This window comes from Rhinolophus sinicus, chromosome 14 (assembly GCF_057876585.1).
Source record: "Rhinolophus sinicus isolate RSI-liver-muscle chromosome 14, RSI-T2T, whole genome shotgun sequence".
Classification (NCBI taxonomy): Eukaryota; Metazoa; Chordata; class Mammalia; order Chiroptera; family Rhinolophidae; genus Rhinolophus; species Rhinolophus sinicus.
Genome location: NC_142514.1, coordinates 22,210,437 through 22,312,747, shown reverse-complemented (window position 1 = coordinate 22,312,747; position 102,311 = coordinate 22,210,437). Strand labels below are relative to the sequence as shown.

Sequence of the window (102,311 nt, the reverse complement as noted above, 5' to 3'; positions counted from 1 at the left end):
GTGTGTGCTTCTGTTTCTATGTCTGCATGGGCCTCTGAGCTGAGGCTGTTGTGAAAGCTCAGTGAGTGAACCCAGCTGGGTCAAATCACTCATTCACTGGACATGCATTTAGTGAGCATTCACTTTGTTCCAGTCACTGGGCCCTGCAATACCCTGGAGCCCTCAACAGGTGCAGTTCCTGCTCCCAGGGACATCGCTATGCAGTGGGGGTAGATAAGCAGCACTACACAAGCCCGGGGGACTGCAGGAACACAGGGGAAGGGGACCTACTGGAAGAAGTAATATTCAAGCTGCACCCTGAGTAATAGGCTTTAGGGCGGGGGGGAAAGGTGTGCCAGGTAGAGGGAACAGCATGTGCTGAGGCTGTGTGGACCTGGGGAGAGAGAGCCCAGGAAACGTTTCCTGGATGAGGTGGCTGGATGTGGTTTTGGAGGAGGTAGGTAGGCAAGAAGACGGAGCATAGCCTCATTTGCAGGGATGGGGGTGGGGAGTGTAGTGGAATAGTTTGCTGGTCCGAACCTGTCCCTGGGGATGGAAAGATAGTGTCCAGAGGGGCCTGAGGTGCTGAAGGTGAAAGGGAAACTCCAGAGAGAATGCTGCTGGATGGTGGGTTTAGGGGGTAAGCTCCTGGACTGGCTTCTGGGCTGTGCTAGGAGAGAGGGAGAAATCCAGGGAAGCCCAGGGAGCCCAGGAAAATGGCCCCAGTAGATCCTCTGCTGTAAAGGCAATTTAATAATAGCTCCCTCACATGGTAGAGGTGAGAATTACATTACATGTTCTTTCCCAAGTTGCTCTCCAATGAGCCCTCCAAGAGCTCATTTATTCCTCTCAAGAACTATATTATTATATTTCCCATTTGTAAGCTGAAGAAGTAGGCTTAGAGAGGCCCGAGGTTACGGAGCGGAGCGTGAGAGTGAGCGGTCTGGATTGGAAACCGGTCTGAGACTAAGCATGGCTCCTTCCCTTAAGTCCCACAGTCTCCTAGCACGCGAATGCGCCTTTTAAATTGGTTACCGGCGGATCTGGTGCTGCTACTATTATTATTGTTTATTATTAATTATCACTGTGATCCTAAAACATCCTTGATTCAGCTCCAGCTCGGACCTCCCTGCCTCCGCGCATAAAACTCCGGGCCCAGGCGACCCCGCGCGGCCGCGGTGGGAACAACAAACCCGGAGTGCGAGGTCGGTGTGGTGGCGCCCCCTGGAGGTAATACTCGGCACTGCCACGAGAGCCCCCGACCGCTGAGCGTGGCGACCTCTACACCCACGGTCAGCACCTGCGCAGGCCCATGATCCCCGGACAGCGGTTCCAGTGGGCGGGGAGAAGGGAAGAAATAAAAAGAATAACGATTATCAAGCAACTCTTGTATATTGGGCAAGGTGCTGGACATTTCCTCCACACATTTTTCTCATTTAACATCCACCCATCTCATTTTCTAGAAGTGGAAACAGGTTCAGGGAGGGAAGCAACTTGCCCAGAGATGCAGAACTGGATTTGAACCCAACTCTGCCCAAGTCTGCAGCCATGACCAGGGCCCCTCCCTGGTAAGTCCAAGGGGATAAAGGCCTCGGTACCCAAAATGACAACGATGAGGATAAGAAAATAATTCAGTCACTAGTGAATTTGAGTGTCACCATCACCTGCTTGTGTGACTTTGGTCAACTAAGTTACTTAACCTCTTTGAGCCTCAGTTTTTCCATCAGTAAATGAGCTTCATTATAGGTCTTATGTTATGGGGCTGTTCTGAAGATTCATTGCAATAATGCAGATAAAATGCTTAACTTAGCTCCTGGCATGTAGTAAGTGCTTAAGAAAATAGCTAATATCAGAACAGAGATTGTTCTTGCTTTAATGATTTCCTAGTCTCTCTGTTCCTAGGATCTAGCAAATTGTCTGGCTTAATAAATGTTGAAATAAATGAATGATTAAAGGATTGGATGGGTGCATAGATGGATGGATGGATGGATGGACAGATGGACATATTGCAGTAAATCAGTCCATGGTTGCAGTTTCAGGGAGAGTAAGAGAGGAAAAAGGGAGTTCTAAAAATAGTTAATATTTCTTGGGCACTCACATTATATCAGGTATCCAACTAAATGCCTTTTGTGTTCTCAGTTCATCCTCTCAGCAAACGTGTGAGGTAAAAAGTGTTACTTGATTTTACAGAGAAGAAAACAATCTTTGTGAGGTTGAATGGCTTTCCTAAGGTCACAGTAAGTGCAGAAGCAGGTTTTAGGCTTGTGCCTGCTGCCTCCAAAGCTTGAATTTGAACCCTTGTTCCCTTGAAGCAGTGAGCTGGAGGGCCTGGTGGGGCATCTCTCACCATCCTCCTCCCGCCTCTGGGTGGTTGGCTGGAGCTCCTGGTACATAGAAACTCAGCAGAATGGCTCCTCCTGCACCAGTAATAATGGGGAATGTGCTATACTCAGCTTTAAGAGCAAGTTCACTTCCATTGGCTCATGTATCGAGCCTCACATTTGACTGCTATTCACAACAGTCCTGTGAAGAGAGTATTAATTGCCCATTTACCAGACTGGGGACTGAGATTCAAGGAGGTTGGCTTCTTAAGGGCAGGTAGGGCACGTTCTGGGGTAGGGTGGATACTGCTGCCTGAGCTCAGCCCCCTCTTCTGCCCTCTGGGGCCTCTCTACTTCCAAGCTCACCCTCTGCCAGTCATCTCCCCATTCCTTCCCATTCTCATAGCCCCTCCCTGCCCTGTTCTCCTGGTCAGGGAAACTATAGGCCTAAACCTGAGTAAAATGAGCCAAGAGGGACCTCTTGAGTTGGAACCCTGCCTGGAGTGGTGGCCAGGAGGTCACTGCTCACCCAGAATGGGATTTTGATCTGTTCACAACTTTTCTGATTCTAGTTTTTGGTGGTGATTTAGAAAGAGTGTCTCCCCGCCTTCTCTGCCAAGGGCTCATCTTCCCTGGGTGTAGTTCTTACCTTAGGGGGGTCTCAGCAAGGAATAGGGAAACACTCAAAGTGTTTGCCAGAAGAGGGTTTAATGAAGGGTCTGTTCAGAGGTGTGGGCAGGAACGGCGAAGCACCCTTGGGCTCACAATAGCGGGATGGAGTCACTAACCCCAGGTCTGAAGAGGCAAAGGGAGGGAACCTTGTTAATGAACTTGGAGAAAGCTGTAGCCATGGGTGTAGGGCAACCAACAGGAACTGCAGCTTTCGGTGGAGGTGCCACAATCATATTATAAATAGCCTGATCTCACTCTCCTCCTTCCCTCTGCTCTCCTGCCAGTGTCTCCTATGGGCAAATTCACCTGAAACCGTAAGGCAAGGAAGCCCAGGTGAAACTGTTAGCAGGAGTCAGTCCCAGGACACAAGGCAAGGCAGAGAAGCTTGGCGAATGGAAGTTAGGCCAAGAGTAGCCAGCCCAGGGCTTCTCTGCTCTTCCTGGACTCTGCTTTGTGGAGGGGCTGAGAGACGGTGGCTGTGCTTGTCTTTCAAAGCAGTGCCTGATGCCAGAACACCCTTTTTCACCCTTCCAGGCCTGGTTATTTTGTCTGAGAGGCTGTCCCCAGTCCTGGAGTCTCTCCCATCCCTGGCCTCCCTGGTTCTCAGAGACTATCACATCAATCATTCAGTGATTTGGCATTATTGTCTGCATGGGTTCATCTCCCCAGGAGACAGCTCTAGCTAGCATCCTCTACCCTGTGAGGCGGCAGGTAGGGGATTGGGCCAAATAAAGCCATTTGCTCTGACACAGCGCCTGGCCCAGACCAAAGGCCAATGTTCTCCAAGTGAACTGAGTCCTACAACCTCATTACCTCACTGCCTTGGTATACACAATGTATGTCTATTTCCCTGAGCACACTGGGGTTCCATGATGGTGAGTGACCCAGGCCTGGCACACAAAAAGCACCAAATATTGCCTGAGGCCTAGGTAGGACTATCCTTCTTTCCTTCATTCATTCAACAATTTTTTTGAGATCCCATTATGTGCTAAGCTCTGTGCTGGGCCCTGGGGACATAGCAGTAAATAAGACACACAAAGTCCCTTCCCTCATGGGGCTTCCATTCTAGTGGGGGAAGCAGAGATGGAAGGAATTGAAAAGGAACAGTATGATTGCAGATTGCAATAAGTGCTGTACAGAAAATAAACAAGGTGATGGGATAAACAGTAAATGGGTAGACATTAACGCAGGGGGAGGGGACACATCAGGGAAGGCCTTTCTGAGGATGTGACATGTAAGCTGAGACCTAAAGAAGAGTAGAAACTAGGATGTCAAGAGCTGGAAAGGGTGTTCTAGGCAGAGGGAACAGCAAGAACAAAGGCCTGGAGGTGGAGTTGCTTCTGGGACTCTGGGGGATTCAGTGTTTTAGCCTAAGAAGGGCTTTCAGGGGGAGGCTAGGAAAGGTTAAGGAATTCAGTCTTGGGGACTGCCCAGGGCCAGCTCCTGGGGTAGGGGTTTGGAGGAAAAGAGATGACCCTTTTTAATGCCACCCTTGCTGCCTGTTGCCTAGCACCAACAGCAAACAGTGCTGCTGGCACTCCTTACCCTCGCTCCCTCAGCTCCCCTCTGACTGGCAGCAGCTGTCAAATGACCAGCAGCTGAGGCTTTGCCAACCTCCTCCCTGGAATATTTCAGGGGTAAGTCAGAAAATGACCAGCAGCCTCCAAAACCCGACTTTTTCCGATGCATACCTTACAAGGGTGTATTTGGCCGCCTTGGGTGTTAATCTCCCAACCCCTTGCATTAGACAGAGAGATAAAAATATACAGCCACAGGCAGCACACAGAGATACTTAGATTAATGACCACGGATGCAGGCCCCACTCACACACAGAGGACACTCCACATCTGCTTGTGAGCACCCACTCACACTCACAGGCATCAGCCCCTAGTCACTCAGACACACAAGCACACACAGGACCATACACACACCCTACAAACACAGTCACTACGGTCGGCTACACCCACAGATACTCCACAACCAGCATGATCATTACATACATAACCACTCCCCTCAGGATTATACAATCACACATCCACATGCCCGCACACAGACATGTACCCCACAATCATCACAGAGTCACACACAATCTCACAATCTTCCCTTCCACACACCACACACACAGCCAGGTGGTGTTCATACAGCCAGCGGTGAGCACATTGCTACAACACACAGCCCACACACATTCAGCGCAGCGTCATTACCCCACCCCCAACCCACCACAGGCCTTTCTGATTAAACACACATCCAGCCCCTCAGCTACTTTGAGTGCACAGCATTCTTCGGCGATTGAGTCAAAGACCTCCGCAGACAGAGGGGCTAAGTGGAAAAAAGGCATCAGAAGCTAGAATGCCTGAGGCCCAGGTCTAGGAAGGGGCCAGGCAGCTTCTCGCTTGGGGAGAAAGACTTCAGTGTGGAAGGCTGGGACTGACACTGGTGGCCTAAGGACTTAGGGGAGGAGACATGCCTTGGGATGAACAGAAGCAGGTCTAGGTGGAGGTGACAGGTGGAGTAAGTGGAGAGACCCCAGGGAACTTCGCCGCGTAGGGACTGGAAGCGGGGTCGAATACGGACTCAACCTTATAGGCTTAAACCCCTCCCACGCAGTCCTTCCCTAACCCTGGCCACAGGCTCTCAGGCTCCTTAATGTCCCCAAACACCCGGGGTGTGACCGTTAACCCTCCTCCCTCAGCCCTTCACAACAGCTGCGGGGCCGCGCTCCCCCCCCCCCCGCGGGTGGGGACCTCAAGGTGTCCAACAGCGGCCGACATTCCTAAATGGGGGTGGCTGGGTTCCTTTTAATCCTCTACCTCAAACCCTGCCCCCTCTCCCCGGCCAGCCAGGCAGGAAAAGTGCTTCTGTGGGGCTGCAGAGCCACCCTCTTCTCTTGCCCCCAGTAACTGGGACCCTTGGAAGGGAAGGGTGGAGAGAAAGAAGGTTCGGGAAGACCTCGGGGCTGGCTAGTTTCGGAGACGCAGATAACCACCCCCCACCCCCCACCCCAGGCTGGTCCCGGGAGGGGCGGTCTCTCTCCGCCCCCGGACGGCGTGGCCGGCTCCCTCCTCCCGCCGGCAGGAGCCCGGGCCAAGTGGGCGCGCCAGCCGGGGCCGGGATCTGGTGTCGGCTGCAGCTGGCAGTGCGGCGGGCGCGGAGCTGGCGGCCGGCGGGGCCTCCTATTAATAACGCGGCCACCCAGCACGGGGTCGGACAGCCATGGCCAGCCCGGAGCCCCGGCAAGGCGGGAACGGCACCGCCCAGGCCGCGAGGTAGGACAGTCCAGGGCTTGCGTGGCCGCCCCTATGGGGAGGGGGTGCTGGACGGATTCCCTTCCCCCACGCACCAGAACCTTTGGTGGCTGAAGTGGTCTAGCAGGGGTGCGGCAAGGGGCGGAGCCACCCGGTGAAGGGAGATGGGGGAGTCCTGGCTCAGGGACCTGGCACCTCCGTTTGTCTGTGGCTTTTTATAATACCTCCTCCCCTCTCGCGGCCGTGTGAGAATTAACCCTTTCAGACTGGTGGCCATCAACCATCAACTGCCATTTGGCCTATAGTGGCCAAAGACGCTACTCGTTTCTTTCAATCCTCACCCCAGATGCAACTGGAGATGGAGGCCTCTAGTTGCTGAATTCGCTGTGTGGAAGATACTTGGTGCAAGGCTGGGCATCTGCCAGCTTGGAGTTAAGAGTCTGTTCAGACAGCTTGTTCTCTGCTGCCTGGGGCCTGGGTGGGGTGGTGGTGGCAGGGTCTACTAGCCCAGACCAGCAGGAGGGCCTTGGTTGGTCAGTGGCCCTGGAGGGGAAGCCCTCCACATCCATTCACACTCAGCTTACCACTAATTAAGGGGAAAGGACCTGTGCTGAGGAATCTGGCAAGTAGGGAGTATTTCTGCTGGAGGTCAGACTAGTCCTGGATGTTCCCAGTGTACCAAGAGGTGGAAGTGCCAATACACACACCTGACACCCCTTCACTGTTACACAGGACACAAAGCTGAGCATAGTCTTATCCATACACTCACCTGTACTGCCACGCACACATAGAGGTACACAGAATGAGACACACACCAAGCCATGCCTGCACAGTGCCACAGACTCTCCCAGCTACAGCCCTGATGGATAGAGTTGGGAGCTGCTGGAGTCTTCTAGGGACAGTGACAGAGTGGCAGAGGCAGGCTGCTTTGTACCCAAGGAAACCTGAGGTCAAGGGCCCCAGCTGAGTTGGCTTCCTTGTCCCTGGGCCTGCCTCCATTTCCCCCAGCTCCTTAGAGAGAGGGAGCTGTGTGAGGGCAAGCATCTAGCAGAGGCTGGGCACTGTGGGACTGAGGCAACAGGGTAACAGCACCACTGACAAGTCGGGGCGCCTGGGTTCTACTTCCAGTTTGCCACTCAACCTTGGGCAAGTTTCCTCCTTGGTTCTCAGTGGGTTTCTGCCTGTCTTCCTTCTATAGAGCCCCCACCCTGGGGTACAGAGAGAATGAGAACTATACTTGTCTTAGGAAATTGACGTCAGGGCAGACAGACGCATGGCACTTCTATAGTACAAAGCACTAAGTGCAAAGATGAGCTGCATACAAAGTGCCTTGAGAACGCAAGAATGGGGGTTATCTGGGAAATACTTCACAGAGGAGATGGCCTTTAGCAGGGCTTGAAGGATGAGTACAAATTTGTTAGGTAAGTGGATATATGAGTAAATACATTCTGAATGCTATGGGCCAAGTTCTAGTATACCTGCCCTCGTTGCTTTACCTCTTTTAGACCTCCTGTCTATTCTAAGAGGAAAGGGGTCAAAAGGAGCTCTGGGTCTGGAGTGGAACCTCAAGTGAGTTCTTTATTCCGTGCTTTGGTTTCCTTATCTATAAAACAGGGATAAGAGAAGAGCATCATATAAATGAATATTCGTGTAAAATACTTAGAATACTGCCTTGAACAGTTATGTCATTCCAGGGTGGAGGACCCAGCAGGAGCATGATGGGAGGGATGTCTGCTGGGAAAGCAGGGACTCTGTTGAGGTCCAGGGTGGGTCTGGCTGGCTGAGCAGGCACATCCTTCCTGGCACTAGGAGCTCTACCTGTCCAGGACTGTTCTCTAGTCAGGTGGTGTACGGTGAGCTGTATTTTCTCAGCTGGATCCTTTAGGCATTGTGAGCTAGGAGTTGATTGGGAACCTGGAGTTAAGATACAGTCTGTTCTGGATTGTCAAGCACTGGGTGGGCTGCAGGGGAGTAATGTGAGATGAGGCTGAAAGGGTATGTTAGGGCCTTGAATGTCTGCTAAGCAGTGGCTATCTGTGGGTGAAGTGAGCGACATGGTTTGCTTTATGTTATAGCAAGCTGTGGCATTGTCGAACATAGACTGGGACGGGGAGAAGGAAGAAGGTCCATTGAAGGCTGGTACAAAAGTGCAGGTGAGAGCTGATGGTTTGGACAAGGGCCTTGGCAGTGGATGAAGAAGGGGTGGGGACTGGAGACTTTCAGAGATAGGAGGGTCAGTTCTCATTGACTTGGCTTTGTAGGGGAGGGAAAGAGCTGTTTAAAGATTTCTTGCCTCATCAACCTGGTGTAGGATGTGTTTCTCTGAGCTGGAGAATACAGGTGCAGCAAGCCATGGAGAAGAATAATTAGGGGACAGTTGAGTTTGAGTATGAAGTAACATCTGGTGAAGATATCTAAGGAACTCTTCCTCTCTGATAAAGTGATGTGAATGGACTAGGTGACTGTTGAGATTGTCTTCAAACTTCACGTTTTAGTGCGGTTGCTGGGTTGAATAAGGCCGGTGATGTCTGGAGTTTGGTAAAGCCATACTTTTGTAGTTTCCAGAGGGCCAACATGAGAAAACAGAAAGAGAAGCCAGGGATTCCCAAGGGTGTTAGAAAAGAAGACAGAGTACACGATGATTTTGTGTAAAATTAATCTTTATTGAGAACTTGGAGTTAAGATATAGAGTTTAAAACATAGACGCAAGTAAGCCTTTTCAAGACAGATCAAATTCTTTGATACGTGGGGCTTTTCATTTATACTTTTTTTTTTTTTTTTTAGAGATTTTATTGGGGAAGGGGAATAGGATTTTATTGGGGAACAGTGTGTACTTCCAGGGCTTTTTCCAAGTCAAGTTGTTGTCCTTTCAGTCTTAGTTGTGGAGGGCGCAGTTCAGCTCCAGGTCCAGTTGCCATTGTTAGTTGCAGAGGGTGCAGCCCACCATCCCTTGGAGGAGTCAAACTGGCAACCTTGTGGTTGAGAGGACAAGCTCCAACCAACTGAGCCATCCGGCAGCTCAGCTGCAGCTCAGCTCAAGGTGCCTTGTTCAATCTTAGTTGCAGGGGGCGCTGCCCACCACCCCTTGCAGGAGTCGAGGAATCAAACTGGCAACCTTGTGGTTGAGAGTCCACTGGCCCATATGGGAATCGAACGGGCAGCCTTTGGAGGTAGGAGCACGGAGCTCCAACTGCCTGAGCCACCGGGCCGGCCCCATTTATACTTTTATCTTAAAAAAGTTTCTTGAAATCTACTCAAATTTAGTCTGTTTTATAGCTGGTGCACATTGAATATGAGTTTCCTTGAGTGAATTATTTAATCTCTGTTTTTTGATCTGTAAAATGGGGATAATAAATGTAACTACCTCATAGAATTGTTAAGAGTTTATATACGTAAAGCATTTAGAACAGGGCCTGGCACATATAAGACCTTTGTAAATATAATAATAATTATTATTTCCATGGTATATTTTCAAAGAATTACTTAGAGATCCAAGGTAGGTAAGATGTGGTTGAAACCGGAAAGACCAAAGCCACTTGTGGGCCAAAGAAACACTGGGGTATTCCTTAACAGGAACTGATTAGGCTAGCAGGCAATGGGCAGCTGGGCAAAGGGGCTCCTTAGTTAGAATCACAGAATCTTAATTCAAGAGCCTGTACAGGTTAGAAGGATGGACCAATTCTAACAAGCTGAATGAAGTTTTACAGGAACAAGAGATGTGGTTTAAAAGCACTTGGGGTGAAAAAATCTTAAGGCTTTTCATCAAACTCAGCATTTGTCAAGAATATGATGGGGCTGCCCTATATGCTAAGGGAATCTTAGCTGCATCAATAGGAGTATAATGTCCAGAGTGACTGCTCAGAGCACACCTGGGTATCGCTTCCAGTACCCATCCCCAAGGGACTGTGTCTGCCCTCTCACTTTAAGTCATTTCTCTTTCAGGAAAACAAGAGCAGAGGCCAGTTCTCCTCTTCAAGAGGAGGAGCACTCTGAATCCCTGGATGAGGCGAGGACCTTGAATCCAGAAGGTCCTCTGTCTTTGGAGGGAAACTGGAATTTAGAGGACATTCTCTTCCTGGGGGACACAGGTGGTTTTGATGACACAGTTTATATGGAAGAGACTGAGAAGCCTGAGGAGATGCTATACATTGAGGAGACGGGGCAGCCAGATAAGGTCCTGTATGTGGAGGAGACTGTGAAGCCAGAGGAGACGCTGTATGTAGAGGAGACTATGAAACCAGAGGAGACACTGTATGCGGAGGAGACTGTGAAGCCAGAGGAGACCACAAGCCCAGAACAGATGGTTTATGGGGAAGAGATGGTCACGAGCGAGGAGAAACCTAACCCTGAGGAGAGCCTCAGAGCGGCTCCTAGTCCCAGCACAGAAGAGAGCCTGAGCATAGAGGACCTGGAATTGCTTGAGGGGCGTTTCCAGCAATGTGTCCAAGCTGTGGCCCAGCTAGAAGAGGAGAGGGATCAGCTCGTCCATGAGCTTGTGTTGCTCCGGGAGCCAGCCCTACAGGAGGTGCAACAAGTCCATCAGGACATCCTGGCTGCCTACAAACTGCATGCCCAAGCAGAGCTGGAGAGGGATGGATTAAGGGAGGAGATCCGGCTGGTCAAGCAGAAGCTGTTCAAGGTGACGAAGGAATGTGTGGCCTACCAATATCAGCTGGAGTGCCGCCAGCAGGATGTGGCCCAATTTGCCGATTTCAGGGAAGTGCTGACTGCACGGGCAGCCCAGCTCTCCGAGGAAGTGGCTCAGCTCCGGGATGCCTATCAGAAGCAGAAGGAGCAGTTACGGCAACAACTAGAAGCACCTCCAAGCCCAAGGGATGGACACTTTCTGCAGGAGAGCCGGCGGCTGTCTGCCCAGTTTGAGAACCTCATGGCAGAGAGCCGCCAGGGCCTGGAGGAGGAGTATGAGCCCCAGCTGCTGCGGCTCCTAGAGAGGAAAGAAACCGCCGCTAAAGCTCTACAGAAAACCCAGGCCGAGATCCAGGAGATGAAGGAGGCTCTGAGACCCCTGCAAGCAGAGGCCCGGCAGCTCCACCTGCAAAACAGGAACCTGGAGGACCAGATCACACTTGTAAAGCAAAAGCGAGATGAGGAAGTGCAGCAGTACAGGGTAGGCTCATGGGCATGAAAGGAAGTGCGGTCTTGTAGCCTGGGGAAGGCAAAGGTGACCGGAGTCAAATGTCTTTTGGGCTGAAGGATAGATACTTTCGTGCTTAGGAAGAGCAACTTATTTTGGGAAGCCATTCACTCACTTCTTTACTCTCTTCTTCATTTCATTCATTCAGGTCTGTGTTAGGGCCTGAAAATTATCTGCACTCTTAGTTTACACTTTCACACCAATTATCTCATTTGATCCTCTCAATCTTCCAAGTCAAGTAGTAGTTTTTTTTTTTTTACAGAGGAGGAAACTGAAGTTCAGTGAGCCAGAGTAATTTGAACCCTGGTCTGACCAATCCTCAATGGCAGTGCTCTTTTCATGGCACAATTTTTGAATTTTAAGTGACTCACACGTGGGCTTATAGAGAGCAGCAGGGAATGAGACTCCGTAGAATTCATTCAGTCTCTCCCCTCCCCCCACACTCATCCTCAAGTCCCACCTATCTGATCTCTGCCTTAAAGTTTTCCAGACTTAAAACTGGGAGGCAATCTATACATTTCTATTCCTCATTTTCCTTTTTTGTGCATTTGTCACCATTTCACTTGTATTCAGGTCATTTCTGATTGTGAGCCAGTTTTAATCCCTTTATAGAACAGTGGGATATAAATATTAAGTGAATAAACAATGTGTGTCTCTCCCACAGGTTGTGAGCTTTGAGAAGGTAGGGAGTGTTTTATTTCTCTCTGCCACTCAGGCTGAGTACACATCAGTTAAATGCTGACTCAATTGCTGCTGGGCACTATGAGACTACAGTGTGGTCCTTACAGAGCAGTATTTTTGTCTTTTGAATCACATGTTCCTTTGAATTACTTAAAAATCTCATGCTTTCAGAGATTCCAATACATCCTGAAGGCAACATGTCCTCTGTTGAAAATGGCTTCATTCAAGATTTTGTCAAGCTTTCTGTAGTTAGTATTATGAAAACAGTAGGGTTTTTGGTCATAATATTGAATGTTTTCAAACTACATACGTGTACTGTCCTCACCCCCACTTACCCAAACATTACATAAAGCCCTTTACAGTCTGGTCCCCATGTATCTCTCCAGCCTCATTGCTGTACTTCTCACATTCCTTATGATCCTGCCACAAGGTAAGTTGAACTGTAAAGCTAGGTTGAGGTAGATCACATTGGACTTTGAAATCCAAATGAGGGAGTTTGGACTTTACTCAGTTTGGACTTTAGTCAGTTGCATCATTAAAGGCATTTAAACATAGTAGTAATATGATTCTCCCAGTACTTTTTAGAAAAAGTACTGGTTGCAATGTGTAAATTGTAGGTAAGAGGCAAAAATTGTAGTGGGAATAAAAGGGAACAAATGCAGGATACATTTGACCATCGAATGAATGGGGCAGAGAGGTGAGAAGTCAAAGAGGATCCTGAGATTTCAGGCAAGGTTAATTAGGATGGTGGTGCCATCAACAGGGAATTCTCTGGATTGGTTTTCTGACTACTACTAGAGTTGTAGAATTTTCTCCCCAGTGATTTTCATCACTGTACTGGATTTGTTTCAGACTTGATTTTACAGCTTTCCACCTTCTATGAGAAACCCTCTTGATGAGTGTCTCCTATTGCTATACCATAATTAAAGTAGGAATCAAGGTCTGAAGGAGCTAATACTTCTTTCTGAAAATGGCTTCCTAAACTGTTTGCCAAAGGTCATTTATGGCACCTAATTACTTTCCAAGGGTACACTTCACTCTTATAATGTAAACTTTGCCTTTCATCAGCATCATCTATTCATTCAACAAATATTTCTAAGTGCCTCTTTACGATGTGCCAGGCAGTGAGCTATGTGCTGGCAAGAGATGAGAAATAGGGAGGGGGAGGAGTTCCTGCCCTCAAACACTTTACAGTCTAGGAAGGATACCAGATAAAATGAATATATTTCATGAAGTCTAAGACACTTGATTTTAAGATGCATCCTGATCTGAGATGTTAAAATGTGAAAGCCTTAAAATCAAAAGCCTGGGAAACAAGGGGAAAATTTCGTTAAGAGGATTAACAATAGCTAGCATGCACTTACAAGTTCTTTACATGTAATAATTCATATAATCCTTACCTCTCTGAGATAGGTATGAACTATTGCCATCATTTGAAAAATGAGAACAGGTGAGAGTTGTCATTTGTCCGGGATTATACAGCTAGGAAGTGATGGAAGGATATAACCCTACACAATCTAGCTCAAGTCCACACTCAACTAGTACAAGGTGTCTAAGCTGAGCCTTGAATGAATTTGTTGGATAGACAGGGAAAGGCGTTCCAAGCAGTGGAAACAGCTTATACGAAATCATGAAAACACGAAAAAGACATGTTATGGGAAGCGTGGGTGGCGGGATCATAAGGAATGTGAGAAGTACAGAGATGAGGCTGGAGAGATAGACGGGGACCAGACTGTAAAGGGCTTTATGTAATGTTTGGGTAAGTGGTTTTCTAAAACAGGTTTTTCTCCAAAGCCATAGACCCCTTTTCCCAACAGAATTTTATGTGGAATGCCAATTATATAACAGGTAAAACTGGAGTTCCTTTCTAATTAAGAGTGGCAGTGGCACTCCCTTTTGGCTGCCTCCTGGAACTTCATGGGAAACAGTTTGGAGACCACTAAAGAGCCTATATATATACAAGCAAAAAAGCAGTTAATATGAGCTTTAAGCCAGCGGCAACTCCTGGCTCTACCACTTCCTAACTGGGACTGAACAAATTGCTTAACCCCTGTGGCTCTGCTCCCTCATATGTAATATACATCATAGGCCATTGCAAGGAATGAACTCACTGTTTCCCTGAAAATAAGACCTAGCCGGACAATCAGTTATAATGCGTCTTTTGGAGCAAAAATTAATCTAAGACCTGGTCTTATTTTACTGTAAGACTGGGTATAATAATACCAGGTCTTATATTAATTTTTGCTCCAAAAGACGCATTAGAGCTGATGGTCCAGCTAGGCCTTATTTTTGGGGAAACGGTATTAATAGTTAATATTTGTAAAGCATTTGCAACAGTGCCTGGTACACAGGTATTACTCTTGAAAGTGGCAGTGTGGAGGGTGTATTGAAAAAGCCTGCAAGATCACTTAGACCTTAGGAGGTAAAATGGGTAAGATGTAGTGACTGGTTGCAGTCGGTGGGGTGAGGAATTTACTGAGAATGATGATTTTAACTGGGAATTGGTAGATTACTAATGCTGAAATATGGAATATGCCTACTATCTGCATGTTTCATATCAGCAAGCATTATGTGTAAGGTGCTAGATGCCAGGAACCTACAATCTGGTTGGGAGTTAGATACGAATTAAAAAGATAAATAGTAATATAACAGCAGATGCTGTGTAGGTGACAGAAGTAGAAGCAAAGGCACAGACATCTGACTTGGTCATCTGGCTAGAGTAGCACTGACCAACAGAAGTATCATGCAAGCCACAGATGTCATTTAAAATTTCTAGTAGCCACAATAGAAAAAAAACAGGTGAAATATTTAACCCAGCATATGAAAATATTATTTCAACATGTAATCAATACCAAATTTGAAGTATTTTATTGTTTGCGCCCAGTCTTAGAAATCTGCTGTGTATTTTAGTTGTCACATCTCAATTTGGACTAACCGTATTTCAAGTACTCAATAGCCACTGTGGCTTCTGACTTCATACCAGACTGTGCAGAGTAGAAGAAAATGTTCACGTGGAGGTTCTAGTTAGAAGTAGGGGTCAAACTAGAGGGGGTCTGAATGTCAGACCTCTGAAAGACTGAGATGACAAAGCAGCTTTTAGAAAGTTAATCTAGTGGTGCTGCATAGGATTAAGATTGGAGATTGTCCTGAATGCCACACTGTAGCAGTACCTCCTTCATTCTGACAGTTCCCGTCACAGAAGCGATGGTGCACACTGCCTTCCCAAGCGTGTACTTTTGAGCCTCAGTAAAATAACAGGGTTTGGGAAATTGCGGCAGAGGTATGCAGATGCTTCCCTTCAGATGACACGCTCTTAGATGGCAGGGCCGCATCTGTGTGGTGCCAAAGCATAGCTAGGCACTAAAAAAAGGCCTTTTGACCATGTTTATGTAAGTTGAGATTCAGCCAGAGTATCAAACATTGCAGACTGATGTGCTACATGTATATCAAGGATGATGACTCAGAGAACAAATTGTTTAGATCTGTTTAATAATAGCATATACCCAAACTGGATTCCTATCTTAACCATTCTTCAAAATTTGAGGTGAAGTCATTGCCCCTTTAAAATATGCCTCCCAACTCCCTTCTGCTTCCCAAGGATCATGCCAGCTAGCAACTAAACCAGACTGCTTTGCTGACATCTTCCTTACCTCATACCTCAGGCATTAATTGTAGGCAGACAATTTACAGAATGCATCCTGCCTGGTTTTGGCACAACGGGGAAATGGACAGTTAGCTGAAAGCTCCTGAGGGCCTCAAAGGCACAGCATCTTCTTTCAACTTAACATTTTGAACACTTTGTTTTCTTCTTTCTACATGCACTGTAAGCACTTTGTGAACAAACTCAGTCTTACTGGTAACAAACTTGCACACAGAGCAAAAGGTCTATAAAACACGTCTTAAAATTGTGAAACCAAAAAACTCCCTCTGACTACCTGTCCCCTCCTTGCAATATTCTATTAAGAAGTAAGCTGTGGTTAACAGACCAGACTCCTTTCAGGTCACTGTCTTCAAAAGAAATGTCACTTTGTCAAAAACACAACCTGTTGAATGTTTCTCAACCTCTATACTGCTATGAAGATTAAACAATATACAAGAAAGTGCTTTGTAAACTCTAATGGACAATGTCATATTTTTACTTGACTCATTAGAAATGCTCTTGGCCCTCATGCAGGAACAGCTGGAGGAAATGGAAGAACGACAGAGGCAGTTAAGAAGTGGGGTGCAACTCCAGCAGCTGAAGAACAAAGAGATGGAGCAGCTAAGGATCAGCCTTGCTGAAGAGCTCTCAACTTATAAGTCAGTTTTTGCTGCTACCCAAATCTCAACTAATAGTGGCTGAGGGGATGGTGGGGAGGGCAAATGTTGCTCGGGGGAATTTCACTTAGAACAGTGAAAAAAAAATGATTTGGGAAACAATTTTCAAATTGTGCTCATTCATGAACAGATGGAAAATGGCTCTCTTTTTTTAAAGGGCTATGCAACCCAAAAACCCGGAACAAGCTAATGCTCCCACTTCTCAGGCAGGTGGAATCGAGACACAGTCCCAAGGTGATCCTTGTGGGTGCAAGAGTGGTGTTTGCATTGCTGCTGCTTTCTTAACAATACTAATTCCTTAAAAGAATTTAAGTGTGTGTCTAGTGACAAGTCGTTTAGGGATAACACATACCTCCAAATTGCCTGGTTCAAATATTCAGGGTTCATTTGGAATGTTTCAGTTTCTGGTAGAAATCAAAACATGCCCTAATCACACCCAGGAATTCTGTAACAGAATAAAGCATCTAGGCTCTGTGCATTCTTACACTCCTCCCCCTACTTTACCCCATCTGCTAGTCAGTGTCCTTAGAATAGCAGAGATGGCAGTTATGCTACCTAATTGAGACTATGACCTAAAGAGGCAAAGAAGGCTAAATTAATCTGTAACAGTAATAATAATTTTAAAAAGCTGGAGGGTGTTATTTATAGGCTGAGGGACAGGATTACTGCTTAATATGTGAAACAAGCAACACACCTATCCATTAATTTCTTTATATACCAGTATGTTCTTGTATTCTTCAAGTTCTAGATTCTTTTGGATAAACTAAAACTAGAGTTCTCTGTCAAGTTGTATACTAGCCAGATACCCATAAATTTTATTCTGAATTTCCTAACCTTACTTGTTGGACACAAATTCACAAATAACCAATATAACTGACGCTTTTTCTAACTCACTAGAACTGTACTGTGTTTTATCCAGGCATAACTGATTACGCTGATTGGGAGATTACTAGAACCTTGTAATTGAGGAAAATGATCTGCTAAACACCTCTGCATGGATCAGATTAAAAGTACAATAGGTAAAGGCAATGATTAAAAGAAACCAAACGACAGAATTTCAGGCACTGTAATACCTGTGTAAACTTAACCTGGATGGAGAAAATTTTAGCTAGCCCCTCCCATCACCATCACACCGCTTACAACTGATTTGCAAATAGGAGGCACCCAAATACTTGCTAGGGGAATGTCATCCCTGATCATGTGGAATTCAGTCTAGCAATCCCTCCCTGACACAGCCTGCAATGTACTTCGGAAGTTCACTGTTATAAACATTATGCTGTATTATTTCAAGTTGAAGAAAGTATAAACTTATTCTTTTTTCTCTCAACCTTACAGGGGCTGTTTAGAAACATATGGCCGAATCTGTAACCCAGAAACCACCAAAAAAACTTCTTAGCCAAGGATCATCAAGTACCCTTTGGACATACTTTTTTCCCAGAGAAGGGAGTGCCAGGGACTTGGCAAGCAATTCACCCTGGGAAAGTTACAAATACTGGCTGACCTGTTTAAAAAGATTCTAGGCCTGGCTGGAGGCAGAATACCATCAGTCAGCTCTTAGTGGGGTTGTATTTCATAGGCTGCTGGTCCTGATTTCAATGCACGAAGGAACAGAAAATGAGACTCCTGTCCTCCAGAGGCAACCCTCACAGGCAGAGTAAAGGATGAATGTATGGACACACCTTGAAGTGATGTGAAGAATGTATCTTGCCTTGTGTTGACCTAAACCAAAAACATTTTTTTTGGAGTACAGGTGGGGTCAAAAAGGCAGCCAATTTTTCATTTATATGGGTGTACAATTTGAATTATTTTGTGCAATGAGTATTGGACTTTAAGTGAATCCTCTTACAAAGTTTACTTTTCTTTAAATCTGCTTTTATTAGGTTGGTGCAAAAGTAATTGTGGTTTTTGCAATTTTAACCTTTTAAACTGCAATTACTTTTGCACCAAATTATCAAGATAATTTTCACTGTACTCTAAAAGGAACCCATCCATATTTCAACCTAAAGGTTAAGGATATTGCTTTCCCTAAAGATCATACTGTATGAAAATGAGTTTGGGTCAACGTGATCCACTCAGTTAAACTGAGTGATTGGCAAAGAACCAGGCATTTTATCTGGTTATGGCACTTGGTGATGATACAGGCTTTCAAGAGCCTATTATTTCTAACCTCTAAGTATAGGCCCCAGCGAAAAACATTCTGGAGAGATTCAACCTCTTTGAGAAAAGGTTCAAATACCTTTTCCAAATTTAAATTTTGCCTTAAAATCTCTCTGCCACACTGCCTTTGACATTCTTGCAAGTCCATGTAGTTCTCTAGGGACAGACTTAAAAAAGATGTTATTTTATCAAAGACTAATCTGCGCACCTCTGATTCCGTGTGTTACGTCTTTTATTTTCCCTGGGAAGGAGTAAAGCTCTTTTCTATAGCTCTGGGTGTATTATATTTCATTCTGCTCTTGATAGTCAGAGACTACAGAAAATAACTGTCATCCGAAGAATTCTTCTAGAAGCCAGACTGGTTGTTGATCGATATTATATACTAAATAAAACCCATCAGCATGGGGTTATGTAGAAAAGCAATTTATTCCATTATAAGCACTTACACAGTTAGTCATGGAGAGTAACAGGCCTGGTGAAACAGGTCACCCAAAATAGAGATGGTATCAAACTAGTGGTCAAGGACTAACTCCTAAAAAAAAAGGCAACTCTTATCCAGGATTAATTTAATTTTAAAAACAAATACAAGCTATCGATTCACTCTGCTCAACTTAACTGGACAGTCTACCTGTGGTATAACTGTCAGGTAAAAACATACATCTTTACAACTTGGTGGTCCCCAAGTTCTTTTAAAAAACCATTTCACAGAAAGGAAAGAAATAATATGAAAACAGCTCAAGAAATACACTAACAAGCAAAAATATACGGGAAAGAGGAACACTTAGTTTTGACTTAAGAAACTGAGAGGAGACTGGTCTACATAGGAAAATGTGCATCCTGTAAAGTCAGGTGTGAAGATTTTACAATAGGAATTTATGACTTGAATCTCCCCTATTTCCTGAATGACATTTTGCAGTACTTATACTTCATGGCTCAGACACCTACCTCACTTGGCTCTATTCCTTCCTTACTTCTAGTCTTTAAAGTTTGAAAAACTTAGGGATATAGCGTAAGAAGAAAAATAAAATAACCACACACAATATTCCCCCTTCGGTGGCTACTTTAGATCTCTGTTACTAGAAAATTCCTGAAGAAAATTTCAATATAAGTTGGTGGCTTTACTGAATCAAGTCCCCCAGTTAATAATTAGAAAACACCCTCGGTTTGGGCTAATAGCATTGTTGATGGTATCTATTACAGAGGGATAGCTGAACAAAGTTTGTGTCTCAAAACCAGTGTTAAATCAATCTCAAGGCTGAGAGGGAAAAAAAAGGGGAGTCTAAAATCACAAGAAGTGCAGACATATCTAAGACCCCTGTCCTTCTGGATCCACGCTTCCTTCAGGGTCTTCATCATTATAAATGTTCTCTGCCTGCCCAAAAACGAGAAAAAGAGAAAAGGTATTTAGTAATGAAGGCAAGTTCTGGTAGTAAGGTTTCAAAAACAGATTAGGCTAGGGAGACAGATTATGAGCCCTACAGTCTCTGTTGCAACTATTTAACTCTGCAATTGTTGGATGAAAGCAGCCACAGACAATCTGCAAACGAATGGAAATGGCTCTTCTAATAAACACAGAGAGCTGGCCCATAGGCCAACACCCCTAGGTTAGGACATTCCCACAGGACTGAAGTATGGTTACTGTTTGTCTTGATAATCAACTTTCTTGAGTCCTTTAGCCAGATATTATTCATAAGAGTCAAAAAGTAAAACAACACAAATGTCCATCGACTGGTAAGTAGATAAAATGTATATCCATACAATGAAATATTTGGAAAGAAAAATGAAGCCACTCACCTATCGTTATGATTTTATTTATATTAAATGTCCAGAATAGGCAAATTCACAGAGAAAGTAGATTGGTGGTTGCCTAGTATTGGGTAGACTGGAGGAAAATGGGGAGTGATGGCTAATGTGTATGGGATGCGGTTTCTTTTTGGCATTAATTTACTGTTGAATGTACTAAAAATCACTGAATTTTGCATAAAAAAAGATAAACCCCACCCTCTACCAAAACCGTATGTTCCAAATCTCAATTTAGAAATATTTTAAAAAGAAAATTGCTCTTGCATAAAACAAACTCTAATTGTATTTCTTGATGTTAACTACCAAAATCACTTCCATTTGGGTAAAATTTACTGTTCTTAGCATCTACTATGCACAAATCACGAGGCTAAGCACTACAGAGGATGGGAGTCTTGTCTTCAAAGAACTTGTGATCTGACTGCAAGGAAATGTACACAATTGTGTGATATTTTCTGACAATGAAATGTGTACTGTCTTTTTCCCTGACACCAATTCTCTGACACCAAATGGGTGTCCAACAACTCAATTCAATCCTGACACTACCTAGAGGTAGCATTAGATTCCACAGGTCTAAGGAATGTGACTAACGGATCGGTCTCACCACACCGTCCTTACTTCAGAGGCCAGTGATGAGCCCTGAGAGCCCGCTACTGGGACTTCTGTCCAACTTGTTGGTTATAAATTTGGGGGTTCCCACAATCCCTCTACCTATTCAGGTTTGATAATCTGCTGAAATGACGCACCGAATCCAGGCAAATGCTTTATTTACTATAACTGGTTTAATATAAAGGCTGCAACTCAGGAACAGCCAAATGGAAGAGATGCATAGGGCAAGATGGGGAGGTAGCACAGAGCTTCCATATCCTCTCTGGGTGGCATCAATGTATTTACCAACCCAGAAGCTCATCAAATCAAGAGATTTTTATAGAGCTTTCCCAAGAGTCTTTTATAGAGCTCAATCCTTGCTATCTGCGGGTAAGTGGAACCAAAAGTTCCAACTGTCTAATCAAATGTTTGTTCTTTCTGGAGACCAGCTCCATTCCGAGCCTGTATCCAGGGGTCCCTTAAGTCACATCGTTAGCCTAAACTCAGATGCGGCCAAAAGGGAATCCTTATAAATAGCAAGAGACTTCTTGTAATAACTATTATGATGTCAGATGTGTACTAGATTTATCAGGATGATCATTTTGTAAGTTATATAAATGTCTAATCACTATGTTATACACCTGAAACTAATATTGTATCTTATGTCAACTGTAATTGAAAAAAATAGCAAGACTCCTACCACTCAGGAAATTGTAAGGATTTTAGGAACTCTGTGACAGGAACCTGAACAAAGACCAAATATTTAATACTTCTTATATCACAATTCTAAAAAACAAAACAAAATAAAACAAAACAAAAAACTGACTAAAGTAAAACCTGGCCTGGAGGTGATGGACTTAAAGATGATGTATGTAGTTCAATCTTGTACAACACTCCCACGGCAACTACTAAAATACCTTTAATTGAGAGGTTATTCAAGGCAGCCCATTTTATCTTCCTGTTAGAACTCTTACTTTTTATATTAATTTTCTGGGGTGTATAATAAGGAAAAAGGTTAGCTGGATTTTCTGTTTATATATACAACATATCTGTGAAGGGTACAAAGAAGAAATCAATAGCTCCCTATATGAACCAACCATATTTTGGCAAACAGACTTCTAAATACATACTTACATATAATCAAGCATAAAAGACTAGATACACACAATTTTAATACGAAGTATTCCACCATCCTGTTCTGCAATCTGCTTTTTCCCTATTTATCAATAAGTAATAACTACCATATAAAACTAAGCATACTTCTTTTTGATACATACTATTCCAAAGTATGGATATCGTATATAATTTGTTAATCTCATAGGCCACAAATATGTTTTTCCTCATGGTGAGCCAAAAAGTTTCCCTTGGATTTTATTCCTGGCTCTAGATCTACCCTGAGACACCAAAAGTTTCTTCTGAATTCTTTTCATTTATCAGGCTACCATTATTCAAAAGTTATGCAGTAACTTTTTTTTAAAACTGTGGTAAAATACACAGAACATAAAATGTACCATTTTAACCCATTTAAAATATAGTTCAGTGGCAGTAAGTATATTCACCTGTGTGCAATCACCACCACCACCCATGTCCAGAACACAACTATTTCTTATATATATTAGACATTATCTTGACTCAAATGCTAGCAAACAGGGAGAAACAGGAGGCAAGCCAGTAATTAGGAGGCTACTGCAATAGTCCAGCAAGTGGTAATGAGAATCTGACCAAAACACTGGTGTGGAATAGAAACAGGAAAGTTGGGTATGTATGTTTGTAAGGTAAGTGTAGACAGAAGAAACATTGCAGAGGTGGACCATATAAAATCTGATAAGTGAACTAGAGCTAGAGATGAACAGCAATGGAAAACTCTTGAATTTTCAAGTCTGGTGAGCTAGGGAAATGCCACAAAGTCAGAAGCAAAGAGGAATAGGGAGAAGGAGGAAAGAAAAGTTCAGTTTTGTTTAGTTGAGTTTGAGATACCAGTGGAATAACCAGATAAAGGTAAAGAGCAGGCAGGTGAAAACGATAATGTACAGACAATTATTAAAGTCACATCAGGAGTAAACTGAGCAGAGATAACAGCTGTATTCATGAAGTATAAAAATATGAAGTGATATTGCACGATTACAATATTTAACCTCCTCCAAATGACTAAATTACTTACCATTTGCCACACTTGCATGATATTGTCTTCTGATACAGAACAGATCACCCAAGGTTCATTGGGATTCCAAGAGAAATCAGATATCTTGGCAGTGTGACCACCATGAATAAACTGAAGGATGGAGGAAAATAAAGACATAAAAAACCAGAGGATTTTAAATTATAGAGGATTTCAACTGCTCAATGTTTGTAACATACCAACAACTCTGGTGGCCCATCTTCTGCATCTTCTGGGGATTGTTCTTCTCCAATTTTACTACCACAAAAAGATTTTTAAAAGTTAAAATAAATTTTTCCTGAGTAATTTTGGAAAGTATAAACAAACAAACATAACTCCACAAAAACGAATACAAGACTTACCTTAAATCCCAGACATTCAGCCTGCGATCAGTACCGCTGGAAGCCAAAATAGTCTCATTGTGAGGTGACCACTGAACCTACACAGAAGAATGAGGGAAATAGAAATTTGAGAGTAAAATTATGTTTAAGAATTTAAAATTTTGTAAATAAAAGGGAAGAAATCAAAGTATTCTAGACACTAAAGTTAAAACTGACAGGTAAGATTTTTTTTTGTATGAAAACAACCCATTATTAGACCTAGGATATCAGCTTTTGTTCTATTTCACCTTATAGTTCTTGAAGTTCTCATCTATTTATTATCTAGTTCTGGCCTCTAGCCAAATGTCATCAAATTCTGACCTAAGAACTACAGTACAGCACACACACACACACACACACACACACACACACACACACACAAAACTAGAAAGTCCTAGCTTCACGGTACAGATAAGAAAGCATTAGTATTTAGGAAAGAATTTGGAATTTGGATACCTTCCAGGCAACACCACCCTTACAAGCAAGGACAAAAAGATAGGGTGGAGACAAAATGTTCCTTGGAGCAGAATGAAGAATATAAAATAAGGTTGAGAGACTAAGTGCACAAGAGTATGGCTCACCTAGAGCCCAGTTCAGATGCCATTCATGCACCAAAATGTTAACCACCCCTAGGTTCTTAACACTTCACAATACAATCTATTATAGTGACACTACTAAATGGGCCTTTCCTCACTATAAAATTTTAAGCTCTCTGAGAGTAGATCATACGGTATTTTCCAGTGCCCCCGCAATAAGCTTTGAACACACAATTTCTTGAACTGAGCCAGAGGGCTTTGCATATTAAAAAAGGAGCTAAAGCTGATGAGGCAGAAAATATGGAGCCAGTACCATAGGATTGAACTGCGAAATCAATAGACACAGCAAGTTATAAAGAATGAAGGAATGGGAATACGGGAAGAGACAAGTGTCAGGAAAAAGGCTGATAAAATAATCAGACGCTAGTTTTCTTAATACCTCAGCAATGTAGGTGACCAATGGCCAGTTTGAGAAAGTATAGCAACAACAGAGGAAAAACAATCCCAATACCTATAGAGGTTGGCATAGGCAGACAGAACATTTCTACCATGGCAATGGGATAAAGCACAAGCATGCCCACTCACACATCAAGGCCTACCTTCTTTAAAAAAAAATTATCAGCATCAGTTTCTCTCACCTGGAATATTTCATCCTTATGTGATTCAAAGGAATGCAACTTAAGTTTCAGATTTCTCAGATCCCACAAGGCAACAGTCTATGTACAGAAAGGAAAGAGAGCAACAAATATTTTTATGACAAGAAAAAGAAAACCCACAACTAAAAGATCTCTGTGCATTCAAAAGAAGCCAGAGAAATTCACCCTATATTTTCTTTTAAAATAAATCAAACTGACCTTATCAGCTGATCCTGTAGCAAGAATGAACTCACTATAAGGATTGAAAGAAAGGCAGTTCACTTCAGCAGTGTGAGCATCAACTGAGTGGCTTGGTTTGCAAGTATTATTTGAACGAGTATCCCAGCTTTAGTGAAAAAGGAGAAAAAGGAAAAAAAAACTCAAAATGGGTAACTAAATATAAAACTTAGATAATTTATGAAGAAAAATTTTAAAAATGGATTCTACTCACATCATGAGTTTCTGATCATCAGCAACTGACCCAAACAGAGACTCATGGAGCAGATGCCAGGACACATCTTCCACTACTGCCGTATGCCCTGTAAAGATGGTCTTCGCATCCACAACTTTCCCTTCCTTTGGAACAGCACTGATGTCCCATAGGCAGATGGTCTTAAATGTAAAATTAACTATTATGGAAAAGGAAGAGCCTCACTTCCCCACACACCCCAGAAAAGAAACCAACTGATAACTAGCCCAGATTTCCTTCAAAATGGGAAGGATACACACGTGGTCATCTGAAGCACTAAGTAAGTGCCCACTGAGATTTGGGTTCCAAGAGAGCCCATAGCCTTCTTTCTGATGTCCACGGAGACGCAAGTCTGGATTGCACTCTCCAGAAGGATCTGCAAAGGAAGAGACACATCAAGACTATCCAGTCTACTGCCTCTTTGGGTCTACTAAGCATAATGGAATTTTGATCAAGCGGTCTAAAGCTCTTAATACTTATAATCAATACAGACACATTATGACCAAATATATAATGCTTAAGTTGCACCATCATTCTGTTCTATGTAACGAAGCATTTTTTCACCTACAGAATGAAGAATATCCCTACATATCAATATAAATCAGAAGATGTTAAATTATACAAAGAATAACAACCAACTAAATTCAGGTTGAGTAGAGCAATGTATTCCCATAGCAACTCATTATTCGAATCAAAGAGGGAACGTACCTGGTTTAGAAGGATGTTTTGTATAGTCAAAAACAAGAACATCACTGGATGGAGTCTTTGTTGCAATGATACAAGGGTTCTGGGGCATGTAACGTGCCCTGTTTACTTCTCCTTCATGGTTGATCTTGATTTCTATTTCAATTTTTCCACTAACAGAGCCAAAACCTCCAAATTCTGTAAATAAGAAATTGATTGCAAATGAAGACAGAGCAAGAGCTACTCTATATATGTCATTCAAAGTATTACACAGGCCAAGCCTTTTTATCAGCAAACTGGCATAATACTAGACGTAATCTAGACATTTGTTAGCACCATAAAATGCTTTCACATCTCTGATTTTATTTGATTACCATAACCCTACATAGCAGGGAAGATAGTTATCTCCAAAAATTTCACACGGGAAAACAGGAGCTCAGAACCTACACTGTATCCCTATTTTTCTGATTCTTAGCCTAGTACTCTTTCAGCTATTCCTCCAATGACTGCAGGTAGTTACATACCAAATAAGAAGTATCATATTACTATCTAAAAGTAAGGAACACTACTGACTCCACTTCAAAAATAGGTTCTCAATAAGCAGTTTTCAAACCTCGTTTAAAGTACCAAGAAAGTATGCTAAATAAGACCTAAGTCACTATGTTAATTAATGTTAGGTATTCAGTGTGCTAGGTACTGAAGAGTCCCTCATACTATTTATTTGACACTCTAGTTTGGGATAACCTTTCTGAAGTACTATCACACCACTTCCTCTCCCTACACTGTTTCTCTTAGTCCAGTGAGGAAAAACAGAGCCACAACAGCTAGTTCCACTTTCCTAACCCCCACTTATACTTGCTAACCATAGTCCCTGGTTGAAATAAACCAGGTAGGCAAGGACTAGACAAAAACATTTTTTATTTATATTTGACTGCTGTATACCCTTACAGAGTTCTCCCAAGTACCATTATAAAATGTATAATACAGTATAATTTGTGATTATGTAAGTCTTGGCAAACAGTATGTAAACAAAGGTAGTTAATGATTAGTCAAAGAATTATACAAGACAGCATGATAAGGTACCTAAGAGTCAGACCTTGGCCTAAATCATTCTGCCACTTACTAACTTGGCGATTTGGGGAAGGTCTTTAATTTCTGAGCCCCAAATACCTCATCCATAAAGTAAAGTTGTGAAAGTAAATGAAAATGCTATTAATAGCATTGTTACACAAGTGTTCTATTTTGAAGGACAAAAATCTTTTAAAAGCAAGGACATAGATGGGTAATATAGCTGGTAGATTAGATAACTTTCAACTTCAAAATAACTTTAAAGAGGCTAAAAATCTGAAAATAAAAGTTCAAAATAGACTCTAAGAGACAAAAACCCCCATTAAACAAAATTTTTTCCCCCAAGAACTTTATATACCATGGAGCATCATCTACAATGTGAAAAAAGAAGACATGATATGTTACATGAGCTCAAGGAACTTTTAGTCCAGACACGGAGATGAGCACACAGCTATAGATGACTAACAAAAAAGCATAACTACCACCAGAAAAGGGATACCAATAACAAGGGAAGAGCAATCGCTGGCATGGAGCCCACAGAACAAGAAGAAATCATTACATAATGTGGGCTATTTCAATTTTGGCTACATACTAAACAGAGGGCCTCCCTAACTATAACGTACAGAAATGAGAAATCAGCGTAGAAGATTCACAACTGAAGTTTTATGAAGACAAGGATTTATCTATTAAAAAATGAGAAGCCCCCCTAAGCTGATATGTCAAATGACAAAACTGAAGTATGAAAGACTGAGGTATCAACGTAGTCATGCGTTGCTTAATGACTAGGATACATTTTGAGAAACATATCTTTAGGCGCTTTCATTGTTGTACAAACATTGTAAGAGCGCACCCACGCGAACCCAGGTGGTACAGCCTACTGTTCTCCTAGGCTACATGGTACGGCCTATTGCACTGAGGCTACAAACCTGTACAGCACGTTACTGGACTGAATACTGTAGGCAACCCGAACACAAGGGTATTTGTGTATCCAAACATGGAAAAGGTACAGTAAAAATATGGCATAAAAGATTAAAAACGGCACACCTGCATAGGGCTCTTACCATGACTGCGCTTGCAGGACTGGAAGTTACTCTGGTGAGGCAGTGAGTGAGTGGGGAGTGAATGTGAAGGCCTAGGACGGTACTGTCCACTGCTGTAGACTTATAAACACTGTCCCACAAGCCCTCCCTCTCCCTGCTTCCTTCCAACAACAGGGTCAGAAATGGGACATCAAAGCTGTCAGTGCTCTTCCATGGACAGGAATGTGGGCTGGATTGATTGGAAATAACGAGGAGAACTCACTGGGTAAAGCACAGCTCACCATTAACAGTGACTGTCAGGAGTGAGTAAAAGGTGGCCTGAGGATTAGTAGGAATAAGAAATCAAGATGAAGCGATAAAGGAAAAGGAGGTTGTCACGGCAATGAGGTTTTGGCTATTGCATGCTGGAACAGTGGTCAGATTAAGGAACTTTGGTTTTCATTAATAAAGTTTTAATGGGGTGGCTGGTTAGCTCAGCTGGTTAGTGTGTGGTGCTAGTAACACCAAGGTTGTCAGTTCGATCCCCCCATGGGCCACTGTGAGCTGCATCCTCCTAAAAAAAGTTCAACATGGAGAGCGTGTAGAACTGAGGATTCAATATTTTGCCTTTGGAAATTTGCTTTTGTTTCAATGACCCTATCTGGCACAAAGGGCTCTCTCTGGCATTGAGTTGTTGGGAAAAAAAAACACTTGCCTATGCTTTACATCATTACAACCTGAAAATATTTCCAAAGTACAGGGACAAGCTGGCTCCACACTTCCACAGGAAGCTTTCACTGATGTGGCAGTGGCACTGCATACTTGTTAAGGTAGACCCTGTGGACCTGTCTCCTTGTATATGATAAGAATGTACAGCAATATACTCTGAAGACCATCCAGCTAGATCTGCAAGGGCTGGAGAGCCCTCTGACTATGTCGCGCTGGGGGGACAGGCTCCTCTGTGGCGAAACAGGTCAGTGGCTGACTGACTGGGATGGAATCTGTGTACTCAAAATTGAGGTGCTGTGAGAGGGAATCTATTGCCAAGCCCCACAGATATTGCTCTCATCAGAGAGAAAAAGAATTCCTCCAGAACCACATTTACTTCCATTTCTTACAGGAAATTCAGTTCCATTATAATCTTATGGGACCATCATCATATATGCGATCTGTCATTACGTGGTGCATGACTGTACAATAAACTGAATGACTATCAAGTTTTAACTATGTTTTAGTTTTGTTTCCTTCTCTCTCTCTAAAACACTATTTAAAAATCGAGGTATAACATAATATAGTAAGAGTCTAGCTTGATGAATTTTTACATATGTATATACTAGGGGAACCACCACTCATGAGAGAACATTCCAGCTCTTCTCACAGATAGTGCCAGAAGGCACTATCGTGTCCCTCCCAACCAATACTCCCCCCACAAACTAGGTAACTGGTATTCTGATTTCTACCACACCAAGCCACTTTTTGAACCCATAAATATTTTGAAACTAAGAAGTTCTAACATCCTGAGTCAAATATTTAATTATTTCATCATGATTTAATAATAGTTTCTTATATATAATTAAGACCAAAGACTAAAGATATCTTCTTAAAAAACACAAAGCCAATTCCCCAAATACGTTGCTAAAATTAAACTTGTTGATATTTGAAGATCTTGGTAACAGTCAGAGGTAAAATTTTACACCTAATCTATTTTCAGGGCTTAAAATGTGACTATAGCCAGGCTGAATGTAATATAAACAAACAAATTCTTTCTCATGTCAAAACAGGCCTACATCAGTTTTTAGCCCTTTCAGTTTGAAAGTTCAAGGATCTTTTGAAGCTACCTTGCCATCAATTAAATCAAACAGGGTCAAGTAGATGATAATCAATTACAACAGTTCAATTTGAGAGTCCAGGACATTTCATCTGAGAGGAAGGAGAGACTATAAATCTATTTACCTAACAACCACCCAAGAAACTTCAAGAGACATTAGACTATATCTACTTCCACCATGGAGACCACATGGAGAGAGTACCCCCAACTTTTAAGCACCAAGCCTATCTAGTGATCTGAAGAAGATATGGGGTGGGGGAAAGTAAAACAGAAGAGGAAGCAATGGGAGCTGCTGTGTAACCTTAGGGCAAGTTACAAAACATCTACAAGTATCAGTTTCCTTGTGAGGATTAAATACGGTGATTTATAGTTATACAAATACATCATACATATTACTGGTAGTTTTACTTGTTCTTTTAATATTAAACGTTAGTAAGAGGGACAAAGGTATCATTGGAACACAAAAGTGAATTGGTTTGATGCCACTCAAAATACTCAGTTACCAGAAAAAGATTTGAATATATATACATTAAAAGATGCCATTGCAAAAATCAGTGGAGAAAATGGATTGGTCAGTAAACGGTATTAAAAAAAAAAAAATTGCTATCATTTAGGAAAAAAGCTTGGATTCCTATTCCATACCTAACACCCAAACAAATACCAGAAAGATTAGTTTAATAGCCAAAACATAAAATAGCAAAAAAACAACAGCTAACTATTTTGGAAAAATCTTGGAATGATGAAGACCTTTCAAAATCTGAAGGCCATCAGACGAAAAGTTGGACAATTAAAAACATACAGCTTATAAATAACACTTAAGATTATAAAATAAACTTGGAAAAACTATCTGCAACCTGTTTACTGGGGATAACCTACCTTATACATAGATAACCCAAAATAAAAAATGAGCAAAATATATAAATAATCAGCTCAAGAGCGATAGACAAAGACAAATATTTTAAAATAAGTTCAATATCATTAATAACTTAAAAACAATGTAAAAGACTGTACTAGAACATTAAGTTCAATGTTGGTGAGGGCATGGAGAAACATGTAAATACATCTGTTCTTGGTGGGATTGTGAATCTTTTTTGGAGAAATTTAGCAGTATCAATTATACTTGAAAATGTTCTTGCCCTATGATCAGCATTCAACTTAGAAAATTATTCTACAACAAAACTATGCAAGTTGTGTGTACAAGAACTGTTCGAAACCAGAAGATTGGAAACCACTTCAATTCCCATAAATAAAGGATGGTTAGGTGTGGAATAGTATACAGCCATCAAAATGAAATGTTTCTATACACTCACACAGAAGTTTGTCCACGATACACCAAGCCGGAAAAGTATATTCTATGCTGTATCCCCCGTACCAAGAAAGATGCCTGGTATACAATAAGTATTCAACACATTTTTTGAATGAGTAATCCAAACGTGGGATAAATCATTCAGAAAACTATGTATCAAACTAACAGTGATCTACAAGAGATAAGTTTACGAGGGGGGGAGGTTCCACATTTGCTTTGATATTTAAAAGTAATTTATTACATCACCAGAGTGTTTGCTTTGTGCCTAAGTAACCAAAAATCCTATTTAAAGACAATTTATCTTCATCTAATAGAAAAGAAACAGGTTCAGAGACACTCAATGAGTTACCTAAAACCACACAGCTAGTGAATGGCACACCCAGGTCTTAAGCCCAAGTCTAAGTTCAGTGTTCCCCCACCTCCATCACTGATGCCTACCCAGAAAACAACTTTCCAGCAACCATAACCTATAGCTACACACTTGGGTCAGTAAGACAAAATGTTTGCTGAACTTTATCCTAAGAACTTATATTGCATTCTGCATCACCCTAAGCTAAATATGGAATAATCAAAAGATCAACTGCACATTACAATCCTGGGAAATAACTGAAACCCAAAAAAACTTAGATAAAAAAATAGATACCGCTCATCAGAAGAAATCTAAGGTGAACGAACACTAAATATCCATTTTTTAGAGCACAAATCTTAATTATGAGAGCCAATCTTCAACCCCTCGGTAATAATTTGAGTCCAAGGACAACAACAACGGAAACTCACTCATTTCTACCTCTTCTGAAAGGGAAAGAGTATTTCATGCATAAAGTCTTAGATTATCTCCTAAAAATAGAATTAAACGGCTCGTTTAATTTTTATATACATAGCAAGTACTATGGTTAAGTCACTTCTACCACTTCAAACCTGGAAAAAGTAATTTAAGCCAGTTTCTCAATCTTTTTTTCATTATCCCCCATCTAAGGAACATTTTGTAAGACATTCTGTAAGACATTTTCCTGATACCCATGATGAAATTTTAATATCACAGATAATCCTGTATATCTATTTACATATGCTATGCGTATCTGTGCTTTATACATTCAAAGAATAAGACTGTTTTCACACACACCTTCTTCTAAAAACCAATTTTCACCCCCTTGGTGGCAGTATCTCCCACGTTGAGAACACATGCATGCACAGCAATAATTTATGATGGAGTTCTGCTTTCAATGATAGAAACCCACCCCCTCAACAAATTTAGTAGAGGAAGGTTTATAGAAAACATACAGAATCTAGTATGTTTCTTCTGACATCTAGTATCCACATTACAAACTCAGGCTTTCCAAAGCTGAAAATCCCGTTTCTATCTTGAGGCTACTCTATTAAACTGTACATTCTTCTTCTAATTCAAAGATATGAAAAATATAACACATACATTCCTTCTTTCACCTTTAAGATTCCTACCTCCTTTCTCACTGTCGTAGTGTGAAGCATCAAACTGAGCATCATCGTTAGGGAGCTGCACACTGGCTATCACAAGGTGGTTTTGTTCATCTGATGTGTGTGTCCCCAGGACAAGTCGATGGATGCTGAAATCTTTCCCTTCTGGTCTGTAATAGCAGTATATAATAGTCACTATTCAACTAATAACACTAAGAGACTACAAAGTCAGTGATATACATATACGCAAAAGGCATTATTACAATCAGATTTTGAGAAGAGAAAGTCATTAAGAGACCCATTCTCTACTTTTAATGTAATTTTCATAAAGCCTAGTATAAGGACGACTACACAGAACTTAATCTTGTAAGTACAGTAAATCCTCACTTAATGTCATCGATAAGTTCTATGACTTTAAGCAAAACAATGTATAACAAAACCAATTTTACCATGGGCTGATATAAACAAGAGTTAAGTTCCTATGGCATCTCATCAACTTTATAACGAATGAAACATTATTCGAGGACCTGCTGTATTTCTTAACTTGGAGAAAAATTTACAACCGTGTTTCCCTGAAAATAAGACCTAGCCAGACAATTAGCTCTAATGTGTCTTTTGGAGCAAAAATTAACATAAGGGGGCCGGCCCGGTGGCTCAGGCGGTTGGAGCTCCGTGCTCCTAACTCCAAAGGCTGCCGGTTGGATTCCCACATGGGCCAGTGGGCTCTCAACCACAAGGGTGCCAGTTCAATTCCTCAAGTCCCACAAGGGATGGTGGGCAGCGCCCCCTGCAACTAAGTTTGAACACAGCATCTTGAGCTGAGCTGCCGCTGAGCTCCCAGATGGCTCAGTTGGTTGGAGCGCGTCCTCTCAACCACAAGGTTGCCAGTTCCACTCCCACAAAGGATGGTGGGTGCGCCCCCTGCAACTAGCAACAGCAACTGGACCTGGAGCTGAGCTGCGTCCTCCACAACTAAGATCGAAAGGACAACAACTTCAAGCTGAATGGCACCCTCCACAACTAAAACTGAAAGGACAACAACTTGACTTGGAAAAAAAGTCCCAGAAGTACACACTGTTCCCCAATAAAGTCCTGTTCCCCTTCCCCAATAAAATCTTAAAAAAAAAAGAAGAAGTTAACATAAGGCCCAGTATTATATTAATTACATTATGTAAGACCTGGTCTTATAGTAAAATAAGACCGCGTCTTATATTAATTTTTGCTCCAAAAGACGCATTAGAGCTGATTATCCGGCTAGGTCTTATTTTCAAGGAAACACGGAATTACTTCGGGGAAAAAAGCCTATTGTGAATTAGCTATTCATCCTTTATAATGGGTTGGATGGAAAGAAAATTATTGGGTACACTAATACTTCAGGTTACTTCATTATGTTAACTTCATTAAAAGAAAAGGAACAGTAAACTAATTCAAATATTTACTAAGTGCCTAATCAATGGACACATCGCTTCAAATCGGAAGTACCGATTAAACATGATTCCTGCTCTCAAAACATCAGGGGAATTAGGCAGTCATGTACACAAATGATTAAAATAATACAAATCAATATACACTACAAGAATACTGGAGTTTAGATTAAAAAATTACTTCTGGAATGAAGAATGTGTTCATGAATAACGGAGCAGGTCTGAAAACGAGAAATGAAACCTGGGAAAGTGGGACATGGACTTTGGAAGACAGCAGGTATTCCAAGGAAAGGGAACTGAGCAAAGGGGAAGGTCTACAAAGTGCCAGGCACCATGTTGGGTCCTTCACATACCTTTTGTCATTTAAACATTATAAAGCATTATTCCAACTACAGATGCAGATACTTGAGCTTTAGGAAAATTAAGCAACTGGCCTAAGATCACACAACTACTAAGTAACATAAGTAGGACTGAAGTCCAAATCTGACTTTGGATATGGTAAAACACAGTGGGAGAAAAGGTTACAAAGCTGATTAAAATCAGACTCTAAAGAAAGTTGGGGTGGGACCTATATGCAAAGAATATATTCAGTTTGGAACATGTCATGTTTGGGAAGCCAATTAAGATACTCCAGAGGATACCAGTAGGCAGCTGAAAATTCAGGAAGAGCCTAGAAGTTGGGTCTAAGAGATAACCAACAGGAATTCCTCTGCATAGAGGTGATAGGCACCTACCGGGTTTCTCCCAAAATAAGACCTACCCCGAAAATAAGCCCCAGTTAAGACTGTCAGCCAGACAGACACATTTAGTACGTTGTGACGATGTTCCAGAAGATGACATGACTGTATTTGAATAAATGTAGATTGTTGTACATGAAAAAATAAGACATCCCCTGAAAATACGCCCTAATGCGAGCAAAAATTAATATAAGACCTGGTCTTATTTTCAGGGAAACACGGTATATCTTAAATAGAAAAAGTAGAGGAAAGAAAAGAGGGTTGTCAACATAAAACTGGGAATTCCTGTGTTTAGAAAGTTAAAGAACCAGAGGAAGTGAGGGAGGGTAGAAGAGTATTGTAGAACTACATTTTTTTAAAAAAAGGATATGAATAAACACAAAAAAGGAAACATACACAAATAATTAAACACTTGGCATTAGAGATGCTTATCAGTAATCCTCATTCTAAAAAAAATTAACATTATTATGAGAATACAAAAACAAAAGGAAGAAAGGAAAAAGTCAGGTATTTGGATCAATGTCAAACATTACAGAAAAATTTATTTACCTAGATCTGCTGAAGCAGAAAGTTACTAAAACGATAGCACAAATTTTAGCCTTGGGGAATTTAGTCTAATTCACTGCTTTCCAAACCCAGCTAATCACTACATTACATAGGAAGCTTTTTAAACATATGGGTTCCAGAATAATTTCATAGGTACGAGGTGGTCATTATTCAGGAGCCACTAGTCCAATGTAATTCAGGACATAACTGTAAATCTGGAATCACAAACTATTTCTCATCAAGCACTCTGCCACAAGTTCCTAAATGGTTTGAATTACCATTGAGAACTCCTGACAGAAATGACTCCTTATCCTGAACTCAAGTAATTCTGATGATCAGTTGACTATGGTAACTCCTGGTCATGATAAAGTATCCAATTCTAAATTTCTAGTAACCACATTTTGCAAGTATCTTGACTTCTAAAGACCTGAGTTTGAAGGAACTTATCATTTACTACATATAAAATATAACTTTTAAATGTTTTTCTGAATAGCAAAAGTTTTATAATAGGAAATCTATTATTCCAACGGGCACACTGGTTTTGCTAAAACTTTATATTAATATCTAAATTCATCGTCATCTTTGCATTGTCACTTCCATATGGAAGCCTTTCCTGATATCCCAAGTTGAGGTAATTTTTCCTTCCTCTGATCGTTTAATTCCCCCCCCCACTCCCTGATCATTTAACTTTTGTCACGCTTAAATTTTTTACTGTTGTAGCTTATACACATGCAGTCAAGGCAGGGAAGGTGTCGTACCTAAATCTGTATGCCCTAGGATGTGGCGCCTAGTATACTAAATATTTTATCTCCTCTATTAGAGGTAAGCTAGCTGTGCTTAAAAAATGTCATTTATCTCTCACCATGCATAATCCCTCATATGAAAACCAGCCCACCTTCAGCTGTTAGTTCTAAGCATCCTAAGTATCTCTCTAAAACTACTGAGCACATATAACTATAATTATTAGTTTATACTTGCCTTCAACTAGACTGTGCTCTTTAAAGACAGGTACCATGTCATAGTCATTTTTGTATTAACCGGCTACAACCAGTGACTATGAGATTGATAGAACTGTAGTCATAATACTTTCTGAAAGCTGACAAGTTTTTACATTACTATTTGGTCCACTACGGTTATCATACGGCTATTCAATTCAGTAACAGAAAAAGAAAACAGCATGTTCTCTCTTATCAGGAAAATTACAAAGTAATTTTAAACTGCCTACTTTTTGACCTAGAAAAAATGTCACCAATAGGTTTTGATCACGTGCCCCCTTCGGATGAATGTAGAAAGGAAAATAGGGAAAAATCAAAGTGAGACATCTACACTGAGAATACACCAAAATAACGTTCAGGAGATTCATTATCACCTGGTTACATCTGGAAGCCACTGCGCAGTTAAGCTGGGCCACTCCAGAGCATGGGTCATCACCAAATCGTAAAGAAAAGGGGTGTTCTTTTTCCATATTTTGTACTCTTCGTTGATCACACGTTCTTCTACTGCGTCATCAAAGGCTGCTAAAAAATTAAAAACAAATGAAGTTAGTGAACATAATGGGAACCGAGTAAACACTTCCAAAGCTAACGGCACGGCTGCCGAGTCCTGATATAGAGCACATCTGTCTAAATCACCCCTAGGAGGAGGCACCAACACACTCTACATCTTTGCGGGTCGGAACTAATCTCAAGTCAGGTCGGCCAGATACTCCGTTAGCTGTTCGCGCGGCGGCGCAGAGCCTCGGGGCACGGTCCCCTACGCCTCAAGTCTAGCCAACAGGCGAGGAGGCCCGAGCACCGACCCTTGGGGATAGAGAGCGGTGCAGGGCAGACTGGGAGAGAGACGGGTAAACCGACAGTGAACGTGAGGAAGGACCAAACACCCGCCGGGGCCCCCACCGCCAGCTTCACGCCGCTGCGCCGGGCCTCCGCTCCAGAGGAGCTGGTGGGCCGTTATCCCGCCCCGCGGGGCGATTTCGTCTCACGCCTTCGATGGTGGGGATGGCACTCAGCAGAGTGGGGCCTGCCCTCACTGTTAGGCCATGTCGAAGCCGCGGCGCAAGCCCGGTACCACCCGCTTTCCTGAGGTAGCCTCACCTTCCTTGTCGGCCATGGCGGGCAGGCAAGCCAGGGGGATCCCGGGGTCGAGCGTTGCGGGAGGGGAGGGGAGGCTACGGGCGCTCGCTCTGCGCGCGCGGCCTCTATTGTTTCCTGCTGTCCCTGCGTGAGGGCGACTCGCGCACCTTCGCGCCAACACTGGCCAATCGGAGCGCTCCGAACGGCGAGGTGGGCGGTGAATCCGCGTTCGCAACCTATCCAGACGCGCGGAGTCACTACCCGCGGGGCCGGGGCGCGCGCTCCGCTCCTGCCCCCCACGGCCCGGAGCTGACTTCCTTCGATTGAGCGCGCGCGCGGCGTTGGTGGGAGTGCGCCCGCCAGGGTCACGTGAGAAGCTTAGTCCGCACCCTCCTCCGGGCAGCCATTTTCTTAAAGGCTGTTCAGGGGACCCCTTAAAAGTGCTCGGATGGGAAACTTGGGATGCTTTCGGGTCTAGTTATCAACTTAGGCGGCAAGTACAGGCCTCAATCACTCAGACCTAGAGTTGTCTAATTCACGTGTTCTTTACTCCCGGGTTCTCCAATTTATTTGTTTCCTTACTTCTTAGACCATTGATGAAGCAAGCGTAGAAAATGGGGCCTCGGCTTTTTAAAAATGTGCTCCAAGCGGCGAGGCCCAACACGAAAGTCTTGGAGGATAAAGTACGTTGGCGATAATGGAGTCCTGGTCCTTTAAGGGTGCGTGCCAAGGGGTGGAGTCTAGAACGGAAGTTGTAAATCAGGGCCGAAGTCCGGCTGTTGAAGGGCGGAAGTAGAGTGTCCAATGCTGTAATCATGGCGCAGGAAGAGGAAGATGTTAGAGATTACAATTTGACTGAGGAGCAGAAGGCGACCAAGGCCAAGTATCCTCCAGTCAATCAGAAGTACGAGTGTGAGTAGGTGGCTCACTTTTCTCATCTCTCCCAGAGGGACTTCCGGCCTCGCTGTCCACTTTTTCGCATAGGGTGCTTCAGGCATGATCCCTTTTCTCCTTGTGTTGTAGTTTCATTTGTACTTGTTGGGGAATGCTGAAGGAAAAATCATCTCATCAGAGATTCGAGAAACCTGGGCTCCCAGTTTTATAGTCTCGAACTTTTTCTATATATGCCTAATCACATTTGTCTTGTGGGGATTCTACTAGTATATTAATTCTGAACATAACCATGTTTTCAAGCGTTTGCGTGATTGTCACCCCCGTGTATCTCCAACAGTGGGATAGCGTGTGGCTAGATTAGAAGACTCCGGAAGCTAAGTAGGGGGACTTCTAATTTGGTGTTTTACTTGGATCTGTTAGTAAAAACCCAGGTTTTGCTATTTATTAGCTTAGTGACTTAGGCAAATCGTATAACTTCTCTTTGCATTTTATTTCCTTCATCTGAGGAAGAAATGAGATAATAAATTTGAAAGTATAGTGCACATTCTTAAGTTCTATATAAACGTTAAGCTCTCATCCCTAAAGGTCGCTGTGGTTTGGGGAACACAAATCGGACTTACTTCCCTGCTTAAAAATCTTCATTAATTTCCCATCGTCCTCTGTATAGAGACCAACTATTTACCATAACATACTATTCTCTGTACTGTCTGGACCCCGCATATCTCCCTAACTCATTTTTCTCTCACTTAAAAACAATTTAAAAAAAATTATTTTAATAGGTCGTATATATGATTCAAAATTCAAAATGTACAACAGGTATGCAGTAAAAAGTAAGTTTTTCTTTCAACCCTCATTCCAAGCCACCTAGTCTTCCTCACTAGATCAGTTATCTTTACCATTTTCTTACGTGTACGTGCAAAGATGTTATAGCACTTGCTTTATTTAACCAATTCCCAGTTGATGGACATTTGTGATATCTGTATTCTTTTGCAATTAGACATAATGCAGCAGTGAATATACTTGCACATCCTTTGTTTTGCACATGTATTTGTAGAAGAAATTTCTAAAAGTTAACATTGTTTTGGTGAAGGATATGGGCATTTTTAACTTCGAAGTTATTGCCAAATTGTTCTCCATTGAGGTTGTGCCAATTTATACACTCACTAGCACTGTATGCGTGTGCTTCTTCACACTTACCAATTTACTGTTTCACCATACTTTTTGGTGTTTTCCAGTTTGTCAAGTATCTTGTCATACTAATTGCATTTTTCTTATTATAAGTGAGGTTGAACGTATTTTAGTAAGTTTGGAGCTATTTGTATTTCCCCCTCTGGGATGTGTATATTCATATATTTAACCCATTTTTCTATTGGGTTGTTAGTCTTTTTTACTATGCAGAAACTTATGTAGTGAAATGTGTTAACACTTTTTATGACTTCTGGGATGTTATACATAGGAAGGCCTTACCCACTCTGAGATTGTAAAGTAATTCTCTATTTATTGAAGTATAATATACGTATTGAAGTATAATATACGTAGAGAATTCATATCATAAGTGAATTTTCACAAACTGAATACACCTGTATAAATAGTAACCAGATAGATAAACAGAATATTACAGCATCCCAGAAGCCTCTCTCATGTTCCTTTCTAATCACCACCACTCTACTTCTCCATTAGCCTGACTTCTAACATCGTAAATTAGCTTTGCCTGTTTTTGTACATTATGTAAATGAATTATTTTCTATTCCTTTTGTGTTCAACTTTTTTTGCTCATATTTGTGATAACTCATATTTTTGTTGATAGTTATAGATTGTTCCTTTTTTTTAGAAAATTTTTTATAAGTTTATTTGAACCAAAACTGACAACAGTTTCAGGAAAGCAAGCATCTTAAATACTCCTGGGTTATAGATTGTTCTTACTTCTAGTATTTATGTTCTTGCTTCTAGTATTTATGTGTGTTTGCTTTTTAACATTTAAATCTCGAATACGTCAGGATTAGGGTAAGGTAGAAATTAAGTATCTGATTTAATTATTTTCCAGATGACTTAAGAGATGTTCTCACATTATTTATTCAACAATCTCTTTCCCCCTGTGATTGAAATTCCACAACTTTATCATATACAGAATTCCCCTACCTATATTTAGGTTTTTAGTTGGATTTACTTTGGTCAGTGTTGCTCAAGCAGTAGTTGGCCATAACCAGAAGTGTCTGGACGCTGATGGTAACCACTTTGAGCACCTCTTATAATTGCAGAAGTCAAATGTGACTTGTATTCATCTTTTGTTATTGGTATATATTGAATATTACCATTTTAATACAGTTTTTTCCTTTCTTAAAATGTGTATACATTTTTTGGCACTCTCTGTATATGTATATTTATTATACCACAAAAACATTCAGCAAAAAGCAGCAGTTAAGAATGAGATAAAAGGGCCGGCCCAGTGGCTCAGGCGGTTAGAGCTCCATGCTCCTAACTCCGAAGGCTGCTCATTTGATCCCACATGGGCCGGTGGGCTCTCAACCACAAGGTTGCCAGTTCGAGTCCTGCAAGGGATGGTGGGCTCCGCCCCCTGCAACTAAGATTGAACACGGCACCTTGAGCTGAGCTGCTGCTGACCTCCGGGATGGCTCAGTTGGTTGGAGCGCAGGCTCTCAATCACAAGGTTGCTGGTTCGACTCCCCCAAGGGATGGTGGGCTGTGCCCCCTCCAACTAGCAACTGGCAACTGGACCTGGAGCTGAGCTGCGCCCTCTACAACTAAGACTAAAAGGACAACAACTTGACTTGGGAAAAAGGCCTTGAAGTACACACTGTTCCCCAATAAAGTCCTGTTCCCCTTCCCCAATAAAATCTTAAAAAAAAAAAAAAAAAGAGATAAAAAATAAACAATAATTTAACTATTTATTGTGCAGAGAAAACCGTTGCTCAAAAATCCTGTTAATATTTTTATGTTATGCTTCATGATTATATCTATGGAGATGACCATATACTTACATAAATTACATGAATCAATTTCCTAGTAACTGAATCTTTGCATTTCAGAAATAAACCCTACTTGGTCACTGGATTCTGCTTGCCAACATTTTGTACAGAATCGTTTTGTCGATGTAATGTTAGATTAGTCTGTATTTTCTTCTAGCTTCATTTCTTGTCGCTGACCACCCCAGTTCTACCACAGGTTTTCCCTTGTTAAAAAAACAAAATTCAACTGAGTAAATTTGAAGACCTACTTGGCTTTATAGAACATTTCAGCATCCCTTCTAGCAAATATAGAAGGGAGCTGTGAGAAGTACAAAATAGAAGTTTTTTTTTTATAGGCAGAAACTGGCATGACAAAGTTATTAGCAAAAGAAAAGAAAAGAAAGGTTTGTTTCAGGCGGGGGAACCTTTGTGGGAAAGGTGGCACAGTCTTGTCAGGCAGATTACTTCACTAGTGTTGATCAGGAAATTCCATACTGATTGGTTTGAGGTCACATTCCTGGGTAAGGCTGAAATTAGCCTTGGTTTGCTGTCCTGGAGGCAAGGGATTTCACCTTGGGCCTGTTTCTTTTTTTGTTTTAAACACCCTGTTGGCCTGTTTTTCCTTTCCGACTCAGTTGTCATTTCATTTATTCATTCAGCAATATATTTGAGAACTGGTTGTGTATCATTCACTGAGCAGAAATTGGGAATAAAAGAATGAGCAAACAGATATAGATCACCCTTATTCTCCTGGCACTTAAAGTGTTAAGTATTGTTTCTTTTAGGAATTCTTACCTGAACCTCTTAGTCTAGGTTACCTTTATCTCTTACGCTCTCCTGTCAAAGCAGTTTTCAAAGTGTGGTCTGTAGACACCTGGGGTTCCCTAGATGCTGTCAGAGGATCTGTGATGTAAAAGCACTTTCATAATAATACCGAGACGTGCTCTTTTCACTGTGATGATACTTATATTCCTGGTGCAAAAGCAATGGTTGGTAAAACACCGTGCTCCTTAGCACAAATTGAGGTACTAGCACCAAACAGTACTGGTAGCTGTTGTATTCTTTACCACCATGAAATTAAAAAAGAAAAAGTCATTTTTACTTAAAAATGTTCTTCATGAATCGGTAAGAACTATTAATTTTATTAAATCTTGACTATTGAGTACAGACTTTTAAAATATTCTTTGTAACAAAATGGGAAGTAGGTACAGAGTGTTTCTGCTCCATGTCAAAGTATTGATGATTACACTGAGGAAAAGAACTTGTGTAATTGAGTTGTGAGCTACTTTCCCACAGAACATCAATTTTTCTCGAAAGAATGATTAAAGACATACCATTGTTATTCAGACTTGAGTATTTGGCAGATATTTTGAAAATAAAGTGATCTGTCACATCAAGGAAAATAACACTTTGTTGGCAATGGTAAAATTCAAGCTTTCAAGTGAAATTAGAATTTTGGAAAACTTGTGTCTGCTGTCATGAGCTTGACAGTTTCCTGGTACTTACAGACTTTTCTGGTGGGATTGGTCATGATATTAACAAATATGGTTTAAAAAAAATTCTATGTCATTAAATGTGTCAACATTATCTGTATAACTCAATAAACTAATATTTTCCAAATAACACCCAGTGATTGATGTTACACAATCAGGCGTGGATGAGATCCATTCTAAGCACAAGATAGAGCAATGGATTTTAATGTTACAGAGTGTGAGTTCATTGTTACAGCTTCAGATTTCCCATTGTGAAAAACTACTACGTTTCTAGTTGTGGAGCAGCATCAAGGAAAACTATATACAGTTTTCTGAAAAGCTATTAAAACACTCCTCTCTTACTCCTGCATATCTGTGAGGTTGGATTTTATGTACTCCACCTAAATCAACATACTGCAACACATTGAAAATCAGACATTAAATATTTGCAAAAATTCTAAACAGTGCCACTTTTCTCACTATTTTTTTAAATTATAGTTATATTTCATAAAAGATGTAGTTTATGTCAAATAAAATGGGCTTATTGGTATTTTTAAATGAAATAATAAGTACTTAAAATTTCTAGTATGGTTAATATTGCCAAATACAACTCATATAAACAGAAGCTTTTTGGGGTCCTTAGTAATTTTTAGGAGAGTAAAAAGTTCTTGGGACCAAAAAATTTGAGAACCCCTGCCCCATAGCAGTCTGTCATTGTCTTTTAAAACTTTTTTTAAATTGAGGTACAATTTACATATGGTAAAAGTGCTCAGATCTTATGTGTAAAGTCCAATGAGTTGATAAACATACACCTGTGTAACCAACATTCCAAACAAGCTCTAGAACATTTCCCTCATCCTAGAAATTTTCTTTTGCTCTTTTCCAGTGAGTTCCCTCTGCTCTTACCTGAAGCAAACACTGTTCTGATTTCTATCACCATAGCTTAGTTTTGCCTGTTTAGAGTCTCCTATAAGTGGAATCATGCAGCATAGATTCTTTTATGTCTGGCTTCTTTACTCAATATGAAAGAGGTGAATGGATATTATTCAATAACTACTGATTTTATTCAGTAACTACCAACAATAACTACTGACAGCTGAGCTCTATGCTGATTTGTGCGGAGGTGACTGGGCATTTTAAAGGGAATTGATGGGGAGGGGGAGGGGATTCAGTAGAGACTGAGAAGTGAACAATTACAAAAGTTGGTCAGTGTAAATGCAATTAGGCCAGTAGTGTTTACTGCTGGCTGGCAGTTAACAGGGTTCTATCCTCCCACAGAGACTGAGTCCTTCCTGATAACTTTTCAATGTAATGGCTTTTGAGTCCTTGAGAAAGACATTTCAGAGCTGTAAGAGATAAATATTCACAACGGAAACCCTTTTTAGTAAATGCTCTAAGGAAGGGAGGTCAAGGGCCTATGGTCAGGTGTTGGCTGGAACAAATAGTAAATTCTGTCAGGGTAGAGCTTTCTCAGGCAGGCATTGTAATCGGTGGGGGCGGAGTGTGTGATCCTAGGAACATGGCCTTATGCTGCTAGAAGCCATGCTCAAGTTCGGACAGGTCTTAGTGCAAGTGGGTTTGGATGGAGGTAAGTGCTGAGAGTTCTGTAGTTTTCACTTAACATTTTTGAGTTTCATGTTAATATAGTATCAGTAGTTCATGCTTTTTTATTGCTGAATAGTATTGCATTGTATTCCTCAGTTTGTTTATCTTGTTCTCTTGACAGACTTTGGGTTTTTAATTTGGGGGAATAAAATTGCTGTGAAGATTGTTATATGTATTTTTGTGGACACATACTTTCGTTTCTCTAGGGTTAATACTTGTCATTTTCTTTTCACTTGTTTGTCATCTCTGTTGGTCATTGAGCCCCTTAGCAGCTAAAGCATATTAAATCTTTGGTAATATTTTTGAGTGAATTAGAAATGAGTTTGAACCTTGAGTGCCACCACAAGATGATATGTTATGGTGTAAAGTGCACTGAATTGGGAGTCAGAAAATCTCAGTTCTAGTCCCAACTTTGCCTCTAACCAACAGTGTAGTCCTGAACAAGTCACACATTCTCTCTGGATTTCAGGTTTCTTGTAAGTGAAGGAATTCTGTTAAGTGATCTCCATGAATTCCTTCTAGCCCAAATATTCTATGATCCTAAGTGGGAAGAGTTGATGGAAGTCATGAGTTGATGGAAGAATAGACTCTGAAATGTTAAGATGACAGATCCAATGTGAGCTTGCTAGAATAGCCGTTGTTATTGGTGTTCCTGGGAGACTAACAGGAAAAATCTCATAATGCGTATTAAACAGTTTAGTTTCTAAAACTATTTTATCAGCCAAGGATATCATTGAAGAGTACTTCAAATGCAAGAAATCAACAAATAAAAAACTTGGCTCTTGTTTAAAAAAAAAAACACCCAGAACTGTTTTATCTAGGGTTTGGCTAGCTATTCATGAAAAGATGAGACAGGGAAATCTGGAATTTTATATCTTGGATTATGATATAGTTCCTAGAATTTCGATCACTCACACAATGGATATTTAGAAAAGATAATTTAAGGAAAAGTAACTACTATCAGGAAATGACATTTGTTTATTAAGAAACTGTGATGTATTAGACACTTTTTAGGTCTCCTAGAAGACTAGCCCTGCTGCCTTTCCAGAATTGTCATTCTTTTAAATATAAATCTTATGTTACTATTAGTTCTTTAGCCATTTATTTAATATGTATTAACAGGATAACAACTAAATGCTTAGAAGAAATTTTAAATAAAAACAACCTTTAACAAAGTAATTTTTGTGTCAAAAATGGTGATCTGCCCATATTTTCTCTCTCTTCAAGGTTGATGTTCTTCATAATGAACTACAATACTTTCCTTGTGATTAGCAAGTCGAGTTACTTACAAGTGTTTTTCTCTTCCTCCCTCAGATTTGGATCATACAGCAGATGTCCAGTGAGTATAGCTGGAGTTTATGTCTTTGAAACCATGTGCTTAAATAGGAAAGCTGATGTTTTCATCTTGATGTTCCTGCTTTAAAATTTTCTCCTATTTTGGTTCCTTTAGAACATGAAAATGATGGTTTAAGAGCACCTAGTTTCAGTGCCATTAAATTGATTTGAGGCCTTTGGTTTTATATGTATTATATTGATTTTATTTTGACTTTGCTGTCAGGTTTTCTCTCTTGCAGTGTATTATATTACACAGGATATGAATGTATTTCTTTAGGTTACACGCATGGGGAGACACTCTGGAGGAAGCATTCGAACAATGTGCAATGGCCATGTTTGGTTACATGACAGATACTGGGACTGTGGAGCCCCTCCAGACAGTAGAAGTAGAAACGCAAGGTAACCAATGTATTCACAAGAAAGTGTTATACAAATGTGCAATATTCTACATAATTTCAGTATATTTTCATAATAAGAACAGCAAAATTGATTATGAGCCTGTTCTGCCTAAGAAATGCATTGCTCTTTTAAATTCAAATACGTTTTTAGAGATGAGATTATTAAACATCATACTATTATGGTTCTTTTTGATGCTGTGTAGGAGATGACTTGCAGTCTCTTCTGTTTCACTTTTTGAATGAGTGGCTTTATAAGTTCAGTGCTGATGGATTCTTCATACCCCGGGTAAGCACCGGTTTTCTTTTTTACTGAGCAAATGGGTTCTTAGTTCATATTTTAAAATAGAACAAGTGATTTAAAGTAAAACATGTGATGCAAAACCAAGCCATACAGATATGTAAGATGATACTGATTTGCAGAATTATAATGCCCATAGGCTGTTCTTGGTTAATGTTCTTGGTTAAACTGAGTTTGCCTAAGTATATGCCATTTGTATTTAGATCTCTTACTATATTCTTGTCACTAATCAGGATAGTGTGATAATAATGCACCTGTCTTCATCCACACTTTTTTTTTTTGTTTGTTTTTTTTATTTGGGAATATTGGGGAACAGTGTGTTTCTCCAGGGCCCATCAGCTCCAAGTCATCCTTCAGTGTAGTTGTGGAGGGTGCAGCTCACTGGCACATGTGGGAATCGAAATGGCAACCCTGTTTAGAGCTTGCGCTCTAACCCAATGAGCCAACTGAGCCATCTAGCCGCCCCTCATCCACACTTTTTGTGTCTCCTGAATTTGAGCTATATTTTAAAATTTAGTAGCTCTGCCATGTTGGCCCACGTTAAAAAATTAGTGCTTTTAGTTTTCCTTAATGTGAAAAAGGAAAAGACAGATGGAGATTCCTTGTTGCCATCAACCTATAGAAGGGAACACCTCTCCAACACCGTTGTTATCTAGCACACATGGCCCTGCTTGCTTCCATAATTCCTCCATTCTCTCCCTTACCAGCTCCACTACATTTTCTTCAACTGGGTCATTTGGCCTATAAAGTCCCGGTGCCTACAATATTTCATAAAAATAGGCTGAGAGTTCTGTCAATTATACCTCAATGAAGCTAAAAAAAAAAAAGGCTGAGAGTAATTGAAATCTTATATCATCCTTTTCTATCTTACAGGAAAATTCTTTTGACTCATATTTTTAGATGGTACATTTTCAAGAATACCTCCCTTGAATATGTAATAAAAAAACCCCATTATTGAAATAATAGTTTGTTCTGTTTTAGTTTTTTCTTTGCAGCATAAAAGTTGTATGCTATTATCTAGAAAAGGTGATAACCTAGACCTGTTCTAGTAGATGGACTGTAATTTTTTTTTAATTAAAATTTTTTTTTTCCTCTTTAGGAAGTGAAAGTACTTAGTATCGATCAGACAAATTTCAAATTACGGTCAATTGGGTAAGTTTCGAAGATCTTTTAAGTAGCAAGTCATGAAAGATGTTAAGTTATACTCTTCACTGAACTTAGCAGGCAGTAAGACAGAAAAGTCAGAGGACCATTGGCATCCCAGTAGGGCTTTGCAGGTTAAGCTTTGTGAGACACCACGAGCGAGAGCTCACCTCAGCTTTAGAGGACCAGAAATTTGTCAGAATTGATCTGAGTTGTTAAACCTGAATCCCAATTTCATGTGTGTGTGTGTGTGTGTGTGTGTGTATGTATATATATGTATATATATGTATATATATATATACTTCTTTTTTAGTACAAAAAACATGTAATTGCCAGATGGCACAGATACTTGCATAAAGCATAGCTTGGCAATGAGAAACACTGATTCATCCTGTCTCATAGATCCTCATACCTGGACTCCTTTCAAACCAGTTCCATCTATTAATAAATTGTATTTTCCTTCCAGAGTTTGTAAACACTTGGTTAGGTCACTTTGCTTGGACTCGGTGTTTCCCAATGGTATCTTTAGTCACTCAATGCTATCTTTTAGGTTATTTCTATATAAAGCTTATCTTTTCCATTTTATGTTGACTTTTATTAGTTTTATTTTTTTCTTTTTGAAAAGTGAGGTCTTTTATTACCTCCCTCTTTTTTTTTTATGGGTAAGGAAACAGGCTTGTCCAAGGGTACATAGCTAATAAATGGTTGAACTGAATTTTAAAACTTTGTTCTTTCTACTACTACTGCTTCTTCTACTGTGAACTTCAGCCACATTAGTGTTGAAGAGAGAGAGGATACTTAGGCCAAGTTCTAGGAGAGTACCTTTCTAGGGCCTTCTATATACACTACATGGACATTTTTTGAAAAGTTATAAAATGCAAACCAAGTTCAGACCATATTACAGAATCTAGTATTTTGCTTTTATGTGGTATACTCAGACAGGCTTTCTCCAATACGAGATATTATTTAATTAGTTCTATAGCCTTGAATACAGTGAAAATTTTTAACATGCTACTCTATTATTATGAAACAATATTCATTAAATAGTGTTTATTGACAGTCTACCTATGCACACTATACTAGAGCACTTTTTGTAGAGCAACTATCAACCTTGTTGAAATGGCTGCATAAGTCCCGCAATAGCTGTATTTGCTGGCAATCAAACTGAAATTTGTAGTTTATTCCCTCCCATCTCTTGGCTTTCTAGTATCTTAACTGCATTTGTAAGTCTTATTTTTAAAATATGTAAAGAGAGAACACATTAAATCCTGTAAATCTTAATCTTGTTTTTATTTTCCTTCTCAAGGTGGGGAGAAGAATTCTCATTGTCCAAGCACCCTCAGGTATGTTTTTCATCCAGCCATTAAAAACATTTTATACTTCCTTACCATACAGTCAGTATATGTGACGGTAAATTTCAATGAGTTCTAATAAATTGGTGTAAAGTGGTTCTAATAAATTGGTGTAAAGTGGTAAGTTTTCTCAGACATCTCGGACCTGTCTGGACATATTACATTAAAACGTGATTTCACACACTGATTTGGTGGATGAGTCAGCACCTGGGTTCTAGGGTCAGGTTTGTTACTGATTATTGTGGAACTTAAGTCCCTTTGCCTTCGCGGGCTTTGATTTCTTCCTCTGTAATGAAGGTTTTGAAATAGATGTTCTCTAAATTCTGCCCTCTGTGTGTCTCTAGAGTCTGTTTGCCAACCTGTATGGCTTTTCTCTGTATTAGTCAAATCTGTTGGAATAGGGTTAGGCATATTTTTCCTATAAAAGATCAGATAATGTTTTAAGCTTTGTGGCAGAGAGTGATGGAAGAGCCACTACTCAACTCTTCTTCTGTTAACGCTACAGAAGCCATAGACAATACATAAATGAATGGATGTGGCTGTGTTCCAGTAAAACTTTATGGGCATTGAAATTTGAATTTCATGTAATTTTCAACTGTCATGAAATATTATTCTTTTGGTTTATTTTTTTCAACCATTTAGAAATGTAACCATTCTTAGTTGGTGGGGCTGTACAAAAACAGGCAGCAGATTGGATTTGTAGTTTGCTGAACCCTGTGAAAGATCAAGGAGACTTAAATTAGTTGGAGGTGGCTGGGAAATCCTGGTTGCTTCCAATAACTGCAGTATCATTTCTTCAACCACCATATAATGAAATAAAGCCTAGTGAGGGACCCTCAGAAAGGAGAAACATAAAACAAAGAGAAACCAGTAGAGGGGGCATGTAAATTGTAAACAAATGGAGATGTCAGATAATAGGCATTTGTCTATAGGGTGACTTGTTCAGGAGATAGATGTATCTGTGAATATAAATTTGGGAGTCATCACTGAATAGATGATATTTATAGCCATGGAAATGGATAAGATTACCAATGAGGGAGGGTAGATAAGAGAGAGTAGGGCAGAGGACTGAGCCCTGGGACACTAAGTTTGGAAGAGAAGTCGCCAAGAAGGACAAGATGGAGGAGAGCTGAGTGAGAGGGGCAAGAGCAGAGGGGTGCCCAAGAAGCTGAGTAGTAACGCTCTTGAGGCTGCTCAGAGGTTGAGGAAGGTAAGGACTGAGAATGGACCGTGGATCTGCTAACCAGTGGAATGATGTGTGGAATAATTTGAGCTGGTCCAAGAGGGAATGAGAAGTGGGAAAGGAGAGGCAGTATGTTGAGACACTTCTTTTGAAGAGTGCAGAAAGGCGAACATATGGATAGAACAGTAGTAGCTAGAGGAGGATGTGGCTAGTAAGGAAGTTTTTGTTTTGTCTTACTTTGCCCAGCTGGTTTTTGGCACCATTGTACACTACATGGAAATGATTTGGGAAATTTTATCATGCTGGAAAGGGAGAGAATAATTCCAGAGCAAAGACCTTAAGTGGGTAAGGGGTTGTGTGTGGGATAGATTATTGAAGTGGAGAAATCAGCCTTGAGAAGGAGCCCTGAGCAAACAGTAGGAAAGCTTTGTGTTCTTTGATTCAACCTATTTGATAAATGAAAAAGCTAATGCTCAGAGAGGTTAGACAGCTTATATTCAGGTGGAAACAAAGCCAAGATTAGAGTTCCATCTCCTAACTCTAGCTCAGTACTCTTTCTACTGTGCACATGTTGTTTTTACTGGATAAGTATTAATATATACTATACTAATTTGGTAGTTGTTTTATGTGAGTTTTAATTTTTCAGAATAATATTAAAAAGTTGACTTTAACCAGTTACTAGTTGATGATTCTGATTTCAGTGTCCTTTTTTTCCTATTTGTTTTTTTCTCTAACCTAACTTTAGGGAACTGAAGTCAAAGCAATAACATATTCAGCAATGCAGATCTATAGTGAAGAGAATCCAGAAGTTTTTGTGATCATTGACATTTAAAATACCAAAAAAAGACTCCTATGAAGAACTTCCTTTTGAGAAGATACCATGATATAAATTCTACAATCTGACGATATATGGAGATTTGCAGAACAAATTTTTAACTTAAAGTGTGACTTTTAGAAACGGAAAATCAAGGCACATCCTTGGTCTGTGTTAACGAAATATTCAAACGTTAAAGAATTCTTTAGGTGGCAAGTATGGCTCCTCGTTTATTCGCTGCTGTAGCAGCAGGTGCCTCACACCTTCCCAATGGAATGCCTTCCCTCCAGCCTGATCCCAAAAGGAATCATTGATGTTAGCAGCAGCCCGAGAGACTCTGAAGCCTCCATGCTATTATTGAATACAGTTTGGGGGGAAAATTGTAATTTGAGAAATCCTACAATCAGGTTTTTGCTTTTCCTCCAAAATGGTTAAGACACATATTTTGTATATATATTGAGAGAGGTTGTCGAACAGTGTCATCCTGTATTCCAGTTGGTGTCCTTAGTAGGAATAATTATAGTTGAACAATTGAAAGACTCCTCTAGAAAGAACCCTGGTTTTCTATCTCACTTTTTTAAAGGACTGGTGTATTGGCAATTTCCTTTTTCCCATAAGACAAATTCAGTACCCTTACAAATGGGCTCTTTAAACATGTAATTTTACATTAAAGCCAGTATATTTATACTGTTAGTGAAGGAGAATTTTTAATTTGATTTTTAAAAATTACCTAAGTTCTTCATTTCTAAGGAGACTGGAGACCAGGAAAACAACTTTAAAATGATCTGCACTTTTCAAAGTAGACAACTTTGAAAAAAATGAAACCGCTTTGGTTTGATTTGCAACATTATTCTATTCTTTTGTGAGGTGTTTTCTTGTGATACAAGAGTTTGCTAAGTTGCTATTTATTCACACGTACAAGATTGCCACTGGGTGGTGCCAGATATCATTGTAGTGGGCTGAACTTGACCTAAAAAGAGATTGTGAGTTTTGGAAGTGCTCTCTCTGAGCACTGCATTATTTTTCTCTGAGTATTTAACAGGAAGTAGGGGTAATGAAGAATAGGCCAAGAGCCTGTGGTTTGAATAGTAGCTCTTCAAACGAATATGCAACAGGATCACTGGGGTAGTGCTTCTTCACCTTTAATCTCAGGCACATTTGGTAAATTTGAATTGTGGCCCTCCAAGCAAAAAATGAAGAACCAATTTACGTTTTGTTAGGATGAGTTTCTAGGCTGAGATGGGCTCTTTTTTTCATGGACTCCTTTGTACATCATGGGCTACTTGGGGTGGTGAAAGTGAACCAGGGGATAACATGAGGGCAATGGAAGAGCCAAATCCAGAATGAAGAGGGGCCCTTGGGATGTACTAAGTCGAGTCTGGTATAAACTTGACTAGGAGAAAAAGCATGGCCATGTCTCTTACCATCAGTGCTATATGATGGGGTTCAGTAAAAACAAGTCAGATGTAATTATCCAATACAAGTTATGTTTGTTGTTTTTTTAAAAGTTTGTTTTAAAATAAGTCAAAATAAAGATACTGGGTAGAAGGAAAATGAGTATGTTATCCTTTATATGTCTAGTTGGCTTTTTTTTTTTGCCCATCTCTTATCCTTTTTTTTTTTTTTTTTTTTTTTTAAGATTTTATTGGGGAGGGGGAACAGGATGTATTTCCAGGACTTTTTTCCAAGTTAAGTTGTCCCTTCAGTCTTAGTTGTGGAGGATGCCGTTCAGCTTCAAGTTGTTGTCCTTTCAGTCTTACCTGTGGAGGGCACAGCTCAGCTCCAGGTTCAGTTGCCATTGCTAGTTGCAGGGGGAGCAGCCCACCATCCCTTGCGGGACTCGAGGAGTGGAACCGGCAACCTTGTGGTTGAGAGCCCACTGGCTCGTGGGAATCTAACCAGCAGCCTTCGGAGTTAGGAGCATGGAGCTCCAACTGCCTGAGCCACCAGGCCGGCCCCCCATATACTTTTTTAAAATTAATTTTTTATTAAAATACAGTTGGTATACAAGTGTCCCTAGCTTTTCTAGGATAGTTAAGAAGCTTATTTATAAATGAAGAAAAAGGGATTCACCTTGGAATTATACTTGGAGCTGTGGAATTTAAACACAACTGTGCTAACATTATTTGGGGGGAAGTAGTGGTTCATAGCACAAACTGGAGCCGGATCACTGGGGTTCAAGTCCGGGTTCTGCCACTTATTGTCTACTTTGGGCATGTTGCTTAACCTTTGTGCCTTAATTTCATTTTAAGTGGCGGTGTCAGTACTCGCAGGGTTGTTGAGATAAATGTATACACGTAAAGCTGTTAGGACACTGCCTGACACACAGTAAATGCTCAGTAAATGAGGGCTAGTATTATTATTGGAGCAAGCATAAATGTTAATAGTCCCCTTTTCTCCTTAATTTTTAAAAAGTCCGGTGCTTGGTTAGGGGGTATGGTCAGGCTAGAGACAGCCCTGGTAGCCAGTGCCATTCTGCTAGTCTCTGAATATTAAGAGCAAACAAAGCCACTCCTTTCTGCTTCTCTACTCCAAGTCGTTCCTGTATTAATTGAGGTTTCTAATATCCACGAGCGCTCTAATCCCTTTGGCACTCGGAGTGTAGGTGGCTTTGGGGTTAGTATTCAATCCTCAGTTTCCTCCTGTTTTAAATAGGGACTGCGCAAATACCTACCTCAGAGCTCTGGGATCTAGTAGGTCCTTGGCAAATGTCGGCTGCTTATTGGGTGCCCACTATGCACTAGCCAAAATTTCTATTCAAACCTGCACTCCCCACCCCTGGCACCCAGACTCAAGCATTACGGGTGTCTGGGAGGTCGGGGGCCACTCCAAGGGTCTAAGCTGCCAGTGTAGTCTTTCCTGAAAATATAATCAGATACACTTGTAAAGCCACGCGAGTCACCTGCCTGAGCACAAATAAAAGTCACTGCTGGTTAGGGAGAAAACGACACGGGCTTTCATTTTTTAAATATGGCCCGAAAATACTGGAGCGTCCCTGGTAATTCTTAATATACACCATTTGCCACTGCAATATTCCCTGTGGTTTTTCCTAGAGGGGGAAAAAAAAGTTTTGTCAACTCAAATACACATCAACAGAGTATATATTATTTCAATATTTAACCTTTTTGAATTAAAGTGTCACTTCATCATTGGATTTTTTTTTTTTTTGGTAGGAGACTAAGCAGAGGAGTGGATATACAATACTGCTGAAAGGAATCCTTGTGTTTGAATTGCAAACAACTTTAACTGTGGGAAGGAGGATGGTACTTTACTCAAAAGTTGTTTCAAGTTATTTTCAAAAAAAAATTTTAACGACAGTAGTTGAAGAAGCTAAGAACTTTTTGTTTCCAAATTTGTCCAAAGTACTATTTCTCTAGGGCGACTTTTAACTTGAATAAAAAATAATTTAATTGAGTTCATTGATGGAATTCTAATATGTAGCAATTAAGCTTCATAGTGCTTGGAATGTTCCGGTTCTTTTTTAAAAGCAAAGAAAACATTAAAGCTTTCAAAATTTCAGGATATAGTATTTCAGTGACATATTCCTAATACAGTTCTTTTATTGGTCTGAAGTACTGTGTAAACTCCCAGAATGCAACACCCATAATCAAGTAAAATACAAATGCATCCCAACGTAAAAATGGGCTATTTTAAGACTACCCACTAATTTAATTTTCATATTATTTGTCCCTAAAAAAATCTTTAGTTAAGAGGACATACACAGTATCTTGAAATTTCACAAAATTATTGTTTTTCTTGGACTGGGCATCCATATGTTTACATTTTTTCCACAACAGGCCTTGAGAACTGTTGAACTGGAAGGTCAAATGGCCCAACAGCCCATCCCTAGTATCTATATGGAGAAGACAGAGGGAAACCTTGCATAGGGCACCTATTTTACACATAAAAAAAGTGCTGGGAAGATTTTTAAAAATATGCCCAGGATTCTGGGCATCTGCCAGAGATTCTGATTTGCCTAAGCATCTGTATTTTAAAAACTCCACAAGTGTTTCTAGTGTGCAGCCAAGGATGAGAAATATGGTGGATGCAGAAATGTTTCATTATTTTTTCCCTATGAGCTGAATAAAAATAAGTTATTCTTAAAGATATTTTTTTTTAATTAGGGAAGGGAACAGGGCTTTGGGGAACAGTGTATATTTCCAGGACTTTATTGGGGAACAGTGTGTTTTTCCCAGGACCCATCAGCTCCAAGTCAAGTTGTCGTTTCAATCTTAGTTGTGGAGGGCGCACTCAGCTCCAAGTCCAGTTGCCATTGAACCGACAACCTTGTGGTTGCGAGCCCGCGCTCCAACCAACTGAGCAATCCGGCTGCCCAGGAGCTCGGCAGCAGCTCATCTTCATTCTAGTAGAGGGCGCAGCTAGCTGGCCCATGTGGGAATCGAACCGGCAACCTGTTGCCCGGAGCTCACGCTCTAACCAACTGAGCCACCCGTCCAACCCATGTTATTCTTTAATAAAGGAATTAAGTAGTTGTAAATAATATCAACAAGGAATTAAAAGATTTTTCCCAATGGAAAAATCAAGAAACAATATAATGGATTTGTGTGTCTAGAAATATGCAAGAGCAAAGCAAAGTATAATAAATTCTTAGATGTACTTTACAACCTGTATTCAATGTAATAAAGTTTGCAAATGATCTAATCAAGCCCAAAGGTAAAGCGGTGACTGGCATTACCCTGGTCACTGGTTTCCTATCTAAAGGTGATAAAATATCCAATGGCTTTTGCTGGTGTGAAAAAATAAAAAGGGATGAGCAATGTTTATCATGCTATTTAAGTACATTTAAAAGTATTTTGCCTTTAAAAGTTGAGTCTCTTGGCTTCTCTTCTGTGTGATTTATTGCTTATTAACATACTTGACTTTTTGTTGGCATTAATACAAATTCTGTGGGGAGAAAGCTGACATGTTAGAAAATGAAGTTTATAGATCCTGTGTAGAGTCCATTTTTCTGGTATATTCATGGCTCCGTTAGCATGAATAGTTAAAAATTCCTGTATCAAAATAAAATATTAATTATACATTACAATATAGAAAGCAGCTTGCTAAACAGTGCCATTCCTATGATAACCTGAATTTTATCACTGAAACTCTTTAATAACTAAAGTCACATCCTTTACATAATATTTATTCTGTATAGGATTTATCCACATACAATGATGTCCAGCTTTAAAACAATTGTTATTTGTATAAAGTCATCTTATAAAATAGAGTAATACACAACATACCTCAGTGAATTAAGCTGATATTCCAGAATTCAGAAAATTGGATCATTCTAATTCCTATTTTTGTCTGCGTTTCACTGGCTTTTCTTAGGTGGATTGCTTTACTGTTCTGTGCCTCAATTTCTTTAACTTTCATGTGGAATAACTGTCCTATTTCATAGATATGTAAAGAGTAACAAAAATTATTAAATACTTTGCAAATATAAAATGCTATATAAATGATAAATAGTTAATACTGATCCACTCTAATATAAAATAACATAGACCTTTCCACTTACAATCTAAAGTTTCGTCCTCCAGTACCTATTATCATCACCCTTCCCAGTTAATCAAATCTTATGCTGTACTGTTTTTAGTGATTTTCCATAGTATTAATTTTAGGACTCAAAAAATATGTATATATAAACAATATAAATGGAAATTTCAATATATCTTAGCATGACTTGGCAAAATAACTACTGAATTGAGTTCTGAGCCCGTAAGTAATTGAAACAAGAAACTTTTTTCATCCATTAAGCAGTAACTTGAGCACAAAAAAAGCTTTGTTTGTTTTGACTTCATTACTCAAAAATACAATATTGAAAAATGTGTTCTTAAAAAGTCTTTAGAGATAACTATAAAAGGAAGACTATATAATAAGGATGTGATTTGCTGCTCTAAGAGACCCTATGATTACCAGCTTATAAATGCAGTAATAGGAGTAATGAAGTGAGACTATTATGCTCAGAAAATTCAAAACGTTATTTAGTTCCAAGGTTTTCAGTGCTATACTCCTGAGCTCTGCCAAGGTACCTAGAGAAAGGCTCGTAGGGGGCTTTCACCAGAGCAGCTTTGATTTTAGAGTTTCTCCTTTAAAGGTTGAACTTCTCTATAAATTCATTTGCAGAAAGGGTTTCTTGGATTTTAAAAAAAAATCTTTTAAACCACTGATCTAGTCTATTTTGCTTCCTCTAGACCTGGGGTGTCCAAACTTTTTTCAACGTTTTTCACCAAGGGCCATATGCGGTAAAATACACAAACAGCCGGGCCACTCACTCGAGGTGAAGTACGTATCGCCTCACCTGGTTTATTTAAGTAAACTAAATATATTTTTGGAATTTGCTGCAGGCCAATTAACAATGGATCATGGGCCGCAGTTGGCCCGCGGGGCCGCAGTTTGGACACCCCTGCTCTAGACACTAGGCACGACTTCAATGATGGTTTATTTTTCCAAAACTTCATCCCGTTAACAAGACCTTTTGAGGACCACAGAGTTAGAAGGGTGTTCAGAAGCTGATAAACAGCATCTTTGCAAGAACAAACTGGTCTAACTAATTCCCATTATTTTCCAAATATTAAAAAAAAATCCTTGGCACAAATAAAGCTTATTATTAACAGATTATACGCCTACGTAACATTTCCCCACATTTAAAAGCCAAAGAATTCAGTTTTCTCAGAAACCATTAGACAGTTTCTTTAATGGTTTAACTGGTCTCTTTAACTGGTCTCTAAAGTCTTAGGTACATATGATTTGATAACTGGAGTATTATGTATAACTTACAAGGATGTCTTAAATGTTCTTTTATGATACTAAGATGAATGATAGAACAGATTTGCTGCCTAGTTCGGTGAACTTGATAGCTGTTGGGTGGGGATTGCTTGATGCTTGTGATAAACAATTATAAGAAAGCACTATTTCTGCTAAGGTGCACTGTGTTCCGTGGACTCTGCTGAAATGCATGCTGATGTATGTAAAGTCTGCATGCAAAGGATAACAGCATAAAAGAACATGTAGATCATAAAGTGCATTAGAGTATTCACATGCGAGCACTACATTTCTATGAATAAAGCTCAAATCAGTCATTTTACTTGGCTCCAAGTAAAAATCAGACTATAATTTTGAAAGATGTTACCATCATCTGTTGAGACTACAGAATAATAAGTGTTCCCTCCCTCATTGGGATACAACTTAATTGTTAAGACTCCTGATTTAGGAACAATCATGTTAGGAGAACAATGAACTCAATGCACACTAGCCAGTCTTGAAGCAACTGGATATTTACCATCAGAGAAATCTTGAAAAAGTCTCGGAATTAAGTACCATAAAACAAAGTGAATATATTCATCTATTTATAAAAAATTGTTTTTAGAAATTAACCATTTTAGCCCACAAATTGGTATCAAGGACAATCATTAATTAAAGAATAAGAGAAAATAATTAACAAAAAGTATCATTTTTGAGGTATGTCATGAAATTTAAAAATATAATACACGGAGCCTCTCAAAATTATATCAAACTTGTGATACTTTGCAGACACCTTTATGAAGGTCAGTTCTTTACTTCTAGTCTTTAGATTTTATCTTCAGAACGAAAATACTCCAATTTAACTGTAATTTTGGAATATTTCATAATTCATACAGGGGAAGAGTTTAAACTTAACTTTGTATCCTAGGAGAAAAGTTGTTCTGAAAAATGACATAAATGAGATATGCAAAAATGCTTAAAGTACTTAAGAGAAAAACTTGTTCAAATAGTTTTATATATAAAATTTACATATAAATAATGACATAAAAACATGTCAATAGATACTGTAGGGACATTACTTAGCACTATTTGAATAACTAGTTAAAGGTATTACATGGTGTTGAAGATGATTAAATTCTTCTTTCAGACTTTCTAATTCTGATAGGCTTCTTTCTATAATTACTGCAGATTGGTGAGGTTTGACATCATTTCATTTCAGTAGACAATACGGGGAGAAACGGTTGAAAGAGGACTGTTTAAAATCAAAACTTGTCCAATCACCAGTCCCGTCACTTAAACTTTCTGACCTTAGTTGCCTCGTTTGTAAAAGAGGCAATAATATTTACCTTGCTGATTAGGTGAGAAAATGTGTGAGAGAGCACTTTATAAATAATATAGCAGTACATAAATGTTAGAAATTGCTCTTAAGAACTGGTAAGAACTTCCAGTTTTTCTTTTTTTGGGGTTTTATTTTTTTTTTTTTAGAGAGGAAGAGAACTATATTGACAGATCTTCACAGACTATCTTGACTTTTACGCAGTATTAGTTTCCTGCTTTAAGAAAATAATATCTGTATATAATCTCTGGTCAGCCTCTACTTTAGGTATTGTTTTTGTTTTTATTAACCATACTGCCTACATAAGAGTATTGTTTTAATGACAAAAAGTTCAAATATGAACGATTTCAAACATTTTAGATTTTGTCTTCTGCCATAATCCTAAAAAATGTTAGGATAGCAGAATAATGATAGACAGATGTAGATCTTAAGTTAATAGAAAGCCTTGGTTCAGTCAGGTTGGGTGCCTGACTCTTAAATGTGCTCTTTATACCTGGTTTCCTGTGAAAATTCAATATTAGTAGTTTATGTGTTTTTGAAACATCTTGAAATTATAAAGTTTGGTTGTGGTAAATTTATTTTAAATACTTTTTGAGAATGGCTTTTTGCTAAGTAGGTCTCCCAACATTAAAAGCAAAAAGGTATTTCTGTAATAAAAGTAACAGGTTTAATTGTTCATCATGCCAACTCAAGCTAGGCCTTTCTTTCCAGTGCAGCAACATATGTTAGGGCAACAAAGTTCAGAATGGATACAGAGGCCTGTTCAGAAGCATGCAAATGATATCAGGCTAGTCTGCTCATTTGTTAACCAGACTCTGACCATGGAAAGAGACAGACACAGGAAGTCAATGTAAGTTGCAGACATGCCAGCCCTGTCAGTTCACATGACAGCTACCTAATGTTGGGCTTTATTTCCTTTTCTTCTTCTTCTTCACTATCATCAACCTGTTGTATGACCAGATCAGAAGACCCATCCTCTACAATCTCCACATACGACCTATTCTCGTCTTCACTCAAGTGCCATCTGGAATCCTTATCTCCATCTGATGGGGACATAAGGTGCTGTTCTGTTTCCAAATCAATGGGGAGGCTGTCTATGCCAACTTCAGCAAGGCACTCATTGCAGAGTCTGTAGCGCCTGGTTCCTTCCTGTACCACTTGACCTGTTACGTCAGTCACGTGGCGTTTGCATTTCCTGCAGATTAGTTTGCATGCTTGGTGAATCTGTGTAGAGATTTAAATAGGGATAAAAAACGATTTTTCAACAGCAAGACAGTTTGATATTCTAAGTACCAGTCATAAATGTAAGATGTTCAAAGCCAAGCATTAATATTAGCATCTGGTTATTTCAAAAGATCACAGGTTTTGGTAATAAGTATTAAAGACCAGCTTTCTCTAAATAATGGCTATAATGTTTTTATGATTAATAGCACATACTTAATAATTTCACATATCCCTTAATCCAATAGTATTTTAATATCGGAGATAACAAGAAACAGCTTTTTCAGAATAATAATAATGGCAAACACTTCATACACACCACGTACTATTCTAATAACTTTACATATCTTAATTCGGGGAGAAAAACCCTCATTTCATGTGACTCTTAATTTTTTGTTATTTTGCTAGAAAAAGAAAAAACTATGGTCCCAAATTTAAATTTATCAAAAAATATTTTTGGTTAGAGGCTTGTCTGCCACTTTTATTAATGAAACATCAATCTAGTAGAAAGAGGACTGGACTAGGAACTGGACCGCTTGGGTTCTAGTCCTGGTTTTGTCATTTACTAACCTGTCATTTACTAACAAAGTAATTTAAACATAAACCTGCTTCCAGGGTGGTAGTCAAAATATTTAATAACTGGTTAATATATAAATGGGCACCACCCAAACAGAACAGAAGCCTGATTAATCAGAATGGACACTGGTTATAAACAACCACTATGGTGGCTAGTACATATCAGCCAGCCTATTTATCCTGCCTGCTTCCTTATTACTACTAGGGATACAACTCAAGTTGTGAGGACCCAATGAGTTAATATGTGTGAAATGCTTTGGGAAAAAGTTGTAATTGAGAAACAATTACATATTACAGTTAGTAATAAACAACTTTGTTGAACAGCTGTCAGAGCAGTAGATTATATGGCCTAATCTAAAAATTACTACAATTAATTGTATAATGCTGAATTAATGTTTATGGTATATTCATTTAGATAACGTCAGAACAGTATGGAAATAAGCCGCCAAACAGAAATAGTCAAAAAGCCCAAGAAGAGGACTAATGCAGTCTAGTAAAATATCTAAGAAAATGTATGGGACTACCACTTGGTATAGTTATTGCCTTCTGCTTACCCACGGACATATTAATCAGTAAATATTGGAAGTACACAATTTGAGTGTACCCTTATTTCTCCTGACATAGTAATCGTATGATTATCATTTGTGGCATTATTTTTGTTACAAAGTTCTGACACAGGTTCATGTTCTCCTCCTTAATTCCAACACAATTATGAAGTCAAAGAAATTAAGTGAAACACTATAATGTTAAGACTGAAAATTTCATCATGAACTCATTATTTTTAAAAAATATTATCTTTTAGCTCTGTTCACTGAAACAGTCTAAAAAGAATGACACCCTAATAACAATGAGTACCCTAGGTGTCCAAATATTGGTTTCTAATTTTAGTCCCCACTAAAAGGAACCAAAGCTCCTTTGAGAAATGGCTGTTTCTAGTTTTGTGGCAGGGAAAGTACAAGGTGAGCCTAAGGGCTCTTTGGAGCCAGAAAACAAGGACACTTTGAAAATTTAATGAAGTTGTGACAAAAGGACACAAAAGAGCCAGCTTCAAGGTGTCTCCACTGGACAAAACTGAAAATTGTGGAGTATCAAAAAGAATAATAATTGTTATGGATCCAAACACAACGAATCAATACAAATTCATGAGATCATATGCTATTTAAAAAAACAAAGCCAGATAACAATTCATTAATCATTTGAGACTACTATTTAATCAACTCTTTCCTTTGAAAACTGTTAAAGAATTAAAACATTTATCCTGCTTCTCCTGTAGGAACCCTATTTCAAAGTAATCAAATAGCCTCAGCTGATGAGGGAAAGATTTACTTTACAGAATTCCAGCTAATAATGTAGAAGGAAGGATAAAATTAGTAACTCATTCCACAACTTCAAATAAAATTAATAATGTGAGCAGAGATTATCAATTGGCGTTAATGCCATTAAATAAATGGTTGATGGGGAAATGGATAGTTGCATGGTACCAAAATAGGTCCACAGATTCCTTTTTAATAATAAGGCAGCCCCTTCAGCTGTACAAGGGTGGCATCACAGTATCATCACCCTAATCCACTGATCAGGTTTTGTTGTTGTTGTTTTTTTAACTTTTATTTAAGTGTGTTTTTCCAGGACCCATCAGCTCCAAGTCAAGTAATTGTTTCAGTCTAGTTGTGGAGGGTGCAGTGGCCCATGCGGGGATCGCACAACCTTGTTAAGAGCACCGCGCTCTAACCGACTAAGCTCACCAGCCGCACCCAGTGATCAGTCTTACTATGGATGGTGGGTCCACCAGATATTATGTGTCTCCTAATGTGACACAATATGAAATACACAATTGCACTCTTGATGCGTTCTAGCCAAAAGTATTCAACTTGAATCCATTAAGGCTTTAGATAAAATTTCTAATTTATAGAAAACGCAGTGGGGAGAGAGGAATAAGCTACATGATACCATGTGGAAGCAAGCAGAGAAATCTAGAGGTATGATATTTTGTAAAACAATTGGCTTGATATCCGTAGTAAGTCATATTTAAGGGACCTCACAATGAGATGGAATACATGGTTCTGGCTTGGACAAACCAGCTATAAAAGGTATTTGAGGGACAATGGGGAAATCTGAAATTGAACTGGGTGTTACATACAATTTTACTGAGATGTAAACGTACAGACTATTCACTGAAAAAAGCAAGTTATAAAATATCATGTACAGTATGATCTCATTTTGGTAAAAAAACACACACAAATGCACATGATAAAGGATTAAAAATGGTAATATCTGGGTGGTAAAAATATGGTATTTTTATTTAATTTTTACTTCTATTTTTTACCTTTTATAATGCATATTTATTACTTTTGTAATAAAGGCTGTCTTAATTTTTAAAAATCTAGCTTCATGAGATTAATGACGGCAGACATTCTGTCTGATTCAAGAATCACTAGTAGATGCTGAGTATCTGACGTGGTGATTCTGATCTAGACATTTAAAACATTTTCAGTTTACATCACCTCTGGCTCTGGAAAGACCAGTAAATAAAAATGTGTTAGATTTTAAATGCATTAAAATGGATGTTCAAAAGAGTATCTCTTATTTCAAAATCTTAAAGGAGAAATATATATATATATATGCATTTATAAAATTATGTATTATACAAAGTAAAAACATTAAGTAAGAAAAATTTTAATATGGGAGAGTTATGTGAAAAGATTTCCCTCATAAATTACATTATCCTAAAGCAGATAAATGCACGTATGTCTTAAGAAGTAAAAGATGAAAAATCAGACACGTACTGTTCGAAAATGGCTACTTAGATGGTCTAGCCTGCTAAATCGTTTTCCACAGGCTTGACACGGATAGGGTCTTTCTCCTGTATGACAACGAAGGTGGCGCTTTAGGTCTGCTTTCCGCTTAACAACATGTGTGCAGTACGGGCACTTGAATCGCATCCTGGGCAGATCACCTGTCAGGAGACAGTTTGATTAAATCACTGGAAAGTTCATAATCACAATTCTAATAACAAAAGAGGAATCCAAGAGTTGGTGAGTCCAATATTGAAAAGGTAGATGAAAAGGAGAAGAAATCGAATTAAGACTAGATTGTCAGTGTAATCCTAAGTACAGAACTATAACTTAAGAATTTGAGATAATTACAAAGTCTGGGTAAATTTAGATTACCACACTTCCCTTTTTATTAAATGTCATCGTCAATAGATATTAAATGTAAAAAGGCAGTACTGGATTTTAGAACTATAGACACGGTCCAAAAGTACTTAATATTTAAGCTTTTAAGTAACTTGTTTTATTTACATGTGTTTATTCCCTTTGCCTTTATTTTTCATACACTTGTACTACTTTTAAAGATGAAAAATTTTTCAAGGATCTTTTAGTTTTTCTTTTTGAAACATATGTATTCAACATACGCTTGGAGGCAAACTTCATCAATTTAAGAGCTGTTAATTCAACTGTTCATTATTGAAGTTGGATTTAAATAACCTAGAATTATAAAAGGGCAGAGCCCAAATAAAGACAGGATAACTTTATTGCTGTTTTAAAATGCAACAATGATTTCCCATTTTTGCTGTTATTTGTTTGCCTCAGTCGATGGTTAGAGCTCAGCAGAATTTTCAGTCAGCTCTATAATATACTATGTCATATATTTTCATGTTAGTATCCTACAGAAAAATGGGGTTAGTAAAAATCAAGGAGGTTGCTATTATTTAAAAACATGTTATCTAGTGTCCTGTGGAAGGAGAGAAGGTTAGCACCCCCCCCACACACACACAAGGAAGGAAGAGGCCCTCGGGCGTCACAACACGCACACAAGTGTGCATCTAACCATCGAAAAAAGTAAAAATATGTTATCTACAACCAAATTTTTTGAGATTTATAAGACAACAAGGGAAATGTGAATACTGACTGGCTATTTTGTAATATTAAGGACTTGTTAATTTTGTTTAGGTACTGGTATTGGTGTTTTTTGTGTGTTTTTTTAAGACTATATTTTAGGGACACATTCTGAAATATTTACAGATGAAAACATACGCTATCTGAGATTTGCTTTAAAATGATAAAGGGAGGGGTTAGAGGTAGGGGTACAGATGAAACAGGTTGGCCATGACTTGAAAGTTGTTGGGACGGGACAATGGGTGTATGGAGGTTAATTATACTATTCTCTTTACTTTTGTATATGTTTGAAGTTTTTCTAAAATTAAAAATTTTAAATGTATAATCTAAATCTTATTCTCTGCAGGAGTTCCCTTTTATCATAATTTTCCTTTAAATTCACCTGTAAACTATTAACATCAAGGAAATTTGCTAACTGATTTATTGGGGGGAAAAATTGGATGATATGCATTCCTAATCTCTGCTCTCTATTTCAGTCTTAAGGGGGTGAGGGGAGGATTACTTTGAAACTATCAACCCACATAATCTCTCTGCATTTTAGCTATCATAAAAATGAGATATCTCAAGTTGTTGCACATGAATTACAATATCAGTGTTATGGGTTGTATGTTAAGTATTTTTAAAATTATGCATATCTTAATGAATTCAGATTTAGTCTAATTTCTTTTGGATATGGCATCTGTGAACAATTGCAAATATGCATGGTTGCTCTATTTAACTTTTCTGTATAAAAATACTCTTTCCAAGTGAATATTCAGGGGAAAAAAAAAACTTTTTAAAGTGAAATCATATGTCTTAGGGGTTGAATCATTTACAACTTTAAACATTTAATAGTAATCTAATCACCCACAGATAAAGGTTTGGAAAATCATGGGTTTTGACCCTTAGAACTCTATTGTTTTGACTGTCATTAAATTTATCCAATATTACTTTTAATTTAAAATTTTTTAATTTGTTTTATGGAACAAATTTTATTAGAGAAGAATGACTTTTAAAAAATCCCTTGGTGCAACGGCTCATAACACCTGAAAGTAAGGGCATGTTAAGATAGACTTGACGGGAGTTATTGGAACCTGAGTGAGGGGACTGTTCTCTTTTCGGGTACCTGGAAAACTCCTTGACGTGACATCAGATCCCTGACCGTACTGATAGCCGACCGGAGTTGAGTCCACTTCAGCATCCACTTGTGCTTGTTCTTCAGACTGGGAAACGTGGCTGGAAGAATCAGATGTTCGTGCTTCTCGTTTGCTTGACTTATAATGAGCAATTTCAGACGGCTGTGACAACCTCAAATGTTTGGACTTTTTAATGGAGTCTTTCCTTTGTTCATGCTTGGCCAAGGGTTGTTGAGTATTCCTTTGGGAGGCTGGATGGTAATTATATTTATTCCAAGATTTTCCACTTATTACAGCTGTTCCTTGATCTGGGCTTAGGTGAGAATGTGGAGAACTGCTTTCTTTTTGCCAGCTACCGCTATACAAAGAGGAACGTTCTATACCATTAGAATTGGCATCTTTATCAGAGAGACTGAAATAGCGATCCTTTTCTTTCTCACTAATGTCCAATGAAGATTTAATAAAGGTCTTACATACACTAATGACATCAGTCATCTGAAGGAAGCTGGCAGCTGACATCACTTCTATGACATTCTGACCAGTAAGAGAGAGTTTGCCAGAATAGACGAAGTCCAGGATAACTGTAAAAGTGTCAGGGGAGAAAGCCTGAAATGTAGCTGTGGTGGGCTGACTTGTCTCCTTTGAATTCTGAGAAAGAAGCATTTTAAAGTAACCACTGCTAGCAAATAATACATTTCTATGGGCTTTGAAGACCTTCCCTTCAACTAGAATACTGCAATCACAAAACACATCTTGCCGGCGCTGCTCATTCAGCTGCTGCAGGAGGTGAGACTGATGAGAGGAGATTTCCATTCTGAAGAGGAAAAGACACATGTGGTTACCAACCACGAAGTAACATTGTTTTTCCAAGACACAGAAGATAATAGATTTCAGGATATCATTTAATATTGTGCTATTAGTAGATTTTTAGACAATTATTTGTTCAGTCAACAAACTTCAAGCATCTTCTGTAAATCAGGCCTTCTGCTGTATGCTGAACTAAACAGGCTTGACACTTGCCTTCATGTAGTTTTCAATCTAGAGAGGGTATCAGGCGTTACACAACTATTCATATGAAGTAATAAATGACAAGTTAAGTGCTAAAACAGGAAGAGGATGCCCACAGGAGTATCAAAGGGTAAACTAGTTTAGATTGGGATGGAGAGGGTTAGGGAATCTCTCTGATAAGTAACATATAAGCTGAGACGTCAAGGGTGACCAGGAATTAGCCAGGTGAAGAACGAAGGGAAAAATATTTCTGATTCTACCAAAATGGTGGTCTGGAGAGTGCTGAAACTTTCCTGCCACAAATTTCTAGAGATGCTGTCTAAAATTTAACCAAAGCTTTTTAAATGTATGGCTGGGCTTGCAAGAAAGAATAAGAAATCCATAGATGCCAGAAGTGGAGAGAGAGCAGAGCTGGAACAGCGACGTGGGCTCGGGTTTTTATCAGTAACGGAAGTTGGAACCTTCTAAGGAGCACAACTTTAATGAAAAGGGACAAGTACACTTTGCCCATAAGTCCAGGGGAAAGGTCAAGTTTATCTTTGCAGGGCCTTGGTTGGGATAAAACAAACTGTCCCTAGGTGAGATATCAAACCCAAGGTTGTGCCTTGTGAAGTTCCGGAGTCCAAATTTATTTTACCTGCTCGGTGTGGGAAACCTCGAGCTGAAAAATTAACGAAAATTAGTCCTGGGCTGCTGGTGCCCATGGGTCATCTTGCAGAAGCAAATGCAAAACTGCTCAGAAACGATGCTCTCAGAACCCAAGCCCAGTGGGAAATAAGCTCTGCTTAAGCTGAACTCAAAATCAGTCCCCTCTTTATACCAAGTGGATCATTTCCAATATCGCACTACCAGGATGTCTAATATCTCCTATGTAAAATCAAACAAACAAGCAAACAAAACCTCCGCTTCATTTCACATCTACCTCTAGCTACTACTCCATTTCTCTGCTCCCTTTCCACAAAATTCATTGAAAAGAGTTTTTTGGTTTGTTTTTTTCATTTGCTGTCTTCACTTCTCCTGCTGTTCTTTCTCGAACCCATTCTAATCAGGTTTTCATCCCCATCCATCACAACCATTTAAAAAAAAACACAATCACTCGTAACTTGCATGTTGTTAAACCCAATGGTTATTTCTTTCTTTTTTAAAAATTTATTGGGGTGACAATTGTTAGTAAAAGTAGATTTCAGGTGTACAATTCTGTATTACATCATCTATAAATCCCATTGTGTGTTTACCACCCAGAGTCAGTTCTCCTTCCATCACCATATATTTGACAATGGTTATTTCTTTGTCCTCATTTTACTGATGTAATACATGACTCCCTTCATCCTAAAACACTTTCTTCACCTGACTGTCAGGACACAATTCCTTCATGGTTCTACTGACCGCTCCTTTTCAGTCTCCTTTGCTGGTTCTTCATTTTCCTAATCTCTAAACTGTGGGATTGAGGACACACTACCCCAAAATAGGGCACCTTGGCATATTCAGTATTTTGAACTGAAGGAGTTCGAGAAAACAGCAGAAGCAGGGAGATCACTCTGACACCCCACACCCTACTCCCCTGCAACAGGTCATAAAACCCTCGTGTGAGGGGTGCCCTCCCTACACCCAGAGGAAAGGCACCTCCTTATCTCAGAAGAAGGGACATTGACAAGAATCTGAACCGACAAGCTTTGCTGAATTTCCCCGTTAAGGTGCTGTATTCCCCCATGATGGTCCACTCTTCATCAAACCTAGCATAAATATATTCAGGTTTAACTATTTCTTCATTTCCTTATGAAGGTTTCCGTGTCACATAAGACTTATGTTAAGGAAATCTGTTTGACTTTTTCCCGTTAATCTGGTTTTGTCAGTTTAATTTTTAGATCCAGCCAGGAAGAGGGTCAAAGAAAATTTTTTCTTCCTTACAACTGGAATGTCCCAGGCTGTGGGGCTCAGATTTCCTCTCCTCTACCTATATCATACCCTAGGTGAGCCTGCCCTGTCTCAGAGTTTTAAATACCACCCTTCAGTTTGTGACTCACAAGTTTATGTATCTAGTCCCCAACCTGTTCCCTGAAACTTAGACTCACATATCTGTTTACCTGCATCTCTGCTTAGATGCTTGCTGGGCATCATGAGCTCAACAAATTCAAAATCATATTCTTCATTCATCCTCATCTTAAACCTGTCTTTCCTACAGTATTATCCATCTCAGGAAATGGTAACTCCATTCCAGTTGTTTAGACTAAAAACATGGAGAGCCACCTTTGACTCCATGTTGTCAGCTTCACATTCAAAACAAATCCACAATCCTTACTCCTTCTCTGCACTACTGCTGTTACCACCTTTATGCAAGTCACCATCATCTATCAACAGCCTCTTAACTAGTCTCCTTGCGACTTCAGCCTAGTCTGAATGCAGCAGCCAGAGTGACCCTTCTAAAACATAAGTGAAATCATGTTACTCCTCTGTGCAAAGCTCTCCAATGGTTCCCCATCCAACTCCCAAGTTCTTCTCATGAGAGGCCCTACCTGACCCACTCCAGGTCCCTCTCTACCCTCATCACCTCTGCTCTACCCTCACACATTGCATTCCAGCAACAAGGACCTCTGCTCGTTCCTGAACATTCCAGGCATGTTCCTCCCATGCAGCCTTTGCACTAGCTGTTCCCTCTGCTTGGAAAGTCTTCCCCCAGATACACACATAGCTCACAATCTCACATCTTTCAAGTCTCTTATCAGAGATGCTTCCCTTTACCATCCTAGACAAGCAGCCCCTCTCCCTCTCTATCCCCTTATTTGTGAATTGCCTATTTTCTCCTACTAGAATTTAAGGTCCAAAGGAGCAGAAACTTTGCCTGCTTTGTTTAGTTATATACTCCCAGCTCCTCGAACAGCACTTGAGCACACAGTTGATACTCAATGTTGTTAAATGAATAAATGAAAAATAAAAAATGTTAAAACATAGAAGGAAATCATTCTTTATACAGAAGAATGAGCAGGCACAGTAACAGGAGAATAAGAAACCCAAGAATTTCAGAAAATAGAATCAAAACCTGATAGTTATGTTTAAAATGGTCAAAGAGATAACAGTTGATATAGACCAGAATATAGTTATAAGCAGAGACACGGGAGCCAGGTAGCTTGATTTGGAATTCTAGCTCCACTGTACACTGTAGACCAGTCAAGTTGTCACATAAAATTAACCATCACACCTCTCCAGCAGATAGTTATTCTCCTTTTGAAAAGAGCTTTTGGAATGCTACCAGGCCCTCTTGATGCTGACTATGGGACACCAAGTGGCCATGCCTGAGTTGCCTATCATGGGTGTCACTAATGCACAATTATACATTTGGGCATGTGCAGCAGCACTCCATCATCAAGAGCAAGTGTTGTGTACAAGGTTAGACTGAACAGGTCCTGAATCCACAAATAAGTTTATGAGCAAGTAGCACAGTTCCCACAGCACCTACTCTAGGACATTCTTACCCTTCCTCAACTCACACATATGGTCCCATGGTGAGTTCCCTAAAACTAGCTGATTGAGGAAGAAAAAGTGAAGGTTTGACTTAGAGATAATTCTGCACAATATGCTGGTGTCAGCTGGAAGTGGATGGCTGAAACATCACAACTCTATAATCAGGAATGTCTCTGAAAGGCAATAGGAAGGGAAACACCCCAGTGGGCATCAGGCTGTCCACTTTGCATGGACATAGAGACAGATACAAGTATGGATTTTACCCTGATTCATGGCTAACAAGTTGGCCAAATGCTCAAGGATTCAGAAAGAACCAGATAGAAGCATTGGTGACCAAAAGGCAGACGGGGAAGGGGCAGGTGTATATACCTCTTGGAATGGGCACAGGGTATCAGGTTTTAGTATCTCATGTGAATGCTTCATAAAGGGTACTAACTGCTGAGGAGGCTCTCAGAAATCAGGTAGACAGACGACCTGTTCTGTGGATGTCAGCTGGCCTTCTTCCCTACCCACCATGTACTCCATCACCGAGAAGCAGCTTGCTTGATAAAATGGTGGAATAACCAACTGAATATTCCATTATGGCCCCATCTGAACGATGATACCCGCAGAGATTTGGGGTGCTATCGAAATGGATGTGGTACATACTTTTAACCACTACCATAAGATGATGCTATTTTTTCCCCATAGATAAAATACTAATTTCTAGAGGAAAAAAAAATAAGTGGAAGTGCCTCCTCTCGCTTTCACCTCTAATACTCCACCTACAGAAATTTTGCTTTCTGTCTCTGCAGAGGTCTTAGTTGCCAAGACAGGAATACTTGTACCAGGGAAACACTGCATGGTTCCATTAAATTACATCGTCACTGACCTAAAGAAGAATTAACATCACCCATTTTCTTTGTATGAAGGAAAGTTGCATATTGTAAAGCAGACATGAATTTGTTTAGAATTTTACATATGGGAAGAGTGGTGTGTGGATGCCACGCAACCAAAGGGTAAATAAACCACGCTGGTCATTTACCTGTTGTCTCTGAGCTCAACACACTCCACACTCTGCTCTACTCTCTACTAATGGAATTGGAATTCTGCAAATGATATTTCCCAGGCTTCCTTCCTTGCAGCTGGCTTCCTGTTAGATTCTATCAGTACAAGGCACTAATAGGAGATCAGAAAAAAAGAAAAAGAAGTTTTGGGCAGTGGAAATGCAGCGATTGATGGCTGTTAGTGTAGTGACAGCAGGGATGGACTCCAGTAGCCTTTCCACCCTTTGGACTTCCCATCTCTGACAGAAGTGGTACCTCCTTGGCAGGTCCAGAACTGACTGTGACAGTAATTCCAACTGCACAGCAGCTGATACAGACTTGTGGGCTCCAGCTCAGGGTCTCTGACTAGAACGCTTATTCTAGCTCCCCCGGCTCTTTTTTTCACTTTTGTTGTTCCAACCCTTCTTAGACTTTTGGAACCAATTCATAGATTAAATTCCCTCTTTGAAATACCCAGTGGTTTCGGTTTTCCTGAGTAGATCCTGACTGATAACATTTCTAGCATCAAAAAGAGATACATCAGCTAAGAAAAGGATCTATCCTGAGACTTGACCTTCTGGACAAATGAAATACAATCTACCTTCTCAGCATCTCTCTTACCTTTTACTTCCTATAAACAATCATAGTCAATTAGAAACTGCATTTATTCTGCTGCTGTTATTGATGGTATTTTGTTTTTGTCATTAACTTTTTAAACAAAAATGTTAACACTCACCAAAGCAGGGTAGATAATATAAGGAATGTTCATGTACTTATTACCCAGCTTGAACATTGACCTATTTTGCCAATTTTATGTCTTCTATCTGCCTCCATGTTTTCCCCCAGAATATTTAAAAATAAAATCACAGGCGTCAAGTCATTTCACCCGTATTTCAGGGGTACGTTTTACATGAGCCTCCTTCCTTTTCTGTTATTATAGTCGGAACTCCGTTGTCTCTTGCCTGCACAGCATCCCTTTCTCTTCCTCAGTACAGTATTCTTCTTTTTCTTTTGGGAACTGCCTTCCACAGTTTGGTGGTGCTGCTCATCCCTTGGCCTCTTGAACTCCATGGGACCATGACCCAGACGGGTCAGTCTGAGTCTTTCTTTGGGGTGTGCCATGGAAGCTAAGAATGAAGGTCTCACTATATGAGAGCATGGGCCTTAAGAATCCTATAAGCCTAGACCTACAAAAAGTTATCTTCAGCAAGTGGGAAAGCCCACCTACAAATGATGCTAACACAAAGGAAAGCCAGACAAAACGGTTTTAGAGAGATCCTAATGCGATTATTTTAATTCTCAGATTTAGCTGTACCTAAAGCCAATGCTCCCTCCGGATTTTTAGTTATATAAGCCAACAAATTTACTTTTCTGCTTAAATTTAAGTTGGATTTCTATCATGTGTCACCATGAGTCATTTATTCCTAATTTGTGACACTCTCCATAGCTCACTCAAGAATACGCTTTTCAGCAGGGAGAACATTTTTATAAATGGGAACACTAATGGAACCAGTACAATTAAGGTCATCATATCACTAAAGCATAGTTTCTAATGTTGCTACATTGCAGTTTTTATTCCCCTTCATATTCCTTGAAGTCCTGGCATGCTTCCTGGCAAAGTTTCTTTCAACTTTGTTCATTCAGATAGTTGTGAGTCATTTCTTCTCAGGCTAAAATAACTTAATGATACTTTTCATGATCTCAGAACTCTTCCACCAATCTCTAACAGCTGATCAGCTTTTTGAAAAGTGTTTCCCTAGCTTAAGCTGCTGTAAAATATCCATTTTAACACCCAAAGGAATACTTTTGTTTAGTACTTATATAGTAACTTTAGCCTTAACATTTGTACCTGTGATAAGTCATGATCGATCAAAATCATTCAGCAGAACATGAAATAATGACAGAAAGTGAGACCACGGCCAAGAAACACAAATAGATTAGTGAGGCCTCTCAAACTCAAGAACATACAAGCTGCTAAATCAGCTCTCATTAGTGCCAACTTTATTGAGCTGTCTGAGCAGTTATTTTTAAAATGCATTACTGTAGTTCAGCACTGTATCAAAATTATAAATACGAGCATAGATAAAGAAGAGCAGTATAATAAATTAGTGCTCAAGGAGCTACGTCTGTAATAAAACTTCTTCCGTGTTTAATGGAATCCAGGTTCTAGCTAATGCTGGCCTTCAAAATTACAAACCTCCTAGAAATTTTTATATAAAAAGGACTGAATCACTTGGCTAGAGATTGGGGTCTTCATATTCTCATTATGCACCCAAAGATGCAGCATGGTCCTTATATGACCATGTCTCCAGAGTACAGACAAACCAGGGGTACTATGCTAACAGAGATGGACTATACTCAGGGTTATGTCGTACACCTGCCAAAACAAGACACCTGGGAATATTACTAGAGAAGCAGCTCCTAGCAGTCCCCGATCCCTTCCTACTATCATATCCTTGCAGTTAAAATCTAACAATTCCTCTATTCTCATTTGAAACACGGTAGTAGTTCATAACTTTACAATTTTTTGCTATTATAAATAATGCTGCAACAAGTACCTTTGCACATGGAGCCTTAAGCACTTGTTAAATAATTTGATTCCTAGAAGTAGAGTTGCTAAGCAGGTACAGAATACCATCCCAAAACATGATGTCAACTTATATCTTTACCAACACCATACGAATAGTGCCCTTTTCCTCTAACACTTTTATTAGCTCTGGATATTATCTCTTTAAAATGCTTTCCAATCTACCCTTAGGGAAAACTACCAGGAAAATATAAATACTATTATTTAATATTGCCCTGCAAGTACTAGCCAATGAATTAGGCAAGGTAATTAAATATGAAGTATGAATATTGGAAAGAATGAAGCAGTTATTGTTATTGCAAATGATATTATATATCTTTAAAATGCAAAAGTAAACTTAGAAAACTCTTAAAGTAAAATTCTTGGGCTGTTGCCATGTTGGAATAACTAGTATTAGACTTGGCCTTCTGCTACAAACAATTAGAAGATTGGATGAAATGCATTAAGAAACTGTTTTTAGACAACGAAAACAGGGAAAGTGGGACTGTGATTTCTGAGAGAAGGGAATAAGGTAAGCCTATTATCACTTTGGCTTTCTGAATTCAAAAAGAGGAAATGATCTGTGGTTGAGCAGACAGAGTTGGTGTTCTGGAAGGCTGAGGTGCCTGTGAGTTGTGGGCACAGTACTAGAAGAGGCAACTACACAGGCAAAGAGTGCAATGAATCTGCATAGGAGAGCTCTACAGTCTGTGCTGAACACTAATATGTACACGTGGAGGGTGAAACTCCGAGAATATGGGTAAGGAACTATTGGGGAACTGTGAGCAGAAAAATTCCCAGGGTTCACATAGGTTGGGAGACATTTAAGTTTGGAGCAGCCACAGTAAAGATTCTTTGCTGAACACCCAGGACATTTAGTAGAGACCCCTGAAGAGTAACACCTACGTGGTGGGACTAATCTAACTCAATAGTAAAGATCACTCTAGAACTGCCCCCAAACTCAAAAACAAGTCTCAAAATCATCAAGATGAGGGGCGGCCAGTTAGCTCAGTTATTAGAGCGCGGTGCTCTTAACAAGGTTGCCAGTTCGATCCCCATATGGGCCACTGTGAGCTGTGCCCTCCACAACTAGATTGAAACAACTACTTGACTTGGAGCTGATGGGTCCTGGAAAAACACACTTAAAATAAATAACAGTTTTTTAAAAAATCATCAAAATGATCCACTAGCAACTTAACTAACAAGTAACCCAAAATTCAAAAGTCTTCAAAGAAAGACAACAAAAGTCAGACACTCAAAAACATGTATTTCAAGGTCCATCCTTTCATCAACAATTACTAGACATGTGAAAAAGTGGAAAAAAACAAAACAAAACAAAGTCACCCTAAAATCAGAAGAAATATTATTCAATAGAAACATACCCAGAGATGAAGGAGATGCTGGACTTGGCAAATAAATATGTAAAAACAGTTATTATACACATAATCAAAGATTTTTTTAAACGAACATACTGAAATAGAAAATACAAAATTTCTAGAAACAAAAAAATATAATATCTGGGGCTGGCCCGGTGGCTCAGGCGGTTAGAGCTCCATGCTCCTAACTCCGAAGGCTGCCGGTTTGATTCCCAAGTGGGCCAGTAGGCTCTCAACCACGAGGTTGCCAGTTCAATTCCTTGAGTCCCGCAAGGGATGGTGGGCTCCGCCCCCTGCAACTAAGATTGAACACGGCACCTTGAGCTGAGCTGCCACTGAGCTCCCGGCTGGCTCAGTTGGTTGGAGCGCGGGCTCTCAACCACAAGGTTGCTGGGTTCGACTCCCGCAAGGGATGGTGGGCTGCGCCCCCTGCAACGGCAACTGGACCTGGAGCTGAGCTGCGCCCTCCACAACCAAGACTGAAAGGACAACTTGCAGCTGAATAGCACCCTCCACAACTAAGATTGAAAGGACAACAACTTGACTGGAGAAAAGTCCTGGAAGTACACACTGTTCCCCAATAAAGTCCTGTTCCCCTTCCCCAATAAAAAATCTTAAAAAATAAATAAACAAATAAATAAAATATATAATATCTGCAATTTAAAAATTCATTAGATGAGCTTCATAGTAGATTATAAACTTATTAACTGCAGAAGAATAATCCATGAATGTGAAGATAAAGCAATGGAAACTATCTGATGTAAAAAAAAAAAAGACAAAAAAAAGAACAGAGGCTTAGTGACATATGGAACAGTATCAAATGGCCTGATATGTCTGTAACTGAAGTTCCAGAAAAGGGGAATTAGGGGCAGAAAAAATATTTGAAGAAAAGAGGAGAAACAAATATACTGCGTTAAGGTCCTTACATTATATGTCAGAGGTTTGCAAACTTTTTCTGTAAAAAGGTCAGATAGCTAATGTTTCAGGCTTTGTAGGCTAGTGGTCTCTGTTGCAACTCAACTCTGCTCTTATAGCACAAAATATGCCACAAGCCATATGCAAATGAATGACTGTAGTTGTGTTCCAATAAAACTTTATTTACAACAGCAGGTCGTGATCCAGATTTGGCCTGAAAGCTGTAGTTTGCCAACCCCTGCCATATATGAAATGGTATAATATATGATAAGTAGTAAGTGAAATGCATATGTGATGAGGGAAAATGCATATTGTCAAACCTCTAGGGCAATCACTAAATATAAAACAAAGAGATTAAACTCATAAGGCGATACTAGAGATAGAATACTAAAAATTACTCAATATTCTTTCATTGAGGCAGGATAAGGAAAAGGCAGGAAATGAGGGGGAAAGGAACAAAAAAACAGATGGCATAAATAGAAAACAAACAGCAAGATGATACACTTAAATCCAACTATACTGATAATTTTATTAAATGCAAACAGCCTGAATTCCATTTAAAAAGATTATCAGAGCTGATGAAAAAGGAAGAGTCAAATATATGCTGTCTACAAGAAATGCACTTTAAATCTAAAGATAAATTATATTAAAAGTAAATAGATGTTAAAAAGTATGATATGAAAACACTAAATACAAGAGAGCTGGAATGGTTATATTAATATGAGACAAAGTCAGCTCAAAATAACACAAGAGCTAAAAAGTTATTTTCTAATGATAAAAGGATTAATTCATTAAGAAAATATAACAACCATAAGTACCTATGAACCCAAAATATATACAGCAAAAACTGGCAGAACTGAAAAGAGAAATACTAAAATTCATAATTATTATTGTGTATTTCAACACTCCTCTCTCAGTAATTGATAGAAGCAATGGACAGAAAAATTAATAAGGGTATAAAACACTTGATCAACACTATCAACCAACTTGACCAAATTTACAGAGATAGAACACTACACACCAACAGTAAAATATGCATTCTTGGGCCGGCCCGGTGGCTCAGGCGGTTAGAGCTCCGTGCTCCTAACTCTGAAGGCTGCCGGTTCGATTCCTACATGGGCCAGTGGGCTCCCAACCACAAGGTTGCCAGTTCAATTCCTCGAGTCCTGCAAGGAATGGTGGGCTCTGCCCCCTGCAACTAAGGTTGAACACGGCACCTTGAGCTGAGCTGCCTCCCGGATGGCTCAGTTGGTTGGAGCGCAGGCTCTCAACCACAAGGTTGCCAGTTCAATTCCTCGACTCCTGCAAGGGATGGTGGGCAGCGCCCCCTGCAACTAAAATTGAACACGGCACCTTGAGCTGAGCTGCCGCTGAGCTCCCAGATGGCTCAGTTGGTTGGAGCGCATCCTCTCAACCACAAGGTTGCCGGTTCGACTCCCGCAAGGGATGGTGGGCTGTGCCCCCTGCAACTAGCAACGGCAACTACCTGGAGCTGAGCTGCGCCCTCCACAACTAAGACTGAAAGAACAACTTGAAGCTGAACAGAACCCTCCACAACTAAGGCTGAAAGGACAACAACTTGACTTGGAAAAAAAAGGCCTGGAAGTACACACTGTTCCCCAATAAAGTCCTGTTCCCCTTCCCCAATAAAATCTTTAAAAAAAATATATATATATGCATTCTTTTTAAGTGCGTATCAAACATCCACCAAGACAGACCATAGGCTGGGCCATAAAACAAGTTTTTAACATATTTAAAGGACTGAAATCAAACAGAGTATGCTCTCTGACCACATGGAATTAAATTAGAAGTCAATAACAAATAAAAATCCCCTAAAATTTGGAAATTAAAGACTAAACTTCTAAATAACCTATGTGTAAAAGGGATCACAAGAGATATTAGAAAATGTTTTGAACTGCATGAAAACACAACATTATCAAAATTTGTTGTTTGTGGCTAAAGCAATGTTTAGAGGGAAATGTATAGCTTTTAATGCTTATATTAAAAAAGGAAAAAGTTCTAAAAATCAATGAGTTGTTTCTACCTAAGAAGATATGAAAAAGATCAAATTAAACCATGTAAGTAGAAGGAAGGAAATAATAAAGATCAGAAACGACTGAAACAAATTGAGCAAAGGAAAAATCAATGAAACCAAAAGCTGGTTCTCTGTTTCAATATCAATAAATTGATCACTGGCAATAAAATCGATATTAATATCAATAAGTGATCAACCTCTAGCTAGATCAATCAAGAAAAAAGAAAAAAAAGGACACAAATTACCAGTATCTAGAAAAGGGAAACATCACTACAGAACTTATAGACATTAAAAGAATAAAAACAAATATTATAAACAACTCTTTGTCAATACATTCAGCAACACAGATAAAATGAAGAAATTCCTTAAAAGATATAATCAAAACTGATACAAAAAATAAAAATTATAAACAGCTATACAACAATTAAAGAAACTGAATATACAATATTAAAAAATTGAAAATACAATTTTAAAATCTGCCCACAAAGAAAACTCCAGGCCCAAATGGCTTCAGTGTTAAATTCTATTAGACATTTAAGGAAGACATAATAACCATCCTATACAAACACTCAGAGAACAGAGGAGGAGGAAAACTTCCCAACTCATTTTATGAGGCCAGTAATACTCTGAAACCCACACTAAAGACAGAGTAATTTCCCTTGTAAATAGATACAAAATTCCTTAACATTGTATTAGCAAATCAAATATATTAAAAGATAATGGGGGTGGCCAGTTAGCTCAGTTGCTTAGAGCATGATGCTCGCAACACCAGTGTGCTGATTCGATCTCTGCATTGGCCACTGTGAGCTGCGCCCTCCACAACTAGATTGAAACAACTACTTGACTTGGAGCTGATGGGTCCTGGAAAAACACACTTAAAATAAATAAAAGTTCAAAATAATAATAATAATAATAAGAAGAAGAAGAAGAAGAAGAAGAAGTATGGTTTACCCTAGGAATACACGATGTTTAACAGCCGAAAAGCAATACAATTCACCATATTAACAGAATAAATAAGAAAAGAAAATAAGATACCTCAACAGAAGCTGAAAAATTAATCATACATGATTAAAAACTCTAGCAAAATGGCAATAAAAGGAACTCCCTCAGCCTCATAAAGGGCATCTCCAAAAAGCAAAGGTTGAATGCTTTCCCCCTAAGATAGGGAACAGGGAAAAGATACGTCCTCTCACCACTTCTATTCAACATTGTCCTGGAGGTCTTGATCAGTGCAATAAGAGATGACAAAAATCAAAGGCACAGAGAATTGAAAGGAAGAAGAAACACTGGCATTGTTTACAGATGACATGATCACGTACATAAAAATCCCAAGAGATCTACAAAGACTCTTCTAGAACTAATAACTGAACTTAACAAGGCTACAGGGCCTTGTCAGGGCCAACATATGAAAATTGATTCTATTTCTATAAGTTAGTAATGAGCCATAGGAAAATGAATTCTAAAAAACAGTGCATTCATAAGAACATCAAAAACATGAAACACTTAGGGATCGATTTAACAAAATATGTGCGAAATAAGTACTGGAAACTATAAAACAACTGAAAGAAATGTAAAAGACCTAAATAAATGGAGAGACAGGCCAGGTACACAAATTAGAAGATTGAAACAATTACTACGTAAGTCAATTCTATTCAAATTGGCCTATGGAATCAATGTAATCTCAATCAAAATCCAAACAAGCTTTGTTTTGTAGAAGTTACCAAGCTGATTCTAAAATTTATAGTAAATGCAATGTACCTAGAATAGCCAAACCAATACTTAAAAAGAAGTGTAAAAGGGAACTTTTACCATACCTGCTTTCAAGACTTACTATTGTTAGACAGTATATGCAGTATTGGCATTTAGGATAGGCACATAGATCAATGGAAAGAAGAGAGTCCAGAAATAAATAAATATATTATCAATTGATTTTTTTAAAGTCAGCTTCCTTTTATTGTATCCATTTTTTTACAAAGGTAACACAGTAGTGATTCAATGGGGAAATATTAATATTTTCAAATAAATAGTGCCAGAATAACTGGATATCCATTATAGGGGGGAAAAAAATGAATCCTGACCCTTACTTTATACCATATACAAATTTTAACTCAAAATGGATCATAGAACTAAATGTAAAAGTTAAATTGCTAGAAGAAAACATGGAGAAAATCTTTAGGATCTTGAGGTAGGCAAAGATTTCTTAAGATACAAAAAGCATGGACCATAAAGAAAAATTTGACAAATTCTGCTCTTTGAAAGATACCATTAAGGAAATGAAAAGCCACGGCATGAACTAGAATAAAACATTTGTAGTACACATATCTGACAAAAGACTTGTATCCACAATACAGAAAGACCTCAACTCAATAATAGCACACACAACCCATTAGCAAACAATTTGAACAGACATTTCACAAAACATATACAAATTAGCACATGAAAAAATGTTCAACATCATTAGCTATGGGGAAATGCAAATCAAAACCACAATGAAATGTCATTACACACCCACTGTAATGGCTAAAACTAAAAAGAATTATAGCACCAAGTATTGGCAATGAGGTGGAAAAACTGGATCTCATGCACTGTTGGTGGGAATATAAAATGGCACAATTACTTTGGAAAACTGTTTAGCAGTTCTAATAAAGTTAAATCTACTCTATGACCCAGCAATTCCATTCCTCAATATTTACCCAAGCAAAGTGAAAACATATGTCCACCAAAAGACTTGAATGAGAATTTTCATAGCAGCTTCATTCATACTAGCCCCAAACTGGAAAGAAAATGTCCATCAATTGGTAAATAGATAAACTGGAGTACATTCATACCCTGGAATAGAACTGAGCAATAAAAAGGAACAAACCCCCCATACACACAGTGACATGAATTAATCTCAAAAGCATTAGCCTCAATAAAAGAAACCAGTCACAAAAGAGTACATACTGTGTGATTCCAGTTATATGAAATTCTAAAACAGGCAAAACTAATCTATAGTGACAGAAAGGAGATTACTAGTTGCCTGGAGCTGGAAGTGAAACAAGGGGGGCAGGAGGGTTACTACAAAAGGGTATAAGGGAAAAACAAGACCTGAGGGAAATTTTGGGTGGTGGAAATGTTCCTTATCTTATTTATGGTGATTGTTACAAATGAATATATGTCGAACCTCATTCAACTGTACTCTTAAAATGGGTGCATATTATTGTATGTAAATTATACCTTAATAAAGTCAAGTAAATAAAACTAGAAACAAGAATTTAGTAAGATGGAAAGTTACAAAATTAATAGACAAAAATGAATTCAGTCATGCGCAGTTTAATGACAGGGCTATGTTCTGAGAAACGCATCAGTAGGTGATTCCTCATTGCGCGAGCATCATATAATAGCGCGCACCCACGCAAATGCAGGTGGTACAGCCTACTGTTCTCCTAGGCTACATGGTACGGCCTATTGCTCAGGCTACAAACCTGTACAGCACGTTACTGGACTGAATACTGTACGCATTCAGTCTATAGTATTTGTGGATCTAAACACATCTAAGCACAGTAAAAATATGGCATAAAAGATTAAAAACGGCACACCTACATAGGGCCCTTACCATGACTGCGCTTGCAGGACTGGAAGTTACTCTGGTGAGGCAGTGAGTGAGTGGGGAGTGAATGTGAAGGCCTAGGACGGTACTGTCCACTGCTGTAGACTTAGAAACACTGCACTTAGGCTACACTCAATTTATAAAACAACAGGAGATTAAATCAAGCAGAAGAGAAAATGATGCAATGAAGAGACACGGCAAACACGAGATGTATGAGGCTGCTGCCCACATAACGTGCCATACTGTTTTACAGCAAAATTTTTGTTATATGTGAGTCGAAAGAGTACACTTTAAAAGAATAATAAAAGGTATCGTATAGCAAATACATAAACCAGTAGCATAGTCGTTTATTATCACTATCAGGTATAATGTCCTGTATATAACTGTACGTGCCGTACTTGTATACGACAGGCAGTGCAGGTTTGTTTATACCAGCATCACCACAAACACGTGAGTAACGCATTGCGCTACCATATGATGGCCAGGCGGTCACTAGGCCATAGGAATTTTTCAGCTCCATACAATCTTACAACTTTTTATCATCTACAAGAGGAATCTGTTAAAATGTGAGTCAGATCATATCATGCCTCTACATAAAATCTCCAATGGCTTCCATCTCAGAAAGAACTCGAAACTTTTTACCCTCATCGAAAAGGGCTTCAAGATCGCCTTCCCTCCAATTGCCCCACCCCCAGCTGTAACCTCCTTGGTTTTGATGTTTCCCATTGTGCCAACTCACTCCTGAAGGCCCCTGAGTCAGGAACGCTCCTCACCCTGATCATCACGTAACTTGTTCCTCAACTTGGTACAAGTCTTTGGTTCAGTGTCACCTCATCAGAGGTTATCTTGGCAACCCCATCTGTAGTATGGGGAGTTTCTTTGATTACTACAGCCAACAGCTATTGTCATGGGACCGATGTCATGTGAGACATAGTTTAGGAAACAGGAAAAAGGACTAAAAAGAAACATGATAGTTGTTTTCCAGAGGCAATTATGTGGAAAAGGAAGTAGAATTATTCTTTTAGTGGCTCTAGTAGACTAGCCCTCTACACTGATCACTAGACTGTAAGCTCCAAAAGGGCCAAGACTATTTTGGTTACTTCGGTATCCCCAACACAAAGCACATGTCTGGCACATGGCTGCTCAGTCGGTATTTGTTGAATGAATGTTCAGTGTGGTTCTAAAAAACAAAATGGACCAACAGGACTAAAGGGAAACAGATTTCAGTTCAATATAAAGAACAGCTTTTTAAAAATGAGAACTGAATGGGATTTTTTTGAGTTCAGGTGTCCTGATCTAGTGCCTTCGTATGTATGTGCAAGCAAACTGAGGTTTGGAAAGTTCTAAGTCAATGGTTAACATACTGCTTGTTTCAATCCATTAGTGGATTTTGAAATCGATCTAGTGGGTCAAAACTGGGATTTTAAATAACGTAAAATAATATTAAAAATACCAGTGCTATACAAGTTGTAGGAATTCTCATATGAATTTTGTTTCAGGTAGAAAGATAGATTAATGTGCAGAATCACAAGTATGTGTGTATTGGGGTCATGATGTAAAATGTATTTCTTACTGTGGGCTTTGGTAAAAAAAAAAAAAAAGAAAAATACTGGGTTAAGCTGCTCAAATTCTGTGAAGAATTTGCCCCCTTGCAAAGTAACGTGTTCTATGTTGCTGTTGTCGCAGAGGTAGAATGTCACTAATTTAGGGTGATTGTGCTTGGGAGAGGTGGGACTAGATGATCTCTCAGGATTATTCCGACTTCTACACTTTTAAACTATTTTGTTGTAGTTAAACGTTATTCTACATATGTGCGCGTGTCTTACAATAAGATCCTGAAATAAATCAAATTATAGCATAAGATACCATTCTAAGGGGTTTTCGTTTATTTGTTTTTTAGTCACTCTCAATGATAGAAACTACTGGCTCCACTATATGTATTAATTGTTTTAGTTATATTTTGCTATTGAACGTGTATACTTATGCTAGTTAGCCTTTTCTGGTTGTGAGGAGATTACAGACAGAGAAATGAATTCTTTCTCCTAAAGAAGTACAGGCCAGAGGCCTGGTTGGGGTAAGGGATTTGTCAACTATATGTGGAAAATAGGAAATAGAGAAAGAATTTCATTCTGCTTCTGAATAATTCTGTCGAAAACAGGCACTTTGCCTCATTTACTTAGACATCTGTGTTACATTTCCACTTAGCTAATAGAGCTCCAGCCTTAAAGTGGCCAAAGAAGAGCATTATGGTTACATCACAGCTTACAAAATAAAAATTCTAACATATCAATCATACTAGAAAAGTAGTGAAGATCCTGCCACAGTGATGGAGTAAGTATGGTAAAATCCCATTTATCTAGAATTCTTAAGAATGAATCATTCCAGTGGCACAATTTTCTAGGGAGTGGAAACTACTTAGTGCAATAAAGTTCTTTACAGCCCTAGGCTAAATAAGTCACAGAGGAGGTCACCAGATGGCAGGATAGAAGGCTCCTGACTTTTCCTCCTCCCATGAACACACCAAATACACAGCTACACACGGATCAATTCCCCTTGAGAGAAATCCAGAAACTAACTGAGTGACTCCTACCTATCGGGTAACTGAGAAAATATCCATTTCCAAATGGGTTGGCAAGACTGAGACACACTCTTGCCATAAGACCCACCCCTGGCACAGGGCCTTACAATTGGGAGGGAACTCCTGATTCTCAGTTTCTCCCTGAAGAGCAAAGGTTTTGGACCATACATGTAGCACCCCAACTTTTAAGGCTGCCACCTGAGGGATGGGTCCCCAAATCACCTAGCTCTGATAGCTCATGACTCCCACCGAACCACAGTAAACAAAAAAGCAGTTTTTAAACAGGTGCATAAGCACTTCCCATGGCTATCCAACGCCCCCCACCCCGGCTCAGTGCAGAGGGAGCAGGCAAAAGCCCCTATCTCTCAGTTTCTCCCTGGAAGGGATCTGACTGCATATTCACCCACCTGTTGCGTGAGGGTCCAGTTTCTCCCTAACAGGGGCTAGTCTGCTAATGTCCTGACTTTCCCAGCTGCCATCTGAACATCAGGCTTCTAATGAGCCTGCATGGGGAGCTAAAGAGGGAGGCAGTTAGTAGTCCTCCAGGAGCCTGAACAGGTGTGCGGGCTTTTCCCACACCTTTGGGACACTGACAGGTCATGGGACACCCTAATCTCCTGGGAGCCACTAAGAACAAAGGTGGCAGCTTGGACAAACACAAAGATTTGAGAAGCAATCAGGAGCTCAGGCCAGGCTGATTGACAAGGTTCATCTCCTACAAGAGGCCAGTCTGTCCAGCAGTGAGTGCATTTTGACATTTAAACATTCACCGTATTATTTTATCACACCTTGTATATGGAAGGATGGCTATGATACATAGCTAAGTTTTTTAAAAAGCAAGGAATATATATATATATATATATTTTTTTTTTTTTTAAACAAAGCAAAAAATAAGCAGAAACTCTGGAAGGATGGACAAGAAACCTAGAACAGTGATAGCCAATTGGAGGTGAGGAGGTGAGATGGCATCTGGGAGACAGGGGACAAGGATGGGAGGCAGACTTTACACTCTACACTTTAAAGTATTTTTTAAGTTTCGAATCATATTAATATATTCAAAAATAAATATTTGCAGTTTGTCAAACAAGTGGGTAAAATATTAACTATCAGTGTCACATTTAGCCAAATCCAGGCTGTAATTCAAGACTAAGATATTCTGGGAACTCTGGGAGCAAATGATATTCTGTGTCTTTAGTTAAATCAAGTTTCACATGCTACATGAACAAGTAACAAGATGACATTCCATTCGGAAAAGTCAAGAGGTTGTATTTCTTGGGAGAAAAAGAGAACTAACCAAGCTATTTCCAGGTTACCGAACTGTTACCCTCTGGCAATTGTCAATGTGGCTAGTGGCCTCAACACGATGATGATGGCAGGAATGGAAAAGAAGAAAAAGATGCAAAAGACTTAAATAGGAAATAAATCCATGGGTCTTGATAGCTGATTGGCTCTGGAAGCTAGAGAGATATAAAGAGAACACAGTGATTTTTAAAGCCTAGGTGTTTAGTTCTAACACTACCAGAAATTAGGAAGTCAGGAGGAAGTGGTTTAGAGGAAAAGCAACGACTTTGCTTTTAAGTACCTTGCGTTTGAGGGGAGTGAGAAATCAGGTAGAGATGTCCAGAGGGCCACTGGAAATGCTGATCTGAACTTCAGATGGGAAGTGAGGCTTGAAGATAGAAATATGGGAGATATTTGCAAATGGAGATAAAGGGGCTCAGAGGGAACATAGGGGAGGATTGCCTATGACTGTGGTGCAGGATGGGGAAAAGAAGCCTGTGTTACAGACAGAGATTACAGGGAGAATCAGGAGAATACTGTAACACGTAAGCCAAGGGTGGGGAGTTTCAAGAAGCAGTGAAGGGGTAAACACAGTGAGAAGTGAAAGTGCCACAGGCTATAATAACAGTAGTGATATGCATTGTCTCCTTGAATCCCACCCCACAGCACCTATCAGGTAAGTGGTATTATTATGCCCATTTTAGAGAAAAGGGTTAACCTAGACATCGACTCCAAAGCTGGAGGATGTAACTGCTAGCTCTACTCCTTCACCACCACTGTCGGGGGAGAGTAGTTCTACCACTATAGTAGTTCTACCACTAAATTAGCTATATGTCCATAGACAAGTAAATTTACCTTTCGGGGCTTAATTTCCTTCTCTGCTAATTGAAGGGATTGGTCTAGATAATCTCCAGCCCTTATGTAATATGAGTCTTTGATTAGGTAGCATGGAAGATACTAGAGAGGCAATGAATTAAAAATTTAGCAACAGGCAATGAGACCTGGCCAAGAAGATCAGAATGTTGAATGTTTTATACAGTGAATTTTCAAACAATAAATCCATTCTCTGATTTTTAAAATCTACAGTGGTAAAACTCTACTTTTTATCTGTGTATTTATGTTAGGTATAATATCAAGAATTAAAAATTTTCATACCTGGAAATGTATAAATGCTGCTCTTGAAACCCTGCTGAGTCACTTGAACGGAGTGAAAAAGGGAAGATTCCAAGTCAAACGCTGTGTATGAAGGATTGTCCTGTAGAGAGAGAAAATAGTTATTTATAATATACTTTCGTAGTAAGAGGCAGAAACATCTGTTAAGGTACATAATAAATATTTACTTAAATTATATGGGAGCATTTATTAGGTATCATTTTTTTAACATGTAAAAATAGATAATCTGGCACAGATTATTAGTTAGCAGATATTTATTTCCTGAATCTTAATATTAAAATTTGCAAGAAGAGATTTCCAATATTAAAATATATAATGGCAAATTGAAAATAAACATACATTTTTTTTTAAACATGGCATTTCCTTCTTTTTCTTTTTCTTAATTTTTATTGGGGAATATTGAGAAACAGTGTGTTTCTCCAGGACGCATCAGCTCCAAGTCAAGTCGTTGTCCTTCAATCTAGTTGTGGAGGGCACAGCTCAGCTCCAAGTCCAGTCGCCGTTTTCAATCTAGTTGCAGGGGATGCAGCCCACCATCCCATGCGGGAATTGAACCAGCAACCTTGTTGTTAAGAGCTTGCGCTCTAACCAACTGAGCCATCTGGCCACCCCAAACATACTTTTTAACTTTAATGATAAACTTCTTAAGATAACAGCCAGTCAAAGGCAGGCCAGCAGTTGAGATACCAAGACAACAACAAAGGTCCTATAACCCTTTTCCTGCCAGTGATAACCATATGATTTGCAAGAAAACCAAACAGAATAGCTTTAAAGATTCAACATGAAAATTTTAACATTTCTTAAAAACTGTATGGTTGGGGCCAGCCCGGTGGCTCAGGCAGTTAGAGCTCCATGCTCCTAACTCAGAAGGCTGCGGGTTCAATTCCCACATGGGCCAGTGGGCTCTCAACCACAAGGTTGCCAGTTCAATTCCTCCAGTCCCGAAAGGGATGGTGGGCAGCGCCCCCTGCAACTAAAATTGAACACGGCACCTTGAGCTGAGCTGCCCCTGAGCTCCCAGATGGCTCAGTTGGTTGAAGCGCGTCCTCTCAACCACAAGTTTGCCAGTTCGACTCCTGCAAGGGATGGTGGGCTGCGCCCCCTGCAACTAGCAATGGCAACTGGACCTGGAGCTGAGCTGCGCCCTCCACAACTAAGACTGAAAGGACAACAACTTGAAGCTGAACGGCACCCTCCACAACTAAGATTGAAAGGGCAACAACTTGACTTGGAAAAAAGTCCTGGAAGTACACACTGTTCCCCAATAAAGTCCTGTTCCCCATCCTCAATAAAATCTTTAAAAACACACACAAAGCTGTATGGTTAAGAGAGATGTGTGTGTGTGTGTGGGGGAATTCTATTACATATGTTAAGAAAGCGCCACTACAGTCACCTACATCTTTTATAACTCTTATCTGATTTACCGGATTGAACCACAGTTTATACCACAATTTGTAACAGCAGCTGAACAACTCTTGCTAGAAAAAAATTTCAGTTTCTACTATATTCCAAACCTTTTTAATTACCACCACCACCAACAACAAAATCTGTTCCACTATTTCTTTTTTCATTGACCATGAAGTTTTGTTAACAGAGTAGGAAAGCTTTACGTCCACAGGAAGTGGAAAAATGACTTTGATGCTTTTTATAAACCAATCAATTAAGCTAAGAATTCCCACCAAATAATTTTGAGTAAACTAATGGAATCACTTTTTTAAATAATATGCATTTTCTGATTATAAAAGTATTACATACTTACAGAAAATTTAGAGGATGCAAGCAAGTATAAAGAAGAAAACACATGATTCAACTACCCACTCATGAGGTCTGAATTTTGGCAACGTAAAACCATTCAAAACACTGCTGACCTAGGGGTTTACCAAAAAAGTTTTAAGCATCAAACAATAGAGAAAATAGCCAAGATGATTTGAGTATTCCACAAAATGTAATGTGATCCCTTATGATTATATATATATATATATATATATATATATATATATATATATATATCCCACAGGGTCTCTATAGCTGGGAAGAATGGGAGAAATAAACAGAAATCTAAATGAAAAGACAAAAGCAAGCTGAGCAAAGGGGATGGAGGTGGGAAGCAGCAAACCCCTGACAGTGGGTTATCAACACTTTTTAAATGTCACATTTAAAGTACAGTGAAGAATAGAATTGGCTATGAAAAGGATTGTAAGAAACACCAGTCATTAAAACAGTAGGATCAAACTGAGGGATAAACTAGGGCTTTGTAGTTGGAGGAACAAAATGATTTTTGAGAACAACTCCTTGCTACACTAAGAGCTCATCTATCTCCTGGCCCCAGTGAGCTAGGAGGGCACTCAGCAAAGGGTATTTACTCTAATAGCTTTAGATTCACTATTTCAACAATGCTACTTAAGAGCACACTAACTATAACTAGTACTGACCTGTGTATTAGGCCTGTGTAGTGACAAGCAAAAGTTAATTCTGTGGCTTTTGAAGAGAACGGATTTCTGAACCTAGTCTGTGCCCTAAACATTTGTACACACTAACCACATGTCATTTTTAGGAATAATCACCAAGTTCTACCCTAGCAGATATTAGAGATTTGTGTCTTAACCCTTAGCATCCTTTTCTAACCTCCTTCTGGAAAATAAAAAACACATTTTTCCAGACTCCTGTACAATTAAGTTTCCCATGAGAAAGGGGATCCATCCATTAGATGGTCTTCTGTGAAATTTGGAAGGCAGAAATAAGGCAGGAACCATCTTTCTGCTGTTTTGGCTATTAACGCTGGCAAGGACATTTGTGGAAACATTGGGTTTTTCTGCAGCAGCTCTCCAGTGTCCAGAGCTTCATGGCTGTCAAGCGACAAGTTTGGTGGAGACAGCCATTACTAGTTGGTGCGTGCTGAGGATCAGCTTCAAGGAAGCAATTTCTTGACCTTTGAATTGTAGCTAGCAATGCCACCAGGAACTCAGCAGTGCCAGAAGTTCCCTTCCCTGCAGGGCCTGTTTGGCAGTCTGGTTCTGGGAGCCATTTCTGAAGGCCCAGCCTGGAGCCCACTCCTCCCAGCCCTTCCAATGATTTTGTAAGCATTCAATTCCCTTTAGTAAACAAATTAAAACACTAAAGTGGTTACTGTTTCCTGAAACTGGGCCCAGATGACATATTAGTACATCATTTGCCTCAAAATTTAAGTGGAAGGATGAGTAAGTAGTCTGTTTGTGAGCAGCAGTATCGGGCAACATGCTGGGGGTACAGGCTCTGGAATCACAGTGCCTAGGTGCAAATTCTGCTTCTGCCACCCACTAACTGGATAACATGGGAAGTTAACGCCCTGTGCCTCAGTTTCTTCATCTGTAAAATGGGAATAGTCATAATACCTATACTGGGGCCAGCCCGGTGGCTCAGGTGGTTGGAGCTCCGTGGTCCTAACTCCGAAGGCTGCCGGTTCAATTCCCACATGGGCCAGTGGGCTCTCAACCACAAGGCTGCCGGTTCGACTCCCGCAAGGGATGGTGGGCTGCACCCCCTGCAACTAGCAACAGCAACTGGACCTGGAGCTGAGCTGCGCCCTCCACAACTAAGACTGAAAGGACAACAACATGACTTGGAAAAAAGGCCTGGAAGTACACACTGTTCCCCAATAAAGTCCTTTTCCCCTTCCCCAGTAAAATCTTTAAACAAACAAAAAAATAATACCTATACCTTCGAGACTTATGGGACAGAGTAAATGAGAAGATAATTTAAATAGTGCCTGCCTTATAACAAGCCGTTGACAGATGTTAGCTATTATTATAGTAATAATAATAATGTCTATTATTATTATGACTAATTATGCAGACAACTTTAAAACAGTTTTGACTCGGTAGAAAATGTAAACATCTTAGAATTTTATTACCACATTTTTTTTTTTGTGGCCTACAGAATACTAATTTATACAAAGTTGAACACAGAAAAAAATCTGATTGGTCCATCAGATTTGTGTAGCCAGAGTGATCATTTTAAAACTACAGTGTACCTGAGGACATCAAAGCTCTACACTAACTAGTCAACTCTAATCAGAGTTACTCTAACTAGTTCATTGCAGACCTCACCCTAAGGAAGAGTTATTCTTTAGAAACAATTTTTGCCATTTTCCCGTTTCAAATGTTCCCCCATTAATTACGCTCTATGAACCAGGGTGTTTGTTATTCAGATTTTTTTCAGCTTCATTGAGCTATAATTGACAAATCAAATTACACGATATTTAAAGTGTATACTGTGGTGACGTGGTATACAGTACAAATACATTGTGAAATGAGTCCTCCCACTAGTTAATTAACATGTTCATCACCTCACATATTTATCTTTTTTTTTTTAAGGTGAGAACATTTAAGTTCTACTCTCTTAGCAAATTTCAATTACATAATAGTGTTATCAACTATAGTCACCATGTTATACATTAGCTCCTCATACCTTATTCATCTGATAGCTAAAAGTCTATGTGTGCCCTTTTGCCAACCTCTCCCTATTTCCCCCACGACCCCAAGCCCCTGGCAACCACTTTTCTACTCTGTTTCTATGAGTTTGACAAGTTTTAGATTCCACATGTAAGTGATAACATGCAGTATTTGTCTTTCACTGATTTATTTCACTTCGCACAATGCCCTCAAGGTCCATCCAGTCTCAAATGACAGAATTTCTTTCTTTCTCATGGCTAATTATTATTTGCATACACAATATAATATGAACAACAAAACAAAGTGTCTGTTAATAGATGAATGAATAAACAAGATGTGCTCTATATATGTGAGATATACATATATATATTCTAATGTACATATTAAGAAGGTCTTTGATAAAAATTATGGCCTGGTTTAGTGTGCTGAAGTGTCTTCTGATGATGAAAACTACATTGTAGATTTTGAAATAAAGCTTCCTCCAAATATTCTGAAATTCTAAGAACCTAATGTTGCCCCTTATCCGTCAGTGCTAGTGAGAGAGAGGGAACTGAAGCTGATACGAAGGTGTTTGTTATATCCTTGATGTTTCAGATGCTGCTTTGAGAGCCAAGGCCTCAAAGCAGTGGAGATTTTTTAAAGGGTTAGAAAAATAACTGAAATAAAGCAACTTCGTCCTATGATTCAATAATTACTTTTATACTGTTCCAAACTCCATACAGCTATATATGTTTTCTTTTTCTATTTAAAGCAGAAATCTTTCTTATCTTTTTATGAGAAGGGCAGATATTCGAACTGAAAGGTGCTATGTATTCATTCAATACATATTTATTGAATGAGCACCTACTCTCTGCCAGGCTATCCCTGGTCCTGGGAAATACAATAATGATAGATGCCATATCAAAGGTCAGTGCTCTGGCACATCACGGTGTCTATCAGGAGAGAGTCAGAAAAAAAGGCTTTAAAACAAAGTTACAATACAATGAAGACAATACTCCCAATAGAAAGGAACAGTAAAACCAAAGAAGCAAATGACTGTCTGTGCCTGGGAGTGTCTAGAAAAGCTTCCAAAAGCCAGTAACAACAGCTGAGTTGGGTATTGAAGGAAAAGTTCATACATGAAAAAAAGACAAAGGGCATCTTAGACACAGCACCAAGGACAAAAACACAGACAGGTATTAAACAACATGGCTCCTTCAAGGATGAGAAAAAGTTTGCTATGGCTAGAAACGTAGTGCTGATGGAGAGATAGTGGAAAATGAAAAGAAAGCAATATGTAGGTACCAGGTCCTGAAGCCCCACCACTTTTTAGGTTCGAGGAACTTCTGAAGGATTTTAAGAATGACATAATTATAGATCTACCAATGACTACCTGTGTGACTTAGTCAAGTTACTTAACTCTAAGCACCAGTTTCCCTTTGTAAAATGAGAATACTGACTATTAAGAGGCTCTGAGGAAGTCTGTTAAGAGGATTAAATAAGATAAATAAGATTAATAGCAATAAGAAATTAAGACAAATAGCAATAAGCACATGAAGATATGTTTAACATCCTTAGTCATCAGGGAAATGCAAATCAAACTCACAATGAGGTACCAATTCATACCCACCAAGATAGCTATAATAACTGCCCTCCTCCCCCACCCCCAACACACACAAATAGCAAGTATTAGCCGGGATGTAGAGAAACCCGAACCTTCACACACTGCTTGCTGGTGGCAATGTAAAATGGTGCAGCTGTATTGGAAAACGGTCTGGCAATTCCTCAAGTGATTAAGCATAGAGTCCCCACATGACCCCACAATTCCATTCCTGGGTATACATCCAAGTGAAATAAAAACATACGTCCCCACAGAAATTTGTACACACATGTTTACAGCAGCATCATTCATAGTAGCCAAAAGGTAGAAACAACCCAAATGTCCATCAACGGGTAAATGGATAAACAAAAAGTGGTATATGGGATACAATGGAATGTTATTCAGCCATAAAAAGGAATGAAGTACTGGTACAGGATACAATGTGGATGAATCTTGAAAACACTATGCTAAGTGAAAGAAGCTAATCACAAAAGACTACATACATACTATACAATTCAATTCATATAAAAGTCCAGAATAGGAAAATCTATAGAGACAGAGAGTATTATAGACAAGTGGTTGGCAAGGGCTAAAAAAGGAGGGATGGGGAAGAAGGATGGAATGAGGGGCGTAATAGCTAAAGGGTACAGGGTGTCCTCTTGAGGTGATGACAATGTTCTAAAAGTGACTATAGTGACAGTTGTACACATCTATAAATGTACTGAAAACCACTGAATTGTATACTTTAAATAAGTGGATTGTATGCTATATGAATTATATTTCAATAAAGCTGTTCAAAAAAAATTATACGATCCAGTAAGTCCCCTCCTAGATATATACCCAAGTGAAAATATACATCTACATAAAAACCTGTACATGAATGTTCAGAGGCATTATTCCTAAGAGCCAAAAATAGTAGCAACCCAAATGTCCATCAGCTGGTGAATAGATAAGCAAAATGTGGTATATCCATACAATAGAACATTATTCAACCATAAAAAGGAATAAAGTACTAATACATGCTACCACATTGATGAACCCTAAAAAGCTGAAGCTAAGTGAAAAAAGTTATTCACAAAAGACTGTATCTTTTATGATTTCATTTATATGAAATGTCCAGAATGAGCAAATGATAGAGTCACAGAGTAGATTAGTGGTTGTCAAGGGCTAGGGAGATGTGGGAATGAGGGGTGATTATTAATGGATATGGGGTTCTTTATGCATTGGAGGAATGTTCTGGAATTAGAAGGTGGCAACAGTTGTACAACTTTGTGAATATAATAAAAAACACTGGATTGTACACATGAAAAGAGTGAATTTTATGGCATATGCATCATATCACAATAAAAATGGCTAATATTTTGTTGATATAAGAACATCCAAACCTGTAGAGAATGTTTATAAAAATTTACTTCAGCCTAACAGAGGATACACTTGGAAGCAAGATCTAAACAGACTGAGATAAATGCTTCCAAGAAATGACAGTTGGCAGCTTCTTTTATGCATTTGGAATTAAGGAGGGAAGGTAAAGAAGATTATAAGAAGGAAGGAGAAAGCAAGGCAGGGGATGGGATTCCAGGATAGTTAAGAAAGATTATTTAGCTCTTAAGGGTGGTCACCCTTTCGAAGGAGGGGTCTGAAAAAAGGCATTTCAAAGAGGCATTAACATAGATGTACAGAAACAATGGACACGTCTGGCTTAAGGCAAAGATAAGCCTTTTACTAAAGAAGTTATACGCCTGGGGCTGGACTACTGCCATGACCTGCCCATTCAGGAATTTATGATCAGATCACCCTATGAGATTACTTCCCAGAGAACATCTTTTTCACCCACAATTTGAATGTTTACTGGACACTGTGCTAAACACTTTACCCTCATTATTGTATTTCAGTCCTCACAATAGCCTTCTGAGGTAAGTGCTGCTATGATCCACATTGTATAGATAAACTGAGGCACAGAGAAATTAGAAATGTCCAAGATTGCACAAGGAGCAAGTGAACAGAGATGGAGGCTGACTGACCTCAAACTGAGATTCCTAAATCTTTCATTCTTCTGACCATAGTGTATGCAGAATACCTAGCACAACGCCTGGCATGCAGCTAGGACTCGATAAAAATTAGGTATTACTATTATGATGACTAATTTGCATACGCAGAAGAAAACCTGAGACAGCTTGGAGGAAGCGGGACTGTTGGGAGAGGCAGGGCCAGGGAGACCAAATTAAAGGCTAAAAACAATTGTCAAAGCAAGAAATGGTGAGGCGCTGAAATAAGACAGGCAGTGGAGACAAAGGAAGGAGCAGAAACAGGAAGTTTTCCAAGAAAATAAGAATTGTCATATAAATTGGGGGCCAGTTACACAGTTACAACTTGATAACATTTACATCCATAGGGCGTTCACAATTTGCACTCATAATAGTACTTAAATCATCAAGAAAGGTTCAAGTTATTTTTAAAATAATGTGATTAAATCATGGAAATGGATAACATGTTTTAAATTTTCTTCTATCAGTAGATTGACAGTAGAAGGTGAAACAGCAAGTTATACTAATTCATGTGGGACATCCAAAATTCAATTGGAAACATTTAAAATATCTTTGCGAGTTAAATATCTATAATAGTCCCAAGAATTAAAGAATTCAATATTCCCATCAAGTTAAAAGATCTTTAAAAAGATGGATGGAAAAGACAATTACATATTTTAGGAACCACTAAGTTAAAAGGTCTTTGGAATTGAAGAGAAATACATGTATTTCTATGAGTAGACTACAGAGTGAGGTAACGAGTGCAGCCTGAGTTAAGGTTGGGGGCTAGAAGTCCATCTCTTTTAAGACATACGTGCAACCAATAATCTAGAACTTAGAGTGTCCCATCAGTCACCAAAACAAATCTCATTAGCCTCCTTAGCAAAAATCTCTGGATCATAAGGAACTTCAGCTAACTGGCATGGTAATTGTATTCTTTGGTGGATAAAGATCTTTTAATCCTGGTTTATCAATGAAGGGCTGTTGCTCCTGGGGTCCCACAAACACACCCATACCTGAGGCTCCAGGAAGATTAGACTGGAAAAAAAAATTTAGGATTTGATTCTCCTTCCTGCGAATTTTGAACTTTCTTCCGATAAAGATCAGTTACGGTTTTTACAGGAGAGGAGTGATGTGACCGACTGACTGGCTTTCTGGAAGACTCTGTAGGTGCCTCTAGGAGGAAATGGAGAGCACGAACATAAGGAGGCAAGGGTGCTGGGACGCTGCCCTCGTTCCCGGCTTAGAGATGAAACTCCATGCTTAATGAGTTTCCTCACCTGTAAAATGGAATAACCATCGGACTGACTGGGTGGTTGTTTGATGTGAAATTGAGTGATATAATTCATATAGAAAGCACTCAATTTACTAAATAAAGTCCTGCAAATATTAACGTTTCTTAAGAATAGAAGTAACACTGACGCGGGTAGCTAAAGCCCATTAGGTGGGAATCTACCACTTCCAAACACGTCTTGGGCTAAAACTAATATAATACTTTACGTCAATTATACCTCATTAAAAAGAATCCACTTTTCGAAAGATGTGGAGTCTGGCTATTGGCACAATCAATAACGAATAAGCGCATTTTAAGGTTAAGGGGGCCAAACCTCTCACTTATAAAAGTGGCAGTCTACATCGGTAGTAGGTGTGTATGTGTGGTTCCGTCATAAAACAATAATCACAGCTCAATATCTGTTAGCTGCCCTCGGTCCTTAGCCTGGGTCTGTCGCATGATGATATAAAACCAAAGGATGGAGGATGTACGGAGCAACTCGGACTACTGCCCAGGATGCCACCTTCCCGAGGAAGCAAACGCCCGGGGCTGCGTGGGAGAAGCCCCGATCCCTGCCGCCCCATTGGGCGGGCCGCCCGTCACTCGCCGTGCAGCCTGAGCCCGGCTGGCCGCCGACCCTCCGAGAGTCCGCGGCGCCCGACGGCTCCAGACACGCCCGGCACCGTCCCCGCGCCGCCTTCCCGCCGCCGCCAGGAGGCTCCGTGCGCCTTCCCGCCTTTCCCCGCGCTGCGGCCGGGCAAGGCCGGGAGGCGAGGCGGGCGCGGCGCTCGGCTGGGGTGGCGAGGCGGGCGAGGACGGCGACGGCGCGGCCATTGTCCCGCATCGCCTCCTGGGCGCGCAGGATGGGCTGGCCGGGCGGGGCGGCAAGGCCCGGCGGGCGCGGGGTCTGGGAACCGGGGCGCCCCGGCGCCGCCCGCTTCTCCCCGCGGGCCGCCGCCTCGAGGCCGCGTCCTCCGTTGCCGGCTGCCCGAGCCGCCTTTGTGACCGTCTCCAGCCCCTCAGAGCCAGCGCGCCGCCGCCGCTGCGCCCGGGGCTGCAAATGGCGCCCGCTCTCCTCTGCGCCTCCCGCCGCTCGCCCGGCCCGGGGACGTCTGGGGCACTGCGCCCCGGGCCGCATCCCGCCGCGGCGGCTGCCCGGGTAATCAGAGCCCGCGGCGCCGCCGCCCGTAGCAAGGCTCGCGGGCCGGTCCCGGCAGCCCCGACGCCCCGCCCGCCCTCCGCCCGCTCCGCCCGCAGCTTCTTACCGCGGGCCGCGGCGCACCGGCGGGTCGCGCGCGCGGGCTTCGGGAAGATTCCTGGTCCTCCGCAGGGGAAATACCCCCTCTCGAAGCCGTTCCTTTGCGCCCTAAAACAAGTAGCCCCAACGTGAGAGAAACAAAAGGTATTTGCTGACGTGGGCGTTGGACAGAAACGCCCGAGGGCTGGGGACACAATTAAAGGGGCAACGCACAGATTTCAGGCACCAACCAGCAGCTTCGCCCACTCCCCCTGCCCTTGCCTACACCCCGCTGCACCCTGCAGAGGCACTGGGGTGCCCAGATTCCCTAGCAGTTGGCTACGGAATCATTCTTTAGTCAGGAGCTGAAATTTAAAATTATACTTTACGTTGGGAAAGGCGCCTCCGGAGGGCAGAAGGGCTGGATTTCTAGGATCTGGGGAATTTGGTTTAGGAAAGAGGGAGGGACTTAGGCGTGCCCACAATTACTGTATAAGTACATGTGACATTATTGTACTTAAGTTCAGCAACGTCAAATGTAAGAGATTTCCACAGAATTTTTCCCTTTACTGAAGCACGTATTTTAGTCGGGGATAACCTTTTCTAAACCTGTACAGGTCACAAGCTTATCATTGAAAGAGGAAACCCAGAGAGGCTAAGATAAGAGAACATAATTATTGGTTAAGTTCAGAGAAAATAGAAAACTATTGAAAATTGCAGGTTTTGTGTCTTCAAACACAAAAATTCATTGTACATCAAGCCTTTTGACATATCTATGTTACTAATTAATATTTAGAATACTAACATATTTGCTAAAATCTTAAATCATTGAATTTTCACTGTTACTACGAAAACATTAATTCTATAAACTAAATTAGTTTTCTAGTTCCTTATGCTGGGATCAGGTACTGAAAAGTGTTCTAAGGTAGTAAAACTAAAGGGGAAAAAAAAGACTCAAAATTTGCATTTAGCTTCTTGATAGATTCCTGTGTCATACCGGGTCATACTGGACAAAGTTTATTTGGTTTCATCAACTGCATTTTGAGACTCATACTGCTCTATGAGAAGGATACAAAATATTCACAACTATTTCTTAAAGTCACTTCTGTATTGTGCTAGAGGTGTTTTGTTATTTGTATTTCCTCACATACTGAACAGATAAATGGAAACATGTTTGAAAATCATTAGGCATCAAGAGTGTTGGTTGTCTTCAAACTACTCTGCTAGCATCCCCATTGAGAATTCTCTCAGAAAGCCCTGGGCATTGTTATAGCTAAATTTTTATCTTAGCCTTTGTTAATTAAAACATGCAGTAGAGTTCCACAAACTCGTTCCTCAACAGAGCACAACAGATTGGTGATATAAAATCTTTTTTGCAAGGAGGAAGTAGTGGAAGTTTTTTTTCCTTACCTTCCCTGCCCTAGCTTCTGAAACTCAATTATATATTTGGAGAATTTCTTACGTTATGATTAATTAATGGGAAGTAGAATCTGCTTTCTGCAATAGAATCTGGAAATGCCAGGGACTTGCTTTCCTAGAAGCTCTTGTGGTTAGGGCTTTGGTCAGGGACTGACTATGTGTGTTTTTTTTAAGATTTTATTGGGGAAGGGGAACAGGACTTTATTGGGGAACAGTGTGTACTTCCAGGCTTTTTTTCCAAGTCAAGTTGTCCTTTCAATCTTAGTTGTGGAGGGCGCAGCTCAGCTCCAGGTCCAGTTGCCATTTTTCTAGTTGCAGGGGGCACAGCCCACCATCCCTTGCGGGAGTTGAACTGGCAACCTTGTGGTTGAGAGGACACGCTTCAACCAACTGAGCCATCCGGGAGCTCAGCGGCAGCTCAGCTCAAGGTGCCATGTTCAATCTTAGTTGTAGGGGGCGGAGCCCACCAAGGGACTGACTACATGTTGATAATCAGATGCACCCACCAGGAACTTTGAAGAGTGGGCTATGACACCAAGAAGCAGGACCCTCAAAGAATCTTTTCTGGTCGTGGTGACAATTGCAACAAGATATCTCCAGGTGCCACCATGCTGCTAGTGGCAACATCCACTGTCCAGAGCTAATGTTATCAGTGGTGCCAGCTGCCTGCCATGTTTTACTGACAGCAGTGTTGGTGTCCTCAGCAAGCCAGTTCTGTGGTATGACTTGGCTGTTGTTTCTTCCTGTTTAACATCGACTCTAACCCCTGTGTTCTGTGCTTCCTGTGGTTCTGTGAACTTTTAATATATTCCTTTCTGCTTAAATCAGCCAAGGCCAGTCTCTGTACACCTAAGAACCCTGCCCAGTACAAAATGTTAAGAAGGCATCTGCACATGTGACCTAAAGCTTACTAGGTAAAATTGTGTGAGATAAAATGTTACCATCAATGTCGGTATAGCTGGGAATTAAAACCATGGATATGGATTGAGAGAGAGAACATAAAGTGAGGAGAAGAAGGCTTAGAAACAAGCTTGAACAACTTCGTTATCTAGTTGCTTACCCAGCCACAGGGGAAGGTAACATTGCAAATAAGACTGAGAAGGGACTAGGGATGAAGGAAGAGACATTGGATAGTGTGGAGTTAAACAAGAAAGGAGATTTGGACAATAGTGTTCAATGCTTCTCTTAACAGCCTAAGAAAAAATGTCATTAGATTTAGCAATTTGAAGGTCACTGAATTCAGAGAACATTAAACTTGACAGAAGGAAGCAAAATTTAGATTAGAGGAATAAGTGGGAGATGAAAAAATAGAGATTTCATTAAAATAGACAACTCTTAAGAGATTATTGCTGTGTAATAAACCACCCCAAATTTAGTGGCATAAAACAAAAACTTTCATTATACTCATAGATTCCATCGGTCAAGAATTTGACAAGTCACAGCAAGGATGGCTTATCTTCTGTTCGACAATGTCTGGAGTCTCAGCTAGGAAGACTCAATGGCTGGAGGGTACTTGAACTGCTGGGAACTGAAAGCATCTGGAGGTTTCTTCACTCACAGGTCTGGCACCAAGGCTGGGATCCCTTGAAAACAGCTCAGCTATGATTGTCACCTGGAGCACCTACATATGGCCTCTCCATGTGGCTTGGGCTTCTTGCAGCATGGTGCCTGGGTTCTGAAAGGGAGTACCCCAAGAGAGAGCATACCAAGAGAGGGTATTCCAAGAAATCTAGGAAGAAGCTGCATGATCTTTTATACCCATCTACAGAACTTGTATTGCTTCTCTTGCCATATTCCATTGTTTAAAGTAATCAGATGCCTACCAAAATTCAAGCAGAAGGGGACATAGCTGCTATCTCTTAATGGGAAGAATGTCAGAGAATTTGGGGTCGTGTTTTAAAACTACTATAGGCAGCGAGGGTATTAGCTAGAAAGGGATGTGTAAAAGACTTGAAAAATGTTTAAATGTTGAGGGAAAGCATAAAGATGAGAGGGAGATATCGAATATACAGGAGGAATAATAGTGAATGAAGTTCTTTAAATTCTGGGAGAAGGAAATGAAAATGTCAAATAGAGGAACAGTCCCTGGATAGGGAAAGGGATAACTTCACTGTCTTCATTGAAACTGGAGAGCAAAGAGAAGACCATGGATAGTTGTGCAGGTTTTAAAATGCCTACATATTCTTTGATCCTGCTCCCTTCAAGAGTGAGTTGGACTTAGTGACTTGCCTCTAAAGAATAAAGTAAAAATGATAGTGTGTGATTTCAGAGTCTTGGTGATAAAAGGCAAAACAGCTTCCTGCTTGTTCTTTCTGTCTTGGATCAGTTGTTCTGGGAGAAGCCAGCTGCCTGAGGATACTCAGACAGCCATGTGGGGATGTAGTGAAGATTTCTGCCAACAGCCATGTGATTGAGCCATCTTGAAATGTATCTTCCAGCCCCAGACAAGCCTTCAGCTGACTGCAGCCCCAGCTAACAACTTGACTGAAACCTCATGAGAGATCCTTAGCCAGAACCAACCAGCTAAGTTGCTCCCAGATTTCTGACCCTCAGAAACCTTGTGAAGTAATGAATGTTTGTTGTTTTCAGCCATTATGTTGTGGGGGTAATTTGTTATATATACAGCAATAGATAACTTATACAGATCGGGGTACCTAAAAGTGCTACCATAACAAAAACCTACATATGTGACTTGGGAACTGGGCAGTGGGTAGGAGCTGGAAGGACTTTGAGATGAGTGTTAGTAAAATATAATAGAGTCCAGATGGCCTTTGAGGAAGCTTCAAGTGAGGGCTTAAAGGAAAATCACAAAAACTCCTATTGGACACTAGAGGAAAGGGGGTCCTTGTTATGTATTGGCAGAAATTTAGCAACACTATTGCCTGAAGTCAGGTGAAATGTAGAAAATGGTACCTGGTGTGTTGGATGATCTTGCTAAGAAGATTTCTAAGTAAGTTTAGAAGGGGTCACCTGGTCTCCTTGCCACTTAGTAAAATATGAAAGGAGACAGATAAACTAAAGGAAGGACTATTAAACAAAAGAAAGTCAGAACTTGCTAGTTTTGAAAATGTCTAGCCTCTCCAGGAGGCAGATGATGCTAAAATTAAGAAATGGCTTCTGAGCAAAGATTAAATCCCAGGTAATGCCAAGAAAACAGTCGAAAGATGAAGTCAACGGAGTAGCTCTAAATCCTTTGTTAAGATCTTGGAAAGATCTAAGGTGCTACCTCAGAGTACTGTTTGGTTAGATAAAAGTCATCTAAAGATTGGGGAGGAGGGAAAAAAAAAAAGATTTAAGAAAGTGACTCATGGATCCTCTCAATCAAACAATAGAATTCTAAAAATCTTAAGGGCATTCATTGTTCCTTAGCAGAAGACCTAGAGAAAATCTTAGCTTGAAGAGCTTTGTGCTGGTACCTTCTGTCAAATGGGGTGAACCCCAAGAAATTCACAAGAGACCTATATTGTTTTTAAAAGGAATACGGCCTGTTTGCACTGAAAGGGTCAGAAGCAATACAAAAATGAAAAGATATCTTCTAACCTCCAAAATTCTGATGGATGCAATCTGTGAAAACTATGCAATAAAGAGGTGATGTCTTTCATGCAAAAGGAAGGATGACTCAGAGGGCCCAGAGGGTAGAACCAAGAGCCATGGATGATTATCCCCATCCCTGAATCCTAATCATTTCCAGCATCTGCCTAGTTGGATTGCAGAATTGCTATGGACCAATGATTCAGTTGTGCTTGCAGTTCTGCCCTTTTTGAGCAGAAATATCTATAGTG

At 40.0% G+C, this 102,311-nt stretch overlaps 4 protein-coding genes, 1 long non-coding RNA gene and 1 pseudogene across 15 annotated transcripts; 4 read left to right on the top strand and 2 right to left on the bottom strand.

The window, feature by feature from the left end:
- Positions 1-6,045: 6,045 nt before the first annotated feature.
- SYNC (syncoilin, intermediate filament protein) lies at positions 6,046-18,741 on the top strand. 3 transcript variants are annotated; one of them, XM_088790920.1, is made up of 5 exons: positions 6,047-6,238; positions 10,160-11,345; positions 16,228-16,352; positions 16,528-16,604; positions 17,706-18,741. In XM_088790920.1, exons 1-5 carry the CDS (start codon positions 6,186-6,188, stop codon positions 17,714-17,716), a joined length of 1,452 nt encoding a protein of 483 aa, XP_088647046.1. In that variant the 5' UTR covers positions 6,047-6,185; the 3' UTR covers positions 17,717-18,741. The 3 variants fall into 3 exon arrangements, with proteins under 3 accessions (XP_088647045.1, XP_088647046.1, XP_088647047.1); XM_088790919.1 differs by lacking the exon at positions 17,706-18,741 and having other exon boundaries at positions 6,046-6,238; positions 16,528-16,819; XM_088790921.1 differs by lacking the exon at positions 16,528-16,604.
- A 193-nt stretch (positions 18,742-18,934) lies between these two features.
- RBBP4 (RB binding protein 4, chromatin remodeling factor) lies at positions 18,935-37,382 on the bottom strand. Its single transcript, XM_088790922.1, has 12 exons — positions 37,233-37,382; positions 36,509-36,656; positions 32,457-32,602; positions 25,802-25,975; positions 25,354-25,469; positions 25,076-25,236; positions 24,844-24,970; positions 24,628-24,705; positions 23,436-23,512; positions 23,274-23,331; positions 23,077-23,187; positions 18,935-19,899 (listed from the first exon to the last, which is right to left on the bottom strand). Exons 1-12 carry the CDS (start codon positions 37,246-37,248, stop codon positions 19,834-19,836), a joined length of 1,278 nt encoding a protein of 425 aa, XP_088647048.1. The 5' UTR covers positions 37,249-37,382; the 3' UTR covers positions 18,935-19,833.
- A 227-nt stretch (positions 37,383-37,609) lies between these two features.
- Positions 37,610-52,228, top strand: TSLIG1 (tRNA splicing ligase complex subunit 1). Of its 6 annotated transcripts, none has more exons than XM_088790923.1 (7): positions 37,610-38,123; positions 45,463-45,487; positions 45,761-45,882; positions 46,085-46,167; positions 47,279-47,331; positions 48,629-48,665; positions 50,603-52,228. In XM_088790923.1, the coding sequence occupies exons 1-7, from the start codon at positions 38,027-38,029 to the stop codon at positions 50,687-50,689; spliced, it is 504 nt and encodes a 167-aa protein (XP_088647049.1). In that variant the 5' UTR covers positions 37,610-38,026; the 3' UTR covers positions 50,690-52,228. The 6 variants fall into 6 exon arrangements, with proteins under 6 accessions (XP_088647049.1, XP_088647050.1, XP_088647053.1 ...); XM_088790924.1 differs by having other exon boundaries at positions 37,998-38,123; positions 45,376-45,487; XM_088790927.1 differs by having other exon boundaries at positions 38,007-38,127.
- Positions 52,229-55,261: 3,033 nt separating this feature from the next.
- On the bottom strand, positions 55,262-97,277 carry ZBTB8A (zinc finger and BTB domain containing 8A). Of its 4 annotated transcripts, XM_088790917.1 has the most exons (6): positions 97,139-97,277; positions 86,550-86,649; positions 85,696-85,782; positions 65,553-66,376; positions 63,335-63,504; positions 55,262-59,978 (listed from the first exon to the last, which is right to left on the bottom strand). In XM_088790917.1, exons 4-6 carry the CDS (start codon positions 66,373-66,375, stop codon positions 59,646-59,648), a joined length of 1,326 nt encoding a protein of 441 aa, XP_088647043.1. In that variant the 5' UTR covers position 66,376; positions 85,696-85,782; positions 86,550-86,649; positions 97,139-97,277; the 3' UTR covers positions 55,262-59,645. The 4 variants fall into 4 exon arrangements, with proteins under 4 accessions (XP_088647043.1, XP_088647041.1, XP_088647044.1 ...); XM_088790915.1 differs by lacking the exon at positions 85,696-85,782; XM_088790918.1 differs by lacking the exons at positions 85,696-85,782; positions 97,139-97,277 and adding an exon at positions 89,939-91,058.
- LOC148755651 (U6atac minor spliceosomal RNA) lies at positions 64,279-64,421 on the top strand (annotated as a pseudogene).
- LOC148755649 (uncharacterized) lies at positions 97,141-101,117 on the top strand. The gene is made up of 2 exons (XR_016018603.1): positions 97,141-97,275; positions 99,940-101,117. It is a non-coding gene; the product is annotated as an uncharacterized LOC148755649 (long non-coding RNA).
- Positions 101,118-102,311: the final 1,194 nt, after the last annotated feature.

Coding starts and splice junctions, on each gene's coding strand:
- RBBP4 (XM_088790922.1), bottom strand. Junction 23,332..23,435: donor CTGAATGTCTGGGATTTAAG/GTAAGTCTTGTA, acceptor TTTTTGTGGTAG/TAAAATTGGAGAAGAACAAT. Junction 19,900..23,076: donor TCATGCAAGTGTGGCAAATG/GTAAGTAATTTA, acceptor GTTTTTGGGCAG/GCAGAGAACATTTATAATGA.
- TSLIG1 (XM_088790923.1), top strand. CDS start 38,027: ATGGCGCAGGAAGAGGAAGATGTTAGAGATTACAATTTGACTGAGGAG. Junction 38,124..45,462: donor AGTCAATCAGAAGTACGAGT/GTGAGTAGGTGG, acceptor TTCCTCCCTCAG/ATTTGGATCATACAGCAGAT. Junction 46,168..47,278: donor ATGGATTCTTCATACCCCGG/GTAAGCACCGGT, acceptor TTTCCTCTTTAG/GAAGTGAAAGTACTTAGTAT.
- SYNC (XM_088790919.1), top strand. CDS start 6,186: ATGGCCAGCCCGGAGCCCCGGCAAGGCGGGAACGGCACCGCCCAGGCC. Junction 11,346..16,227: donor AGGAAGTGCAGCAGTACAGG/GTAGGCTCATGG, acceptor GCCCTCATGCAG/GAACAGCTGGAGGAAATGGA. Junction 16,353..16,527: donor GAAGAGCTCTCAACTTATAA/GTCAGTTTTTGC, acceptor CTTTTTTTAAAG/GGCTATGCAACCCAAAAACC.
- ZBTB8A (XM_088790917.1), bottom strand. CDS start 66,375: ATGGAAATCTCCTCTCATCAGTCTCACCTCCTGCAGCAGCTGAATGAG. Junction 63,505..65,552: donor CACGTCAAGGAGTTTTCCAG/GTACCCGAAAAG, acceptor GTCTCCTGACAG/GTGATCTGCCCAGGATGCGA. Junction 59,979..63,334: donor TAAGTAGCCATTTTCGAACA/GTACGTGTCTGA, acceptor ATCTCTACACAG/ATTCACCAAGCATGCAAACT.